Source organism: Protomyctophum bolini (genome assembly GCF_963924005.1).
Source record: "Protomyctophum bolini genome assembly, chromosome: 20".
NCBI lineage: Eukaryota > Metazoa > Chordata > Actinopteri > Myctophiformes > Myctophidae > Protomyctophum > Protomyctophum bolini.
The window spans coordinates 15,618,333-15,762,511 of record NC_137881.1 but is presented as its reverse complement, the minus strand read 5'-3'; the positions used below and the strand labels follow the sequence as shown (position 1 = coordinate 15,762,511).

Below are 144,179 nucleotides of genomic sequence, written 5' to 3'. Positions count from 1 at the left end.
ATTTTTGAACATGGGCTATAGCCCCTACCGTACGGCATACTATAGCACGCCGTTTTTCATCATTTTTGAGGAAAATTCAAAATTTCAAAAAACATGGGTTATAGCCCATCGTTTTTTGAATTTTTGAAAAAAATGTTATCCTCATTTTTCATCATTTTTGAACATGGGCTATAGCCCCTACCGTACGGCATACTATAGCACGCCGTTTTTCATCATTTTTGAGGATTTGAAGAAAATTCAAAATTTCAAAAAACATGGGTTATAGCCCATCGTTTTTTGAATTTTTGAAAAAAATGTTATCCTCATTTTTCATCATTTTTGAACATGGGCTATAGCCCCTACCGTACGGCATACTATAGCACGCCGTTTTTCATCATTTTTTAGGATTTGAAGAAAATTCAAAATTTCAAAAAACATGGGTTATAGCCCATCGTTTTTTGAATTTTTGAAAAAAATGTTATCCTCATTTTTCATCATTTTTGAACATGGGCTATAGCCCCTACCGTACGGCATACTATAGCACGCCGTTTTTCATCATTTTTGAGGATTTGAAGAAAATTCAAAATTTCAAAAAACATGGGTTATAGCCCATCGTTTTTTGAATTTTTGAAAAAAATGTTATCCTCATTTTTCATCATTTTTGAACATGGGCTATAGCCCCTACCGTACGGCATACTATAGCACGCCGTTTTTCATCATTTTTTAGGATTTGAAGAAAATTCAAAATTTCAAAAAACATGGGTTATAGCCCATCGTTTTTTGAATTTTTGAAAAAAATGTTATCCTCATTTTTCATCATTTTTGAACATGGGCTATAGCCCCTACCGTACGGCATACTATAGCACGCCGTTTTTCATCATTTTTGAGGATTTGAAGAAAATTCAAAATTTCAAAAAACATGGGTTATAGCCCATCGTTTTTTGAATTTTTGAAAAAAATGTTATCCTCATTTTTCATCATTTTTTAACATGGGCTATAGCCCCTACCGTACGGCATACTATAGCACGCCGTTTTTCATCATTTTTGAGGATTTGAAGAAAATTCAAAATTTCAAAAAACATGGGTTATAGCCCATCGTTTTTTGAATTTTTGAAAAAAATGTTATCCTCATTTTTCATCATTTTTGAACATGGGCTATAGCCCCTACCGTACGGCATACTATAGCACGCCGTTTTTCATCATTTTTGAGGATTTGAAGAAAATTCAAAATTTCAAAAAACATGGGTTATAGCCTATCGTTTTTTGAATTTTTGAAAAAGAAAATATCCTCATTTTTCATCATTTTTGAACATGGGCTATAGCCCCTACCGTACGGCATACTATAGCACGCCGTTTCTCATCATTTTTGAGGAAAAATTCAAAATTTCAAAAAACGTGGGTTATAGCCCATCGTTTTTTGAATTTTTGAAAAAAATGTTATCCTCATTTTTCATCATTTTTGAACATGGGCTATAGCCCCTACCGTACGGCATACTATAGCACGCCGTTTTTCATCATTTTTGAGGATTTGAAGAAAATTCAAAATTTCAAAAAACATGGGTTATAGCCTATCGTTTTTTGAATTTTTGAAAAAAAAAATATCCTCATTTTTCATCATTTTTGAACATGGGCTATAGCCCCTACCGTACGGCATACTATAGCACGCCGTTTTTCATCATTTTTGAGGAAAATTCAAAATTTCAAAAAACATGGGTTATAGCCCATCGTTTTTTGAATTTTTGAAAAAAATGTTATCCTCATTTTTCATCATTTTTGAACATGGGCTATAGCCCCTACCGTACGGCATACTATAGCACGCCGTTTTTCATCATTTTTGAGGATTTGAAGAAAATTCAAAATTTCAAAAAACATGGGTTATAGCCTATCGTTTTTTGAATTTTTGAAAAAAATGTTATCCTCATTTTTCATCATTTTTGAACATGGGCTATAGCCCCTACCGTACGGCATACTATAGCACGCCGTTTTTCATCATTTTTGAGGATTTGAAGAAAATTCAAAATTTCAAAAAACATGGGTTATAGCCCATCGTTTTTTGAATTTTTGAAAAAAATGTTATCCTCATTTTTCATCATTTTTGAACATGGGCTATAGCCCCTACCGTACGGCATACTATAGCACGCCGTTTTTCATCATTTTTGAGGATTTGAAGAAAATTAAAAATTTCAAAAAACATGGGTTATAGCCCATCGTTTTTTGAATTTTTGAAAAAAATGTTATCCTCATTTTTCATCATTTTTGAACATGGGTTTATAGCCCCTACCGTACGGCATACTATAGCACGCCGTTTTTCATCATTTTTGAGGAAAATTCAAAATCTCAAAAAACATGGGTTATAGCCCATCGTTTTTTGAATTTTTGAAAAAAATGTTATCCTCATTTTTTATCATTTTTGAACATGGGCTATAGCCCCTACCGTACGGCATACTATAGCACGCCGTTTTTCATCATTTTTGAGGATTTGAAGAAAATTCAAAATTTCAAAAAACATGGGTTATAACCCATCGTTTTTTGAATTTTTGAAAAAAATGTTATCCTCATTTTTCATCATTTTTGAACATGGGCTATAGCCCCTACCGTACGGCATACTATAGCACGCCGTTTTTCATCATTTTTGAGGATTTGAAGAAAATTCAAAATTTCAAAAAACATGGGTTATAGCCCATCGTTTTTTGAATTTTTGAAAAAAACGTTATCCTCATTTTTCATCATTTTTGAACATGGGCTATAGCCCCTACTGTACGGCATACTATAGCACGCCGTTTTTCATCATTTTTGAGGATTTGAAGAAAATTCAAAATTTCAAAAAACATGGGTTATAGCCTATCGTTTTTTGAATTTTTGAAAAGAAAATATCCTCATTTTTCATCATTTTTGAACATGGGCTATAGCCCCTACCGTACGGCATACTATAGCACGCCGTTTTTCATCATTTTTGAGGATTTGAAGAAAATTCAAAATTTCAAAAAACATGGGTTATAGCCCATCGTTTTTTGAATTTTTGAAAAAAATGTTATCCTCATTTTTCATCATTTTTGAACATGGGCTATAGCCCCTACCGTACGGCATACTATAGCACGCCGTTTTTCATCATTTTTGAGGATTTGAAGAAAATTAAAAATTTCAAAAAACATGGGTTATAGCCCATCGTTTTTTGAATTTTTGAAAAAAATGTTATCCTCATTTTTCATCATTTTTGAACATGGGTTTATAGCCCCTACCGTACGGCATACTATAGCACGCCGTTTTTCATCATTTTTGAGGATTTTAAGAAAATTAAAAATTTCAAAAAACATGGGTTATAGCCCATCGTTTTTTGAATTTTTGAAAAAAATGTTATCCTCATTTTTCATCATTTTTGAACATGGGCTATAGCCCCTACCGTACGGCATACTATAGCACGCCGTTTTTCATCATTTTTGAGGATTTGAAGAAAATTCAAAATTTCAAAAAACATGGGTTATAGCCCATCGTTTTTTGAATTTTTGAAAAAAATGTTATCCTCATTTTTCATCATTTTTGAACATGGGCTATAGCCCCTACCGTACGGCATACTATAGCACGCCGTTTTTCATCATTTTTGAGGATTTGAAGAAAATTAAAAATTTCAAAAAACATGGGTTATAGCCCATCGTTTTTTGAATTTTTGAAAAAATGTTATCCTCATTTTTCATCATTTTTGAACATGGGTTTATAGCCCCTACCGTACGGCATACTATAGCACGCCGTTTTTCATCATTTTTGAGGATTTTAAGAAAATTAAAAATTTCAAAAAACATGGGTTATAGCCCATCGTTTTTTGAATTTTTGAAAAAAATGTTATCCTCATTTTTCATCATTTTTGAACATGGGCTATAGCCCCTACCGTACGGCATACTATAGCACGCCGTTTTTCATCATTTTTGAGGATTTGAAGAAAATTCAAAAATTTCAAAAAACATGGGTTATAGCCCATCGTTTTTTGAATTTTTGAAAAAAATGTTATCCTCATTTTTCATCATTTTTGAACATGGGCTATAGCCCCTACCGTACGGCATACTATAGTACGCCGTTTTTCATCATTTTTGAGGATTTGAAGAAAATTCAAAATTTCAAAAAACATGGGTTATAGCCTATCGTTTTTTGAATTTTTGAAAAAAAAATATCCTCATTTTTCATCATTTTTGAACATGGGCTATAGCCCCTACCGTACGGCATACTATAGCACGCCGTTTTTCATCATTTTTGAGGAAAATTCAAAATTTCAAAAAACATGGGTTATAGCCCATGTATTGCGGAGTTTTGCGGAAAAATTGTGGAGTATTGCGGAGGAATTGCGGTGTTGCGAAAAAAATCCGTAGTATTTCCGAGGAATTCTGGAACACACACACGCACAGGGGCATGCACACGCTAACCAAATGTAACTCTGAGAGTGTAACACATTACAGGTCTGTAACTCTGAGAGTATATATGGTGGCCGACGGGCACGTACAGGTCTACTGTAACCAAATGGACCATTTGGTCCATGTCTAAGTCTGAGAGTGTAACACATGTAACCAAATGGACCCTTACAGGTCCAACACTGGTTATAGAAGCGTGCACACACACACTGTTCAAATGTCAAATTTACATTTCAACGAAAGGACCTGTAAATGACAACACAAAAACTAAGGCACTGGTGTCGTACTTCTGGTTTACCGGAACGGGGTTCAACTCCCTGCAGTGCCCTGCTCAATGTGTTGTATTTACATGGTTCATTAGTCCATGCATGGTCTCAGAGGTCATTGAGCGGCACGCTATAATAATAAAATAGGTTAAATCGCAGATCCCATTCACTCATTCAATCCCATTCCCACACCTACATGCGCACATGCGTATGCACACCTGGACCTGTAAATTAACAACACAAAAACTAAGGCACTGGTGTCGGACTTCTGGTTTACCGGAACGGGGTTCAACTCCCTGCAGTGCCCTGCTCAATGTGTTGTATTTACCGGAAAGGATGGGAAACATTAGCAATTTGCGGAGTGTTAGAAAAAAAAGGATGGGTTATAGCCCATGTTTTTTCATAGCTATCTGCCTGCCTGTCCAATTCTCCATGAGTAGCTGTCTGTCTGCCTGTCTATGAGTAGCTGTCTGACTGCCTGCCTGTCCAATTCTCCATGAGTAGCTGTCTGTCTGTCTGTCTGCCTGTCTATGAGTAGCTGTCTGCCTGCCTGCCAGCCAGCAAGTTGGTTAACAGAAAATAAATCTTATGGCTGAGTAAAATAAAGTACAATAAACACAATTTGCCTGAAAATAGATTACCCAGCTATGACCTTTTTCATGAAAAAAAATGAGTAGTGATATGGCTGACTGAGTAAAATAAAACAATCTACCTGAAAATAGATAGCTATAAGTGAAGAGCAATTTCCGCAATTTCCGCAATTACCATTTCCGCAATTTCCGCAATTTCCATTTCCGCAATTTCCTCAATTTCCATTTCCGCAATTTCCGCAATTTCCATTTCCACCATTTCCGCAATTACCATTTCCACAATTTCCGCAATTTCCGCAATTTCCGGATAACTTTTTTTTTCAAAATTATAAAAATTGCGGAAATTGCGGAATTTAGAATTTTTTTGAAAAATTGCGAAATTGCGCAATTTTCCGCAATTTCGCAATTTTTGAAATTTTGAAAAAAAAAGTTATCCGGAAATTGCGGAAATTGCGGAAAATGAAAAAAACATGGGCTATAAGCCATCCTTTTTTTTCTAACACTCCGCAATTTGCTAATGTTTCCCATCCTTTCCGGTAAATACAACACATTGAGCAGGGCACTGCAGGGAGTTGAACCCCGTTCCGGTAAACCAGAAGTCCGACACCAGTGCCTTAGTTTTTGTGTTGTTCATTTACAGGTCCAGGTGTGCATATACATGTGCGCCTGTGCGTGTGTAGGTGCACGCTTCAATATAACCCATCGTTTTTTTCATTTTTTCAATATTGTCCAATTCTCCATGAGTAGCTGTCTGTCTGTCTGCCTGTCTATGAGTAGCTGTCTGCCTGCCTGCCAGCCAGCAAGTTGGTTAACAGAAAATAAATTGTTATGGCTGAGTAAAATAAAATACAATATCCATTTCCACCATTTCCACCATTTCCGCAATTACCATTTCCACAATTTCCGCAATTTCCGCAATTTCCGGATAACTTTTTTTTTCAAAATTTCAAAAATTGCGGAAATTGCGGAATTTTGAATTTTGAAAAAAAAAGTTATCCGGAAATTGCGGAAATTGCGGAAAATGAAAAAAACATGGGCTATAAGCCATCCTTTTTTTTCTAACACTCCGCAATTTGCTAATGTTTCCCATCCTTTCCGGTAAATACAACACATTGAGCAGGGCACTGCAGGGAGTTGAACCCCGTTCCGGTAAACCAGAAGTCCGACACCAGTGCCTTAGTTTTTGTGTTGTTCATTTACAGGTCCAGGTGTGCATATACATGTGCGCCTGTGCGTGTGTAGGTGCACGCTTCAATATAACCCATCGTTTTTTTCATTTTTTCAATATTGTCCAATTCTCCATGAGTAGCTGTCTGTCTGTCTGCCTGTCTATGAGTAGCTGTCTGCCTGCCTGCCAGCCAGCAAGTTGGTTAACAGAAAATAAATTGTTATGGCTGAGTAAAATAAAATACAATATCCATTTCCACCATTTCCGCAATTACCATTTCCACAATTTCCGCAATTTCCGGATAACTTTTTTTTTCAAAATTTCAAAAATTGCGGAAATTGCGGAATTTTGAATTTTGAAAAAAAAAGTTATCCGGAAATTGCGGAAATTGCGGAAAATGAAAAAAACATGGGCTATAAGCCATCCTTTTTTTTCTAACACTCCGCAATTTGCTAATGTTTCCCATCCTTTCCGGTAAATACAACACATTGAGCAGGGCACTGCAGGGAGTTGAACCCCGTTCCGGTAAACCAGAAGTCCGACACCAGTGCCTTAGTTTTTGTGTTGTTCATTTACAGGTCCAGGTGTGCATATACATGTGCGCCTGTGCGTGTGTAGGTGCACGCTTCAATATAACCCATCGTTTTTTTCATTTTTTCAATATTGTCCAATTCTCCATGAGTAGCTGTCTGTCTGTCTGCCTGTCTATGAGTAGCTGTCTGCCTGCCTGCCAGCCAGCAAGTTGGTTAACAGAAAATAAATTGTTATGGCTGAGTAAAATAAAATACAATATCCATTTCCACCATTTCCGCAATTACCATTTCCACAATTTCCGCAATTTCCGCAATTTCCGGATAACTTTTTTTTTCAAAATTTCAAAAATTGCGGAAATTGCGGAATTTAGAATTTTGAAAAAAAAAAGTTATCCGGAAATTGCGGAAATTGCGGAAAATGAAAAAAAACATGGGCTATAACCCATCCTTTTTTTTCTAACACTCCGCAATTTGCTAATGTTTCCCATCCTTTCCGGTAAATACAACACATTGAGCAGGGCACTGCAGGGAGTTGAACCCCGTTCCGGTAAACCAGAAGTCCGACACCAGTGCCTTAGTTTTTGTGTTGTTCATTTACAGGTCCAGGTGTGCATATACATGTGCGCCTGTGCGTGTGTAGGTGCACGCTTCAATATAACCCATCGTTTTTTTCATTTTTTCAATATTGTCAAATCATCAAAAATGATGAAAAACGGCGCGCTATAGTATGCCGTACGATATACGCTATAGCCCATGGTCCAAAATGATGAGAAACGAGGCTAACTTTTTTTTTCAAAATTTCAAAAAACATGGGCTATAACCCATCGTTTTTTTCATTTTTTTATTTTTGTCAAATCATCAAAAATGATGAAAAACGGCGCGCTATAGTATGCCGTACGATATACGCTATAGCCCATGGTCCAAAATGATGAGAAACGAGGATAACTTTTTTTTCAAAATTTCAAAAAACATGGGCTATAACCCATCGTTTTTTTTTTTTTTTGTCAAATCATCAAAAATGATGAAAAACGGCGCGCTATAGTATGCCGTACGATATAGGCTATAGCCCATGGTCCAAAATGATGAGAAACGAGGCTAACTTTTTTTTTCAAAATTTCAAAAAACATGGGCTATAACCCATCGTTTTTTTAATTTTTTAATTTTTGTCAAATCATCAAAAATGATGAAAAACGGCGCGCTATAGTATGCCGTACGATATACGCTATAGCCCATGGTCCAAAATGATGAGAAACGAGGATAACTTTTTTTTCAAAATTTCAAAAAACATGGGCTATAACCCATCGTTTTTTTTTTTTTTTTGTCAAATCATCAAAAATGATGAAAAACGGCGCGCTATAGTATGCCGTACGATATACGCTATAGCCCATGGTCCAAAATGATGAGAAACGAGGATAACTTTTTTTTCAAAATTTCAAAAAACATGGGCTATAACCCATCGTTTTTTTCATTTTTTCATTTTTGTCAAATCATCAAAAATGATGAAAAACGGCGCGCTATAGTATGCCGTACGATATAGGCTATAGCCCATGGTCCAAAATGATGAGAAACGAGGCTAATTTTTTTTTTCACAATTTCAAAAAACATGGGCTATAACCCATCGTTTTTTTAATTTTTGTGAAATCATCAAAAATGATGAAAAACGGCGCACTATAGTATGCCGTACGATATACGCTATAGCCCATGGTCCAAAATGATGAGAAACGAGGATAACTTTTTTTTCAAAATTTTGAAAAACATGGGCTATAACCCATCGTTTTATTTTATTTTTGTCAAATCATCAAAAATGATGAAAAACGGCGCGCTATAGTATGCCGTACGATATAGGCTATAGCCCATGGTCCAAAATGATGAGAAACGAGGCTAACCTTTTTTTTCAAAATTTAAAAAAACATGGGCTATAACCCATCGTTTTTTTAATTTTTTAATTTTTGTCAAATCATCAAAAATGATGAAAAACGTCCGCTATAGTATGCCGTACGATATACGCTATAGCCCATGGTCCAAAATGATGAGAAACGAGGATAACTTTTTTTTCAAAATTTCAAAAAACATGGGCTATAACCCATCGTTTTTTTCATTTTTTCATTTTTGTCAAATCATCAAAAATGATGAAAAACGGCGCGCTATAGTATACCGTACGATATACGCTATAGCCCATGGTCCAAAATGATGAGAAACGAGGATAACTTTTTTTTCAAAATTTCAAAAAACATGGGCTATAACCCATCGTTTTTTTTTATTTTTGTCAAATCATCAAAAATGATGAAAAACGGCGCGCTATAGTATGCCGTACGATATAGGCTATAGCCCATGGTCCAAAATGATGAGAAACGAGGCTAACTTTTTTTTTCAAAATTTCAAAAAACATGGGCTATAACCCATCGTTTTTTAAATTTTTAAATTTTTGTCAAATCATCAAAAATGATGAAAAACGTCTGCTATAGTATGCCGTACGATATACGCTATGCCCATGGTCCAAAATGATGAGAAACGAGGATAACTTTTTTTTCAAAATTTCAAAAAACATGGGCTATAACCCATCGTTTTTTTCATTTTTGTCAAATCATCAAAAATGATGAAAAACGGCGCGCTATAGTATGCCGTACGATATACGCTATAGCCCATGGTCCAAAATGATGAGAAACGAGGATAACTTTTTTTTCAAAATTTCAAAAAACATGGGCTATAACCCATCGTTTTTTTTCATTTTTTCATTTTTGTCAAATCATCAAAAATGATGAAAAACGGCGCGCTATAGTATGCCGTACGATATACGCTATAGCCCATGGTCCAAAATGATGAGAAACGAGGCTAACTTTTTTTTTCAAAATTTCAAAAAACATGGGCTATAACCCATCGTTTTTTAAATTTTTAAATTTTTGTCAAATCATCAAAAATGATGAAAAACGTCTGCTATAGTATGCCGTACGATATACGCTATAGCCCATGGTCCAAAATGATGAGAAACGAGGATAACTTTTTTTTTCAAAATTTCAAAAAACATGGGCTATAACCCATCGTTTTTGTCATTTCGTCATTTTTTTCAAATCCTCCAAAATGATGAAAAACGGCGTGCTATAGTATGCCGTACGATATGGGCTATAGCCCATGTTCCAAAATGATGAGAAACGAGGCAATTTTTTTTTCAAAATTTCAAAAAACATGGGCTATAACTAGGGATGCACCGAAAGGGAAATTCTTGGCCGAAACCGAATACCGAATATAGGAAACAGTTGGCCGAAAACCGAATACCGAATAGCCGAATACATCTTTGTTGTAAAGCTATTATGGCAAAAGACATGATTATGGATTTTTATAATCGATTCATCGGGCGATTATTTAAACGATGAATCGATGAATCGGATTATGGCACCTTTTTGCAATTACCTTTAAAAAAATGCTTCACGTTATTGTAGGCATGTTGTAACTAACAATAAAGACAATACAAATGAATACTCCTTCAAAATTAATATTTTACCCCGTTTTTTATACAATTTGATTTGCCATTCATTGTACTTGTAATGATACTGTTATCTGTAATGTTGACCGTGTATAGCTGACTGTCTTTCTTTCCATTTCTATCTCTGGGACCCCAATTTATTTTTTATTTCTATTGTAAAATCAATGTAAATTTTGAGAGTCTATTTGGTTCCATTTTTGCACTCTGTTACAGAACCTTAGGGTCCACTTGGTTTACTTTCTAACTATCTAGCTCTAGCTGGAACTCCCACTATGAGAACCACTGTCCTACACGCAGTCTGTGTGGGCACGCACACACGCGCGCGCGCGCACGCACGCACGCACACACACACACACACACACACACACACACACACACACAATAGCACGCTAGCTGATGGGGGGAAAACGTTCTTATTTAGCAGCCATATTAGCATGTTCTCTAGGCTCTAGTATCACATATTGCCAAAGTTAAACAGCACTGAACAACTGTTCATTGTTAAGCAAAACGTTCACGGACGTTCTGCTTCTGCTTTAGCCCTATGTCTACTTCAATGCGCAAATTTGAGGAGCTAACGAGCTAGTGCTACACTGCTAGTGTTCGTCCGTCGTAGCCTGCCTTCAGACATTGGGGAGCATTTTTGGTCATACGACAAAAGAATAGACAGTGGCGGTGCTCACAAATACCATGTTTTGGGCATTTTGCAACCTGTTGATGAGCTCGCAGTTTTCGCGGAGCGCATCGCAGCCACAGAGACGCTCCGTGTGTGTGTGTGTGTGTGTGTGGGAGACTGAAGTTGGGGAGAGAGAGAGGGGTAGATGCCGAGTGCTCTGGTTACGTTCAAGACAATCGCGTGTTGCGTTTATAGCGACCCAGTGTTTTGACTATTCGGTGATATATTTTCGGCCTATTTGAGCCGAAACCGAATAGGCCGAAAATACATTTTTAGCCATTTTCGGCCGAATATTTTCGGTGGCCGAATTTTCGGTGCATCCCTAGCTATAACCCATCGTTTTTTTATTTTTTCACTTTTTTTCAAATCCTCCAAAATGATGAAAAACGGCGTGCTATAGTATGCCGTACGATATGGGCCAAAATGATGAGAAACGAGGTTAACTTTTTTTTTCAAAATTTCAAAAAACATGGGCTATAACCCATCGTTTTTGTCATTTCGTCATTTTTTTCAAATCCTCAAAAATGATGAAAAACGGCGCGCTATAGTATGCCGTACGATATGGGCTATAGCCCATGGTCCAAAATGATGAGAAACGAGGATAACTTTTTTTTTCAAAATTTCAAAAAACATGGGCTATAACCCATCGTTTTTGTCATTTCGTCATTTTTTTCAAATCTTCAAAAATGATGAAAAACTGCGCGCTATAGTATGCCGTACGATATGGGCTAGATACTGGTGATACTTCGACGGGGCGACAGCAGACGGCTGACAAATCCGATTTGCTTGTCAGAGCCTTAGGACCATCTGTCCACACTGTTATGCCCCCCTCACCTGGTCCTTGGTGAGTTTGACCTCCATGGCCTGGCACTCTGCGTTGACCACACTCCTCACCTCCCTGGGACTCAGTGGGTCCAGGTGCAGGGTGGGCCACAACCTGGGCAGGCACACACACACAACCATTTACAATTAAAGACGGATTTATACTTTGTCTTATGGCGGTATCGTGCATCTAAAATCGCCGTTCAATAACCTCACAACACGCACAAGTTGTGAGCTTGTAGATTAGCCATTGTGAGCATGTGATACCGACATGCAACGGAGCATTAATTGACTAACTACGCGCCCACTAATGGCACGCATATACCATACACGTCCCGTACTTTATTACATGAAAGCAGTGCTTTTTCCCACAGATGAAGAATAAATAAAGGCTCGTCTGTTGTTGTTTTTTTCCGAACCCAGCGCTTTGTTGAAGTTAACAATTACAAAAGTAAAGACTGCAACTCAAGGGGCTTATCCTTTAGTGAAATGTTTTAATACATTTCAAAATGAAATAAAAGCAATAACACAGCATACCTGCTCTGCTGTACGGTGAAATATAGTCACTGTAGGGTCAACATATCTCACAGTATAGTACCCGCTCTTGTACTGTACGTTATTGCTTGTTCAGAAAGGTATTTAGATATGGAAGCATTGGAACAGATAACAGGATACACATGCTGGATGCGATTGCACGTAGCTTCATTGACAACAACTGAATATTTGATGATAGATACGTGGTCTATTTTCTGATGTGTCTCACCTCCAGGCCTGAGGACATGTTTCCACATTGACAGACACCACCACTCTCACGTTGACGGGCAGAGGGTCAATCAGCAACTTCATGTGCCTTTCAGCTTGCTGGAAGCAAAAGAGAAAAGCCTTGTGAATGTCTGCTTCATGTGACTGTTTGACACAGTGGTTCTCAACCTGTGGGTCGGCCTGGGGGTCCCCACATGATTTTTGGGGGGGTCAGATCATTGTCAATAAAATGATGAGAAACGAGGATAACTTATTTTTTTTCAAAATTTCAAAAAACAAGGGCTATAACCCATCGTTTTTGTCATTTCGTCATTTTTTTCAAATCCTCAAAAATGATGAAAAACTGCGCGCTATAGTATGCCGTACGATATGGGCTATAGCCCATGGTCCAAAATGATGAGAAACGAGGATAACTTTTTTTTTCAAAATTTCAAAAAACATGGGCTATAACCCATCGTTTTTGTCATTTCGTCATTTTTTTCAAATCTTAAAAAATGATGAAAAACTGCACGCTATAGTATGCCGTACGATATGGGCTATAGCCCACGGTCCAAAATGATGAGAAACGAGGCTAACTTTTTTTTTCAAAATTTCATAAACATGGGCTATAACCCATCGTTTTTGTCATTTTTTCATTTTTTTCAAATCCTCAAAAATGATGAAAAACGGCGCGCTATAGTATGCCGTACGATATGGGCTATAGCCCATGGTCCAAAATGATGAGAAACGAGGCTAACTTTTTTTTTCAAAATTTCAAAAAACATGGGCTATAACCCATCGTTTTTTTTATTTTTTCATTTTTTTCAAATCGTCAAAAATGATGAAAAACGGCGTGCTATAGTATGCCGTACGATATGGGCTATAGCCCATGGTCCAAAATGATGAGAAATGAGGATAACTTTTTTTTTCAAAATTTCAAAAAACATGGGCTATAACCCATCGGTTTTTTTATTTTTTCATTTTTGTCAAATCGTCAAAAATGATGAAAAACGGCGTGCTATAGTATGCCGTACGATATGGGCTATAGCCCATGGTCCAAAATGATGAGAAATGAGGATAACTTTTTTTTTCAAAATTTTAAAAAACATGGGCTATAACCCAACGTTTTTAAAATTTAATTTTTTTTGTCAAATCGTCAAAAATGATGAAAAACGGCGTGCTATAGTATGCCGTACGATATGGGCTATAGGCCATGGTCCAAAATGATGAGAAACGAGGATAACTTTTTTTTTCAAAATTTAAAAAAACATGGGCTATAACCCATCGTTTTTTTCATTTTTGTCAAATCGTCAAAAATGATGAAAAACGGCGTGCTCTGATGTGTTTCTATAATTATGATATTGTTCTCGACACTGAAAATGAGTTTCATTACTCAGTGGAATTTAGAGAATAAATAAAACTTGAATGATTTAATTCCTTCATTTCCATCGCCAAGCATTTTGTGCACACACACACTCACACACACACACACACACACACACACACACACTTGGTGTTAGCATTATGTTATGCTTTAGCTATTGAAAAATAGAAAAATAGCCACCGAGTGGCGCGCTACGAGCTTGTAGGTCTGCTATTTTTATCCAAAATGTATGAAATACAATCATATCAAATACCTTCAGTACAATTCTAACTTTTCATTTCAACACTTTACAGAAAGAGTAGCAAACTCTTTCTGTAGTTATAAGTGCATTATCCTTCCTTAGCACAGTGTGCCTTTGCTGCAGAAATACCTTTCTTTCATGTACCGTCCTTCCATATAGGCTACCATAACTAAACAGCATGTAAACAATTCAACAATGCGTTTTACCATAGCCTGCATATGTGCCCTCTCCCTACGCTCATTCTGCTTGATTGATTGATTGAAAATATGTATTAACAGTTTGCAGAATTACAGTACATTTCAAGCACAAACTCAATACAAAGACTGTTAACTGTGAGTGGACGACCCAATTAAGCATTACACTTGTTTACAACAGGGTCCACATTGTTCAATTCATCGTAGGGAGAGGGCACATATGGGGCTACCATAACTAAAGAGCATGTAAACAATTCAACAATGCATTTTAGCAATAGTCCTTTGAACTCCAAAAACGTGTTGTATTGCATGTAGCAAAACACAGTCCATGTGTACCAACCTTATGCCTCTTCGGGGGTTCTAAAACAATCACTGAATGTCTCAAGAAGATACAAACACTAAACAAAACACCCGCCATCTCTCCAGCTTCTCTCTCTGGTTATGTATTATACTTCCTGTTTCCGGTGCGCAGGTAGCTATGTCACAAAACTCCCTTCAAAATAAAAGCATTTGGCTCAAATCTCAAAATAAAAGGAAAAAGACTTAAAACAGGTATGTTTCACAATAGGATCATATTAACAAAGTCTGTTCACCCAGAATATAGAATAGTTCAGTGAAAAACGTGTTTGGGTTCTTTACAAAAAGGTCTGTCAAGTCACTGCATGCTGCGCCCATAATAATCTTCAGACACAGTATGCAGTGTCTGCTTGTCAACACTAGATGGCAACAAAACGTCGGTTTTCCAGTCAGAGGTTTCCGAGGCTTTATAGTGCATGACTTTAATAGTCTACTCTCTCTCTCTCTCATAACAGAACCATCTAAACACTACAGCATGCAGAGGAGAAGTCATAACAGAACCATCTAAACACTACAGCATGCAGAGGAGAAGTCATAACAGAACCATCTAAACACTACAGCATGCAGAGGAGAAGTCATAACAGAACCATCTAAACACTACAGCATGCAGAGGAGAAGTCATAACAGAACCATCTAAACACTACAGCATGCAGAGGAGAAGTCATAACAGAACCATCTAAACACTACAGCATGCAGAGGAGAAGTCATAACAGAACCATCTAAACACTACAGCATGCAGAGGAGAAGTCATAACAGAACCATCTAAACACTACAGCATGCAGAGGAGAAGTCATAACAGAACCATCTAAACACTACAGCATGCAGTCATAACAGAACCATCTAAACACTACAGCATGCAGTCATAACAGAACCATCTAAACACTACAGCATGCAGAGGAGAAGTCATAACAGAACCATCTAAACACTACAGCATGCATAGGAGAAGTCATAACAGAACCATCTAAACACTACAGCATGCAGAGGAGAAGTCATAACAGAACCATCTAAACACTACAGCATGCAGAGGAGAAGTCATAACAGAACCATCTAAACACTACAACATGCAGAGGAGAAGTCATAACAGAACCATCTAAACACTACAGCATGCAGAGGAGAAGTCATAACAGAACCATCTAAACACTACAGCATGCAGTCATAACAGAACCATCTAAACACTACAACATGCAGTCATAACAGAACCATCTAAACACTACAGCATGCAGAGGAGAAGTCATAACAGAACCATCTAAACACTACAGCATGCAGTCATAACAGAACCATCTAAACACTACAACATGCAGATTTTTTTCAAATCCTCAAAAATGATGAAAAACGGCGCGCTATAGTATGCCGTACGATATGGGCTATAGCCCACGGTCCAAAATGATGAGAAACGAGGCTAACTTTTTTTTTTTAAATTTCAAAAAACATGGGCTATAACCCATCGTTTTTGTCATTTCGTCATTTTTTTCAAATCCTCAAAAATGATGAAAAACGGCGCGCTATAGTATGCCGTACGATATGGGCTATAGCCCACGGTCCAAAATGATGAGAAACGAGGCTAACTTTTTTTTTCAAAATTTCAAAAAACATGGGCTATAACCCATCGTTTTTGTCATTTCGTCATTTTTTTCAAATCCTCAAAAATGATGAAAAACGGCGCGCTATAGTATGCCGTACGATATGGGCTATAGCCCATGGTCCAAAATGATGAGAAACGAGGATAACTTTTTTTTTCAAAATTTCAAAAAACATGGGCTATAACCCATCGTTTTTGTCATTTCGTCATTTTTTTCAAATCTTCAAAAATGATGAAAAACTGCGCGCTATAGTATGCCGTACGATATGGGCTATAGCCCACGGTCCAAAATGATGAGAAACGAGGCTAACTTTTTTTTTTCAAAATTTCAAAAAACATGGGCTATAACCCATCGTTTTTGTCATTTCGTCATTTTTTTCAAATCTTCAAAAATGATGAAAAACTGCGCGCTATAGTATGCCGTACGATATGGGCTAGATACTGGTGATACTTCGACGGGGCGACAGCAGACGGCTGACAAATCCGATTTGCTTGTCAGAGCCTTAGGACCATCTGTCCACACTGTTATGCCCCCCTCACCTGGTCCTTGGTGAGTTTGACCTCCATGGCCTGGCACTCTGCGTTGACCACACTCCTCACCTCCCTGGGACTCAGTGGGTCCAGGTGCAGGGTGGGCCACAACCTGGGCAGGCACACACACACAACCATTTACAATTAAAGACGGATTTATACTTTGTCTTATGGCGGTATCGCGCATCTAAAATCGCCGTTCAATAACCTCACAACACGCACAAGTTGTGAGCTTGTAGATTAGCCATTGTGAGCATGTGATACCGACATGCAACGGAGCATTAATTGACTAACTACGCGCCCACTAATGGCACGCATATACCATACACGTCCCGTACTTTATTACATGAAAGCAGTGCTTTTTCCCACAGATGAAGAATAAATAAAGGCTCGTCTGTTGTTGTTTTTTTCCGAACCCAGCGCTTTGTTGAAGTTAACAATTACAAAAGTAAAGACTGCAACTCAAGGGGCTTATCCTTTAGTGAAATGTTTTAATACATTTCAAAATGAAATAAAAGCAATAACACAGCATACCTGCTCTGCTGTACGGTGAAATATAGTCACTGTAGGGTCAACATATCTCACAGTATAGTACCCGCTCTTGTACTGTACGTTATTGCTTGTTCAGAAAGGTATTTAGATATGGAAGCATTGGAACAGATAACAGGATACACATGCTGGATGCGATTGCACGTAGCTTCATTGACAACAACTGAATATTTGATGATAGATACGTGGTCTATTTTCTGATGTGTCTCACCTCCAGGCCTGAGGACATGTTTCCACATTGACAGACACCACCACTCTCACGTTGACGGGCAGAGGGTCAATCAGCCACTTCATGTGCCTTTCAGCTTGCTGGAAGCAAAAGAGAAAAGCCTTGTGAATGTCTGCTTCATGTGACTGTTTGACACAGTGGTTCTCAACCTGTGGGTCGGCCTGGGGGTCCCCACATGATTTTGGGGGGGGTCAGATCATTGTCAATAAATTGACAAGTTAAGTACTTTTAAGATTTTTAATTCCTAAAAGAAATCGAAACAAAAGATTGGTCAAACATTGGCCAAATTTTATAATCATGAAAGAGAATTGTGAAACTATATATTCTATTTATCTGTGGACCGGGTCAAACTAAAAGTAATGCCTCAACTCCTACTATTCCCAAGTGCTTGTCAGGGTGGATGTCCCCAGTTCAAATATGATTATTTGGGGGGTCCCCAGTTCAAATATGATTATTTGGGGGGTCCCCAGTTCCCCGAGTTCAAATGTGATTACACATGATTATTTTGGGGTGGCCCAGTTCAGAATTTGGGCCGGTCGCGGCCTGAAAAGGTTGAGAACCGCTGGTCTATCGTGGGTTCCAGCAGTACGGTGTACTGTACCTGTGTCTGGTCGATGGAGTCGATGATGATGATGATGTTTCCATGGTGGCGTGCCGACAGTCTCTCCAGCCAGCGTGGGAACTCCTCCAGGATCTTACTAGGCTCCATGGACAGACCTGAGATGGACCAGAAGTGCTGCAGCAACTATGAGACAACAATCAATCAGACAAGAAAAAAAACCTGTCATTAAAATAATAATAATAAATAATAAAAAACAAACAATGAAATCCAGCGATATACGTTTCTGCCCGACAGCGCCAAATGTATACAGTATGTTAACCTTGACAGAATGCTGAGCTTGACTCTGTGGGAACTGAAGGCCACCTTACCTTGACAGTGAGGCGTTTGATGATCAGAACGGGCTCTGAGCTGGTGGACAGAGGCCGGCCAACAAAATGATAGAGGAATAAAGTGTTGGGGGCCTGCTTCTGCTGAAGTTCAATCCTGCAGGACATTACACAGCAGTCAATGGGGGATGCTGCTAAATTATTTTACCATTTAAAAAAAGCTATATGTATGGGTGGGAGTGGGTAAATAACCTAAATTAAACTTTTAGAGATGTTGAATTATGAGGACAGTGACTCCCGCTTCCCACATAAAAAGGACACACAGTTTTGGCAAGCAGAGGGTCGAACCAGCGACCTTCCAATTCACAGTTGTTCTTTTTGTTTTTTCTTAATAATAAAGTTGGTTCCCTTTATTTTACGTAAATCGACTTAGAAAAGCACTATATAAATCTGAGCTACTATAAACAAGTCAAGTCTGCCTGTGGGGACGCAACCTACTGTATATTAACAGTCATTTGGATGGTGAAATACAGTAGTTGTTACCATTTGGAGAGCAGGAGAGACTTCCCTGAGCCTGGACCTCCAGACACCAGCAGTGGAGGGGTTGGCGGAGGGGCTGCCACCATGTCATTAAGACGATCTATATACTGAGAGGACAGGAAGAAATCATTTAAATCTGCATTCCGTACGTTGTATGCCCTCCCTGACAGTGAGACATTATACAGATTGGTTAAAATAACATTTTATCAATTGGAAGAACTTTCAGATTGCATTGATTAGTGACTGAGATGTGAGAGACGTGGTTAAGGACATCAGGAGGGAATGTGCCCTACCTTCTGGAAGCCTAGTTGAGAGCAGCTGGTGCTGCAGGCCTGCTGGTAAGCTTCAATCTGCTCCTGCTCGTCATGCAGGTCCCACAGCACGTCGCCCGAGTCTTCCTCGTGTCCCTCGTCTATGCCCGAGTCCGCGGAGTCCACGTCTGTCCCCTCCAGGCCCAGCAACTCCTAAAGCAGTGACAGAGACGATATCTAAAAATATCTATACGCTCACAGTGGCTATTCTTTTTGCTGTTTTTGTGCATCACTGTTGTATGACAAACACATGAGGATTCTGCCCAACGGCAATGACATAATACTGTTTTATACCTGCTTGACGACTTTCTCCAGCTGGGCGTAAATCAAGGCTGCTCCATCCTCTGGGGAACCACTATGATCCACCACCTACAGTAGGTGAATGTACACATCATATCATAGTATACAGAAAGGCTGTGTATCAGGGGTCATCAACATGTCCGTACAGTGTACACGGATAAATGTGTCCGTGGCAAGACTTCCGAGGGAACTCTTAGATTTTGATGGTGTTCTCATTATGGCAAAGATGTCCAAGCCAGCCATGTAGGAGTGGCTGATGTGAAAGAATCCAATGAATTCTGCACTTGAACATCTGCAAAGTTACACTTGAACACAGACACACGCATGCGCGCACACACACACGCACACACACCTTGACTTTTGCTGCTTTGTCAGCTGCATTGACCCTCTCCAGCAGCTGCCTGGTGGATCCAGTGAGAGGCTGGTCTTCTCCAGTCCTGAGATACAGCACCAGGGGGCAGCCATCCGGGTTCTTCACAAAGGCCTCCTCACTATCCTCCACCACAGAGCTACACACACACACACACACACACACACACACACACACACACACACACACACAGTTTATATCAGTGAGGATTGCAGGGCCTGTATGAACAGTTTTGGATACCCTGACAGGCTACTTTTCTACAGGGGTTGAACCGGTTCCGCCTAATTTGGAATCAATTTAGAGAGTTTTCACTGAAAATGAATTGGTTCAGAATCCTAAAAGTTTAGAACTGGAACGAAAAACATACTTGTTTTTTCTTTCTCTGAACTGGGAACCAAGGAGGACGTGTCACTATTCTACAGGTTGGAAGATGCCGATGCGATATAAAACAGTGGCAAAATGAAGCAAGCAAAAAATAAACTGAAACTGTAACTACCATTGATGATTGAATTTTCCCCCGTCGATAGTTATCATCACTATCAAAAGGATAAATGCAAGAAAGCCAACAGCTTTTGTGTGTGTGTGTGTGTGTGTGTGTGTGTGTGTGTGTGTGTGTGTGTGTGTTTCGTGTACACAAGAGACAATGGGTACATAACACACATCAGATACAGATTTCCATTGCAAAACGATACATAGTCAATGTTGCCGTTTTAATTTCGATACTCTTCGATTTCTTGAAATTAAAATAAATGTTTCGATGCACTTACTATATCGTTACACCCCTAGTAAACAGTGTTGAGCAGGCTACATGCTACCATAATGATACCGACATAAATCACATACCTCCACATCACACAAAGTCCACTAGTGAAGAACTAGGGCAATAGATAGGCAAGAAGAAAGAAATTACTTATAAAAATATGTGAATAATGTAAGTCTGAACCAGGACCTTAAATTAAAATATGTCCAGACCACCATGAAAATGTAAATAAAACCCAAATAAATTATCCTAATATAGGAATATAGGACTGTCAGTTTAAGACAGTAAGAAACTTTTTCAAAAACCTTAGGCCTAGTTGTCAAATATAGTGCGCTGTCAATTTAAGATAGCACAATGGATAAACCTTTGAGAGAACTTTGAATGGAACCAAATTAATCGGTATACATTATCTTTTGCAAATGAGTGAAATACCCTTTGAATAAAATCCTTTAGTCACCTTAACCAATCCTAGAAAAACCCTTTGAACACAATCCAGGCAATGGATAAAACACCTTGTTAAAAGACCTTTAAAAAGTAATTGGAAGACGAAGGAATTCAGACCACACCTAATTATAAAGTTTAGAGGAATTTATATAAATTGATTCTCAGTGAAATGATGTTACAGATCCAGGCTTGACATAGCGTTATTCCATGACTGAATCACAACATTATTCCACAGTTTTACAACTTAATATAGTAGGGACAGAGACCAGGGGGTTAATCTGGCAACATAAATATCGTAAGTGATAGGCCCTGAAATATTTGTTATGCATAACAGGATGGGGACAACACAAAAGTGGACTCAGATAAAGAAACCCTTCTTTATCTGAGTCCACTTTTGTGGCAGTTGAAGCAGAGAGAGGTACTCACCCATCTCTTCCAAAACAAGTCAACGAGATACTGCACTTTTTCACCCTTCAGCAAAGTCTTTACAAGTCTTTTGTGCATTTCCATTGCTGACACACGGCAAAGGCCAGGTCTGGGTTGCTACCAGTGGGAGTGAGTGAATTCACATCATATATCTTCTGCAGATCAGCTTCCACCAATATGGAAGGAGGTGGTGTTAGGTGGTGTTAGGATGTGTTAGAAGGAGGTGGTGTTAGAAGTTGGTGGAAGCTGATCTGCTGATCTACTTGCACCTGTCATATATACAGGGGACTTCAATTCCCAACACAAGGTTTGGGGTTACAGTCAAACATCAAATGAAGATACACAGAGCTAATGGGCCTCTAACACACTACTGTTTGACCAAAAAGAGCCCCCAAGCTTCTTTCTCGTGGGTCAGCAATGGAAATATAATTATCAGCACCTCAGTCATGCCACTTGAGCTTGTTGACTTGTTTTGGAAGAGATGGGCGAGTACCTGCCTCTGCTTCAAGAGCCACAAAAATGCACTCGGATTAAGAAGAACCTGGCAATGGCAGACGTTATGATTATGGACGATTCAGTGCCAGAGAGGTTGTGGGTGTGTCGGGAAGAGTCAAGCAGATGATACCTGATGCAAAGGGAAGAGTCGCATACCTAAGCCACTACAAGCAATAACATTCACCCACTTGTTCCCACATACATAATGCCTGCTACAAGCGACTGTCCTTTTATTTCGCCCTTTTTGACATGATTTCTGACATCATTGTTGCCACAATGATGTCAGATCATATGAAGTATTACTTTTAAGATAAAATGCAGCGTTGTGATGTACTATGATATGGTAGCAGTCCATGGTCGTGCTCTGTGAGGAGGCCGGGTCCACAGTCACACTCTTCATAGGCTGAGTGAAGGCTCTGTGAAGAAGCCTGGTCCACAGTCACACTCTTGATAGGCAGCTGGGGGTCCATATTACAAGTCCATGGAACTGCAGAGTGTGAGACAAAAATAAACACCAGGGAGTGGCTCCCCGGATGATGAGTTAGTGGCAGGCCTTACTGGACAGTGAGTCAGTCTGTACAATGTTTATTTATTTATTTGACAGGGAAAATGCTCATTAATCAACATGTCAGTTTTCACATCCATGTAAATGGGCCAGAGTTAGCCAAAAGCTAGTTTACATCTGTAGTCCCTGAGTAGGCTCTTAAAAACGATGATAAAACTATCCATACAAAAACACATACAATAAGTGTTAAACAAACAAGTGTTAACTGATTGGAAATGATCCCACACAACCAAGGGGTTAGGAGAGGAGAAAAGTTAGGGGGATGTTTTTACATGTACTGTATATAGAGCAAAGGTCCGACAGAGATACTACCCAGAGCAAGCAATTTTACAGGCAAATACATTACAATATAATGATATAATTGTGAATACAATTATATATTATCTGACCACATTGATATACCATAACAAGAGGTTGTCATGGTAAAGTTTATTTGAAACAATAAAAATGAAAATAAATGGTACAGGGAATGGGTTAACGATGAACGTGTCTGCTTTACTACATATTTTCTAAATTTCACATGACTTCTGCAGATCAGCTTCCACCACATAATTCAAGGAGGTGGTGTTAGGTGGTGTTAGAAGGAGGTGGTGTTAGGAGTTGGTATTAGAAGGAAATAGTAGAGGAGGTGGTGGAAGCTGATCTTCAGAAGACAAGAAAATGTGAATTCACTCACTACCGCTTTTACCTGCACGTGCTATCTATACAACACTCAAATATCATTCCCAACACAAGGATTAGCCGTTACAGCTAAACATCAAATGGAGAGACACTTGTCCACAGGTCTTTCCAGTGTGCTTGTCTTGGCCTGCACACAAATGACCAGCTCCTTTCCTACTGTATAGTATCGATGCATAGTTTATTATATAGAAATTTTAACGGTTAGGTTCTTCACTTACATATGATACTTGATGACTATTCCCAGGCAGGCAGACACTCTGTTGCTGGCTCCATGAAGAGGCCTGGTCCACGGTCACACTCTTGAGGCAGCTGGGGGTCCATAGTAGAAGTCCATCGACCTGCAGAGTGGGAGACGAAAAACTCCGGGGAGTGTCTCCCCGGACGATGAGTTAGTGGCACGCCTTACTGGACCGTGAGTCTGTACAGTGTTAATAACAGCCACACTGATGGGAAACACAGGGGGGGGACGAAAGGGAGGAGGGGGCAGGGAATATAAAATGCCGCCCCCAGGCTAAAAAAAACTTGAATAACCTCCCTATTCTGCATCATACCGACACTTTACATGTAGAGCAAAGGACCGACAGAGATACTAGCCAGAGCAAGCAATTTTACAGGAAAATACATTACAATATAATATCATTATTATATTCACAATAATATAATCTGACATTGATATACCATAACAAAAGGTTTTCATGATAAAGTTTATTTGACACTTATATGGTTAACATTGAAGGTGTCTGTTTTTCTCCATGTTTTTAGTGATGGGAGATTAATCGGCAAACACATCGGTATCGGCCAATTTGAGTTGTTTTTAGATCAATCGGCATCGGTTCGATGAATCAATTAGACCGAATAATTCATCGGTCCGATTAATCGGTCTGTCTTCACAGATAAACAAGCCCAAAATAACAGCTTGAACAGATCTACAAGCTCACAATATTAAATATAAAGGTATTTAAGTTAAATCTGACTTGCCTAAGCCTGTAGTGCAGTTACCCTGTTACATGTATTTTTCAGAATGGACAAAATCATTAAAAAAATCAATACAGAATGACATATCAACATCGGTAATATCGGTTATCGGCCATAACAGCAATTATTTATATCGGATATCGATATCGGCCAAAATGTCTCATCGGCACATCCCTAATTACCTTTACATATATTTTCTAAATTTCACATGTCTTCTGCAGATCAGCTTCCACCACATTATGGAAGGAGGTGGTGTTAGGAGGTAGTGTTAGAAGGAGGTGGTGTAAGGAGGTGGTGTTAGGTGGTATTAGGAGGTGGTGTTAGAAGGAAATTGTAGAGGAGGTGGTGGCAGCTGATCTGCAGAAGACACGGAAATGTGAATTCACTCACTACCGCTTTTACCTGCACGTTCTATCTATACAAGGGACTATCATTCCGGGTTACAGCTAACATCATTAAATGGAGAGATACTGCTCCAAAAAAAAGATTTATCATGAAAACAATAAACTTAAGTGTCAGTCTGTGTCAGATGAGGCATAACTTGTCCACAGGTATTTCCAGTGTGCTTGTCTTGGCCTGCACACAAATGACCAGCCCCTTTCCTCAGGTATCATCTGTGTGACTCTATGCATAGATACTGCTACTGTATGTCAAGTTTCATTACATAGACATTTCAACAATTAGGTTCTTAGCTTACATATGATACTTGACTATTTCCAGGCAGGCAGGCACTCTGTTGCTGGCTCCATGAAGAGGCCTGGTCCACAGTCACACTCTTGAGGCAGCTGGGGGTCCATAATAGAAGTCCATGGACCTGCAGAGGGGGAGACATAAACTCCGGGGAGTGTCTCCCCGGACGATGAGTTAGTGGCAGGCCTTACTGCACCGTGAGTCTGTACAGTGTTAATAACCGCACTGATGGGAAACACAACCAGGATCATACCGATCAGTCCCCAAGACACTTTACATGTAGCTAAAAGGACCGACAGATACTAGCCAGAGCAAGCAATTTTACAGGCAAATACATTACAATATAATGATATAATTGTGAATACAAATATTATCTGACATAATTTATATACCATGACAAAAGGTTGTCATGGTAACGTTTATTTGACACTTATGTAGTAAAGCAGACACGTTCATAGTTAACCATACCCTGTACATGTCTTTTTCATTTTTATACATATTTTCTAAATTTCACATCAGCTACCACCACATAATGGAAGGAGGTGGTCCAGCCTTACTGGACTGTGAATCTGTACAGAAGAGGAGAAAAGGGAGGAGTGGATGGGGAAATAAAAAATGCTACAATATCAAATATAAAAGTATTTAAGTTAAATCTGACTTGCCTAAGCCTGCAGTGCAGTTACCCCGTTACATGTATTTTTCAGAATGGACAAATTATAATTTTTCAATACAGAATGAGATCATATTGACATCGGTAATATCGGTTATCGGCCATAACAGCAATTAATTATATCGGATCTCGATATCGGCCAAAATGTCTCATCGGCACATCCCTATATTTTCTAAATTTCACATGTCTTCTGCAGATCAGCTTCCACCACATCATGGAAGGAGGTGGTGTTAGGAGGTGATGTTAGAAGGAGGTGGTATTAGGAGGTGGTGTTAGGAGGTGGTATTAGGAGGTGGTGGTAGAAGGAAATGGTAGAGGAGGTGGTGGAAGCTATTCCGCAGAAGACGGAAATGTGAATTGACTCACTACCGCTTTTACCTGCTATCTATACAAGGGACTATCATTCCCAACAGAAGGATTAGGGTTACAGCTAAACATCAAATGGAGACATTGAGCCAATAAATAAAATGTATCATGAAAACAATAAATGCAAGTGTCAGGTCTCACAGATGAGGCATAGCTTGTCCACAGGTGTTTCCATTGTGTGCCCACGCGCCTACTGTGGCCTCTAAACTAACCGTACACAGCAGATTAAACATAAAAATAAGATAAATACACCATACCAAAAGCAAATAAAGTACATAGCAGCAACATCTAAACCACATCAATCAATATTAATAATGGCCCAGTATGCACCCATGTCCTCAGCCCAATCATTGCACATTAGGCCATGGGACAACGGCTTCTAAAAGCTTTAGATTTTGAGATAGTTTGCCCCCAGGTAGCCGCAATTTGCAACTCTAGATTTTTTTTACAATTGGCTGAATCTAGAGTTGCAATAACCTCCATCGACTTCCTATGCATGGTTTTGGTTTTGCATTGGTTTGTGACCTCCTGGTCTTAAATTACGTTAAACTCACCAACATTGCAGCTGTAGTCCAAGCTTGAATTATCCTCTTTCGATCTGGTGTCGCTTGTTTATCATAAAAGTCCCCGTAAAAAAAGTTATGAGCTACTTTCTGTCCAAAATATTCCACAACTATTATTCCGAGCCGCCATCTTGGATTTTTTCAACGTGCCATAAAACAAGACGTGAGGGGGAGCGCTTGTTTAATAGAATCTTACCTGCGCAGGTAAGACACCCAAAGAAGAGGCCAACACCCTAGGGAGGGAGGGACACTATTAAACAAGCGCTCCCCCTCACGTCTTGTTTTATGGCACGTTGAAAAAATCCAAGATGGCGGCTCGGAATAATAGTTGTGGAATATTTTGGACAGAAAGTAGCTCATAACTTTTTTTACGGGGACTTTTATGATAAACAAGCGACACCAGATCGAAAGAGGATAATTCAAGCTTGGACTACAGCTGCAATGTTGGTGAGTTTAACGTAATTTAAGACCAGGAGGTCACAAACCAATGCAAAACCAAAACCATGCATAGGAAGTCGATGGAGGTTATTGCAACTCTAGATTCAGCCAATTGTAAAAAAATCTAGAGTTGCAAATTGCGGCTAGCCCCCAGGCAGCACACAGCAAATAAACAAATCAAAATAAGATAAATATGCCAAACCAAATTCACATAGTAAAGTAAATATATTGTAAATATATATTTTATAAATAAAACATTAGGGCAATAATCAGTGAGGCAAGATACTAAGATAATAAAGTGACAAGTTTATAATTAGCTCTCCTAGGGAACATTTGATTATTAAGGTCAAACAAGACAACATGGAAACAGACTAAAGTGCACAAATGAACAATATGGCCAACAGTGGCATATGCTCAACCAAACAAAAGCCATTAGCAACATTGGCTGCAACAAACAAGGCCTACCATGTGCTTTCTCCTTCACCCTGCATGAGAGGGTACCCCATTTCCTGCAGCAGAGGCAAAATGGCTCTCAACTAGGAGGAACAAGACTTTTGTGCTTCCTGCTGGTCATGTGACTAGGTCAGGTGCAGTAGGTGCACCCATTCACCTGGATTCCCACATACATTTTGACCATATTTGAAAATAGCCGATCTACAAGCTCGCAATGCGGCGCATTGTTTGAGCTTGTACAGCTGCTATTTTCTAAAAGGTTTTTATACATTTGAAAACTTGAAATGGGACATTCTGCACAATGAGCATAGGCGGATCCTCAAAAAAGATGAAAAACGGCGTGCTATAGTATGCCGTACGATATGGGCCCATGGTCCAAAATGAAAAACGAGGATTAAAAAAAATCAAAAATTAAAAAAACATGGGCTATAACCATCGTTTTTTTTTTTTTTATCATTTTTTTCGAATCCTCAAAAATGATGAAAAACGGCGTGCTATAGTATGCCGTACGATATGGGCTATAGCCCATGGTCCAAAATGAGAAACGAGGCCAACTGTTTTTTACAAAATTTCAAAAAACATGGGCTATAACCCATCGTTTTTTTCATTTTTTTCAAATCACCTGCTCTCCCTCTCTCTCTGTAGCCTATATTTGTATGTCTAAATGTTATGATGAATTGAACAAGGTAAACAAGTCTAGTGCTTTATTGGTCGTCCTCAGTTTGTATTGAGTTGTGCTTGAAATGTTCTGCAATTACAGGCCAACACGTATGAATGAGTACGTGAAGAACCTTTATGTTCTTCACCTTTACAACATCCTGTATATAAAGAAGCAAAAACATCAACATTTCATCATGCTTTAAGTAGCATGTGACATGAATGTCACACTAGGGGTCATTTGCACCAAAGCCCCTCCAAGACAATAATCAGTACGGTGAGTCACCATTTATAGGAATGCCCACAAAAGGTCCTGTTATTACACTCAACTGCACGTCAATGTGTCTCTCAACGTACCAGTGTGGTGAAAAGTTCAAGTTACTGGCCTGGGATTCAAATAGACCCATTGTCTACCAAATCTTTGCAAGCAAGGACAATTATTTCATTTGTACAGTCTACCTTTTAAATATCATGTGGTCAAAGCTAAAGTACTGTTGCTAAAATCAAATACTGCCACTATCCCTTAAGTCACATGACAATCACTTAAAAACTTTTTTTTTTTATTAATAGCAAAAATGTAATTACCAAACATACAACCATTAGATAATTCAGTCACTGCAAAACATCATTACTTTCTTTGGACTCCTGTACGAAGAAGATCAGATTGTCACGATGAGAAAATGTAATCTCAAACAGTGACATCAACATTAAGTGATTAAGTTTTTGAAGGCTTTAAGCAAACATTTCTGACTATTGCTCTGCCAAACTATAGAGTTTGACAAGTTGAGGACTGGGGACTTTGACTTTGACAATCTTGGGACGTATAGGAGGACGTTTCTTGATGGGTCTAGTGGTAGTTGTTGGTCGAGTGGTAGTGGTGAGTCGATTGGTAGTGGTGGGTACGGTGGTAGTGATGACAGACATCGAGGGACCCACGGAGTGTGCAAATGGAACAGGCATAGGTTTTAGTCGTTCATCGACACTGTTCATTGTGTTGGTACTATGCGCCACACTTCCCATACTGTTATTGGTAGTATGCATCACACTTCCCATGCCAGGGAAGTCAGATTCAAACCTGTGCAGTAAGAAGAGGCGATACAGGCCAGCCAGTTGATAGACACACTGCACTGTGACCCTGCAGGGTAAAAAGAAAGAAAAAAAAATATATATATAAGAATTTAAAAACAAAGGTTAAACACAAATGTAGGATTTGGTTATTAAAAGTAAACGTTGTACATACTTGTCAGTGGCATTCCTGGCAATAACTGGTGGCAGAGGCACAGCCAAAAGCTTTTGATTGAAGACAATCTCGTTCTCATAGATAACCATGTTATCCTGGTCAAGCTACGAGTCACAAAACAAGATTTAGCTCAATGATGTGTAATCTAACCAAGCAGTCTAGTTCTTAGTTTAATTCCAACCTTTTAACAAAATGTCTTTATCAATTGCAATGTCTTAAACCATTCTGGGCGGGAACCCATTTTTTATGTTATGCTTTAGCTATTTTTGAAAAATCATAGAACCACTGACATAGAAACATAGCTTTTTCAGAAAACTGTCATTTTTAGAATCTGATCTCAGGTCAGAATGTCTTAAGATAATGCTGTAGGCTACTACCTTAACTCTGGATCCACAAGACCTCATTGGAAAAGAGAACAGAACTCTGTTGCCAATCGTTTCTATAGGTGCACATCTTTTGTCCCGAAGAGTGACTCTGGAAGCCTTCCCTCCATCGGGGATGGCCATAGACAAGTCAGCCACTACAGTCATCTGCCCTCTAGTGGAGCACACTGTAGACAGAAAGCATCACGGTTGACATCCTGCACGCAATGAGAAAGCCTCATGGATTAATTAGGTTCCTAGTTCCTACCTACCAACAAGTTCTGTTGTCGGGAATTGACAGGCTTTCACAGTGCGACTCTGGACTTCCAAGGTCTTGGCATCCTTGATGAGAATCTCAAAGGAGCCAGAGAATTTCTTCAAACAAATGTTCTAAGCAAAAAAGGTAAAAGTGAACTAGTTTAAGTCAACAACAAATACATACATGTTCTAAGTGAAGTTTTAGATTCATTATCCCACCTCATAGCTGAAGCCAGCAGAAAAGAGGGGCACATCCAGACGCAGACTCTGGCTGTCATTGAGCATGCTGTAGCCCTTCTGAACAGCCAGCTCTGTGGTGAGGGGTTCTGACCCAATATAAGCCTGCCACAAGTAGTCAAATGGCTGGTGCTGTAGTTTGAAACTGATGACCTTCTCAGAGCAGAAACCGTCAAAGGTTGGGGGAACTGTTGACAAGCACACTTGGCAATTCTGACCATTGCTTAAAAAAAATGCATGGTTAGACCATCAATTAATTAACTTACAGACATCCATGAACAATGCCGCAACCGATGCCAGATGATAGTATGGCTCCTTCTCAGGCAGAAGGATAAGAGAGCAGTTGATGTCTAGTCTGTACTGCAGGACTCCCTTTTTGGACAGCTACAAAGAGTCACAAGCACCACCAATAGACGTGTCAGTTGAGAACCACACTCTTAACACAAGAACGGATCGGCATTCCGAAAGCCCCAGAAAATTCCTGCTCATGGTGAAGTTTCATTATCCACCATTTCATCCTACCTGACGATGAACAGCAGTGTCCTCAAACGGTACCCTGACAGTGTATCCATGGCTGGTGTTGTAGTAAACAACTTTGTCGATAGAACGGTGTTCATCCATCAGAGACATAGTGAGTCCATTCAGCTTCACAGCGGCCAACTCCACGTCGTCAGGGAAAGCTCCCAGGTACACTGTGAATACGCGTTCTTCAGAAACGGTCCCTGAAATAAACATTCACATTTATTTTTTATTACATACAGTAGGGGGACAGATACACACAATTGAAATGGTGACAAAGGCTCATAGGGCCCTATTTTGAGGGGCGCTAGCCCCGCCTATACAGCGTCCCCACACGTCTCAATATTTGCCATTGACAATGAAGGGAGAAATTGGGTCAAATGTCCACCAAATATGATGGAAATCTTGTCCCCACACGTCTCATATTTGCCATTGACAATGAAAGGAGAAATGTCAAATATTGTTTTACGATGACAAGAACTCCCCTCACTTCACACATGTGTTATTTTTTTAAATAGCCGCTCTACAAGCTCACAACATGTCAATGTAGATTGGCTAGTTGAACAATTTTAAAATGTTTTTCAAAATAGACGCAAGGGCGCAACTCTCCTTATTATGGCTCTGGATGGACTGTTTCTTACCATCAACACTGAAGGCAGGCTGAGCGAGAGGAGGCGTGGTCAGTCGTCTGAGTTGGCGGAGTCTAGTTTGAACTTTATCTTCATCCACAAAGAGATGCTCAACGTAGAGGTAGAAGATAAAGCTCTCATGGTACATGTTGTGCAACACCAAGCTCTAAGGACAGTAAATAAGATGCATCCACATACGGTTAAAAAAAAAGGTATGCACAGTAAAGGTCACACTATAAAGTGACCTGACGATTCATGTGTTGATTTCAGTACGCTCCAACCTTCCTGTATCCTGCTTCATCATTAGAGGGGATGCTAATCTGGACCGTCGTTTCGGTTTTCTCAATGACGTAGCCTCGCTCATTTACGATCTGTGGCTCAAGGAGGTCACCATTAACGCCCATTCTGAGCCGTTGGCTGTTCAGTCCAAGAGGTGACGACATAAATGGCAACAGCATAGGAGTTTTCCACATCACGCTGCTTTCATTGTAGGACCCTTCGTCTGTATGGGGCAGCAGCATTACAAATAAATTAATAATTCAAGCTTACAATGTAAAAGCTTAGTGTAAAAATGAGTCTACTGTAGTAGGCCTACTGACACATGGAGCAAGCAGCCACTAGGTCCACCATAATGATAGCCCAGCTCCGCCTCGAGAACAGTGTTGAATGGATCACCTCCACAGGAACACCGTCCACCTGAGACAACAAATGGAAAGCCCTACATTACTACAAGGTACAGTATAATAATGTACAGCAGTGGTTTTAATAACTTTAACCCTTTTCGCATCAAGGTCCATTATTTATTCAACTTTTGAGCCACGGACCACCATTTGATGATTTAGCCTTGCACATCCAAAACTAAAGAATATTTTGTCCACAATTCCATGCTGTATTGATGTTGGTACCATTAGGAGAGATAACAGGCAAACGTAGAAGAATTGTTATTTTTGATCAACATTCTCCAATTGTGTAGACATCTTGCAAATTAAGTAATGCAGATGTTTAACAATAATGTAACTCCTGAGAGCGTAAAATGAAACCAAAGGGACCAGTACCCTCTAATCTGATTGCAGCACATCCAATGTGATTTAGTCATATACTGTGTACGTACACGATACAGCAGGTGGCAACATTGCAAGCAGTGAATCTGATTGGCCATCCATTTGAACTAGTTTAATCTCAAGACAATCAACTATAATTTCACTTTAGACAACCAACTGTTTCAATTCAGACAACAAATATTTCAAATGATGACCCATGTACTTAAAAACATTAAAATAATTTCTTACCAGAGTGGAAAATGAGTGAGGCTGTCCATACGATGTACGAAATACAAGCCTTCCATCGGTCACATCAAACATGTAGCCCTGCTTTCGAGCTTCAGCGAGGGTCATGGGAGTCAGCCGCTGGCCCTGCTTCTGAAACATCACCTGCCAATCTGACTTAGCCGAAACGTAGGCCTAGGAAACAACACCCATCATTCATCAACATGAACACATTTATCATACAGTGAGCAGCACTTTTAGCATCGACCACATTCACAGGGGTGGGCTATAATTATGGAAAAATAGATCATTCTTTTTCAAGCAGTAACAGGATCCACGATGATATTATCACGATTCTTTTTCATGTTGATTTTTGAAGTTACTTAATGGTACAACCACCCAGGGATGTCAAACTCAAATACACGGTGGGCCAAAATAAAGAAATTGGTAGAAGTCAAGGGCCGGACTGTGTTTCAACACACTGGCACCGCGGTCAGGAGGACGTCCCAGGCAAATAGCAAAAAAGTAAATGCATTTAAAACTGAAAATGCATTATTATTAAGCTCAGTTTCCTGTTCTATGATCTCGATTCCTCACAAAGCAGGACTTGGAGTATTATGGTGGTCCGTGCAATATACCAGAGGGCCAGTTCTAATACCAATTAAATATCAGCCAAAGAATTCATTCACGTTAGTTAGTTTTTACCTTGTAACAAAAACTAAAATGAGTAGACAAAAATACTTATTTTTCACAAACAAAACATTGTTCTACAGAAGTATAAATTAAGGTATAGAACTGCAAATCATAGAATCATCTATCATGCAATACAGTACTCTGAAAAGGCATATCGTTGAGACGATATTTATTTACCATATCGCCCACCCCAACAATGAGGCATCAACGGAACTGGCCACAGTGTGAATATTGTCAACTGATAACCCCTACAAACATACCGTAGTGAGGGCATCATTCCAGTCATCTTTCTTGGTTCCCGATGGACAGGTCATATCACTCCTCACAGAAATCTAAAGTGAAACCACAACTAGTCAGTTAGTAAATCAACACCTCCACTGCAGCCAGTCATTAGCCTAAAGCAGTAGTTATCGCACTTCTCCACATTTGAAAGGATGTGGCATACACCCACACCCATGTAAGGTTTGTGTTCAAGAGTTTTTGGAAAACAGCAGATGTACAAGCTCACAATGCATTGCGTCGCTATAACACATTTTGCTGGAGACCCCCTGGAACAACCTCAAGGACCTCTGGGGGTCCCCAGACCCTACTTTGTGAACCACTAGCAAAAAGTGTATAAACATATGGTACACTGTAATGTAAGCAATATATCTACAAACAATATTCACATTTTATACAGTATCCCTTTTAAATAAGCATGAACACTTATCAAAGCTTACTTCCATATAGTTGACCTCACAGGAAACCTCTCTGGCAGACCACGGGAGTGAGGGAGAACAAGTCTTGTTCAAAGTGTAGGTGACCTCCCGTCCTTCATTGGTGGTAATCAGATTAAACTTGAACACAAATGTTTCATCTGCCTAAATAAAAATAAGAAACAGGTAGTTAAGTCTTAACCGCTTGGTAAACTGGACCCGAGTTGGTTCTGCAATGGTCATTTTTTTCCATCTACAGTACACCAAAATTACCAAATATCCCTGCCAAAAAAACCAAAAAACTGATCTCAAGCTTAGCACACAATCATCACATTGTGAGCTTGTAGAGCTGCTACTTTTGGCTAATGTTCCCCCCATAAACCAGAAATCTAACCTAACCTAAACATAACTGCAAGCACGGGAGCAGCACATGTTTGCCAACGTTAATGCATGTTTGCCAACCTTAATGCATGGTCGAACTAAGGGGAGGTCGAACCACGGGGCAGCTAGCCCCCGAATATGGATGACTGGTTCAAGAGTTTAAGATGAACACCAGTTTGTATTAGCAGAATATAAGTATAACATGGTGTGTGTGTGTGTGTGTGTGTGTGTGTGTGTGTGTGTGCGTACATACTGTGTTTTCTGCATGGCACGAGAAGTAAGAGGCTCGGAATTCAGCCTGACCCAGCTTGGGCAGAATTATGATACTGTAGCCACACAATGCTCGATACTGCTCAGTGATGTTGTACACATCCATACGGTCTAGGAAGCAAGCATCGATTAATTCACAACGGTTATCGAACAAGGCTCACACACAGACAGGACAGCTTCCAAAACATAACACAACAGTAATAGAAGATGTTGTAAATGTAAAGCCTACCAACAGCCTGCAAGTGAGGTTCATTGCCAGCAAAGGTCAGGTCAATTGTCATGATGAAGTATCGGTCATGACACTCCATGTGAAGCACTCCTATGTCACGTGGACATGGAAAGTATAAGTGGAACAAACATACAGATACAAGTTTTGGTTGGTTTGTATTCTGCATTACCAATCATTCTTACCATCTGGAATGTCAGCACACCTTACAGTTGACAACACAGAAAGAAGGCTGTGGGAGGCCAGCATAATTATGGTTAATTCAGACAAGAAGCTGCACAAGGTGGCCTTCAATAATTTATATCCTCAAGAAATCATCTTACCAAAAGTACAACTTAAAATCCATAGCCACTAATGCAGAGTCTAAAGCTAGCCTGAACGGTAGGTAGCAAACTACACTGCTAACAACAAGGATAGGGAAAACACAAGTGTTCTACAAAGCAGCAACTTCATATACTCCCATGTCCATGTCCAGGCATGAATTCCTCTCCTTAACTGACCAACCAGAGGCCTTCAGCTCTCAATCACACATGTGTTGCTCATTAGTAGTTAGGTAGTTAGTGGTTTTCAACCAGTCGTCCGGGGACCACCAGTGGGCCCGGCTAAATGATGGAGACTTGGTAACCGAATGGACCCTTATAGATCTTTAACTCTAGACTAGAGTAAAATAAAAACAAATGGACCCTTTCCATTTGGTATCATGTTATGCTCGCAAGAGCATAACATGATAATTGTTAAACATCTACTACTTAAATTGTACACAATTAGTAAATGAAAAATAATTGTTATTTTTGATGAACATTTGCCTGTTATTAATTAACTAATATGGTACCACATGTATCAGCATGGAATTGTGGACAATATGCTATCCAACGACAAAAATTAAATAAAAAAAAGCTTTAGTCTTTCTGAATGTCATCAAATGGTGGTCCGTGGCTCCTCAAATGCTGAATGGAGTTGGACCGTGATGAAAAGGGTTGAAAACCAGTTTTCAGATTGTCGAGAATGAACCAGCTGAGGGCGCTGGCGGACCTCAGTTTTCTTTTCTTTTATTGTGCTAATGGTTGCGTGTATTTCACCTGCTTCCCTTTCCCCCTGTCTGTCTTGAATGAAAATATCAAAATGAACAACCACAACCAGCAAGAAAGTTTTACCGTGAGTCCCCATTTCTTGAATTATGTACATTGCTTTTGTTTAATGCCTCGTTTTATCTCGTCTACCAAATAAAATACACGCGGGACCACATGCAGTGGTGGAAGTAAGTTAAAGTATAGCCTGTAGCGGCAGGCTATTGTATTTTGTACTTGAGTATTTTTTAATTTCCAATACTACTTGTAGGCCTACTCCACTACATCACAGGCAAATCATTTAAAAGCCACTAGTTACTTTGTAGATGTTGATTGTTATCACAAAACATAGCCTACATTGCCGACTTCAGCAATACGTAGGTAGTATACTTTTACGTTTGGTACTTTAGTATATTTTGATACTGCTACAAGTAAAAAGTATAATACTTTTGTACTTTTACTCAATTAAAAATTGAATTCCAGATTTTATACATGCACTATTGATAATTTTACTTAAGTAAAACATTTGAGTACTTTTTCCACAACTTCCACAATGGAAACAATAAGCCCCTATAATAATTTTTTGTGTGTTATCCTTTTAACAATCTTTGAAACCTTTAAACCGTACTACAATACAATAATAAAGTATTCAATCCTCAATTAAACCCATATAGAAGCCAAGGCCGGCTGTTCTCCCAAACTACTCCAACAGAGTCCTGCAGCACCCATCCTTCATGCCGTTGTTCATGGAATCAGGCTCTGCTTTGCAGCCTGTTGTCAGCCTTCACCAGACAGGTGAGCTCGCTTATCCAAGCATCAGAAAAGTAATATCTCACAGCTAGAAGGTCCTGGGTTCGATTCCTGCTGGGGACGCTGTGGGCATGTTCTCTCCTTCGCGTCATCAGTGCCCGTACCCTGGGTGGGGTTGACAAAAGGGCCTTTATCTTTGGAGTTTGCATGATGTCCCCTAGGGTAGGTACACTCACAAAAATGCATAGAAGGAGGCATGAGGTCAGTCAGTTGCTCTCTCCAGGTTGTAAGATAGTCTAGCAGCCAGGATTACATTATATAATTGACACTGGGTGGGAAAAGAAATGCGTTGCAAAATCGTGGGATAAAAAAACACACCAGAACGCCAACACCAGAACGATGGGTGACAATTGTTATGTCCCCCCCCCCCCCCCCCAGTTCCAGTTGCAATTCCATCTGATTACTTCTACATTGAGCCGAGTTGTGGGAGCAGGATCCCCAACATAGTGACTGAGGTGAAGGTGAGTACTTTTTTTTAACGTTTATTGTGCATTCATGTCAAACTGATCATCACTCCAAGTATTTTACTAGAAGTGACAACTGTTATTACAACACCATATTGTATTGATGTGTAGGCCGCCGCCTAGGCCTATGAAAAAACGCAATATAACATTTGCAATTATATTGGTACTAATCTAATAAAAAGCAAGTTTAGAAATTAAAAAGCATGAGTCAATTCCATTGTTTTCCCCAATATCTTGTAAAACCATATATGAAAGATATAATCCATCCAGATTACCACAGATTAAGATAAAGTAATGAGCCCGGGTTCTCTGGCCTGGTCTGAAGGCCCATGGGTTGGGGGTAGAGATTATGATGGGGCTCAGACAGACTGGGTCATTCAATAAGGTTGGCCATCTCCTATCAGACAGAGCTTAGATCCTGGCTAGGGGTCGGGTGAGAGGAAATTGAGATCGAGAACTAAAGGAGGAGTCATGATGCTGCTGAGTGCTTGGAGGTCAGAGTGAGGGCTAGGCTGAACCATTACCCTGTTTGTTTTGTAGATGAAGTGTAGGAGACCATGATTGTATGTTATGGAAACAACAGAATGTAACAAGGACAGCACAAAAAGCCTGTGCAATAGGGTGTATATACTGCACAATGGAAATCTCGATTACAAAGAATTGTAATGGTGATCCTTATATTCCTGGAAAAACTAAAATATAAAAGCTGGGATGCAATGAGATTGTTTTAAGCCATATTTAAACTCTAAACTAGCCTATTTCCAAACTTCCCTCTTACCATCGCTCTTTTTTTGTGTTCCTTAAATAGCCTTATGAGTGCTTTCGCCTCAGCACCCCAGCACCGGTCATGTCTACCCGTCCAGCTCCCCCAAATCGTCCAGACCCATTCAGTGCGGGGCCGTACCCCACCAGCAATCTGGGAAGTCCAACACTGAACATGTATCCAGGGCTCTCCCCGATCCTACCATGGCAGATGGGTCCAAAGCGTACAGTGCTTCAGCTTACCTTGGAGGAGGACCTGGCTGTAAATAGCCTCCTGAAACTATACCATGGAGATGTCCGCCACGAACAACCACTACATAGTGGTGGAAACGGCACACATACGAACATCATTGATCCCCAAAAAGAGCATCAGCGGTCATCAGCGGAAATTAAGGAACCCCTTCATGCCGACGGGCCGTATCTACAGGCAGTTCATTTAAGTCTGTTGAAGGAAGATGAAACCTGGAACCAGAAGCACAATTATTGGGTTCCAGGAGTAAGAAATCCTGATCATCATTCGTTCCTGCTACAAGAGGGTTCAGAGATAGGCACTGGATCCCCATCTGCTTCCGAGTGTGATGAGACCCAAACGTGGCCTGCACCAGTCTTGGGAGAGAGAATGAATGCCCTAGGCGCCATCTACTCTAGGCTTGCCGAGGGTCAGGCGGGATGGGATCGGAGTGATGATGTTCTCACATTATCCTATGATGAGGAACCTCCGACAGAATCTCCACGGGCGTCGTCTCCACCATTGTCCCTGCGTTCAGGGTTTAGCGAGGGGAGCAAACAGGGTGTCTTCTGGGAATTGCCCGGGGGGGTGAGTGAAGGGACAATGTTAGAGTCAGAATGTGAGGCTGTTAAGGTTCTGTTAGGCCTTGGGGAACATGGAACCCAGTAATTTCCAGCAATGTGATGACGTCTCATCGTCAACGTTCCCTGGTGACTCTTGGCATCTTGGTTATCACATGCCCCGTAGTTGAATTTTGTTCGCCTTTGTTGTTGCTCTGGGTTTTTGTCCCCATACAGTCAAACAGTTTGAATAGCCTCCAGTTAAACGGCATGCATGACTTGAATTTGCACTTTAAACTTGTGTATTGTATGCTTGTTGTCACCACTGACACAATTGTATGCGTCTCATGTAAATAAATACCTCTGAGCAAATAAACCATGGTTTTATTAATAGCACTGTTGTTCTAGAGGAAAAAAAAGTCATCCTACTCAAACAAATACTGTACTGTATATACAGCTTACCGTACATTTACAATTTATCCAGAAACAAATTTGCAGTATTCATATTGACAAACTACAGGGGGAGCTACTTTGCCAAAGTATTGACTTTTGCAACCGGTCCAGTAAAACTAGAGGGACATATTTAGGAGAGCTCGAGCACAACACCAAATAAAGCTACTCCATAGGCAACATTTACACAACTATTCATCTTTAAACAACGGCTCTTGTGCTTTAAACATGGCAAACTATTACTACGTTTTTGCAGGTAACTTAATATGAAAGTTATTTTGAGTAAGAGTTCTGTTCTCAGTTGCACAATAACCCGATTCCCGTGATCTGTGTAAAACTCCAGAGCTTGTGAAATTGATTCAAAGGCACTTCCTGATTTGATTTGTTCTGATATTCTTCAGGTGATTCAGATCATCTTTAAACATGGCAAAACATACAGTCTAAGTCAATTTGTAAACTGAAATGTGTGTGTGACAAATTCCTGTTAATCTGGTTGCCACAGCTGACAGGTTGTCAGATATGGCAGGAATGAGATACTTAGCTTACACGTGTGTTTGAGGTTATATAATTCTATAGTTATATAATTAAATTAACTGATATTCCTCACAGCAGTTCTGATGTGTCCATTCAGGTAGGGCAACGTTTTTGGCATTTCAAATTTGTATTTCAACAGTGATGTGGTGTTGATGCAGGGTTACACATATACAAGAAGACATTTTAGAGTGATAATGCTAACCCATGCTGTTCTCAATGAATACATATTTGCACATGTAACCACCAATTAAAACCCATAGTCTCCTACGTAGGAAACCAAACATCTATATAGTTCCCCTTACCAAGGGAAATATTAGGCTTCTGGTCTTCATTCAGGACTACTCTGATACTGTAGCAAATAGTCCACCTGAAAGACAGCTAGTTAGGGACAAGGAGGATTGAGTGTCCTGCTCTACCCCTTTTCGCTCTCTCTCACAGTACAAACAGGATGATGAACAATCTTGTGGACTCCCCACTACTGTTCAAATAATGTCACAATGTTCTTTTATTTTAAGCCTCTCATAAGCCGGTTCTCCTTCAAGCACAAGATGCATTTAAACAGTGGCATCTCTATGGTCTTTGTACAAATTCAACATAGCAAGGGCATTTCCTCATTCTGTTTTGAACAGGCTTGTTCTCTTCCATGGCCAGTTTTCAGACTCCGTGTTCCCCCCAAGTCTCCAATCCAGTTCAACAATAAGGAATGTTTACAGAAATATGTAAACCTTTTTCGCCCCCGTTGCTCGGCTGCAGTGGTCCGGTGGTTCTAAGATATGGTCCGAGCCTTGGGATTAGTGACCATGCTGGCGGCCTGCATGACCCGGTAGCGCTCTCGAAGGTTCCGCCGCCTCACATGCTCGTTGGTGATCTCGAGAACGTTGACTACGGGGAACCAGCCCCTCTGACCGTCGGACAGACGGTTTCCCTCGTACCAACCTGGGAGACACGGAGGGTATGGGAGGATGCAGGGCGGATGAGAGTTGAAAAGGAGGGAATTGGACAAACAAACATTGAAGAGGTTTCTGTCATGCAATCGAGTCGTCACAATTCAATAAACTGCTACGGTTGAGGGTTGAGGCAGTCGTTTAGGGATTAGGGAGTACAAACAAAGCAGAGTTGGGGAGGAGAGTGTGAATTATGACCATAAACCAATGACAGTATGTTCCAATGTTTATGAATACGACTACACTCACTGTATTTTACACAAGTTTTGAAGTACCGGTAAGTATATCTGTCAAGAGCCGATAAGGTTTGAGGTCAGGCTAGAGTAAAATGAAAAGCGATCGCCGATTGCTATCACAATTTTACATCCGAAACAAACGAAAAGCTTAACACAGTGCGGTGTTAAGCTTTTCGTTGTCTTTCTTTCTTTCCTCTAGTCTTGTGATTTCTGGGATCCCGCCGGTCCCAAGAAAAGTGTCAGGAAATACATTTGCTGGGGTAGATAATTGGGAGGTGTAGGACCCTCCTCGCCATTCCTCTTACCCTCGTTAGTTTTGCGTATGACATTGATGATCTCAGTGGGTTCCAGGGTGAGCTCATCCGCCTGTTGGGCCAGGTATGGCTCTATGCACTGCACCTGGGGACAATCTGGCCAAAGCATGATGGGAAATGAATACATTGAGACATGTGCTCTATGCATGTAATTACAGTAGTGCATTGTGTGTGTGTGTGTGTGTGTGTGTGTGTGTGTGTGTGTTCAACTTCTCACCCCAGTCCTCATAGATGACCTCCTCTTCGTCTCCATCTGGGATGCCGGGGTTGGGGAAGGCAGCCATCCACCTGTGCATGTCTGACCTTCGTACAGAGACCAGATGTCAAGAAACCAAAGTGACGGGGAAGTCCACATTCGTGATGACACACACACAGGCCTAATAGTATTTGCATGAAAATGTGGCCAACATGCATGCACACGGGCACAGGTGCACGCACGCACGCTACTTACTGCGACGGCGCTTTGAGCAGCCTCTCCATCATGCGTCCCTGGTGGTTCTCCAGCAGCGTCAGGTTGAAGCAGTGTTCCAGTGGACTCGGCCCGCTCCCGCTCTCGTCAAGGGGCTGCGCTTGCACCAGGGAGCGATGGGCGTGGTCCAGCACCAGGAAACGCTCCGCCCTGTCCAAGAAGAGCAGGACGGGTAGAACGTTATTTTTTTTTCTCCACATTTTCTCCATACACTATATAGATTTGTATTTATTTATTTAAGGATCCTGGAAATGTCCCAATTCTGTCAATAGATTATGCCAATGTTCTGAACAGTGTGGAACAATGGCCCAGTATTCCCAATACAATATATATTTCTGCAGGAATATAGGAAGGATAAATTGCATTCCTTCCCACCATTTCAAGGACATTTTTGTCACCTTCTGCCCCCCTCAGTCTGGCCATTAACTGTTGCCGTTTGGAGCACCAAAGTCTCCATCCACCTTAATGTCTGCTCTGTTTTCAACACTATAAGAGAACAAAATATAACTGAACACTTGAAAGGAGGACTGACCCTTTCTTGGCGGCGATGATGAGCAGGTCATTGAAGAGAAAGAGGTAGACGGGGATAAACTTGGCCCTCAGATTGAACAGCGTTCCACCTTTGGACATCTCGTGTAGCTCGCCCTTCTTCTCCAGATAGCGTGTCTGGGAAATGATGGGGATGGCCTTCAAAGTGGAAGAGAGAGTGAAAAGGAGAGAGAAAGAGAGAGCAACTGAGTGAGTGAGTGAGTGAGAGAGAGAGAGAGAGAGAGGAATGGGAAATACAAAGGGGAAGCAATATGCCTCGAGCATGGTGTCATTCCTTACCTTGAGCTTGTCAAACTCCAGTGTTTTGGACAGGTGTATAAGCTCCTCTACCTGCTTCATCTTCCCAACCTCTGTGTTACATATCTCAATGATCTAAGAGAGAGAGACAGAGATAGAGAGTCTGTGTTCAAACTATCAACAAGGTGAGATTTTAAATAATACAAAACCGGAAAAATGGAAGTATATTGTATGTGGAAACAATTCGGGATGCAATGATTTGCTGTACAAATATACCAATTGTTGTATCTGTTATACAGTTACTGGGGGGTATTATACTAAGTACCGCTTTGGAATAGATTATGCCGATGTAGGGCCAAATGGCAGTGTGCACTGTGCACTAGACATTCGGCGATCGATTTGGCCGTTTGCGAGCTTAGCCCCGGACAAACTCACGCACGCACACACACACACACACAGAGACAGACAGACAAACCAATCTCTAGTTGGCTCTGCCTCCTACAGAGCCACGCAGTAAAAATCCCGGCTGTCTCTCGACGACAGCATCAGGTTCATTCATTCCTTTAATGAATGCCTCCAGACCGCTCCCTGTTTAAAGAAGCCTGGCTGCACAGTCTTTCCATCTCGCTTCACCGCTCAGCTTTGGCTTCAGTAGCACGACTGCATGACTCACTCTCTCTCTCTCTCTCTGGTACTTAGACAATATGAAATCCTGCACTCAAGACAATAGAGGAGGCCAATGATGCGTCTTCTCCACTCCAGTGTTATACAAAAAGAACCATCCAGAATGTTGGCTTAATGAGGGGGGAGGAGGAGGAGGAGGAGGAGGAGGTTACCTTAGAAACTGACGCCAAGGCCTTGGATGCTGTCTGCTCTTCATTCGTTCCCTCCTTTGTTCTTTTCAGGATGTTCTGAGATGGCAAACAACGACAGTCTATTTTTGCACTGGCCAAAACACCAGGATACATTTTTTTTCTTCAGATGAGTAAACAAAACAGAAACACACAATCAGGGTTGTAAGGTTGAGGCGAGAGCTGCTTCAGTGTTTGCTCATGTGTCAAGGAGGGGAGTGGGGCAGATTATGCTGGAATGAAGATACATTCCACAACACAACGCACCATGATTAGCTCTAATCTAGGGCATTTAAATGGCATGTGAGAGGAAAGCAGGCAGAGGGGTCAATTGTGTCAGATTCTGTGGTACGATAACCCCAGTGTTGTATTTTTCTATAGCACACTTAACCCGCACTGTTTACAATCGTCTTTGCACAGGAGTCGTACTTGCACAGTAAATATAGAAATCCTGTGACATCACTGACCTTTATACCCTGCTGTACCGCCTACACTCTAGGTCAGATAATGGCATTCTTTGGTTGGCTTTCACTCTAGTCCAGGACCAAAGAATGCCCGCCTTAGATTTACTTCCTGCACTGCGACCCGATTACACACAATGCCGCTCACCTCTATGAGCATCTTAATGCGCGTGATGCGCTGGAACGGCAGCAGCAGGAAGGACATGAAAGGCAGCCGCTGGCACTGAGGCGACTCTTGGAGACGAGTGATGACCGTGGCAAACTGCACACTGTTCTTCCTGTGGATAAATTCACAACTTGTTGAGCATGTACATAGACCTGCTATTTTTCACCAAATATATTTGCCTATTATGGCATGCCCAGAACAGGAACGCACGCGAGGCTTCATATGGGTTAATAATTGTGGAAGATAAAAACTTTTAAAAAGATTCGATTCTCATCTCTCTACATCTTTTCCGTCGTCCTCCCTGTCCGTCACCATCAACAATATTGTGATTTTCCTGTTGTTCTACAAACTGTCCGTTAAAAGAACCATGGTGGCTGGTTTCTGCAACTCTATAAGGTATCTATTAATCTTATAAATTCACTTACATACATCCTATTTAAATATATAAACAGGGACACCAGGGGGAAAGTGGTAGAGGGTCAGGTTGAGCATTGCTCCTCACATGAGTGTGGTGTAGGTCTTCTCCTGGTAGATCTGATTGCGGACGTAGTCGATGTAGGCGGGGAAGTTGTGCTGGGAGTGGTAGTGGATGATGTCACAGATGTCGGTGAAGACCAAGCTCTCGTCCAATCGGTCCTCCAGGTCCTTCAGGAACCTTAGATGGTGGGTCAAAAGGCAGAGGTCAAGGGTCACTCATAATAGAAAACTCCTTGTTTTACGGCGTGGCTCTGTAGGAGGGGAGCTGTCTACAAATGGCTCTGTCTGTATGTATGTCTGTGTTTGTCTGGGTCTAATCCTGCTAAACGACTGGCCTGATCAGTGCTGTGCACACTGCCAGTAGGCCAAGGAAGTACCTCCATGCGAGGTGAATATTGTTTTTACATTTTTTACTTTCATCATTTTATAATTTCATAATATAATAGAAGTGAATGGTGGTCAGATTGGGCCAAAACCTTCCTCAAATATGGAGTCATAAGTCATACTCTAGAGACGTCATAGATCAGTGGTTCTCAAAGTGGGGTCCGGGGAGTCCTAGGTAATTGTGTTAATATAGCATCATGCAGTGATGATCCCCACAAACGGTCAGGGCGCCTGTTCAGGGGGGGAGGAAGTGGGGGGATAGCGTGTGCCGTGTAGCTATGGCCATTTTTAGCCCAAGGAGTGTGTTTTGTGCAAAACGAATGCTTGGAATGGATTCAGAATCGTGAAAACCCCCTAGTTTGACATGTCACATGCTACTTAATTAAAGCATAAGGAAAGTTTGAAATGTTTTGCCATATATAGGATGTTAATGGTAGGGTCACAAGAAACCCCTATAAAAAACAATTGCTCAAAACTGACAGCCAGTCAGCAAGTGGATTCATGAATGCATGTATATAGACAATATTTTAGGCCAATACAAAAAGACTATAATATATTGTACCAAATTTCCCACCCCACAAGCCTGGCTGCCGGACTGTATACAGCAGGCCAAAGTCCATTCTTTATTACAACTTGGCAACAGATCAGAAATGGCATTGTCGCTTTTCCCCTCAATATGTATCTTATCTCTTTCATCAAGTGACTCCAGGGTTCAGTTCCAGCCATAAACACATCCCATATATATATATTTATATATTTTTGTTCAAATACTGTACAAATATGTATTCATGTATTTAATAATGCATTTCGGAATATGAACAGGAAGGACTGTTGTTTTCAATGTACTTTGTTAAACGTGTCATATAATCCCAATGGGATGGGCCAAAGTGGCATGACACGAAAATAAATATTTCATTCATTCATTCATTCATATATCTTTCCTCGTCCGTCCTTCCTAACCCATCCACCCCCTCTCTCTCTCTCTTCCTCCTCTCCAGTGTCAAGTCCTTTCAAGTCATAAACAAGCCATATCTTCTATTCCAGTGGTTTTTAACCAGTGGTCGTTGAGGGGGTTCCAGGTGGTCCCCAGCTAAATGATGGAAGAGTTAGTAACCATTTGGTTTCATTTTACACTGTCAGGAGTTAAATTATTGTTAAACATCTGCATTACTTAATTCATAAGAAGTCTACACAATTAGAGAATGTAGAAGAATTGTTATTTTGATCGTTATCCAACGACAACAAAATATTCTTTGGTCTTGGGTCTGAGAGGCAAAATCTCATCAAAATGGTCCGTGGCTCAAATGCTGAATAAATAATGGTCCCCGATATGAAAAGGGTGGAAAACCACTGCTCTATTTTGCTCCCACCCCAGAACCGCTCCCCTGTTTCTATCTGAACTCCGACCCCCTCCATCTCTCACCTCTCGCTGACCTCACGGATCCTGAGGACGTTGGAGAAGAGGGTCTTGCGGTCCCTGATGATCAGCGTCTCTTCCAGGTCGCGGCTGTCCAGGAAGTGGTCGGTCAAAACGCGCAGGGATCGGAGGTAGGACGCCTCCGACGTCATCACCTCGAACATGCTCTGTGGAGGAAGGGGGGGGGGGGGCATGAATGAACTTTGTTCAAACGTTGTTTTGATTGTATTGTACCAGTTTGCTTTGGTAATGTAAATGTTGTTGTTGTTTTCTCATGCCAATAAAGCCCTTTGAATTAAATTGAACATTATGCATCTTGCGATGGGTCAGCCGAGAAGCGGAGCGCTGGCTTGTTTTTTTGACTGCTCTTGCTACAAATGATCTGTCCACCCATGCCAATGGGGGATTAATTTGGTTCCATTTGTACACTCTCAGGCTCCGTACACACCGGGAGCGATTATTTTGTGTGATTAAATCACATTTAAACTGCCGGGCTCGAACTGGAAACTGGTTTTCCCAACCAGCCATTCTCTCGGCCACTCTACCCCTGAGCCGCCCCATATTATGAGTACGTGCACACTGAGCACGATTAATAACGAGGCAATGAAGCGCGTATTTACTTTTCAAACTTCAGCACAAATAAAATCCTCAACCTGTATGAATGCGGTATCACCAAAATAAATGTTTGATGAGAAATAACTGCGTTGCTTTTTCGCATCGTTCCGCATCGCTCCTGGTGTGTAATTGTCTTCAAAGCTAAAATAACACTATAGAATTTACGGTGGTGATTGGGGGTCCGTGAAACTAAAAAAAGCTGAGAAACACTGCCTATCTATCTACAGCAGTGGTTTTCAACCCTTTCCATATCAAGCCCATTCATTATTCGGCATTTGAGCCACAGACCACCATTTGATGAGATTTAGCCTCTCAGACCCAAAACGAAAGAATATTTTGTTGTAGTTCCATGCTGGTACCATAGGAGAGATAACAGGCAGACGTTGATCAAAATAACAATTATTCTACATTCTCTAATAGTGTAGACTCTCTAATAGTGTAGAATTTACACCAAATGTAAGGGTACATTTGGTTTAATTTTCACACAAGAGTTAAAGATCTATAAGGGTCCATTTGGCTACCAACTGGAACCCCCTCAAGGACCACTGGTGGTCCCCGGACCACTGGTTGAAAACCACTGATCTACAGTCTAATGTCCTCTCCTCCAAAACTCATGTCCCACCCCTCCATCCTCCTTACCTCCTGGTATTTGCACTCCTCGGGGCTGAGCTGCTCCAGCACGCCGCTGTCCCGTACAGCCGGGAGGTCCTGCCACAGGGTGCTCTGGCCCGGCATGGGCACAGGACTGCCCCTGGTCGCCCCGTTGCCCGAGCAGCCCGAGCTCGTGCTGGTGCGGCGGGAGCTCCAGTCCACGGCGTAGTCGGCGCTGGTCTTGCTGATGTTGCGGCACACCGTCTGCCGTCGGATCTCCTTGGTGATGACGGTGGCGCGGTACGTCTGGTACAGCGGCTCTGTGGAGGGAGGGTGACGGAGGTGACAGGTCAAAGTCATAAAAGGAGAGTTACGACATCTCCGTTCACTTCGTGGGGCCAGTCCAATGACATTACAGAGACTTTAGATGTCACTGTACAATACTTTAAAACAGTTGTCATGTTGCACACATGCCAAAAATCGCTTATATCTGCGCCGCTCTCATTGAAAACAATGTATTTAAAACTCCACCATGTCACTCTCCAGCGCTACATGATCAGCGCTCGCGCGCTGATTTCTGTCCCCTCAATGACGACACTCTCCTAGACCACACCACTATGATTCTGCTATGAAAACTACCATTTCACTCGTAGAGAATTTAAAAAATGTGAAGTGAGGGGCGCCCACATGACGTCACTGCTTAAAGCAAACATTAAAAGTTGATATACTTGGCTGCCACATGATGTCACGAGTGGGGCGGGGGGGGGGGCTGTTGATTTTTGGGGGCTTGCTGATTTTTGAGGGAGCAAACTTGGCCATAGACTTGGCTGCCGTGTACATGACGCCATGTCTGAAAGGCAGACGTTGGAGGGGATAGCGCCCCTCAATAATAGGAGGTGCATGGAATGGAAGGATTTTGGACTGGAATAATAATTAATAGTACCGGTAGATAAATCCAGATTTACTCAAAAGAAGTAATGAATTAACAAAACACTGGAGCCTTTTGCATACAGCTCATTAAAGGGGCCAGTCATTTAAAGGGTACAATTATCCTCCTATATTAAAATTGGTTAATGGAAGGCCAGTCAGCCGTCACTATGACTCAGACATAACCCTGTCACATGCCCATATATGGGCACATAGCGATGACATCAGGGATCACCATATATGGGCATAAAAGGGACATGAATGACAGATACAGAGATATCCATATATGGGCAAAATCGGCGGTGTGACGTGTGAGGCCTCAGTAGTGGAAGACTTCTAGTAAAGACTTCTAGGAAACTAAAATCTCCACTAAAGCGTCTGTCCTGTGTCTGGACTGCACATGGCCCTAGGTTAAATTTACACAATGATGACAATGACGACAGTGATGACGATGCACAGCAAACATGCTCTAAACTGGTTTCATGTTATGTCGAACACAACGCCTCCTAAAAACCTTTATTTACATGCTCTTGTCAGAGTCACAGGTGTCAGGTGTCAAGGTAGCCTTTCTTACCATCCTGTAGCCTCGACTCCCAGTCAAACGAAGAGCCCTTCCTGGGCGGTGCCAATGGCCGCCTGAGAGAGAGACAGAGAAAAGAAAAGGGGGGAGGGGGCAGGAAAAAGGAAAAGTGTAACCTAGACCTATCTGGCAAACATGTTGAATGAGTGAGACAGTTATTATGATAAGATGGGTGTAAACTCTATGCTGACACGGAGTGCTAGGCACTCGTGAAGGGAATCCAGGCGATGAGTGAACTCACTGCACTTCCTCCGTGTCCTCTCTCTCTTCCTTAGCGCCGTTCTCCTCTTGTTCTGGAGAAAGTGAAGAAAAAAATGAAAAAAAATCATCAAAAGTAAAGTCTGCATGCTCCTGACACGATTTTCTTTATTATTATTAATAAAGATAATCGCCATCTGAGCTAAGTCGCAGCTTGCAGACTTTATTTCTCTTTACTTGGTACTGTACGTAGTACTGCTCTCTTCTGTCACTGTGTGTTATAGGAAAGCAACAAAGCCTATACATCCATCCATCTTCAACCGTTTATCCATAGTTTGGTCACAGGGCAACAGCTCCACCAGAGAGCTCTTCGACAGATGTTGGAGAAAGCCTATCCAAAAAACTAAATAATTCCACTGCCCTTAAAAACCTTTAAACCTAAAACTGAAATGTTGCTTCAATTTGTTCTATCATTTGCAGTTAACCCATTAAAACGGGAAAGCATCTGTGTCATTTTAGAGTTTTGCTTAAAAAATAGCTTGTACATCTGCTATTTTTGAATTTTTTGAAAAAACTTTAAAGTGTGAATCGGCCTGAGGCGCGACATACCAAAGCCTACATGGGTTGTGCAGTCGATGCGCTGTGATTGGACAGTCGCTGTGATTGATAGCCTAAACCTAACCCTAACCCTAACCTCAGTAAATTTAACTTGTCCGGGGGCGTGTTTATAAACACAACCCGTGTAGGAATTAGTATGTAGCGCCTGAGGCCTTAATGGATGAAATACACAAAAGATTTTTAGTACGTTAGCCTCGTCAGGAGTCAGGACCAACCTCTAGGCTGCGTGAGGGACTGCATGGAGGCACTGCTGAGCCTCCGGGGGTCCGTGCTGGGCGGCGGGACTCTGCGTGGCTGTAGTGGGCTGCTGGGGGGTAGAGGGGGCGCCCTCTGAGGCGTCAGGGAGCCGGTGGAGCTACCGGGGGACAAGGACCTCAGCGACTGCCACTCGTCCGCCGTAGGCTGCGGGAGAGGAATTCCGCCTCGCTGCCCCATCGTGGGGCGCCGGGGAGGGATGGCGGGCGCCGCGTCGTCCGGGCTCGATGGCAGATCCCGGTCCGGCAGAAACTCTGACGCGGGGTCCGAGCTGCTGGAGGACAGCTTGGTGCGACGTGCAGGTTTCCGCACCCTGATGATGGGGATGTCCAGCTCGTGGCACGAGACTGTGGTGGAAGGCATCGTGGACCTTTTGGGCGTGACCACCAATAGCGTGTCCTCGTAGATGCTCTCCTCTTGGTGCTGGAAGAGGGGCGACTGAGTCCGTTTGGGGGGGATGGGCGGAGACTGAGAGCGTGTGACGGAGAGCGAGGCGAGAAGGGCTTTGGGGCCCGGATCAGACCTCCTCCTATTACCCTCCGCGATGAGAACGTCCAAAACGTGGTGGAACTTCTCCTTCTTTTGCTTCACAACACAATCCTCACTCTCCTCGCCCACCTCCTCCTCCTCCTCCTCATCCCCTGCCTCGCTCTCCCCTTCGCCGTCTCTCACCTCCTCCTCCTCCTCCTCCTCCTCCCCATCCTCCTCTTCCTCTTCCTCCGCCAGGTCAATCTCATCCTCTTCCTCTTCTTCCTCTTCCTCGTCCACGGGCACCCATATGAGTTTCATGCCAGGCCGCTGGAGGTGGCACACGCAGCTACAGTTCCTGTCACAGCAGGGACTGCCGAGAGGCGTGTCCGTGCCGCGCTCCGCCTTCGTTTCCCCTCCTCCGACATGCTGGAGCTCCACCTCCTTTCCGTCAGGTGCTAAAGGAGAGGAAGGTGTGCAGAGTTAAGGTGGGTTGCACACTGGGCGCGTTTTTCAGAAAACCGATGGAGAAACACCGCTAAGAATTCGAAAAGCAACCGATGTTATTTTTTTATTTTTTTATAAACGGTACTTTACTGTCCAATATTATTGTGTGTGGGTGTGTGTATGACTGTGAGAGTGTGTGGGGGTGTATGCGTGTGAGTGTGAGTGTGTGTGTGAGTGCGTGTGTGTGTGTGTGTGTGTGTGTGTGTGTGTGTGTGTGTGTGTATGTACGCGTACGCTCACATAATGTTTGCACTTTATTATTATCCTGTCTGTGTGTGATCTCCTACAATTATAGCATCTATCTAAAGAATTCGAAAAGCACGCTCTGTGTGTGGGGACCTTTAGAGTTCTGAAAAGGGAAGAAGATTTTTCAAAAAGAGAAGTATTTTGTGCTTACAACAATGACAATACTCCCCAGGTTGGCAGAGGAGTGTAGCGCCCAGGATTACATTAGATAATTGACACTGGGTGGAAAAAAGATTATTGCAAAATCGTAGGATAAAAATTATAAATAAAAAAAAACATGGTTTTGAACCACTTAGAGTACAATATAGCCAAATGTCCTTAATCAGTTTTCTTCTGTGTGAAGCCACTAATATACTGCCTTTTAACTTACTCCATTACATCAATATACATTACACATAGAGTCGCCATTAGCCAAATGACTATTCCATGCCCCCCGTTTTCAAAGACATTTTGTGTGGAAGAAAAACAGAGGCAACCTAGAGACCCCTGAAGGACCCCAGACAATGAAGTACTGTACATAAGATTTATTAAACTGTAACACACTTAACACTCAACCCTCTTAAAGATACAAAAGACAGATACATCTGTCTTTTTCCATTTAGGCGTATATTATCATGTGACTGATTGGTGCGTTTCCTGCCTGAACATGTGTATCCTTAGATAAAGGGGTCGCTTAACTTTCATTGCAAACCCTTTCCGTGTGTGTGTGTGTGTGTGTGTGTGTGTGTGTGTGTGTGTGTGTGTGTGTGTGTGTGTGCGTGCGTGCGTGCGTGCGTCTCACACACTGTCAAACCAGCACTGTATCACTAATACAGCGAGTCTGCAAAGTGGTATCTTAAAATATTGTTGAAAAGGATCATTCCATACGAAATTACTCCAATAATATTGCCAAAATAAAATGAAGGTGAGAGAGAGAGGAGAGAGAGAAGTGCACGAGAAAATGTAATCAAAGTTGACTGAAGAAGGCAAACAAAACACAAGATTTAATCATGTGGATCCCGAGATTCAATTTAGTTTTAGTTTTTTTGTTTGCTTTCTTGTCCACTGTGATTCCATTTTCTCATGTCCTTATCTCTCTCCTTCGCCATCTCTCACCTCCTTGATCTTCTTTTGGCATTATTAGATTGTGTGTCACACATACTAATTACACTGTTCTAATGTGGACCCCGAGATCAACATTAGAACAGTGTGGTTCCAATATGGATCTCAGACTTCATGTGGACAGCCTGAGACGTCTGTCAACTAAGACATATCGATGATGTATTTCTCCAAATTCGGGCAGGTTTTCAGCCTGAGCCAAGCCCCATTGACTTCTAATAACAATTTATAAATATGAAATATTTCAAATGGTAGAAAACATAAGTGAAATAAATTAGTGGATGTACAGTATGCCACAGATTGGTCCAACAGTGCAAGATTAGCCACACACACACACGGCTAGCTTTGTGCAGACACGGTAAAACAGAAAGATGAAAATAGGGGAAGAGGAAGAGAAAAGTACAAAGGCATTAATGAGTAATGACCGAACAATAAATTGCAACTGGTTAATGAAAACAAACAGAAACATTACGAAAGTGAAAGAACGAGAGGTTGAAACAGGTTGTCTTGCACCGCAAACTCATGGCTGTTAATTTAACCCTGAGAGGGTATGTAACATTTTTACACTTCAGAGATTTAAATTAACAGTCAGTCACTAACTGTCCTGTGTTTTGTGACCACAAAACAAGGAACTGATATCTGTGTCTGACTGGAAATGGAATTTCTTTCTATTATTTATTTTACACCTGATTAAATTGTTAGTTCTGCTGCCTGCTTTCCTGTTCATGTTGAACGTTTGTGAACTTGGAGAATTAGGACAAAGTTTAGCAAGCCTACAATTTACAATCTCACACACACAGTGAGTGAGTGAGTGATTACAAAGGCTGGCAAGTTCCCTAGTATTCACAATGTCAAGAAAGGGGCTTTGGATCCTAGATTATAAAAGCCCAAAGTTGGCCCGGATGGGCACCTAGACTCCAAAGTAGCCCGCCAGTACGTTGCAGGTTCGAGTCCCGATCCCGACGGCCTTTGCTGCATGTCACTCCCCATCTCTCTCCACATTTCCTGTTAAACTACTATCCTATCAATATAGGCAAAAAGCCAAAAAAAAACCCAAAGACATCTTCAAAATAAAAGCTAGAGCAGCGCTGAAAGGAAACGAGATGAAGTGCTGATGGAAATCAATATCTGTACATTATCTTCGTTTAGAGTGCAGGGAACTAATGCAAGCCTACTTCCCTCTGTACACACTGTCGAGCACAGTCACTTTGGCTATTCAAAATGTGGAAGACTAGTAGCGACAGCTAATGGAATGGGGATCCATTCCCGCCCAGCCACACAGATGATGTGTTTACCTATCCAGGTGCACAACTGACAGACAGAACCTGTTTATTAAGGGTGTTGCTACAGGGCTGATATGTCCTACAACGCCACACCCAATCTGTTAGAGCCAGGGGAAGTAGGGAACTGTATGTTAACTATTCTCCATGCTTCATAGTCCAGCTGCAGTTTAGACTGTATGTAACTTTATCCACATGATTCCTGGTGTCCCAATTTTGGGCATGTCATAATAGGCGAACCTTTTCTATTTTCGGCTAAGAGATTTGGTGTAATGGATAATATGGAGAGGACCAAATATAGACCCCTGGGGTACCCCCGTCAATGTAGTATATAGGGATTAAGTGATTACACAACAAACCAAGGCGTGTACACATGCGGCACTTGCAAATGCCTGCATCACATACTAACAAATGACAACACACCCTGTCTGCAAGTAGCCCTATACTACAGGCAGCTGTCAAATACAATTGTACAAAAATCATGTATTTTGTAGCCTACAACTTTGTCAATGTATTTATAATATAAGCCATGAAATACTACACTTAATGATAACTCATACCTGACTGATCAACTGAATGGTTTAACTATGGGGAAGAACTATGGTAGAAATACAGCTTATATTGTTATGTTGTTCACCTTTAGGCTACTGTAAGTATTAGTCAAAGGCATTGTCTTTGTAAAGCTATTATCTTCCTGCTTTCGTTACAGAACTACATAACCACCAACACTAGTGTTTGATGTACTTCTCCTATCCCATGAGCTTTAAACGTCTATCTTAAAATGCAACGTGTCTCTCAGATTTGCCTTAACAATTACTGAATACTGACGGATACTGTAGATACAGAATTCCTCAACAATTCAAATCAACTCTACCTGATCGCCCCGATTCAACGCCGACGCCATTCCGCTCCTCTCCGCCAAGGGTCTCGCTCTGCGCTCGTTCACTCTCCTGCCGAAGGAGGCGACTCTTTGGGGGCAGCGGAGGCGCTTGCTCTCCATCCGCCTGGATCTGCAGACTGCTGCGGGATGGTTTGGGCTTTATGGTGGGGGCCCGTTTGAAATTCTTCTTTGGGACGTGCTCCGTTGTGCCATTGATGGGCGTCCCCCCTGGTGTAGGCCCCTGTTGGCTAAACCTGTCCACAATCCTTTTGACCTTTCCTTTAGAACTGCGAGTCTTCCTGGTCCTATCTCCCAGAGGAAGGGAGTCGTTTTGGGGCAATGGTTTCTGAGGGATGGGGGGTCTAGTTCTGGCTTCAGGTTTTGGGGGTAAAGGGGTCGTGGGGGATACAGATGCTTCTGGAACAGACATGGCAGGTGGGGTCTTTCCTCAGAGCGTGTTTCACTCCCAGTCCTGCCCAAAACAGAGGCCAGGCCTTGAGGGCAAAGGTCACTGCGGTTGAGTCATGATGATCTAAACAGTGAAGAGAGGAAGAGAATACCATCAAATAACATTTTATCAAAAGGGCAATGCAACTCATCACAATCACCTATACTATAGCGGTTTAACACACTCTTTTACAATTACCCACAAATGACCCACCATGACAATTGTTATGAGCATTTTGTATAGCTATAATAAACCTATTCAATATAGCACCATAAAACATAGGACATTAAGTGTTGCAACTGTACTGCTCATAACTTGGAGCTGCACACGCTGCTCCCTACTCAGTGAAATGTGAACTTCGTCACTGAGAAAGAATACTGGAACTTTGGACTGGAAGAGGTCCACTCCTCCCTATTGTGAAAACATTCCCAACAATGAATCATGTGATTTTAACAAAGCAATAATGTGCTTTCTCAGAAACCAGCTGCCTGAAGTAAATCCGAGTTGCTGGTGATATAGAGCATTATATTGCTCTGTGTAGAGTGAAACACCATGAAAGAACAATTTCCCCTTAAGCACAAGATCGGTATCGACCGATCGTGAGAAAAACTGGTGAACGGGGTCAGTCCCAGAAAACCTGATCGGAGCACCTATAAACATGGGTTCAATACAATTCATTCATATTTAACCAAAAGCTGCAATGTAACCACATTGTGCAGCACCTGACAGACTGAATAGCTAAACAGATAACTTTTGTTGAATATGAGCAATTTTTTGTCATAAGATGAAGTGTATATTAGCGTTAAAATGTAAAAGTTATACATAGGCTGAATAACTGCAGGTGGGTACACATGCAGCAAACTTGGTGCAAAGTCGCACATATTCACATCAGAAATGAATTTGCATCAAAAGGCAAGTGTGCCTTTTCTGCATTCAAAGCAGTCTGGTTCTGTTCTGGTCATTCAAATAAAGCAGATAAAGAAGGATCACCAACTCTTTGCCGTTCACATCACATTCCAATCTCTAAATAAATACATAAAAACATAAAAACATTTTGCTTATCTGATGCGTCTGCAACAGCTGATGTAACACCAGACCCAAAGAGGGTTAGTCATTTTCTGAGTCATAGAGCGTTCCAGGAGAAGAGGCTATTGACTTGGCCAAGTACAACTCCTTAAGGAATTTACTCGTGTGGAAGAATTGTGGTACATTACACCTTTCACCATTATGTGGTTCACCTTTGGCCTTATAAGTTCTGGCCATCTGAAAATCTTTGATCATAGAATGAAGATGCCGTAGGCGCACAGGTAATGACGTAACGAGGTCAGGTTCTCTCTCATCTTTGTATATACAGTAGCTATATGCTTTTCTCCCTGCTTTCCTTAGAGAACCATTTGGCCACGACTAACATGAGTTTTGAATGTACTTCTCCCATGAGCTCAATTTCAATCCTAGATTGTAAAGTGCCTCTGACTCCATTTGCATCAACAGTTACTGATTGATACACATTTCCTCAGTTATATGCAACTTAGATTACTTATTTAGGTAGATAAAAGCCTACCCTTTCTTTTACATTATTCAGTCATAATATAGTATAATATCTCATCTTAATTTTCCATATGAAATATTTAAAAGGTAGCTCATGCCTGTCCAAGTACTTAATCTGCATTTCTCGATTTCAATTCTAAATGATTACAAATGCCGCAGGCTGGCATGCAACCAACACTGGCTGTCTGCCAACCGTGCACATAACAGACACATCACATAATGAGGAGTCTTCCTAGCAGCATTTGTCAAAATAACCATCAGTCCTGTTTTTGACATTTTTTGGACGGGGTTTGAAGAAACTGCACAGACTAGTCAGACAAGTTTGTGACAAGAGGTGTCACGTTCAGACTCATAGAGTGCTTCTCATAGAGTGCTCATGCAACTCTGAAAGATGTGGTGTCACATTTTCCAGGAAAATGCTTATTTTGATGGTTTACATTAAAACACCCAACAAATCACATCATGATTTACAGTAGCTACTGTTAGTGTTACTGAAAGACTAAACAGGAAGTCTTTCACTAACACCAAGCTGATATGCGCTACTCTCCGGCACTATCCATCTATTCATCCTTAACCACAAAGCTTAGGTACTATCTTTTTCAGGGGTCATCGTTATGCTGGTTTGTTTGGTAGACATTTGTCAAAATTACATTTTTGCCACGGACATACGTTTGAGAACTGCTGTCCTAGTGGACTTCTACTAATATGCCATAGTCATAGTAAATAAGTGTCATACATTTTCTGAAAACCTGGAGACAGACTTTCAGTAATTGGGTCAAAATAAGAGCATTGTAAGATTATGTAAAAACAAAATCACCAAATCTAGCCAAAAATAGCCAATCTAATTAGTAGCTTGTAGATCTAAGATCTCGGCTAGTTTGGTTCCCCCCCAGAATAGGTATGGTGGGGTCCAGCCTTCCAGGTGGTTAATGCCTTTACCACGTTTAACATTTTCCCCACCGTTGTGTGTTGGCTTAATGTCTTTTCAAGAATTTAGTCAGTCAGCAGTTCCAGCTAAATCAAATTATCAAATCTACGCTGCCTCTAACTGCAACTTCTGTGTAGAAGAAAGAAGAGGCACTGTGTAACTTTATACTCAAAACACTGTAATAGCGGTATGTTTGTTTGTTGTGTGTCCAGGTTGCAGTTTTGGCCCCCAGGTTATTATCATTATCCATGAGGAACTACTGTATACAGTATCACCACTATAAGTAGGGTGTGTTCACACACACTCGATATCCAGCAGGAATAACACACTCTGTGTGTGTGTGTGTGTGTGTGTGTGTGTGTGTGTGTGTGTGTGTGTGTGTGTGTGTGTGTGTGTGTGTGTGTGTGTGTGTGCGTGTGTTTCTGCTTATGGGAACCAAATGTCTCTCAAAGCATACTTTAGGGTTAATCTCCCCCACATCCTTCAGTGTCTAACCACTGGGATGCCACAGCCCTATTGTCTCTCCTCAGTCTCTTGACCTGGTTCATTCAATAGCAGCATGATGTATTTAAGCTTTCAATTCTATTCTCCAGTCTGTCAGACAGAGACATACACGCTCTGGCTATGTGGGGGCGTTCATTCAGAGCGAAGGGGTCTACCTAATAAGCCTGACAGATCCAATGTATGGATGTCACTTTAATGTGTGATCTTCAATAAATAACAGTTGGTGAACAATACAACAGAGTGCCGAAAGTGGACTCTGACCTCCATTAACACAATGCTGTGTGTGTGTGTGTGTGTGTGTGTGTGTGTGTGTGTGTGTGTGTATACAGTATACCATCTGTGGTTGATAGTAATGGGTCACAGGGTGTTTAAATGGGGCGGGGGTTCAAGAGAAAATCTGGAGCACCAGACAGAGATGTACTGCATTTATATAGTCTGTGTGTGTGTGTGTGTGTGTGTGTGTGTGTGTGTGTGTGTGTGTGTGTGTGTGTGTGTGTGTCCAAGTTCCACGTTGGCCAGGAAGAAGAGACGGAAAAGGTGTGTCGATAAGGAAAACATAAATAGGAAGAGGATGAGGAACAGAAATGAGAAACACACACACACACACACACACACACACACCCACCATTAACTGGTTTATAGTCGTTTGAAGAGATCAATTACATTAATGAATTCATTCATTCATATTAAAATACACCACGCAATATTGTACATCACTGTAGGCTGCGCTGCTGTACAACAACTGTAAGGTTTATGTACAAAACAAACCGAGTTAGACACTCACGAGTCACTATGTATTTTATTGATCTTCATATGAAATAAATATACTAGCCTACATCTATGAGAATCTAAATCTTAACCAACGGCTTGCTCGTCAATGAATGACCACCATGTGAAAATCTGAAAATTAAAAGCTGCCTATACTCACCGACATTCCCAGATCATTGTTTTTGTCGTTCAAGTTTAATGTTGAATTGATACATTATTGTGGCTTCAAAGAGGAACCGCCGGTGTGATCAGCTGTCTGTCGCTTTCGATTAGAATCCTTAACAGGTCGAACGCTTATGTAAAACTTCACTTGTCCCACGGATGGTATATATTTAAAAAAAAAAACAGTATAGTCGAAATAGGCACGCGAAATACTCCACGGCGGAAATATAATATCCAGTGAGTTCATCTGAAGTGTCTTATTGTTGTGTCCCTGACATGCTGTGCATGTCTGTGAATGCGTGCATGTGAACGGACTGGAGCCTGTATATGTTTCTTTGTTATCATGCGTGGATGAGAGCCAGCCAGCCAAGCCAGTGGAGCACCCCCCGGTCCCTCTCTGGGTGGAAAGCCTGGTGACGCGAGGTCCCTCTCTGGGTCCTTTCCCTTCTCCTCCTCCTCCTCCGCCCATCACCCTTCACCCCCCGCCCCCTCCCCACTGGCCCCTGATGCTGGGCGTTTTCGTTGGAAAACATCATGTCCCATAGTCCGGAGGGACTGCTGCGCGGTGATTGGCTAGTTATTTGTCAGGCAACTGCTGGCATGCATGCATGCATGCATGCATGCAGAGTTTTTTTTGTTGCAGACTTGACTTTTTTTGTCTTATATAATGAAATTAAAATGTGCCAAAGTTTGCCCATTGGGTTAGATTTCATTCATTTTTATAACATTGTTATAAAACATTAGTATTAGTGTATAGTATATGCCATTTTCGGAATATTTCATTATTATATGTGTCACTTCAATAAGAACACTGACTAAACTCAGTTTGTTGTCTGAGTTTGATTGCTGAAAGTACAAATTAGTGTACAATATAGGCTAAGATTTTAGAATCTATGTTGAACTGAATACATCATTCATTGCATTGCCAAACAGGTGTACAGATGGAGACCATAGATGGAGACGCCAGACAGACCTCTATCTTATAGTTTAATACTGCCATCTATTGGCTGCTTTTGGAATAGCCCACACAAATAATATTATGATAGAGATGTATAGCTATAGGTTATCAATGAATAAAGTAATCTGGTTGCATATCAGAGATTATTTCATTTTAAGTGACTGTTTTATTAAAAATAACTGGTTACTTACATAAGTATTTGTATTGAAAACAAATATGGAAAAAGTGGGATTTATTTCTGCATAATTGAGAAGTAGAGCCGGCTAGTTAGAAGTGATGAAAAGTTGCAAAAGCTATAAGAAGGTACTATAGGGCGGATAGGTATGTTAGCCAGCACATGACAAGACATGTCCTTTTCACATGGTTTAGCCTATTTAGCCTACATCTGAGGTAAATCAGAGATAAACCATGTGAAAAGGACATTTCTTGTGCTGCTATATTCCTTCATTTCCAATTCCTGCATGTGTTGCGGGCTTTCTTGATTTTGTAGATTCTCTTCCTCTCGGATGTTGTATAGAGATATTGTGTGTCAGTTATCATTTAGTGCACGCGTGAACGACACGTGCATTTCTTGCAAATGCGATTTTTATATTGATTTGTATTTATGTCAAGAGGACATGGTAAACATCACAGAACAGTATAGGACGACGCAGGTCTATTTAACCTGGATGCTTGTCTTGCGCAAAAGATACTGCGGCATTTCCCTTCCCTCCGTGCATGTGCGTCCGTGCATGCGTGTGCACTCGCCGCGTGCGCGTGTAGTATAAAGGAAATGCTCCTGGACCAATCACATCTGTGCTGAAGGGGAGCGTGTGTGTTTACGCCACCGTCAGCTCACCTGTCAAAATAAATACACAACCTCTGCTATAGTATTCTTTTTTTCTCCCTTCTCTAAGGTAGGATATCCCTGCTTTCATTCACATTTATTCACATTCCGCCTCTCAACGTTAACGTACGTGGTGAATGGATGCGGTGTGTGGAAATTGAATATCAACCTGCTACAAAGGGAGACAGCTATATGGGGGGTTAGCATGGTTAGCAGCTTGGGCTATCTGTCTATAATGGTATAGCCGATTATCATGTACTCTCGGGTTTTTATCATCAGTCATCATGAATGAGATCGGGGTGTATTGTTCTGTCAAACACGTTAGACTGCAGTTAGTCAGTGTCAGTTAGTTGACAGATGATCATGTAATAGCAGTCTAATAGCATGTTGGAGGGGGTGGATGGGTGCACCGTTATGTGGCCAAGACCGTTAGCATCTTATAGAGGCGGGTTGGATTAACTTCGACGCTTTAACTTCCGTAGTTTGATAATGATGAACACAACGATGGCGAGATAATGAATACTGACTGGATCAGACAAGATGTCACCATCTTCTCACATTCGGTAGAAAAACTATATGTGCACTGCACTGTGAACATCAAGTAAACTGTGTTTGAGATACCTTATTTATCGCTCTCTCTTTCTCTATCCCTCATAACACCCCCCCCCCCCCTCCTCTGACTCTCTTTCACACAAATATTATCTTAATTGCTCTCCCTTGTGCTACCAAGTTTGAATCTACTGGATCCCATATTTGCAGCATATTTGGTGCCATCAGTAACTCTCTATTCTCCCCAATGCAGCTTAATTTAACAACTTGAAGATGGTACATGCATGTCTATAGTATCCATCATGACCGCTATTTACTGCTATGGTCAGTCCCTCGTCAGCCACTGCAAGGCATCAGGGGCTGAGTTTATTCAGAGGGATACAAAAGGATGCAACTTGTGTGTGTGTTTGTGCGAGCGAGTGAGCGAGTGAGCGCACCCGCACCTGGTTGTAATGGTGCGTTTATACAGCTGCTCTGTGAGTTTGTGTCATGTACTCTGCCAAACATTAATGACTAATGATGACGAGTGACTTATATGTGCAGAGAGAGAGAGAGAGAGAGAGAGAGAGAGAGAGCATGAAAAGCTATATTTGACACAGGGAACGGTGTGAGAACAAAATAAGAGAAGGGAGGGGAACACAAAAGGAGGAGAGTAAGTTAACAGGCTGTGCAAGGTGCAGTGCAGCAAGTGTTGTACACTAGTATTAACCCAACCTCACCTCGGTGCTCACTGCTGTGTGTAGCCTTCCTCTTGTATTCGGCTTTGACTTCTAGGAGGAATCCGCTGTGCTGCTCCCTCCGAGTATGACTGTTCTCTCCTCTGCACCCAGGAGCAAAAACACAGACACATACTGAAGCGTCAACGGTAGCCACCAACTGGACGGACTCCCTGGTAACTGACCTTTGCAGGTAAGAAAGACTGGACGCCACTGGCTCTCAGCAAGCATGCATGCATGCAATTAGACAACAGAAAGCGTTTGATGCATCTTTTCTATACAAGTAATGTAAATTCAGCATCGCCTGCAAACTATGAGGACTTCAAACAGGACAGCATCTTATCGCTCTTTTAGCTGCATGCTCAGTATATCTTCAACCACTTAAACCCTATTATACTTTGTTGACCGGGGTAAAATATAGCTACTCTACAAACTAACACATCGAAATGCGAGACAATGTGAGCTTGTAGATATTTTTTGAGAATGTTCACCTATATTTGCCTATAGGGACGCTAGTGTGTTCACGCTAGTGTTCAAGCATTTTCTATATATATGTTTTGGCAACTTTACCAAGAAGGGTGGATTTTCCCTGAGACAGGAATGCTCTCTAAGGACACCCAGGGCCAGTAGCCGTTTAGGAGGAGAATAATGGTGGACCACATTTGGGCCAGGGGGATTTCTGTGACAGTTTGTCACAGAAGTGTGACAAACTGTGTTCAAGGCATTTTGCTTGGAAGAGAAGAGGGTAAAACCAGCACTGGCAATAAATTCACACATTTTTCAGTTTGTTTTAGAGCGCTCAATCATGGGAACGCATTTCAAAACAAAGAATGAGACAGCCATGGCACTAATCTTTGATGTCACCAAAATAACAGTTGCACATGCTGTAACTACTAATTAGCTCTTTAAAGATTCAAAATGAGTTCTTTCTGGTTTCCTCTGTCATTGTGGTGGCAGTAAGTAGCAGTAGTAACAACAACAACAATAATAATGATAACAACAACATACAATGACATAGGGGAATAACCAAAAAAAAGCAAAACAAAATCAAAGGCATTTTTGTTCATTAGTCCTAGCACATAAGGTGCATGGAGGTGCAAGGTTCTAGCTTCTTCTAAGTTATTTATGAACATCTATCGATGACCTCCGGCTCCGACAAGCTGTTTTAGCTAGTTTTACTAAAATAGCTGTGACTGTGACAGTGGATCAGCTCAGCAATCCTCTTCATGACAATCACAGTTATTTTACACACATTTGTTTCCCTTTTTAATGCACAGGGAATATTGAATAGACCTCCCCTTCAAATGGAAGCACATAACTAACGGTGGAATGACAAGGAATGTTCATCCAAGTTTAGTTATTCTTTTCCCCCCCTTTTTAACAGCTTGAAGGGTTCAACCTGTGTCCCTTCCTTTCCTGTTCCCTTTCCCAGAGGCTATAGGCCAGGCTGATGTGTATTTGTCGAGGGTTGTGCAGAGTTAATTGGAGCATCTCAGGTGCAGAGCAGAGCACCAGGGAAGGATAGCAATGCCATAGAGGCAACTCTGATTCTTCTGGGGCTTAACAAAAGCAGTCCCAGTAATTATAACGCTAGGGGGAAAATATAGAGTGCAAAGAGCTGTATTTGAAATGCAGCATTTTGTTCTCCATTGTGACTTTCAAGGTTAGACCACCTCACCACATATAGATTAGACATGGCAACGGCAGGCACAACTGATGCATATGCAATTTCAAACAGACGGCTTTCTTTCTACTTGGGCTTTGTGCTGATTGTAGCTTCATTTTGCCCCCACCGCCCCACCCTGTGTCTCTGTCTCAGTGGAATAGCGGAATAAGTCTTGAACCATGAGCTCAGTGGCAGTGTTGACTCCGGAGAGCTTTGCAGAGCATCGCAGCGGCCTCAAGGACCAAGAGATAACAGGTGATGTCTTTCGCTAGCGTACCCAATTCATATTCCTATTGTTTGAAAACATGGGAAAGGGAGTTGATTACTAAAACTATTTGAGACAACTGAATAGTCCCCAATCGAATTTTGTTATCACTGGCACTCAAGCAACCAACCATTTAAGAAACACTATCACATTTGATGTGATCGTAGACTATCACAGTCTGTAGAAACAATAATTGATAGAACAGAAAATTGTCAGTTGGGCCTCTTTGTTTTTCTCTGTAGATCAACAGTTATTTTCAGTGTGTGACACAGCGCCTTACAACACAAATACATAGGGAATAAGATGTGGACCATCAATATATTGCTGGGAAGATTTGTTTCCTATAGTTATTTATGAGTTTGTCCATATTTTATACATCAATTTTACTTTTCTTCCACCATCTGTCCTTGACACATCCATCTCTTTCTTCTGCAGGTTGCGTGCCAGAAGATGAGGCCTACATCCCTACCTACCTGGAGGCCTTCCCTCCCTTGCCGGAGAAAGGGGCGCCAGGGGAGAAGGCTGGGGAGCCTGCTGGGGCCTGGGGTAGTAAGATCAGACCCATCAAAGCCTCTGTCATTACCCAGGTCAGGCAGCCTCCGACAAGAGCAACAACATATGGTTGCATGCAACAATATGCAAACACAGATATCGGAGAGAAGAATGTACAGTCAGTACACAATCTCAATCCAGACAGCTCTTTTGATCTACCCTCTTCATTGTAAATATTCAATGGTAGAAGTGATATTATTGTAAACAAATCAAGTATGACTCGCTTCCATGTGTCGCTCACAGATGAGAAAAAGACTTGGATAGCGATGGATAAAAAAACAACGTTCCAGGAAAAAAAGCAAGTAAGCCGTATTTGCCTGAAATATGAACCAGCCTCTGTCCCAAACCTTCCCCAGGTGTTCCACGTGCCACTGGAGGAACGGCGCTACAAGGACAACAGCCAGTTTGGGGAGGGCGAGGAGGCCAAGGTGTGCCTGGACATCATGCAGCGGACGGGAGCACACATCGAGCTGTCCCTGGCCAAAGACCAGGGCCTGTCCATCATGGTCACTGGCAAACTCGACTCTGTCATGAAGGCTCGCAAGGAGATAGTGGCCCGGCTTCAGACACAGGTAACCCAACCACAGTGCAGGCCAGAGAGACTGCAGCTTAAAGAGAGGGAAGCATTGATTATTGGAGGCTTTCAGTGTGTGACGATATACTGTACATGATGATAGTAGATATGGTTGAGGTGCAGTAATGTTATGTTGTGGTGTACTATTCCGTTTGATACATGATAGTGGAGTAATTGGTTGGATCTGACGTCTCCCATGTGCAACAAATCTCGTTTTAGTAGTTATTTGCAGTGGCGTTTATTCTCTCACACAAAGATTAAAGTAGTTCATTTTGGGTGTCAAGTACACTGGGGTGTAGTGCTGCATGCGGCACACCATAATGACACTCCACCACTTTATGTTTTTAATCCAAGTGAGGAAATAAAATGTATTCACACTGTATAATCCACAGGGTTCTTCACGGTCATGAAATTCCTGGAAATGTTTTGAAATTAAAAAAACAGTTTTCCATGCCTGGAAATAGTTTGTAATTAAATCAAATGCTTTTGGGCTACAGCTTTTGTTTTTAAAAAAAGTGTAAAATACCTGTGTGTAGCGGACCCAGCTGGCCAGTAAGGTTGAAGACTGACTGATGATTTTGACTGATTCACCGTAGAAACTGAGAAAGGATAAATATACATAACATAAGTAAATCAATAAATCCATAAACAAACACAGCACAGGTTGAGACGTATGCATATACAGTAGACCTAAACCAACAGCATAAATGTTCACATGAACCAATAATTAAAGTTAATCACGGTTTACCTTTTACTGTGAAACCTAACTCAAAACCCCTTTGTATCAACCATGACAAACCCCACAACAATAAGCCCATCAAATTCATAAGCAGTGAAAATACAAGATATGACAAATAAAAGTATTAACCTTGTTCCCCTTCCAGCCAGGCGCTAATATAGTGGCATGTGCAGTTTGTTCCAGGGCTCTTGGCCATCCGTCCTTAGTTCCTTCCTTGACAAACTTCTCCATGTGTTGCCATTCCTTATCATGGCAGTATCTGTTCCTCAATTCTCTTACCACTGAGGTTGACAGGTGGCATTTATGATCAAGTGCTGCTATCTGCAGCCCCATCCTGGGCGTTGGCCTCACAGGCACAGGTGAACTTGATCATTTCAATTAAACTGATTTGGCCCTGTGGGCAGGAAACCCTTACAATGAAAGCCCTGAGCTAAATTCCAATACCCAAAATCTCGGGCACTCGCTCACTCCCACTCGGTCACTCGGGGTCATTCCAGCGTGACCCGGAAATGGTTAACGTTCCGATTGTTAAAGTGCTCCATCGAGGAGGAGAGGAGAGTCGAGTGGAGGAGCCGAGTGGGCTCGAGGAGACCGCATATAGCGAGTGTACATCGGGTGCAGGCTCGGTGGGGTATTTTGTCTCCTCGCAGCGGATTTCCGCATCACGTGTACATGTTTATTTTCCTTCTCCAGTGACATAAGTCCGCCTCCTCCACGTGTGGCACAGAAAACACTGCTTGAAACCCGATACATGCACCCCCCCCCCCCCCCATCCACCGTCCGGCTGAGTCGCTGACCCAACACACACATGCACGCACTGTGCCTACATTACATAATGTGAAAGGGAAAGGACCACAACAAGCCACTGGCTTTATTGCGTTGTGTGATATAAGCATAATAAAAGTAGGATATATAAATTAGGCCGGCTATATTGTGCGCACCTCAAAAGCTCTGTGCATGCCTGAATGCACAGACTGCTATGAATGACGGTGACAAAAATGTATTTATTTATATGTGGACTGAACTGAATATGTAAGTCAGAGAGACTAAACCTAATTCCTGTTATAGTGTCCGTTATTTGCAAAGACCGTCGGAGGAGGACTGTCTGTCAGGGGGGGGGGGGGGGGATTTATACGTGTGCGCATCCTGGCGCTTATTCCAGGAATAAATAGCCTTGCCTTGCACATGTTACCAATACATACACATTGGCCTCGGTTACATGCACAACATGATGAATTGTCTATTCTGTAGACTGTAGCCTACTGCTCTGTTCGGAGTTCCAGTGATCCAGCTGTGTGGCACTGTATTGTTCCACCAATTTTGCTTTGGCAATGTAAACGTATGTTTTCCCATGCCAATAAAGCCCTTTGAATTGAATTGAATTGATACACGTCATTAGTGATCGCGGAATGTGCCGTCGCTTTGAAATGACAGCTTAGTACATTCCGATTCTAGAGGAAAATTCGACCACCACTCTGTCCTCGCATCGAATCCTCTCCTCCTCCTCTCCTCCTCGCTGGGGGCGGAGCCGAGGAGCGAGTGGAGGACGCGAGGAGAGTGAGCGAGTGTGAAAGTTGCGGTATTGGAATTTAGCTCTGGAGAACTGACTTGGGGCAGGAAACACGTCAAAATAAAAGCTCAAAGAAAACACAAATTAATCATGGAAACAGCCCTGTGGGTCCGTTACACTGTGGCCTAATGTATACAGGAGGTCACGTGGTAAAAATAATAGATCTACAAGCTAACAACATGTTGCCACGTGATATGTTGTTGGCCTGTTGATCTGTTATTTTTGTCGCGTGACACCTCGCTCGAGTCTGTCTTGGGTCATTTCTGGCACACTGGTGTAAAGAGCTTCATTATTTTGCTATAGACTTGGAAATGGGGTAAAATTATTAGGACAAATATGGAAACCTTTTGAAAATGAATTGTAAAAAACTTGTGGGAACGTTGAAGTTAATATACATTTCTACGCTTGAAGATCCAATCATCACTAGTAAAAGGCAGCAAACCATCCTTTCAGCGTTTGGGACAGCTATGGGGCCCAACTGTCACCAACGATGTTTTCATATGTTGTCAAGGTGCGGTGTCACAAGAGTGTTTTCTCATTTGTCTGGGTATGCTGTCGCCAATAATGTTTTCATACTGTATGTGTGCTGTGCTGTCACCGAAAATGTTTTCATATTTTGTCAAGGTATGACACTATCACTGATGTTTTAGTATTCCTATCATTATATTGAGACTCAACATGATGAAACTATTCATACGGTCAACTCTGTACTAGCTGTGCTTTAAAGGTGCAGAGGTTCTTGGCTCTTGCTCACCACCACAGAGACTAGGTTTCAAATGTTAATCTAGTGCCTCCGGCTTGGCTCTGCATGCGTTACATCTCCCTGTTACATCTCCTCTTGGCTGTGCATGTGTTACATCTCCCTGTTACATCTCCTCTTGGCTGTGCATGTGTTACATCTCCCTGTTACATCTCCTCTTGGCTCTGTTACATCTCATCTTGGATCTGTTACATTTCCTCTTGGCTCTACATGTGTTACATCTCCCTGTTACATCTCCTCTTGGCTCTGTTACATCTCATCTTGGCTCTGTTACATTTCCTCTTGGCTCTGCATGTGTTACATCTCCCTGTTACATCTCCTCTTGGCTCTGTTACATCTCCTCTGGGCTCTGTTACATCTCTTATTGGCTCCGTTACATCTCCTCTTGGCTCTGTTACATCTCCTCTTGGCTCTTTTACATCTCCTCTTGGCTCTGCATGTGTTACATCTCCCTGGCGATGGTGTTGCATCTCCTTGGCTCTGCATGTGTTACATCTCCCTGGTGAAACTCTTAACTGTCAGGTGAAAAGAAGCAGCCTTTATGTCACGCATATCTGAGGAGACATGTGGTTTTCTGTGCTCTCCCTAGAAGACCAAATGTAGGATTTAACAGTGACAAGACCAGAATACACTAGGAATCAGAGATTGATTGAACGAGGAGAAAAAGGTAATGGTGATACAAAACATCTTAAGCCAGCCAGCCTAACATTTGATCGTATGTTCACTGTCACTGTAGTAGCACTGTAACTGTTGTTACATAACCGTCAGAATGAGCCACAACCGAACAGTGCTTGTGTACCGATACGCATGTACGTATCATAGGTGCGTGCTGGCACTTAAACATATAACCCTGCAAGTACAGTACATCTCGGGAAAACAAAGGCTCATATACAGTATCGACGCCAACCAGTAAAGGTTATATATGAAGGCTGCCTGTTTTAGGTGAGAGTTTGAACAGAAAAATGACAATCCACTCCCATGGGTGTCATTTTATTTGGCGTCAGCAACAAACATAGCTGATTATCACTTCAAACAGGGACATCAAGCTCCACCTGTTTAGCTGAGTTGCACGTATTGACACAGCAGCGCAGAAATGCATTTTGAGCTTATGCCAAGATCCTGTTTTAGGGAATACCATCCAATTGAATAATTCTGTTATATTGTTACAATGACCAAGGAGAGTCTAGTCAGTTTCTACAACAAAGGCTCTCATAAAGCTAGTCAGCAGTCCTCTGCAATGCCATACCAATGTATAACCTGAAGCATCTCTGTTTAACAATAAATAGAAGGAATAAATAATATCCTTCATACGATGCGTGTTTGAACTTTTATGTCATACCTGATTTCCAGTTACAAATCAGAAAGTCTGCCCCCGGATTATTGTACACATGTCATGTATTCAAATAGAGGCACAAGGAACGGCAGCTAAAGCCTGACTTACACCTTGGAGAGTGCCAATTTTGGCAACGTGCATTGAAAATAGCAAATCTACAAGCTCAACTCGGCTCATTGCGACACATTGTGAGCTTGAGGTATTTCCAGTGCGTAACAAAGTAAAAATCAGGCATAACTATCTCTGTGCAACTCAGCCGTCCTTTCCAGTCCTTTTCTTAGGAGTGCATGAGTGTGAAATTCTGACCGATATCCGATCTCCAATTATTTGCAGGGTCATACTGTATCTGCCGATACCAATTCTGACCGATTCCGATATTATACAGAAGACAACAATGTAAGCCTTGGCCCTAGGGGCTTGGCCCAAAACCTGTTAATAATGTACTCAATCAATCAATAAATATACTCTTTTTCTGTTTTCATTACTGAATGACTACTGAATAAGATGAGTACACAAATTAAATGTAGAATTTAGCCATTGACAGTAATTGCATTATATATATCTGTGAAAAAATAATCTGGATTATTTTGAGACCGATCCGATATATTATTTTTTATGGCCGATTCCGATACGCTATCCATTATATCGTTCATTTTCCTCAATCATTTCCTTTCTCTCCCCTCTGTGCCCAGGCTTCGGCCACGGTAGCCATCCCCAAGGAGCACCATCGTTTTGTCATCGGTAAGAATGGGGAGAAGCTCCAGGAACTGGAACTGAAGACGGCAACCAAGATCGGCATCCCGCGCCCCGACGACCCCAGCACCAACATCCGCATCACTGGCACCAAGGAGGGCATCGAGAAGGCGCGTCACGAGATCCTGCTCATCTCTGCTGAACAGGTCAGACAGACTTCAGAGGATCATCAGAACTAAAGCCTGACTTTTACTTCATTGTACAACGGGTGTCACGTGCCGGAAAAAACTGATCAACAAGCCCACAACGCGCTGCATCCGTGCTGGTTTGTGAGCTTATAGAATGTCTGTTTTCGGCTATTTACGACGGAGCATAAATTAAGCATACAGTAACTTGGCATCTTGCTGACCGTGCAGTCGTGACATAACTCGTTGCAGTGTTACGCACTTTAATTATCCGTTGAGCGTGACACATTGTCTGTTGTTCACAAGGAAGAGACCTTGGTGGACCTGATGCCTCGCTCGCTCAGTGAGAGAAGGTGAAAAGAAGCAGCTTGGACTCCTCATGCATAGAAGGAAGCATGTGGTCAGTCCGCTGCCCCCCCCCCCCAGGTTGGCAGAGGAAGTGTAGCGCCCAGGATTACATTAGATAATTGACACTGGGTGAAAAAATGGGTTGCAAAATTGTGCAATGTATGTGTGCCCACTTACCAGGACAAGCGAGCCGTGGAGCGGCTGTCACTGGAGAAGGCTTTCCATCCCTTCATTGCCGGCCCCCACAACCGACTGGTGCAGGAGTTGAGCCAGGAGACTGGCGCTCGCATCAGCATCCCGCCGCCCAGTCTGCCCAAGGACGAGATCGTCATCACAGGGGAGAAGGAGGCTGTGGCGCTGGCCCTCAGCCGCATCCGGGCCATCTACGATGACAAGGTACGGTCCCACTTGACTTGCTTTTCTGTTCTTGATTCATGGGGAGAACAATAATACCTGGCTCTGCCTTGCATTTTTCACATCTGATTGTTATAGCCCCACCAGGAGACCGACTTTCGCAAAGAATGTTTTTTTAATATATTACTCCTACACATTTTGTCTGCCATTCTGGTTGGCTAAGAAGATTGGCTTTGAACAAAATGCCTCAAATCATGAACGCAGCGTGCGATTTCCGCAAGATTTGCACGCATATTCCCACTAGGCCGAGGAACAATTGCCACCCTTTTCACATTGGCCTGTCGTAGCGCCACCAGCAGGTTGATTTTTGGAAAACACATTTTTGGAACAAAATGCCTCTAATCATGAATGCAGTGTCCGATTTCCGTGAAAGGACTAAGAAGACACCCTTTTCACATGAGACGAGATGAGATATATATTAGTCTCCCGAGGAAGAAATGTGTCTTAGACAAAGGGCCCGCATGCAAGCGTAGCCCTAGTCCATGTCGCCGCAGTGCAGCGCCAAATACACATCTTTCTTGCATCATAGAAAAAGAAAACATAGAGGGGGGGGGGGGGGGGGGGGTAAGAAGTCATCACATCACATTTCTCGGCTGTGCAGGCACGTTTCTGGGGTGGGGGTGGCGGGGGCTTGGGCCAGGCACAAAAAAGCTCTCTTCCTACGCAAGCCATCGAAGGGATGAGCTGCACGGGGGGAGGAAAAAAGATACCTAGCTGCAGGTGGAGTGGTGGTGGTGGGGGGTAGAAGGCGGCTGTGTGTAAAGACATGTGTGTCCATGAGAACAGTTCGGTGGAAAGTTCATTTCCCATGTGTTTGTGTAAGTGTGTTCCTGGCATGTCTCCTGAAGGTCATGTCACGTTGCCTCAAAATCCTGCGTTATCATGGCGGGTTCAGTGGAGACAAACACGGCCCAGACGAAGACACAACAGGTGTCAGGGAGGGTGGGGGTTGAGGTGGGGGGGGGGGGGGGGGGGGGGGGGCAGAGGATCCTTTCTTGCGCTGTCTCTTCTTGTGGAGATTGTCAATTGGGGGGGAATCCAGAGCGAGGGATAGCAATATGGCTAATTCTCCGCTATGTCCGTTATGGCTCTCAGTCCATCATGGCTCTCGGGCGCTGACCTGTTCCAAGATCGTGCCCATCTTCTGATGCATCTGCAGGGCGCTGGCCTGTTCCAAGATCGTGTCCATCTTCTGATGCATCTCCCCAAGTGCCCTGCCTAGCTCGGCCATGGCAGGCAGCATAGGGGCTCCGTTCAGCGTTGCCATTTTTCCAATTCTTCGGTACACAAGACCAATGCACAGCCCAATCAGCAGAAATCCTGTAACCATAAATCCAAATAGATATGCCTCTTCTACGCTGATAGTCGGGGGAAGATACATCAGGGTATTGAGCGGGCTCTCCAGAACCCAACTTACATGAAAAAATGTTGTCCATCACGTACAGAGACCAGCACACTAATTCCATGATTAGTTCCATGTTTTGATAGTTTCAGGGGTTTCGAAGAGACAGTGTAGAAGAGACGCTCTGAGCAGGGAGAGAAAAAGAATGCGACTGCCCTCTTCAAGAGGCAAGCAAAGAAATTACATTGGCCTATGTATAGTGCCACCTGGAGGCTACAATAACCTACCTGTCCTGACCTGGTGGAGATCTGTGCTCTGAGGAGCACTTTTTATAGTTCTTCATGTGTACTCCCAGGAACTTCCTCCTGGTGCATGGATACTGATGGGAGTTGGGATCCACCTCTAGCGCCACTCGTAATTCATCATCACCATCTTCTTGGGTTCATTTGCAAGTTCCAGGATCCTGTTAGCTGTCTAAACACCTCTCTGAAGCCGTTGGACTGTAGCCTAGTACCCTCCTCCAGTCTGTCAGTTTGGATAAAACGAATCACTAAAAGAACTGGAAGGGACATTCAGGATGTGCGTACCAGATGGGTGCTGTTGATAAACGAGCACGAGATAATCTGGAGAGAAAATTGGATTTGGCTACAGAACAACAGGATGAGAATGCTAATCATATTTGATGCGTGTGTATGGGAGGCAAGAGACCAATACTCAATTGCTTTCGCCGTCTGTCTCCCGCCATCTCTCGCCACCTGACTTTCAATCAATCAATCTTCACCATCGGCCTGTCATCTCTCTGTCCCACTTAATCTTTTATTTCTCCTTTACCACCCTCATATCTCCTTCCGGCCTCTTCTTGGTCTATTTGTCTCCTGTCACCACTCCTTCTCCAATCTGTCCCTTGCCATGTGCCTCCTTCCCAACATCTCTTTTCCCCCTTTCTGCTCCTTAACCCCTTGAACCATATCCACTGTCTAATTTTATCTCTCGACTCAAAATGTCTTCACGGAATATCCCCTCTCAAAGTTCATAGTACGTCATCACTGCCTCCTCTCCTCATTCACTTTCAATTCAATTTTATTAAAGTGTCAAAACATTAAAGTTGTCTCAAGACATGTAGAGCAAAGACCAGACATAGATCCCACCCTGAGCAAGCAATTTTGCGACAGTGGTAACAAGAAATCTCCCCTTAACTGGAAGAAACGTCAAGCAGACCCAGACTCTAGGGTGGGTGGCGGCGTGGCCATCTGCCTCGACCGTGTCGGGGTAAAGAACAGAGAGAGAGGAGAGACAGAGAGGAAGATGCAAGTAGTACTAGTAGCAATAATAATACATGTTGTAGTGTAAGATAATATAATATGGTAGCAATCCATGGTCGTGCTCTGTGAAGAGGCTTGGTCCATAACAGAGTGGGAGACACAAAAGTAAACTCCAGGGAGTGGCTCCCCTGATGTCAAGTTAGTGGCAGGCCTTATTGGACCGTGAGTCTGTACATTACAATCGCACTGATGGGACATGAACCCACTTTCTTTGCTTTACTCCCCCGCCTCTCTCCCATTTTCCCATGGCAGAAGAGGAAGACCACCACCATTTCGGTGGAAGTGAAGAAGTCGCAGCACAAGTACATCGTGGGCCCCAAGGGCAACACCCTGCACGAGATCCTGGAGGCCACGGGGGTGTCAGTGGAGATGCCACCTCTGGACTCTGGCTCGGAGACCATCATCCTAAGGGGGGAGCCTGACAAGCTGGGACCCGCACTCACGCAGGTGTATGCCAAGGTGAGAAGAACCCAGGATACTGTGTGTGTGTGTGTGTGTGTGTGTGTGTGTGTGTGTGTGTGTGTGTGTGTGTGTGTGTGTGTGTGTGTGTGTGTGTGTGTGTGTGTGTGTGTGTGCTGCAGGCAGCGTATATATCCACCTGCTGGGCCTGACACAAGGGGCATTTGATTGTGAATAGCTTCTGAATGGATTAAATTATGAATAGCTTGCTGAACGTTAGTCTGGGTCGATTAAATCACTGCTAAACGAGCATATGGGAACTCTCAAAGAATATTAAGTTGTCTAGCTCCCTATTTCACAGTCTCACAGATTACAGAATTGGCACCCTGCCCGTGGTGTTTCAGGTGTCATGATGTAATACTTTGTGTTACTGTTAGTTTGCTCAAAATTCTCTGTCTAGCTTCGAGTGGGGCACGACTTGAAAACGTGGTTTCATTAAAGGGATGGCGGCAGGGTGGTTTGTTTTTGGCAAATGAAAAAGATTGTACAAAATGTTAGTTGTTTGTTCCTCCACAGTCCACATGCATTATTTCAAATAAAGTGAAACAAAGACATATAGACAAATAGTGTACAATAAAAATGGTCATAACCTTCTCCTCCCCGTGCAGGCCAAGAGTGCGATGGTGGTGGAGGTGACAGCTCCAGCCTGGCTGCATCGCTTTATCATCGGCAAGAAGGGACAGAACATCGGACGCATCACACAGCAGCTACCACGGGTGAGAGAGAGGGAGAGAGAGGGAGAGAGAGAGAGAGAGAGAGAGAGAGACTGTGTGTGAGAGAGAGACAATGACTTTGTCACTAGAGGCAGCATAGCATAGATGCAAAGCAAGAAAACGTCTGTACGGTACAGCAAGGGTAGCACTGCAAAGGGAACTAGGGGTCAGGGGCAGAATGGCAACATAAAAAGTACCATAAATAATTCATAATGAACCGGTTCAGGTAAGCGGCCCTCACACCTACATCGCACTGCCGATCCGACTGATATGCCAATATCAGTATTTGCCCATATATGGAGCTGACTGATTTGTTTTTGCCTGGTGGCATGATGACACATTGAGGTTAGACAACACCCTGTATGCAGAACAAAAACATAAGTCAGTGCCCTCACAGTGTCCTGCTCAAAGCACAATCAAGTACGTAAGCGAACAATATACCCCGATACTAAAGCCTGCACTGAAGGACACAAACACAGTGGCAGTGAGAGAGATAGAGAGAATAAAAGGGAAATTAGTTTGTAGTATGAGTGAAGACGTTAAAGCAGGTAGTCTAAATGCAAATGTATACCTTCTCATAACCCATATTGCTCGACAAAAAGAATACATTGAAAATACGTCATTGTTGTCCAACAACACTTGTCAAGAGTGTCATGCTCCAAAGACTGAATTAAGCCTGAGGCAGTGCAATTTCACATCAAGTATATTCTTGTCACAAGGACAATACAATAGAAGCTGAATGAACAAAATGGTGTCATGCATATTTGAGACAGTCATCTCAAACATATGGGACATGGCATGCCAAGTGTGTGTAAAAGTGCGGAGGACAGATGAAGGAAAAGTTGAGGGTGACGGACTTAATGAGACGTAAAGGAGAAAGGCAATGAGGTAGGAGAGGATAAATGGAGTGTTCGAAGGAGTAGAACGTGACTTGGTCTGACTTCATTCTTGTGGTGTGCTTGCTGCTCGGCTGATGCAACATGGGGAGGGCTGTGAGCAGGCCTGGAATTTTATCATTTTAGGGGCAAGGCCACTTGGCTTTTCGCGCATGTTTTTGAGGGTACAAAGGCCAAATGCTACCAAAGGCAGGAATGATATGATATGATATAGTACTTTATTGTCAGTTTGCACTGAAATTTGTCTTGCGTACCCTTCCTGTGGCTCAGGAAGGGACAGAATGAACAAATTTAACTTAAAAGGCTAAGGATGATTTAATTTGAATATAGCACAAGAACAGAATAACTATCGGCGAATTATAACCTGTATATTTTGTATTTCCAATATATGAACTATAAAGTCATATTGGGCCCCCGCTTGAGTCTTATTGATTATTTGCATGTGTGTGCTTATAGGTTCACATAGAGTTCACAGACGGCGAAGAGCGCATCAGCCTGGAGGGTCCCACCGAGGAAGTGGAACAAGCTCAGGCTCAGATACAGGACATCATCAAGGACCTGGTCAGTACTCAGTACACGGTCACTAACGGTTCCGCACGCATCTCATCTCATGTGTCTCACACGAGAAAAGTGATGAGCGGATGATATCGTTACGTCATGTTGTAGTATTGTGTTGTAGTCGACAGGCAGGAACAACAGGCGGCAACTTCCTTTTCCCTCAAACCGATTTTTCTCAATAAAAGCTACAGGCTACGAGAGCTTTTATTGAGAAAAAGGAAAGGAAGTTGCCGCCTGTTGTTCCTGCCTGTCGACTACAAAACAATACTACAACATGACGTAACGATATCATCCGCTCCCGACAGGATCATACAGACTTTTGAAACAGAGACCAGGCTTTCCTCCGAGGTGGTGGAAAGCCTGGTGAGGTTAGGGAGACACAGGAGAGAAGTCTGTGGTGGTAGATTCACTACTTACTGCCATTACTGCTGCGGTAGATGTGTGGCCAATGTGTGCATTTATGAGCCTGTAAGTCTTCTCTTTGCTCCGGCCAGCTGGTGAGAATGGACTACACTGAAGTCATGATCGAGCAGCGCTTCCATAGACACCTCATAGGAAAGAATGGAGCCAACAGTGAGTAATGGTGCACGCACACACACACAAGTTGTGCTACGTGTATATTTTAAGGCTGTATTTCGCATAATTGTCACGCTTTCATTAGGTTTTCCATCTTATAAAAAACAAAGTTAGTCACACTTGAGATGTATGCTGTAAGTATACAAACACAAAAAAAGGCTTTACTGATACACTGAAGTCCGTATTGATTGTATGGCGCTGAATCGATGTAGCTGTAATGTTATTTTAAATGTTTCAATCCATGTCTCACCTCTAAATACCCCCCCCCAAAAAAGCTGTTAATTTCCTCTCTTTCTGCTTCTTACCTTTTTATTCTCTCTCCTCTCTCGTCCTTCGCTCCAGTCAACCGGATCAAGGAGCAGTACAAGGTGTCTGTGCGGATCCCCCAGGACTGTGAGCATAGCGGCCTGGTCCGGATCGAGGGCGACCCCAAAGGGGTTCAGCTGGCTCGCAGAGAGCTCATTGAGATGGTCCAGAGGATGGTGAGGACCATGGAGGAGATAATTTAACGTTCTGCCCTAGTAGAAGGGTTCCCAATCATTTCCATGCCAAGGACACACAAAGAATAGCTATAGCCTCTGGCTTCCGCCCTGCAAAATTAGAAAGCAGCTCTACAAGCTCACAACCTGTCGCGATGCAGCATGTTATGAGCTTGTAGATTGGGTATTTTCACTATTTTATCCTTTCCAGTCCCTGTAGTTCTATAAATCCCAGACAGCTTATAATAAGGGTAATAATAATAATAAAACTTTATTTACATTTTAACGATTTTTCAAAAATAGCAGACCTACGAGTTCATAGCGCGGCACTCTGTGCCAAAAGGGGTTCCCGCTCAAAATGGGTTAAGATAAGGAGTTTGCCTGCCCCCCCCGCCAGGCGCGCCACACACATACTCAACACACACACTTTGCTATCATTAGAGCAAGCGCACACTGTTTACCTGTCGCCAGAAACGTTTACATGTCGGGAGCGATGCATTACAAAGTCACAAATGACATCCGAACTCTGGATGGCAGAAGATCCACCAAGGACACCTCTCCTGGATTCCGACTTATGGAGGTTTGAAAATCCTGCTTTGAATTGAGGTAAAAGGAGAAGAGTTTTAACGTCCCACGGAAGCGTTGCATAGCAACCGGACCAATGTTAAAAGCTGCCGTGGGGCTCAACCATTATATACACGGAGTATACATACGGACCTAGCAAATAACATCCCCTAGCGGCGGGTCCGTTTAAAAAATAATTAACATTCATTAATTTGAGGGTCAAGCCATTTCCTTAGCCAAATTCCTAATATTACAACAGGGCAACCTTTGTCTCTGCTCTATAGCGATTACTACAGGCTGGGAGGATGCCTGTCAGTTGGTGGGTAAAAAATAATTGGCTACTCTAAATTTAGAATACAAAGAGAGCTTGACTTATCCATTATCTTCTAACAGCAGGACACGTTGGAGTGCAATATCACACTTATACCGGTTTTAAATGCAACATTCTTTGTTTGTGTCTTTGCCAGGAAAACGAGCGCACCAAAGACCTGATTGTGGAACAGAAGTACCATCGGACAATCATCGGGCAGAAGGGAGAGAAGATCAAGGAAGTTCGAGACAAGTTTCCCGAGGTGAATATATTCTCCCCTGGCCTTTGTCATCCAACTTCCACTTAAGATGTTAACCTTGCATTATTATACTCAATTATTAAATAGTTTTTACACTTTTGTTTAATATAATGTAATGCAGTGGTTCTCAAAGTGATGTCAGGGCTCCATGAAGGGTTCCAGGGGCTCTCCAGGCACATTTGTTATAGCATCAAAATCAGTTGAACCACTTTGACCCCATTTTATAATTTGGTTGTTGTGAACTTGTAGATCAACTTTTGAACAATTTTAACAATACAAATACAAAGCAGTAGGCACACAATCGTTTCAGAAGGGAGTAACCGTGGCCAAATTCAGATATATTTGTGGGTTCTGGACATGAAACCTTTTGAGAACCACTGTAATGTGTGCATATTATTACAGTATCTTGTTTTATTTCTAGGTCATCATCAACTTTCCTGACCCAGCTCAGAAGAGTGAAATTGTCCAGCTGAGAGGACCAAAGAACGAGGTGGAGAAATGTGCCAAGTTCCTCCAGAAAATCATTGCAGAGCTGGTATGTCTATCACGCACACGCACACACACACACACACACACACACACACACACACACACACACACACACACACACACACACACTCACACACATTCATAACGTTCCTCTCCCTTGTTTTGTAGATAGAGAACAGCTTCTCACTTTCAGTTCCTATCTTCAAGCAGTTCCACAAAAACATCATTGGCAAAGGTGGCGCCAACATCAAAAAGGTGAAACTTCAAACCTTGTTTTTTTTATGTCTCTCTGTTGTATCCCAGAGATGATTTTAGTCTCACTGACGCCTTACTGAAATATATTTCTGACATAAGCGCATGGATGTCAGAAAACAGTTGAACAAGACAAAAACAATATTGTATTCATTCAAGTAGGTCTATCAGGTAAATGTAGACACCCACATCAGAAAGGTCAGAAGATTATCCAGGCTTCATCACTGTAATGCTCTGGTCTACCAAAAAAAGCATTGGTGGAGAATGCAGTATGCATGCTCACAAAAGAGCAGACAGATAGTACACAATACGCCAATTGTTAGTTGCTTGTTAGTAATATTTGTCGATTATAAGATCCTTTCATTGGGTTTTAAACGGCAGCTCATCTGTCTATTTATCTGAATTGCTTTTTAGGTACTGCATGTGCCTACCAAATCCCTCAGACCCTGTCACAGAGGACTCTGTTTGATTGATTGATTGATTGATTGAACATTTTAAACCTCTTTAACTCTTTAACCAAAGGCTAGAACAAAAAGTGATGAAGAAGCAGCTTTTAGCTGTCTTGGTCTTCTTTGGTTAGCCTTTGGAACAGACAGACAGACTGACGGAGGATCTACGACAGGTTTTTGAATCCTTGGACATTTTTTTAAGAAATGTCAAGACACTCCTTTTTTTTGCATTGTATGTGACCGGCAGATCCGAGAGGAGACAAACACTAAGATTGACCTGCCGACAGAGAACAGTAACTCAGAAATGATCGTCATCACGGGAAAGAAGTGCAACTCTGAGGCTGCTAGAGAACGAATCCTGGCCATCCAGAGAGAGCTGGTGAGAGAAAGAACGTCACACGTCTGTTTGTCTCCTGTTAAATTAGATCGGTTGACTTTTAACCACTCAAACCCTATGTCCTTCGTTGTACGTGAACTGGTGAAAATAGCTGATCACTGATCCTGATCAGCTAAGATTTAGCTTAATTAATAGAGCGTCGCAGTCCCGCCCCCTACCAGGGCCCAGGAAATGATTCTCTGTTCATTTTCCTCATAGACTTTTCAGAAAGTATTTATTTAAAGACAGTTACGCCGCGGACAAAGCCAACTCTTGTCGTGACAAATCATGACAATAAACACAATGTTTTGGGCCAAACAAAGAATTAGAAAGTAGGAAAAAACTGCAGGTTACAACACTTTTTTTGTTGTTTTTCTTCTTTGTAATTGTTTGTTTGGTCATGATTTGTCATGACTGGAGTTGTCCACAGCGTAACCGTCTTTAAATAAATACTTTTAGAAAAGTCTATGGGAAAAATGCATTGGGATTCATTTCCTGGGCCTGGCGTCATCATGACAGGGGGCGGGACTGCGACGCTATGTTGCTTTTGCCTATTATGCCCAGCATAGGGATGCCAGACACATATTGAAGATAAAGTGAGGGCTGAAAATGGAAGACGGCAAAAGTGGATTGGCTGGAAATTACATTTGTGATGATTTGATTGGCTGAGCACGAAATGTGATGTATGGTGATGTATGATATAAGAGTGCCCCTCTTATACCAAATTCCCTCATCGATGTTGTAAGATGATGAGCGCCTCTCACTTCACACGGGTGTGATTCTTTTTCATTTTTACCCCTCCAAATCTCCCTAAATCAAGAAAAAGAAAGCTATAATTGTCAGAGGCTGTACTTTATGTGTACACAGCCTATTGTCTAATACAATACAAAAATTGTAGTTTTGTCCTGTTATTTATGAGTTCATTACTTTTAGAACAGTGCTGTAATTCACAACACACTTTACATGAGTTTTATGTACGTGTCATGCACAGTTATAAAGATGCTGACTGTTCATTACCCAGGCTAACATCAAGGAGGGAGAGGTCACCATCCCCGCCAAGCTGCACAATTCCTTGATCGGCTCCAAGGGCTGCCTGGTGCGCTCCGTCATGGAGGACTGCGGGGGCGTCCACATCCATTTCCCCGCTGAGGGCTCGGGCTCAGACAAAGTCACCATCCGGGGGCCCGCTGGGGAGGTGGAGAGAGCCAAGAAGCAGCTGCTGCAGCTGGCAGAGGAGAAGGTAGGGAGGGAGGGAGGGAGGGAGGGAGTGAGCACGGGATAACGAATAAGGGCAGAGGAGGAGGAAGGAGGAGATGTTTTGAAAAATGGCCATTAGTCACAGAGGGGTGCAGGGAAGACGAGGTTGAGAAAGTCACACTACTGATGAGGAGACGGTGAGTCACTGGCTGGGGAGGCAGATACACCCTGCAGCTTTCCCAGACGTTAACAAAAGGGCATGGTGAAGATGGATACCGTATTGTTTCTTTTTCCAATGAAAATAGCCTAAAAAACGAGGTCGTCCTATAACCGGCGATTAGATTTTTGACGTGTAATTTAACATCCAGTACCGCTGAAACCAGTGTAATGAATAGAGCAGAGCAATTGAACCAACAGAACAACAGCTCAGCTGTGATATGAACGATGTGGTTCAACAGTGTTTCAAAAGCTGCAAGTTAACCAAACAGAGGAGAAGTTATGAGTCCTATTTTATTCAACTAGAACCAAAACAGAAGCGCAGTATCTTCATAAAACAGCGTCTGCTTCTTAACACCGCGGAGCTGGCTGTTGCGCGCCAATATGTCCCCCAACAACATTGCCATGTAATGTTAGTTCCTACACTAACTAATGGGGGTCGTCTTATAATCAGAGTCGTCTTATATTCGTCACAATACGGTAATTAGCGCGTGCGTCGTTCTTCACATCCTTGCACACCATTGTTTACCTTCCACTTCCAGCAAGTCAACAACTTCACAGCGGAGCTGCAGGCCAAACCGGAGTACCACAAGTTCCTGATAGGTCGCGGCGGGGCCAACATCAGACGCGTGCGGGACAGGACGGGCGCTCGCATCATCTTCCCGTCGCCGGACGACACGGAGCAGGAGCTCATCACCATCGTGGGGAGGGAGGAGGCCGTGCTGCTCGCCCAGAAAGAACTGGAGTCGCTGGTCAAGAACCTGGTAGCCGTCTCTGACACGTGCTTTAACTACTAGGAATGACTTTGACATTCACAAAGATATTTTTGTTAAATGCTTTACAATTTCAACATGGCATCATTTTTTGCACAGTTTTGGAAATTAACAAGAATTGCGGATGAACCGTTTACACCCCAATCAATACACCCTTGTGAGCCACAGAATAGATAATGGACATTTTCATCAACATAACACACAATATAAATACAGTCCACCCAGAACCCCATGCTAATTGCTTCTCTATAAACCCTACACTGTAGAGTGCATTGCTGGAATTTGGCGGAAGTAGCAGGATTTTGGCAGATGTTGCGCTCAAGGAAATTACGTTGACACTTTACAAATCTGTTTACATCCTCCGTAGATGGAAACAAGTGTTGTGATTAGCCGTAAATCATTGTATCTGGGGGAAATTCTGTATTCTGGCCGACACTTCCGGCTATGCACTCTCTGCCTTTGGTCGGGACGAGGCTTTTCTCTTCACACGAGTAAGGCTGGGGCCGAGGCTATATGGCTGGGGCCCCCAAACGAGACCAGATGTGTAGAATGTGGTCACCTCTACCATATTATTCCTCCTCTGCAGGACGACGTGGTGGAGGACAGCATGGTGGTGGAGCCGCGGCATCATCGCCACTTTGTGTGCCGGCGGGGCCAGGTGCTGCGGGAGCTGGCCGAGGAGTACGGAGGAGTGGCGGTCAGTTTCCCGCGGACCGGAGCCCACAGCCAGCGGGTCACTCTGAAGGGAGCCAGGGACTGTGTTGAAGCGGCTAAGAGACGCATCCAGGAGATCATCCTGGATCTGGTAAAAAAACACTGACTGAACTGACCATGATCGATACGCTATGGCAGTGGTTCTCAAACCTTTTCATGTCAAGGACCCCCAAATTGACACTTATTAGCCCACAGACCCCCATTTGAAAAGATATTCCAGGGAACCCCATAAGAGAAGATTTGTACAGCTCTAGCAGTGATTCTAAACCATTTTAATTTCAAGGACCTCCATTTTGACATGCATTAGGCTATAGAGCGCCTCAGTCCCTCCCCTTTCAGAAAAACTAGTGGCCCAGGAAATGAAAACCCAATGCATTCTCCCATCGGCACTTCTTATTTAATTTATTTAAAGACGGTTACGCCGCGGACAAAGTCAACTCAGATCGTGACAAATCATGACAATGAACACAATGTTTTGGGCCGATCAAATCATTAGAAAGAAGAAAAGAAAGTCAGGAGACAACACTTGTATTTGTTTTGTTTTTCGTCTTATAAATTATTTGATCGGCCCAAAACATTGTGTTCATTGTCATGATAAATTTAAATAAATTAAATAAGAAGTGCCGATGGGAGAATGGATTGGGTACTCGTTTTTCTGAAAGGGGGAGGGACTGTGGCGCTCTATAGACCCCTATTTAATGGCATTTCTATCTCTGGGACCCCAATTTATATTGTAAAAACATAATTCAGTCTGAGTTCATTTAACTCAGAGTGTACAAATGTAACCAAATGTTTGTACGCTCTGCGAGTTACAGACCCATAAGGGTCCATTTGGTTCATAACTATCTCTAATTTAGCTAGGGACTCCCCCAGGAACTCCCTCAAGTACCCCTAGGGGTCCCCGGACCCCACTTTGAGAACCAATGTGGTAAACACAGGACTGAACTAGCCTCGGAAAGCCAGACGTTTTTATTTCCAGGGAGGAAAAAAAAGTCTGGGTCCACTTCAATTCGGCATAGAGTAGCACAAACATTGCTCAAACTGCTGATTTCTGATCGTCTGCACCTTTGTTAAATTGACACACACACACACACACACACACACACACACACACACACTCCTCTCTCTCTCTCTCTGTCATATGTCTCATGTCGCGCAGCTGCGCATAGTTTCCTGCCGGGAGCTGCCTATGCCATAAAAAGCATAAGTGAGTTCCAGGCTAGGACTGAACTAACCATGACTGATAACACTACGGTTCTTTGACCTCATGTCATCACGTCGCGTTTTTAAATGTTTTGCTACTGTATTCATTAAAAGTATTTCAATAAAAAATAAAATACACTGTCACGACACGCAATGGTGTAACACTAAACACCTAAACGGGACGATAGCATAACACGTGTAGTAGTCCACCTTTTCAAGGTCGTTTTGTTGTGCTCGACTGTGACATGTTGCTCCAGCTGCAGCAGACACTCATTTAGTCATATGAAACAACATGAATATTATGGAAGCAATAAAATCCAACATTAAAAACTGTTACCAACCTTACCATACTAATACTAACCTACTTTTTCACACAGGTTAGTCAGACAATGGACCGATAACTACACTAAACTGGATATTGTTTGGTTTGTGTGCGTGCTTGCCTGTTAAGCGTCACTGTCATCCGACTCCATTTGCTGCAGGAGTCCCAGGTGTGTGTGGAGGTTGCCATCCCCCAGCGTTATCACAGAGCCGTCATGGGGCCTAAGGGCTGCCGCATTCAGCACATCACCAGGGAGCACGAGGTGCAGATCAAGTTCCCAGAGAGAGACGACGGCAACACAGCAGGTACGACACACAGGTTACAGTATGCAACACAACACAAGCCTACATGAGCATCATCAATGTATCAAATAGCACCTGTCAGGCCAGGACATTTCCAGCACATTTAGTGCACTTGAGATGAACAAGGTGATTCTGATAAGACTTTATTCCATGCTAAGTTATAACAATTATTACCGACTAAATAGTAAAGTAGTAAAGTCTAGCTGTGGGATTTAACCGCTCACGTTCCAAGGTCAAGAGGCTCCGTCTCAGGAGAACGGCGAGGCCGGCCTGGAGGCAGAGTTTGTCCCCCGCAAGTGTGACCTCATCACCATCTCTGGGAAGTCTGAGAAGTGTGAGCTGGCCAAGGCTGCATTGCTGGTATGCTTCACTGTCAGCAAACACAAGAGCTAGTGGTTTAACCATCGTGAGGCTTCTGTTTCATACTTCATACACATTATGAAGCCAGATTCACACCAAATTTCAGTGATTTTCTCGTTTTCTTTTATCACCTGCTCCCTTCGTCGTTGACACTCCTCAAATGTCTCTCGCTCACCTGCCCCTCTCTCTGTCCAGGCGTTGGTACCCATAACGGAAGACGTGGAGGTGTCTTATGAGCTCCATCGGTACATCATCGGACAGAAGGGCAGTGGCATCAGGAAGATGATGGAGGAGTATGAGGTCAGTGTGTGACAGAAGGGCAGTGGCATCAGGAAGATGATGGAAGAGTATGAGGTCAGTGTGTGCATGTGCCAGGGAAGCGATGCTGCCATCTTCTGGACAAATTGAAGAAATGCTGAACTTGTCCTCCATAATTGACTCTTTTCTTGTGTTGGAGTGTTGCAGTTAAATGATTAAACATTTGTGTTACTAATTACAAAATACTCAAGTGTGGTTGTGGTAATTAATGACAGATAAAACGGAGGACAGGGGGAAAAGTGAGTTGGTTCAAGGTGACATAACTGACGTGTGTGTGTGTGTGTGTGTGTGTGTGTGTGTGTGTGTGTGTGAAGGTGAGTATCTGGGTGCCTCAGCCAGAGCAGCAGTGGGACGTCATCAGGGTGACCGGTCAGGTGGCTAACGTGGAGCGAGCCAAACAAGGTCTGCTGGAGAGAGTCAAAGAACTGCAGGCTGAACAGGAGGACAGGGTGACTGGCACAGTGGCGCACACACACACACACACACACACACACACACACACACACACACCAAGAGCAACGTGGAATTGACCAAATCTGAATTGTTTGTTTAACCACTTAAATCAGTTGATTGGGGTTAATACTTAAGGTCATTACACACCTGGCGAATTAGCGACACGAATAAACAACCCGAAAATGCAAAAATATTTGGCCGGTGAATTTTTGCGCGTCTGCCTATATATACAGTGCGACGCGTATATGTGATTATTCTCCACTCCTTCACTATGTTGTTGGTATCCTACAGATAACACAGACAACGCAATTGTGTTTGGGGCCCCCTGCACCTGTTCCGTCGGTAGAATAACTTTATAAATAGATACAGAAATGCAACGATAGTTGAGTTGATCAAAGTTTGGCGGAGCCCGTTGGTGGCTGCTGATAGCACCTTAGAGTATATACGAGTAAGACGCGCGAACGCGGGAAGCGAACGCAGATCGTAAATTGCAATAACAATTAGAATAAATTACGAATTATCACTCAGCTCCATATATGGGCACAAAAGGGGCCAGGTCCACAACAAACAAATCACTGTGGAAGCTTGCATTGACTTTATTAGGTTTTTTTTAAGCATTAAAAAAAAATGGTGAAAAATCCCCCCCCCCCCGATGTGTAAAGAAGTACCCCTCTACACGAAATCTCTTCACCGAAAATGGCCTACTATTGATAATGATATTACACTATTTTCGCTGAATGTTCATCTATTATGATATGACCATGTGGGCATGGTTCTTGTGCCGCTCTTTATTTAAGAACACACACAGTATACTGTAACTACTGAATGTGATTTTTCTTTTAACTTTGACATACCATCTCTCCCCATGCAGGCCCTGCGCAGCTTCAAGGTGACCATGTCTGTTGATCCCAAGTTCCATCCTAAGATTATTGGCCGCAAGGGAGCGGTCATCTCTCAGATCAGGAAGGATCATGATGTCAGCATCCAGTTCCCTGACAAAGGAGATGAGCAGCAGGTTGGGAAGAGAATTTACTGAGGCCAACATTCAGTCAGTCTAAAAACAAATTAATTTAATTTGATAAAACAATGTGTACAATCTCACAATGGGACACATCACAACACGTTGTGAGCTTTTAGATCAACCATTTGCACTATGTTTGCGCGACGTACAGTAGTCTAGCATGTGCCACTGTTTGGAGCGGGGGTGCATCCAGCTCTTGTATCTCTGGGCTTGTTGGAAGAGGGTATTTCTGATAGACAGCTCACGCCGTGCACACATAGACGTCAGGCGTAGAACGGTGGAGTTGCAACTGCCAGTGCCATGGCGACCAAGGATGTTACAGTAGGCCAGGTAACATGGGTCAGGCATTGAAGTCTCTGAGTAAGAGCTTGTCCTTGTGGCTAATCTTAGTGAGGAGGCTGCAGAGTTCTTCATAGAAGGCTTCTTTGCCTTCTCCTAGCCTGATCCTGAAGAGAAATTACTTAACAGGCGGGTGGTTAGGAATCAGAGTTTCCCTCTCCTATTCGATGTGTTGGCTAGACTAGGTACCATCGGACGTACGGTACCATACATACATGCAGGAGGACCAGGTCTGACAGTAGGGAGTCTAGGGACATTTCCTTAGCCAAAGGGCCCTTGCTGAGGTAAGGTTCTACCTTGTACCTCTCTACAGCCTGCGGTTGCAGTTTAACGTCATGCCCAGGACATATTGTACGACAGTTGTATGAGTATATACTATTTTGCCACACATCGATTATTCTGAATAACAAATGGATAATACAATCTCTAAGAAGATAATCGAAAGTTGCAACCCCACTCCCTACTTGTATTATAAAGTAGTGTGTGTATAAATGTACTTTCTATAACTGACTTTCCCTTCTGTCCTCTTTCCATTGCATGTCCCTTTTTCTCCCCACTCCTCCCATTCTTCACCGTCTCCTCACTCTCTGGCTTTACATCCACGCGGTTCCCCTCGCGCTCCTCCTCGTGTCTGGAACGCTCCCAGGATGTGATCGTGATCTCAGGCTACGAGCGGAACGCAGAGGAGGCGCGCGTGGCCATCCAGCAGCTGGTGGCAGAGCTGCAGGATATGGTGAGCCAAGACGTTCACCTGGACCCGCGCACCCACGCCCGAATCATCGGCGCCCGTGGCAAGGCCATCCGCAAGCTAATGGAAGACTTCAAGGTTGTTGCGGCCACTGTGTGTGGCTTTCATCTTTCCTTGTGTGTGCACTGTACATGTATGTCTCTTTTGAAGTGGCTGTGGGAAAATGGAGCTTGTATTTTTTATACAGATTACTTAAAATAAAATGTGCTATGTACTAATCTTTATACATCTGCATAAAACTATAGAAAATATATAAAACCATACAGTAGTTTTGCTGGTTCAAAAGGGATCTCAATATAGCAGGTTATTAGTTACTATGGCCAGCAGTAGCTATGATGAGCAGGGCAGGGGGGTAAGCCCACCCAGACGTGTTACGTAAGTATTATTTTTTTGCTTTTTTTTAAACAAAAAGAACAGCACAGCAAATACCAGTACCGTTTCTAACTTCAAAAATTGGGCGGGCAGCTTCCAGCCCGCCTCCAAAGTCACTCAATCAATCTTCTCACGGTCAGCCAGAAAACACAGAGCTCTGAACACAGTGACTCTCGGAACTGGGGGCATTGTCCTAAGGGCACAATGGGCAGTTTAAAGCATCTGACTTTGAAAACTCTTGCCAGCTGTAATTTTGCCCATGTTGACCAGCCCTGGTTCAAATGTCCAACACTTGAGCTCTGGTTGACAGAGGGAATGTCACTTGAGTTGTAATAATCTGGAGAAAATTAAAAGAGGGTGTTTCATTGTGCAATGTTGCATTTCATAAATACATAATTCATTTATCAACTTAGGTCCAGCTACTGTGCATACGTATAATATGGGGAGGAAAAATGCACCATTTACCATTTTAATACTACACTAATCTCGTGTTCCTCCTCTGTACAGGTGGACATTCGGTTTCCTCAGCCAGGCTCTGATGAGCCAGACAAGGTGACTGTGACAGGCCTGCCAGAGACTGTGGAGAACGCCATAGACCACCTCCTCAACCTGGAGGAGGAATATGTGAGTCAATTTACTATTTAGGCTAATAGCAGATTCTCTTATCTGTAGGTGAAATAAATAGACATACATGGTTTTTCACCCGACAGCGACAGAGAGTTTTCATCTTTGTCCATCTCTAACAGATGCTGAGTGTGACGGAGACAGAGACCATGGCAGCGTACATGAAGCCTCCGTCTCGTTACGGCGGAGGGGGAGGAGGTGGAAGCGACGACGGCAGTGGAGGACCTGCAAAAGGCTTTGTGGTGCGTGACGCGCCCTGGAACGTGCCGGGGAACAAGGTGAGAAATATCCTACACTATAACGAACAATAACGTTCACCGCGGTCAGTGCGCATCGTTTTTCCCCCACCTGTTTGACGTTTGAATATCGGTGGTACCCAAATCTCGAGACAGAAATGTTGTGTCTCGCCAAGAACCAAACTAGGGTAAATGGCCAAGCTCACGAGTTGCAATGCGCTGCGAGCTCGTATATCGGCTATTTTCACTGCTTCTTAAGTATATCAAATGTATAGAAATGCTTCAGGGGAAAGGGGGATATATAATTTTCTTTCTAATGTAACTTGTTTATCCCCGCCAGGCTCCTGACATGAGCAGTGCTGAGGACTTCCCCACCTTTGGTACAGGTGTGGCCCCCAAACAGACCTCTGCCTGGGGGCCCAAGAAGTTCTGAGAACAGCACTGCTGGCCCAGGTCAACAGCTCTGCATGGTAGAGATTGAAAAGAAAAAAACACTGGACAAATCGCTGCTCACCCCTCCTTTCCCTGTCTCTCTCTTCACTCTCTCTCCCTCCCATGTGTGTATTAACTGCAGCCTCTCCCCCATAACCAGCCACAGTGGGAATTCTCACCCAATCCCTCGGAGAAGATGATAGCGCCTACAGACGCCGAGTGATCTCATCGTATTTCTGCAGTCCCACTCCGCCTCTTGGCCCCACCACTACCGTTGAACGGTTTTAAAACTCTTTTTAGATCATGTCCTAACTCCCCCACACCTCCGACTGCCAATCCGCCCCCCCCAAATGCTTCCCCTCACTCCAGTGCTGTACAGATGTTAAGCTGTCCAATCAATCAATTGAACCAAGCAAAGAGGAATCGGAGAGCACCAGCTAAAATGTCCCTACGGGTGGGAGTGGGTGACTGGGATTTATCCTAGCTATCAATGCAGTCTTGGTCTTTTTAAGCTAATAAGCTGAACAAAATGGGGTGGGGGGCGGATTGTGCAAGAGCTTCAAAAAAAAGTTTGTCTTTTAAGGTTGTTTTACCGTGTTTTTAAAAAGCAGTTTTGTCGTTAGTCCAGCCTTCCGGACATGTGAGGTAAATATGTAATACAACAGGGAAAGTGTGGAGGGCATTGGTTCTAGGAGAAGTCTTGCACCCATTAAGTGTTTGTAGTTCCTGTATTTATTGAGCACAATGGCTTTCATTGCTGCTTTTACGTAGCCTTTGTTTCACAAGTCAAAAAGATGTAAAAGTCTCACAATGATTTGTAATAATGGTTGCTTTGTCTTACTGTTTATTTATTTATTTATTTGTTAAGAAGCCATTTTATTTGAACTTCTGTGATATTGCATTTTTATAAAGCACTTATTGTAGCTTGATGCTTTTAACCTTACTTTTCAAGGGAGTGTAAAATACGTGTTGGGGGAATATGTGATCTGTTGTTGCGTTGAGGTGTACAAAGAACTTCTCGCTATTTTTTTAAACTCGTGCGGATTTTTTCCATTGTTGGTTTCTGGCATCTTTGAAAGACTGTGTGCAAGTATAAGGTGTCCATTTGAATGAAGCTCAACCAAACTCCGGTATTCTCTAGTCTGGCAGTTGTTTGCCTCGGTTGTCTTGTTTTTGTGGCATTCTTCGTTTCAAGGTTTTCCCTCTTTCAGTTCTCTCAATGACAGATGTTTCGGCTGGCTCCCACAATTTTGGAATGTTGCCACTTAACAGTCTGTACTTAAGAATATCTGAAAACGAGTGTAAAATAAAGCTGATGTCACATGGAATTACTATTCCAGAACTATTCCAATGATTATGCAAAATATCATTAATTGTGACAGACCTACACGAAACCAAATTGGCTAAATGCAATGATTGGTTGAATACCCCTCTGGTCTGAAGAGCAGATGACAGCTTCCTGTTCTCAATATTACCAGGTGGAATTGAATTACACTCCTCATGGCATTCCAAGATTGTGGAAAAGATAGTCTGGCTTGAGAGACTACCCTCTTTCAGTTTATCACAGTGCACTGAAGCATTTCACAGCTTTTGTATGCTAGTGATTAGTGGTGTAACGATACATTTTAACAGCGATACGTATCACGATACATGGTTGACGATACGATACATGGACGATATTGGTTCATTATGGTAATCCGATACGATTCAATCATTTGAAATCGATACAGTAACTATTTAAAATACATCGACATTATTTTAAATTAAGTAATTAAACCCTTCATTTTTCTTTAAAAAAATGCTAAATACCACGCACAAAAATGCAGTATTGATACAATTCAATACAGATTATTTCCATTGCAAAACGATGCGATGCGATACATAGTCAATGTTGCTGTTTTCATTTCGATATACTTCGATTCTTGAAATTATATCGTTACACCCCTACTAGTGATTTGTGATTCTCCACTAATTACTGCAAAATACTATACTATGTAAAAACATCTTATGCCCCTTTGTTAAACTACTGTATATTGGTGGGCCAGAATTCAATCTACTGAATTCAAGCTTCCTTGTGCCTGTAGACTTTCACCATTATAGAAATCAACTGGACTGCAAATAGGTGGTACCACTTAAAAGATCCAGGCTGGTGTGTGGCCTGTCGGTTTCTTTACAGCTGAGGATAAAGTAGTCAATGTGGACTATGCAACTGTATCTATCTTTCCCCCTCATTGTGGGCTATGAACTTTGACTGAAATGTCCATATTTAGGTTCAGGAAGGAAGGACATTCATCTCAGATAAGATAAGATAAAAGTTTGATTGATACCTGCGAGTGAAATTCCAGGACCATCATCTCCTGCTACTTGCAGGTGCCATCTCTTTGTTGACCACTCTGTGGCTGGAAGTACCTAGTATCCTGGCTGAGATATGGGACAAAAAGTTTGCATATCGTCACCGACTGTCATACAGAAACATGAACTCCTACTCTACTCTACTGGAAGCCCCGATAGGTCCCATGTTAGACCCAGACATGTCGAGTAGTCTAAACTTTTGATTCAAATGTCATCTATAGACTTATAGCAGATGAGATTTAAAACGGTCCATTTTCAAAAACGTCCATGGCCGTAATCACAAATGTGATGGCCGCCCAAGGAGTGTTTTTTGTGCAAAACTAATGCTTGGAATGGATTCAGAATGATGAAACCCCCCCCCCCTAGTAGTTTCACATGATACTAAAGAATGACGACATTTTGCCAATTTTTTGCCTTATATAGGTTGTTAATGGTATGTTCACATATTATGCTAATTACTCAAATTGCTCAATGTGCAACTTTTAGCAACCAAGCTGAATTTCATTCATTATGCAGGCTATGGATAACATTTCTATGATAAAAGTTTAGACTACTCACCATTTCTGGATTCATGGAATTTCCAGTAGACTATTATTCCAACTGTATGTTTAATTTTGGTCAATGCCCATACAAGAGTGTCGAGCAAAAGTCATGAAAATGGCCATTCTACAAGCTCACAAAACCCGTGATTCATTCTGAGCTTCTAGATCGGATATATTCACAATTTCTGAAAAGATTATGTTCTATTTACAATTTTGGACAAGGTTTCCGGCCGACAGTGACAATATTGAAGTTGTGAGCGTGTGTGTCTGTTATTAAAAAGGCAGGGCAGAATGGCCCGGATGCAACCACAATTTTCTGTAATAAAAACAAAAACAAAAAAGAAGATGGAAAACACTATTGGCCTTAAGAAGTAATTAGTCTACATTTTGAAACGTATGATTGAGTAAGTATGCAACACTGCAATAACATGTCAGTGACTGAATTATTTTCCTACTTTAAATAAAATGTGAAAAAAGGAACCAGGGATGGTGCTTTGCGTTCTGTGATGTTTGTCTCTGCCCGGCCGGAAACTGTTTTCGTGTCTGTCCGTCCGTCAGTCTGGGCAGCTAATCTCCAGCAGTTTGACCGATGGGCGTGAAACTGCGCGCATACTCCCAGGAGGTCAATGAAGAACCTGAAATATTTTTCACATCAGCATGTTATAGCACCACCAGAGGCAAAAAAAGAAAAAATATATATTGCTACTACAAATTTTGTCCAACACACAAATCGGTATACACATTATCTCCAGTATGTCGGGAGTGGCTAATTGTCGGTATCGGCCGGTAACACACAGGAAATCTGTCCCCGTTACTGCGCTAGACTCCTGGGAGATGGACCTACTGTACCATCAGCTCCCAGTACTTAAAGGGACACTGTAAAAAATACATGTTAATGACATTTAGCAGATTTAGAACACTTTCCTGGGGGTCTTTATGTGTGTAATATGTGGTTTTAGATATTTTTGATTTTAGCAGTGAGCCCAGTGTCTCTGATGTCATGGACACTGGGCTCACTTCCTTCCTGGACTACAGTCAGTAAGACAGCCCTCCCCCTATCCACAACGAGGAGCAGTGCACCAAAGCATTATGGGAATTGTAGTCCAGGAAGGAAGCGAGCCCAGTGTCCATGATATCAGAGACACTGGGCTAATGGCCTTACAGCTAAAACTTTAAATATCTAAAACCACATATTACACACAAAGACCCCCAAGAAAGTGTTCCAAATCTTCTAAATGTCATTAACATATATTTCTTTGCAAAAAGGGTCAAGTGTCCCTTTAACCACACGACTTGCCGCACCCAAACCGTGCTACTAATGCGCTGAGTTAGCGGTCCCCGGGATCGAAACCATGAACTTTTGGTCCAAAGGCGAGAGATCTACCGACTGAGCTACCCGACCCGCACATTATCTCTAATGGTCATGTAATCAAGACGCGTCTGATTTTTTTCATATTCTATTATTGGCTAAGATTGGCTTCCAAAGTTTGCCGTACGATTTCTGAGAACTTTGCACCCCTCAAAGGTTTGGCCCACCGTTGGACCAATCGGTGTGAAGCGGTGCACGCACACTCCCTAGAGGCCAGTTTTGCAAAGCTTTGCTGGGCAACAATGGGCTACCTGGCCTGGCTCTGAGAAGCACATTCTCAAGTCATGTCTGTTTTTTTGGTTGTTGAAACATGCAGAAACACAATGAAAGTTGTCAAACGGAACTTTCGTATGTGCATACTGTCTTTGTCGGTTTATTATTGTTTTTTTAACAAATGAGGAAGATATGATTTTAATGTTAAGTAACAGCCTGTACAACGCAACATACAGAAAATTAAAGAAAAATAAAATAATACAAATTAAATCTTGTACAAAGCAGCACTGGGCCATAAATAACCCATACATTTTCACATTTTGATTGGACGTTGCAAGATTCCTCTATCCAACCCCAATGATTTTCAGTTTATTAAAACTGAAAACTGTCCGAGAACTCACAACTTCCTTTGTTCAATCTGTCATATCAGTGACTTGGAAAACATGAGGGGATCTTACATAATGTACGGTATGTAGTAATGGAAAAAACAAGTCTAATATCTAATTGGCAACATATAACAGAATGGCTAAGTAGATATGCTTTGGAAAGCGGTTGACATACAATCAGTCGTTGGGTGAATATGTTTGGATAAATCGGGGTTTGGTACGTGTGTAAATCTTTGTGAATGAACGGGAGTTAGCGAATGAGCGAAACAGTCCACAAAACAAACTGCAAAGCCCTAATGAAATCACATTCACAATGTAAACATCGGCATTAGGACCTTGACTCTTGCTATCGGAGGAGCACTCGGATTTCCCGATGAGGGACTGACTGCTCAGCGAGCGTTCCTGCAACGCGGTAATGAGTCTGACTCTGGAAGCCCTTCCTGGTAAACAAAGTCAGACATCACAAGATGGATGGATCAGAGCGAGGATATGAATTATGAAGGGAAGAAATGTAAACGAGGGGTAAAGTCGAGGGTGGGGTGGGTGATGTGGTAACCCACATTATTTTGTGAAACAAAACCACCGTAACGTGCCAGTCTTTCCACAGTGCAAGCCAGGGGTGTTCCACTGAGAGGAAGGGGGGGTCAGAAAACAGAATACCAACAGGACAAACAGGATGCAGGAGATGACAAGCAGAGAAGACGAACACACAAGTTATACGTGTAAACATTTGTCGTTTTCCTCCAGTTGTGTAATTCCACACAACTATTCCAGAAAGCCAAAGGACTCTCTTCGCTATTCTCTTCAGAGTTCTCAAATTCCAACCAATTGTCCGTTGTCCAATTGTTGTTTGAACAGTTGCCGCTCTTTTTCACAATTTCTCTTTGCCCTATGTTTCGGTGTTTAATAAATCTGACGGTCCTTGAGCGAGCGCAGAATGGCAGATGAAGGTTGTTGGGCTTTCACAGGCTATGGTCCGCAAGAGTTGGAACACGTGTTCTGGACCAGGTTGTCCGTGAAGTATCAAGAGCAGTTGTTCCAAAAATAAAGGGACAGATCGAGAATAGATGATGGGTGTATAAATAAGTGCAAGTGGGGAAGAAAAAGCTGCTTAACGGATTGTGGTAGGGTAGAACAAAAGGTTTGAGACGAACGGGAAAATACTAAAAAAGGTGCGAACAAAGAAAATAATAAACGCCACAAATTTAACAATCGTCAAGATGGTAAGTTGCTTTAAAAATTGCCCACGAGTGTCCGAAACATAAAGTGCAGGCAGTGTCTGTTCTTCTCGGAAACCTTCATAGTCCCCCACCCATTAAAAATGTCCAGGAGCAAAGAACCAAAACTTAAAAAAGAAAAAGCTCAATTGTCAACAATCCACAGCAGGACACGAAATTCCAGAAGAGTCTTTAGCTCAAGGCAGGGGGTTGGATTTTGGTTGTCGATTTAACAGTAGAAGGTGTACCACAGGGCTGCGTACCTGAGGATCTTCTCATTCTTTGACTCCTTCCCCCCCTTCCTCTCGCGTCTCCTCTCTCACTCTACCCGGACAAGCAGTCCATAGAGAAGCGTTCCGCCTTGCTCCTTGGTGATCCACTCGATCTCTGTGTTGCTGAAGCGGGGATCCAAGGACTCGCTGGGACCCAGCGACTGGGGTCCCACCTTGTAGGATCCTGGCCGAACACACACCTGGAATCCCACCTGAGCTTGGTGGCGACGGTGAGAGCGAGGGTCCTGAAATCTAAGAACGGAGAACAATAACGGTCAAAATTCATATTCGAAGAGATGAAGAAGAGAGCCGAGAAGCAAGTGTTTATGCCCCATCGTAGGATAGTGTCGTGCACCGAAAATAGCCAATATACTGTACAGTACAAGCTCACAATGGGTCGCGGATGCAACGCATTGTGAGCTTGTGGATCATCTCATTTTGGTGCGCAACACAATCGTACGATAAAATATAAATATTAGGGCAACAGGTTTTTATAACGATAATAAAAATCACACCCGTGTGAAGTGAGGGGTGCTCTTATCATGACATAAAATAGACAGTCTATTTGCTCAGACACTATGACGTGAAGTTTTCCATTCATTGTCAATGGGAATTTAATTTGTGTAGGACAAAGTTTGTGAACATACACTAAAAGCTGGATATAGCTGCAAAAAATACACTTTGTGTGAAGTAAGAGGTGCAGCGAGGGCACTATTTTAGTATTTATATCAGCCAGAACATGACGTCTTACGTTGTCATTTACTTCCCTAAACAAACATTAAAGACCAGACTTGGCCCGGCGACGGGGAATTTATAATTAGGCTATAAACCCAAAAAAAGTCCATAGACTTGGCCGACCTATGACGTAATTTTGGAAAGCCATGCATTGCTAGCTCCCCTCAAAAAATGATGACGTACTGCACTTTGGGGGCAAAGATCTCCAGGCCAGAGTAGCGCATGGTGGGAGAAAGCTGCACCCTGGGGACCTCCCTGTCAGGAGCACTGTTCTCCTCTGGCTCACTGTATCCGTTTGGCCCTTCTGTCTTCACTGGAGACACCGAGAAGACTGACGACGTGCCTGCACCAACACAAACATTACAACATCACACGTGAGTTCCTTTCAGCCATTTGAAGCATCGATCGGAATGCTGAACATGGATTGAGCTTGTGGCACGCATTGTGAGCCTGTAGATCTGCTATTGTCAACGCGGAACGTCATTGTACGATGGAAAATAAATTAATCACAGAAAAAAAAAAACTTTTTTAAAGATTACATAATTGTTTTGTTTTTTATATATATTTTTTTTATCCCACAATTTTGCAACCCATTTTTTTCACCCAGTGTCAATTATCTAATGTAATCCTGTGCGCTGCACTTCCTCTGCCAACCTGGGGAGAGCAACAGACTGACCTCATGCTTCCTTCTAGTCCAAGCCGCTTCTTTTCACCTGACAGAGGGGAATTTCCCCGTTTGGAAGCGCGTGGAAGTAACACGTTATTCCAACCAGTTAATTTCCCCTCCATCAGGTGCCCCGGCTGAAGGGAACATGATTTTGATAGAAAAATAGCTAAACAAATTAAAAGAACCGATCTACAAGCTCGCGTTGCACACTCGTAGATCTGCTATTTTCACAATATTTATTTGTGGAACTGAGTTAAACAACAAGTGCTTGTCAGGGTGTTTGAACTGGGGACAAACCAATATGATTATTTGGGGGGGGGGGGGGGGGGGGGGTCGAGGCTTGAAAAGGTCGAGAACCACTAAACTAACCAACCAGAGTATGTAGCCTACCAGACAATAGTTGACTGTGGTCCAGAGTCCGTCGCAGGGCTCCTACACTGGTGCCATGGTAGGCTATGTGCCACTTCTTCAATGCATTAGAGACCTCACAGTGGGCCTTGATCCTGCACAGACAGAGTATGACGCACGTTAAGTACATGATGTTGTATGCACTGACAATGCATGGAATAAAGCAACGTTTTATCTCATGACTAAAAATGTAAGGATGATGTTTAGGTATTATCATTCTAAACCTGTGTTGGCTGCTGTTCTACATACAACCAACCAGGTGAAGAAATCACAGGTTGAAGCATTAACCTTTGCTTTTAATGACATTTTCGAGACCATTCATGTTAATGGAAGATGCCTCTAAACGTGTATTCTATTGCTGGTTTTAGACCATTTTAAATTCTTTCAAATTAAAATAACCAATGGCCAAAATATCGGATCTACAAGATCACAACACGCTGCGACGTGCTGTGAGCTTGTAGATCGGCTATTCTCGGTGTACGACATGCTTTCACAGAAGACATGCTGGGTTCTATGGAATCCAAATGACTGGAATCATTCCCATTCTATACGGGAACCAATTTTGGCGTTAGCATTATGATATGCTTTAGCTATTGAAAAATAGCAGATCTACAAGCTCATAGCGCGCCACCGAGCGGCGCGCTACGAGCTTGTAGGTCTGCTATTTTTGAAAAATCGAAGAACGACTGACATAGAAACATACAGTAGCTTTTTCAGAAAACTGTCAGGATGTAGAAGACATTTTTAGAATCTGATCTCAGGTCAGAATGGGTTAAGCCCTGACCTGAGGGCAAAGCGGCACCATCCGAAGGGCAAGGCATAGTCGCGGGGCGGCTCTCCTCTCTTGTAGTAGGCCTCGTCACCCCGCAACTTGTGGCAAGACTCACAGTAGCACAGGTTGTACTTAGCATCCTCATTGAAATAACCATCTGGAAGGGAGAGAAAAGGAGGAGAAGAAAATTAGCTTGTGAAAATACCGTTAACCGAACGCTAAAGGAGATTAGAAACACACAAAAAAGGCAGAAGCAGTGTTGATTTTGTCGACTAAAACAATGACGATTAGTTTTCTTTGTACAATGATCAATTGAGTCAAAAATAAAAACTAGACTAAAATGTTTGGGAGGAGTGAATCCAGAAGAGATCCAGTAGAACTAAAAAGACAAGTAATTTTATGTTTTGCGCTCTGAAAATAGCCGATCTACAAGCTCACAATGCGTCGCAGGAAGGTGCATTGTGAGCTTGTAGATCGGCTATTTTCAGAGTGCAACCAAATGTAAAACCAGGCATTATGACGCCATCAAGGCCTGCCAATTATTTTTTTTTAAGATTTTTTTTGGCTTTTTTTTGCCTTTATTGATAGATACAAGTCAGCGCGTTCATGTGTTTGGGGCAAATCCATCCCAGAATGCACTCTGTTCCTACACGGAAGGAGGAGTGAAATCGCCTCATGCGCTTTTGAGCAACTTAATGCAAGTGGATGGGAGGAGGAATCCGGTGCTGTCTCTATTCATATAATACTCTAAGCCGTACAACGCCTCATGGAGGAGGGTCTTGTGGGGCGGTCTTGCAGCGCACCAAGATGGCGGGTGGTGCGATCGTTCATAACAAACGGAGGAACCTTTTTTCGCTGGATTTTCACGGATCAAAAGCCCAAATAATTCAGCGTATGCTCTAAAGGTAATAAAACAATCTCGGCAGTGTAGAATATTTGATTAAAATGCGGGTTACGCGTTTTATGGAGTCAAACTGTTCAAAGACCACGACTAAAACGAAAATCAACACCGGGCAGAAGGCCTTTGATGAACGACACAGCTTGGATGTGATTTGTCTAAATCAGTGGTTTTCAACCCTTTTCATGTCAAGGTCCATTATTTATTCTGCATTTGAGCCACGGACCACGATTATATTTTAGCCTTGCAGACCCAAAACTAAAGAATATGTCCACATTTCCATGCTGTAATGTTGGTACCATAGGAGACATAACAGGCAAACGATCAGAATAACAATTATTCTACATTCTCTTATTGCGTAGACTTCTGGTAAATTGAGTAATGCAGATGTATAACAATAATTTAACTCTTGAGCGTAAAGTTAAACCAAATGGACCCATACTTCATTTTACGCTCTGAAGAGTTACAGATCAAATAAGGGTCCACTTGGTTACCAACTCTCCATCAATTAGCTGGGGACCCTTTGGAACCCCCTCAAGGACCCCTGGTGGTCCAGTCTACCTTACCTGGTAACGTCAGCAGGTCCATGAAGCGTGAACACAACGCCTGGTACTCGCAGGTCTTGTTGGGGTTGATCTCTGGAGGGGGCGTCCAGCACACACTCTCTTTGATCCCTGGATGGCGTACAATCAAAGCATGGTCAAACACTGAAGTACCGCTAAACTTTGGAAATAAGGGTCCTTTAGACCAGAGCTTCCCCACCTTTCTATGACCACGGACCGGCTTACAGTTCATAAAATGTTTGCGGACCGGTATGGTTGAGGGGTGGGGGAGCGGGGGTACGTTGCGCATTATCTATAAATGCACCAAGTCTCTGTGTGTGTGTGTGTGTATACAACTGTTCTACAGCCCCACAGGGAGTGCAGTGCCCGGTGTCGAGTGGGTCACACCCACGGTTGTCCAGAACCGCCACAAATGGTCTCTGCCCAGGGCCCTTTCCCAGTGTCTATATGGAGCTGGCCTGTTCTGACATCATTCTGACGTCTGCATAGACTCCATATTTGGGCATGCCTGACAAAGAACTCCATATATGGGGATAAAAGGGAAGGGACACAGACATATCTGGGTGGGGCATGCATTTCCAACACTGGCCACCAAGTAGCCTACCCGCTGCTATATGATTATATCACAACATAATGTTATATCATTTTCATCTCATCGAACTATAAATGCATTAAGTCTCTGTGTGTGTACGTACGCCGTTCACGTTTTAAGATTTTCGGCTAAAATGGGAGGGAACATTTTCGATGACGTCCCACCGAAAAATAACATTGAATGTTGCGCAACAGACGCTCCCAGCCTGTGGATCGATGTGATCGGTTTTGATATCAATAAATCTCCGTCCTTTTATCAATATCCGTCCTGAGTTCTGGGCGTTACTAATTGATTAAACGGAGAACAATTAACAATGAATGGAGAATTTACATCATATGTTGACAAGCAAATCGGTATTTTGGTTAAATTCCCATTAACAATGAATGGAGAATTTACATTATATGTGTCTGAGCAAATCGGTAGTTTTGTCCTAACAAACATTAAATGCCATTGACAATTAATGGAGAATTTACATCATATGTAGAGGAGAAAATCGGCGATTTTTGTCCTACACAAAGTATAAATTCCCATTAACAATGAAGCTGTTTTATCTATTTCGGTCCTGTGCCTTTACTCATGCATATTTGGACATGATTGATCTGGTCATGGCGACCTCATCATGATGACAGGAGCAACTCAACTGGACAGTAAAGACGGCAAGCACGGACGGTCCCAGTCACTCATGGGGATTATTGGTATTTCAGTATTATTATTGTCTAATACTACGCTAAACTATATCTAGAACCACCGCTATAGTTCCTGAAATCACTGAATCACCGGGAAAGACAATCTCTGACTAAATGATTGAACACCAATAACCAATTATCCAACTGGCTTCCTTCAACTGCGTTATTCCTGTCCAGTCCCCCTTTTTCATTAAGCTGTGACCCAGCAACAAATTAACTATGGCACGATGCACAAAGTGGATGATGTGGTGTGTAGTTGATATTCTTTGTCTCTCCCTTGCGTTCCTGCCAGTATTCCTCCTCCTTAGTAGTCAACCTTACCACAGGAGAGTCGACTGTACTGACAGAAGCATCCAAAAGCCTATGCGAAAGGGCACCATAGGCAACAAAGCATGGATAGCCATCAATGTACTCCCCGCTGCAGTATTCGGAATAGGAGAGCTGTTCACCAACTGGTCCCATTTCAACCAGTCATTCTACAAGATAGCAACCATCTTCATGTTAGGATCCTTCACCAACAGTTCGCTGACTTACCTGGCCAAGTTCTTCACAGGCCATTTGCGTCCAGACTACTTTGCCCAGTGTGACCTCCTGAAAGACCTGGATGCTAATTGCGAGAAGGGACTTTTCCCGGAATTTCCTGACTGTTGGTCACTAAGTCCTAAACATAAAACAGACTTGAGGTTATCGTTCTACTCCTTTCACGCCTCACACGTTATGTACTACATGGTCTTCATGGCATTTTATTTTGAGGCTCGCATGCAGGGCAGGGTGTGGATGCGTCTGCTCAGACCCACCATCCAGTTCAACCTGTTACTGATCGCTGTATGGGTTGGATACACACGCGTGTTTGACAACAGAAGCAGCTTGACCGATGTGTTGATGGGATTGCTGCAAGGAGCCTTCCTCGCCATACTCTTCATTCGTTTCTCCCCAGAGCTATTTAAGCTTCCAGAAGGCCCGGCAGAGTAATGAACAACTCGAACATGGACGTACCTTGCGTGAGTCCTTGTTGACCTAAATGATACCACAGTGATGATATGCAACACGGAAGTAACAGACTCAAAGCCGTTTATAAACCACAACTTTTCACCGCTGAAAATCCTGGTGAGGCACGGTTATAGATTCATGATTCAAAACTTGGTATTCTCTTCTCGCGTACCAGTGGGACATGTCCTGTGTACCAGCACCAATACTCATACCAGTGGTTGGGAACCTCTGCTTTAGACTTTAACAAGGTGCCTCGCTAAAAAAACAGAAACCTCCGCTTCAACTACAAATCAGAACATACATAACAAACGTGGGGTCTAATAAAGACACGGCCTGCTGGTAGGGTACACAAGTAATCTGGCGCCGCTCGGTATTTGCGTGCTCAGCCAAGGATAGCCACGGAAATGGGCTCTATGCACACACTTCTGGGCCGCTTCCCTACTTCCTTCACAGGTGTTACCGATGATACTAATTCAAGGTATTGTGGGAAAGTTTTTGTAATCTTTCTTCATTTTTTAAAGTTTTCTGAGCTCAATTGCACCCAAAAAACATTTAGTAGATTTTCTGCGTTCTACGTTTGGTGATCGCGTTTTGTTTTTGTTTATTAACAGTTTGCAGAACTCAATACAAAAACTGTTGTGAGTGGACGACACCATAGAGCATTACACTTGTTTACGATAGGGCCCACCATTTTCAATCCATCAAAACATTTAGAGACGTACGAATATAGACAACAATATAGTCAAAAGGAAATCATCATAGGAGGTAAAAGGGGAAAAGAAACATATACAGTGAGGGGGAACAGGGGTGGGTGGGGGATTCAGACTTTCCAGTCTGTCAAAGTGGGCAGGGGTGAGGTGGGTTCGGGTAGTGAGGCCAAGTAGTAGCCTGACCAGTTTGTTTTGGGAAGTCTGGAGCCTTGTTTTAAGGGCCTTAGAGGTGCTGTGGTACCAGGAGGTGCAAGCGTAGTCGAATAAACCTTGTACGAGGGCTCCTGTTAAGGTCTTCAAGGTGTTTTTGTTGACCAGTGAGGAGATCCTGTATAGGAATCTTGTTCTTTGGTTGACCTTTTTGATTACGTTGGTCATTACGTTGGCCATTTTATGTTTGTTTGTATGTATGTATGCATGTATGTATGTATGTATGTATGTATGTATGTACTGTATGAATGTATGTATGTGTCGGGGTAAGAATGGTAGTCCAATTTTGGCTGTTGATGGTCATGTAACTAAGGTACCTTTCAAGGTTGGTATAAGGTCAATAACGGGTGTAAAGGATTTAGAACAGCAGTTATAATAGACATTAGTTAGTAGAGGCACCTACCTCTACAGTCTACAGAGTGCATTTCTAGGTTTTACTATAATTAGGTGAGAAATGCAGCTTGCGCCTGGAAACTACACAGATATCTATTGTTCATGTTTATATATCACTGTTAACAACTTTGAAACGTATCATTGTTGCATCAACTGTACCACGTCACCAGCGAGCAAAGGCTCTGGTCTGCTGCATCCAATAATAAACTAGAAATGCACTCTGTCGAGGTGCCAACTTGCGCCTTGCACACAAGTAGGCCATACATGGCTACGCAAGCAGAGCACTTAAGTACTGCTACTAACTAATTTATTATTGACCTAACAACAACAACAAAATAAGGGTTGTACCCTGTACCTGTGTATTAAATTATAGTAAACTAATACTATTATACTAAAAAGGATAAAGGTGAAGGGAAAAGAGACCTTTTTACAGTACACCCCCCCCCCCACACACACACTCACACACACACACACACACACACACACACACACACACACACAGAGTTTGGATGTGTCTTACCGTCAACCATGTCAGCCTTCTCCATGTCACCCTGGAAGCGGGCCTCACCACTCTCGCCACCAACAGCCGGCACGTTGTTAGTGACTATGGTGACCTGCCATCACATACCGCACCATTAGCACTGGCATAATGGGTTAGGTTGCACATATCGTTGCTGTCAGGAGGAAACCACCTATCTCCATTTTTGATTTTTTTTTTTTTTGCATAAATCAGCACTCCTTATTATGGTCAGCACACTCTATAGTAGGGAGGATTATCACAACAAAACAAAAAACAAGTGATATTTTAATTAAGTGAAATCACTGAATATACCTTTAATCTAAAAGAGGTGAATAGTAACTGTATCAGTAGTGCATAGAGTTAGACTACAGTATCCAGGATGCATTGCCTGCAAGATTATTATTATTATTAGAGATGACCCGATACTGTATCGTTATCGGAAATGTATAGGTATCGGCCCTTATTTGTCATATCGGTTCATATCGGTATCGGCGAATATGCCAGTCTAACCACCGATCCGACACAGGGGTAAGGGGTTGACCCTATGGCTGATAAATAAAATGTAGGGGCATGTGGAGTTTGCTTTCGAGTTGCCCAAACTGTAAGTGCACATAGAGTGTGGAGTCTGCTATAAAGACAACATGAGATACTGTATATAGCTAAATAGCTATAAAAACTAATCGGATCGGGAACGGAAAAATCGGGACATCCCTAATTATTATATATATATATTTTTACCAAACATGTTAACAGATAAACAAGAATGAATGCATCCTTCTTTCCCACCGTTTACATTTACAAACCAGACTTTCACAAAGAAGTTCCGGGTACAGATAAAGTACATTAATCCAAAACAATTCAGGGAACAAACCTATGACTAATAACCCTTAGACCCGAGGTCGATTCTAAAAAATGCCTTCTAAATCAGTTTAATAAAAGACTTAAGGTATAAATAAGCGCCCTCCCAATACCACCAGTCTAGATCAGTGGTTCTCAAAGTGGGGTCTTGAGGGAGTTCCAGGGGGTCCCCAGCTAAATGATAGTAGGAACTAAATGGACCCTTTATGGGTCTGTAACTCCGAGAGTGTACAAATGGAATCAAATGGACCCGTTAGGGTCCATTTTGTTCCATTTGTACACTCTCAGAGTTAAATTAACATTGATTTTACAATATAAATTGGGTTCCCAGAGATAGAAATGGCATTAAAATGGTGGTCCGTAGACTAATGCATGTGAAACTGAGGGTGCTTGAAATGAAAATGGTTGAAAATCACAGCTAGAGCCGTAAACATCTTCTCTTATGGGGGTCCCTAGCTGACATATATTTTCAAATGAGGGTCTGCGGCCTAATACGTGTCAAAAAAACGAAAGACATTTGTGTGCGTGCGTGCACTGTGCGTGCACCAACCTGTTCGCACTGTCCGTAGAGGTCAATGAGGGGGTAGCAGGGCGAGGGGATGTCCTGAGCGGCCACTCCCTGGTCCATGCCGTTCACATAGAGGTGGAGACAACTGTTGGTGTCCACCAACAGACCCAGCACCGTGCCTTCTGGACATGTGTCCAGGTTAGGGCCATAGTTCTCACAGATCTAACAGAGGGGTGGGGGGGAGAGCAATTAGAGGGAACATTAGAGACAGAGGGATGAAAAAAGACACCATAATTGAAATTGAATTCACAACATGGCGACCATCGTGTTGTTCAATTCAACAGTGAGGTAGAACACACAGTCAGGCAGAGATTAAATCAATACACGAGGATAACAAATTCCGAGTGTGTGCTCCTCCGCTGACAGAATGACAGATTGTGTGTGTGTGTGTGTGTGTGTGTGAGTGTGAGTGTGAGTGTGAGTGTGTGTGTGTGTGTGTGTGTGTGTGTGTGTGTGTGTGTGTGTGTGTGTGTGTGTGTGTGTGTGTGTGTCCGACGTGCACCGTGCGTCAGTCACAGTTACCTTGAGGGAGTTGAGGAAGACAGAGTCTCTCTGCAGCAGCCAGGCGGAGCGTTTCAGACAGCATGCCGTGGAGGGGAAGTTGAGCCGGTCGGGGGAGTGACCGATCACCCCCAGAGACAGCGACGACGTCCACTGCGGGTTCAAGCGGTCGATCTGAAACTAACACACACACACACACAAACAGAGAGAGAGGGGTTGACTGACAAGTTGATGCCTGTAATAAACAGGACCGGATGGGTGGATGGATGGATGGCACACTGGGAGTCTCAGTGCAATGGTTACAACATTCATGATGCCTAGAGCAGTGGTTCTCAAAGTGGGGTCCTTGAGGGAGTTCCAAGGGGTTCCCAGCTAAATTATAGTTAGGAACCGAATGGACCCTTATGGGACTGTAACTCAGAGAGTGTACAAATGATACCAAATGGACCCGTTCCGAAATTAACATTTAACCAAAATTAACATTTATTTTACAATATAAATTGGGCTCCCAGAGATAGAAATGCCATTAAATGGGGGCCCGTAGCATGTCTTCTCTTATGGGGGTCCCTGCATGGCATCATGGCATAACTTTTCAAATGGGGATCCGTGAGCTAATAAGTTTCAATCTAGGGGTCCTTGACATGAAAAAGTTTGAGACCCACTGGCCTAGAGGGTTGCTGTCAAAATCAACACTTACCCCCCCTGCCCCCTCCCCGCCCGCCCCCCCAACCCTACCCCAGTATACCTGGAACAGTTGCTGTGGGGTCAGGGGCTGTGCGGTGACCAGCAGACCCTGGTTGTAGCTGGATACCCTGGCTGCGGTCAGCTTCTGGTTGGACAGCTGGATGTTCTTGCCGTGGTTCTCCAGGAAGGCCATGGAGGCGGTGGTGGACACCAGCGCCGCACACGGCTCGCTCTCCGCCTGGGAGGAGGTACGTACGTACGCAACGGAATAAAGCAAAAAAAATTAATGCCATCATGACTGGAACGTTTAAACGATGATGTTTTAAAGGTATTGGAAACATAATCTAAACCCGTGTTGCTGCTGTTCCACATACTGTATCCATCGGACCAGTGGAAGAAATGACTTGATTTTATTACATTTTTGACACCGTTCATTCATGTTTGTGGAAGATGCTTCTACATGTATTCTATTTTATCTAAAATGACTAATAACCGAAAATAACCTAATAAACAAGTTCACAACACGTTACAGCGCAACGTAGAGTGACGTGTTGTGAGCTTGTAGTGGGCAACATGCTTTGTAGAAGACATGCATGGGCTTCCATGAAATGCGAATGATTGAAATCAGTCGTGGTGACTGAGAACTTTAATCCATGGGTACGTGCAAAACGGGACGAGAATAGATTGAGATGGGGAAGATAAGTAAATAGAATACATAAAACAAACAAGTCGCCTTGGACTTGTTTAGCCAGTGAGAAAATGTGGACAATGTTGTTCTGCCACTGATGACAATTCTGGCATTATGCTGTGATGCGTTGCATGCAAAAACAATTTGAAAGAGGTTTCAAAGACAGGTAAATTCCATAAATACATGAAACTATGGTAACACTTGCTTTGAAGCTTATCTGTATAATGCATTAAAACACACACTTATAATCAGATTATAATGCATTGGACAAGATTTTTTTTATAATACCGTAAATGTATAATTACAAGCACTCTTACTTAATGTTTCTGCCTACATTAAAAAGTGCTAATAATGCATCGCACACTTATGTATTACAAAAACAAGAATTCTAATACATTATGAACCTTGTAAAAATGTCCAGCAATTATTAACTATGACACTTGACTTTATAAGTAATCATAAAACACTTTTTTAGAATGTGTTGATTAGTCGTAAAACATTATGAATATTTATATTTTGAGTGTTAAATGGTAAATAAAATGGTAAATGGTGCATTTATATAGCGCTTTTATCTAAAGCGCTTTACATCGATTGTGCATTATATTCACCCATTCACACACCGATGGCGGAGGAAACCATGCAAAGCACCAACCTGCTCATCGGGAGCAATTAGGGGTTCAGACTTCAGAGTCTTGCTCAAGGACACTTCAACGCTTACTCTGGGGGAGCCCGGGATCGAACTGGGAACCTCACGGTTTTCCCATCTGGCCACTCTACCCCTGAGACCTGAGTCACTGTTGCCCCGGTGTTATATCTACGGTAACTATAATTATACATTGAACATTTATTTTCTACCTCTCTGAGGGGCGTGCTGTCCTCCTCTCCTTCACTACAGCTCTCTGAGGAGAGCGACGGAGCCTTGATGCTCTCCACGTCCTCCAGCACCGATGAGCTGACGATGGACACCGCCGTGATGCGTCCGTACAGGTCCAACACTGCGTACACATTCTAACACACACACACACAGGATATGCTGGTGAGTCACTCTAATACTCTATACTGGGTTTGTGTGTGCAGATGATGCCTTTATTGTATAAGCATCTGTAGCATCTGTAACAATTTAGATTTTTGCTATTCAAAAATAGCTGATATACAAGCTCGCCAACGCTGTGCGGTACGAAGTGACACTGTGAGTACTGCTCATTTTGATTTTTTTATTATATTGAAGTGTGAGAACTGCCAATTAAGAAGGCATTCGCAGAATCGGCCTCAGGTCTTAATGGATTAAATAAATGTATAAAATAGGGTTAATGTGATTAAAACGAAACTAAAAATGTTGATTCTGTATTAACACGTTTTGCTCAGGGACCCCCTAGAACCCCTTCAAGGATCCCTAATGTACATGTAATGGGCTCTATGCATACACACCATTTTTGGAAAGAACGTGGGCCCCTTCCCTACTTCCTTCACAGGTGTTACTACTAATGAATGCTCTGTTCCATTCTGGTCAAACAGAATCAGGGTGCTGCTATTGTGCGTGTTGGCTTACTGGAAACACTCTGCTACACTAGTGGGTCTCAAAGTGTCCTTGAGTGGGTTCCAAATGGCCCTGTACAGGTGTTTAACTCTGAGAGTGTACAAAATGGTAAGGGTCCATTTGGTACCATTTGTACAGAGCTATGGGGTTCCATGAAGTTAAAAAGTTTGAGAACCACTGCACACTAAATGGAACAGAGCCTTAATTAGAATCATCGGTAACACCTGTAAAGGAAGTAGAGAAGTGGCTCGGAAGTAGTAGTAGAGTTATTCTGTGTGAATATAGCCCATTGTGTGTGTGCCGTGCGCACGTACGTACCTTGGCCACAGCAGTTGCAGCCGGTCCCATATCCTCACCATCAATGAGGATGTGCATGGTGTCGTCACTGCACCTCTTCACCCCCACACGGTTCCCCACCTACACACACACACACACACACACACACACACACACACACACACACACACCTTAATATCGTCTGCTAATGGCAAGCATTAGCTCATTAGTGCTTGTTTTTGCATCGGCACTCTCCTCGAGTGTCTCCTTCACTCCTTGTGCAATAATAGTAAAGATGGACTTGGTCCTGATCCAGGGAGCACTCAGGGGTGGGGAGGGGGGGGGGGGGTGGTGGTTAGGGGAGAGCCTGTTTACCGTCAGCCGGTCCAATGAGCGGCCGTAGTTCTGCCGCTGCAGCAGACCGTTGCGTCGTACTTCAGAGCCGCAGAGCAGCCAGGTGACCTTGGTTCTGAGCTGGGGGAGGGAGGGAGACAGGCCCGACAGCGGGCAGGAGGGCAGCTCTGGCGGTGCCAGCGTGGTCAGGCCTATGTGGAGCGAGCCGCACCACTGCTCGTCCGCCTCGTCGATCTTCACCTGCGGGGAGGGGGAAGGGGAGGAGGAGATGGGGAAGGGGAGGAGGGGAGGAGGAGATGGGGAGGGGGAGGAGGGGAGGAGGAGATGGGGAGGGGGAAGGGGAGGAGATTTGGGGAGTGACACAGCCATATGATGAAGTGGAAATTACCGGTAGGCTTTAGGGAGATTTTTGATTGATGCATTGAACACACAGGTTTACATTCAAATGTTTGAAGGGTAAATGTGTGACGGGTAACAAAGTTGTGTATTGTACATTTAACAACAGGACAAATCTCAACTAAAACGCCATGAGCTTTACAATTAAAATGCTGAAAAAAAGAGCTAATGAGCAAAAACAGATTTTCTCCTGAAGCCAATTACCATTTTCTTAAGCTATTATATATGTTAAAAACCATGCCACCTTACGCACAAATGCGCACATGCTTGTTTGTTTGTTTGTCCAATGGAACTCATTTGGTAGTAAGAGGGCAGCATCCGTCTCACAGAAATACGTAAATATGTACGGAATTGCAATTCCATACATACATGCCTAGAAAACCCCCAGTACAAATCAGTACATTACACAACTTCTATTTTGACCGCAACAGAGGCGTGGCTATCACTAGTACAGGAGTGCTAGTTCACCGTGGCTAGGTCGGGGTGGATGAGTTTGACATTATTTAATATTCTGTCCATATCGGGTTACAACTCGGACGGAGCTGATATGAGTCAGCCGCTCGGAGTCCGCTCGGTGGTGTCTCCCGTGGCTCAAGTTCGGTAGAGACGGCGCCACTCCGTCATTGTCTATATGGGGAGGATTTCAGTGTCATATCTACGGATTTTAGAGTTTTTTAGGCGTGTATCTACGGAATTGCAATTCCGTACATATTTACGAATTGCTGTGAGGCTGGGTAGCAGCAGCTGTGCAGTGTCACCTTTCTCACCTCAAACAGTTCGTCTGTTCTGAGCTCCTTTGCACTGAAGACGATGCCATGAGCGTAGCCTCCTACTCGGACAGCTTGGCAGCCGTCTCCCAGCAGTACTACGTTTTTACCATGCTTATTGTGGAGTCGATGGGCCACGCCAGCCACTGCACGCACACACACACACACACACACACACACACACACACACACACACACACACACACACACACACACACACACACACACACACACACACACACACACACACACACACACACACACACACACACACACACACACACACACACACACACACACACACACACACACACACACACACACACACACACACACACACACACAGAGTCAATACCGTAGACACTTTTACACAAAACATGACAAGTAAACGACTAAGTCCAGGAGCGACAACGCAAGCATATTTCCGTGAGCGTGGTCCCGTGAAATTGTCGTGCGTGTGCTCGTTTCAGACCTGGATTCTGTTGAGGTTTTTTTACGCTTGCGTTGTCGCACCCATCATGAGCAGATCTGGAGCAGACCTGTCGTTGATCCAGGCGACAACATTTGCGTTAATCAATGCGTCTGAAAGTACCTTTAAATGTCACGATCGTGACAACCCTAGGGTCACACATGCACATGCTCACATGCACACACACAAATACACAAACACATGCCTGGTGAGTGGATGGGGAAGCTCTTCTCTGTGATGTTGCTGGTGCAGAGGCTGTTGTCCAGTGGACCAGAGGAGCTGGTGATGGACACTTGCACACACTGACCATACAGGTCGATCACGGCAAACACCTCTGAGGGGGAGAGACAGAGATCATCAGGGAGAAAGCGATTTCAGGTGAAAAATAAAATGAAATGAAACAACTATATTGAGGGCAGATTCACACTGATTCTGTTTGATTCAAACTGTTCCCGAATACGATTGCCTGGTCCCCACTGGCCATGATTCACATTGGCCTTGATTCTTCCGCACCCGAGTACACTTCATTCAACTGTATTCAATGCTTTCATATGACATCGATTCGTATCCGAGTACACTTCAATCGGTCCCGAGACTACTTCCATGCGATCCGGGGAACGTTTGGACGGTACGCAGCATTCACACTACCACAACATCTGCCAAGTGGTCCCGAGTGCGCAAGCAGGACCATAGTGTGAATCTGCCCTAAAACAGCATATAAAGAGGAAAAATACAAATCTAGTATTAAATAAAAATTGCACTGACCTTTACCCGGCGGAAGGCCCGTGCAAGCGACCCCCTGGTCCACTCCATTGATGTAGTAGTGGAGGTCCCCGCTGGCCGAACGCATCATGCCGATACGGGAGCCGGTGGTCAGCGAGTCCAGGTCGCAGCCGTAGTTGTTGCGCATGGTGTTGCCGTCCTGCATGATGGCCGTGCCACTGAAGAGGACAGGAGAGGAGAAGGCATCTGGCTGAGCTTCTTGTCCAGTGGACCAAGTTTACAAAGTGTTTGTTCCAACAGGTTAAACACATTAACTGCCAAATATTCATTAATTAATTCTCCGGCCACTGCCAGTGGTTTTTTTTTTTCTTCTTTTTTTTTGTGAAGAGCCTTATTTTGAAGACCCACGGAACCCGAGATGTGAACCGGAAGTAAACAAGCGCTGTGTGAAGTGATGGGCGATCATATTTTCTTTCACCGGGAAATTTTATTTTGTAACCGCAATTTCTTTTCGTTATGGGCCGTTGATAAAGCTTGTTTTGACCAAAGGCGCAATCTGGGAAAAGAGAAAAACGCAATTTGTAAATCTGTTTACATTGAGGCCGATGGAGACAGAGTTTTCACTTCCGGTTAATTTCCAGTTTTATCTGTCTCCTAGCAACCTAGAACCATTCATACGTTGGCGAAGAGCGCAATCAATGAAATGACGAGATATCTCGTCCATGGCATTGGACCGTTGGATTTCAAATGACGAGATATCTCGTCAATGGCAGTGAATGTGTTTACGTTTAACACATTTTAAAGACCATTTCAGTATATGTTAGCATGTTCAGAAGGGGATCTCGGATAATAAAATCAAAAATAAGAGGTCCCGCACACTGTCTGGAACTTGCAAAAAAAAATGTTGCTTGTCTTTACACGAAGCCCGCCAGAAACATAGAAAACGTAGGGTTAAATTAGTACCCTACCGCACCAAACCCGGAATTCTCGTTTTAACAGCGATGTATTCTTTAATCCATGTTTTAATCCGATCGCATCGTTAGCTACTATAGCTAACCCAACAACATCAAGTGGGACAGTGGCCGCGGCCATTTTGAAGATGCGCGCGCATCCACTTCAATTCTAAGCCCTGCATTCAAAGGCCTGTATCTCAGAAACGGCATTGAGGGGGTCGTTTCTGGTGAAAACAAGGGTTTTCAACGGGCTGTAGCAGGCGCACTGACACTCGCGGTCGGGTCCCCCCGCCGAGCGAGACAACAACCGGTCATGACACCACACACAGCAGTTTGTCATTGTAACATCCGGTTACGGATATTTGGCTCTTCAAAGTTTAAGTGTTACGCACGATTAAACCATGGCAATACGCGATAAAGGGATTAATTAATGGAGGCGGGAAATGGGTTAAGTCGACTTAATCAGAACAGACATCATGGCATGACAAAAAAAATGTGCATGTCCCAGACAGTGTGTGGGATCTCTTTCTTTGCTTTTATTATCAGAGATACCCTTCTGAACATTTGCACCATTTTGTCCTACGCACCTGTCATCAACCTTTGAGGTGTGCATCGGACTTCTTCTAAAAGTATATGTTAGCATGAAATACAAGACCAATTTCACCAGTATATATGAACACAATTGGAAAATGAGAATGGTGGAGAATGATGGATTTCAAACTAGCGATTCAGTTAGTCTCGAATATTGGGTTTTATTTAAAAGAGACTCTGAGACGTGACTTAAAAACGTACACACTAAAATGTATCTATATAAAAAAACCTCTTAAGGAAACGAGAAAACACAAATTTGTTACATTTCAAGAGTCTATTTCTAGGCCTGCAGGCACATTGCTGATGTTCAGCCGTACCTGAGCATCCATGTGTCATAGTCTATGTCAGTCATAGTGTTGGGAAACTCCAGCTCCTCTGGCCTGATGGCTGTCACCCCTGGACACAAACATCATCAATTAAAGGTTAATGTTGCATTCACATGGAATCAGGCAAGCGGTGGACGGCAAACCGGACTTCATGTTAGTGGACGGGAGCAGGATGGTAAACGGAACGGCACGGCAGCCAGAACCGGCGACGGTATAACGGCAGACGGCGTCAATGTTAAAATATTTAATCTTTTTACCGTTCCGTGCAGTCCAGCAGGTTTTGCCGTTTGCCGCCTACGGCTTGCCTGATTCCATGTGAATGCAGAATAAAGTTCTTTATGCGACTATGTCACATACATCACTGTATGCTAGATTTGTTCTCCGTTAACCCATTTCTTGGAGTGGTGAATAGAACAAACATAATTTATCTCTGCTGTCAGGGAGAAACCACCTAACTCCAAAATGTTAATTCTTTAGGAAATTAAAAATATAAAAATTTCAGGAAATTAAGAAAACCTTATATATTTGTTAAACAATGCAATACTGCCTCGTCAAAGTTGGTGACTTTGTTTATATATTGTCAATTACCTGCTTGAGAGGGGGAGAAGTTAGCAGACAGTTTGAGGGTCCAGTGGCGTCAATATGTGTGTGTGTGTGTGTGTGTGTGTGTGTGTGTGTGTGTGTGTGTGTGTCCGTGTTACCAGATTGGTTTAGCTGTGCATGCAATGTCTTTGCTAACATCCCAAATACACCTGACGTTGTCTTTGTTGACACCAGTCACAAGGAGTTCCTGATTCTGGAGGTGGGCTGTGTCTTTGATTTGTACATGGACCAGGCATTCCAAGATAAACATTCTAAGTATCAACCATTACTTGGAAGTATAACAAACCTGGGATATCGCTGTAGATTTGCCATACTGATATTCGGAAGCCTGGGCCATGTGCATAAACTGACCATGAGTGGCCAAGAATAGCTGGCATGACAAAAAGCAAAGCCAAACAACTTGCCAAATACTGTTCTGTTTCGGCTGTTATAGGCAGTTTGTTATTTACCGTGTGTGTGTGTGTGTGTGTGTGTGTGTGTGTGTGTGTGTGTGTGTGTGTGTGTGTGTGTGTGTGTGTGTGTGGTGACAGGAAATGGGGGGAGAGAGATGGGGAGTGACATGCAGCAAAAGTCGTGGGGATCGGGAGTCAAACCCACGACACGCTGTCAGGCTGGATTAGCAGACTAGGTGCCTGGACTGCTAGGCCAGCCTGGGCCTGGTTCGGGCCGGTTCAATATTTTTTTAACCAACACACAAGGGTGTTCAATAGCATTGATTTATGCCAAAAACAAAACAAGAAAACCCCCTAAAAAATAAAGTTAGGTGGTTTCCTCCGGACAGCAACGATATGTGAATCTGTGTGCGTGCGAAAACAAGGCAGGCACCATACCTGCTTCTATTGAGCCCGACCAGCGGTCCACCATTTTCTGTATGATTATTTCAAACAGCTCTCCATCTCGAAGGCACCTAAAGGTCAACGCAGAAAAATTAAAACAACATCCAAGGTAAGGAAACCTTGGATGAAAACGTGAACGTTTTGCTTAACAATGATCAGTTGTTAAGTGCTGTTTAACTTTGGCAATATGTGATACTAGAGCCTAGAGAACATGCTAATATGGCTGCTAAATAAGAATGGTTTCCCCTATCAACTAGCATGGGTGTGTGTGTGTGTGTGTGTGTGTGTGTGTGTGTGTGTGTGTGTGTGTGTGTGTGTGTGTGTGTGTGTGTGTGTGCGAGCGAGCACGTGCCCACACAGACTGTGTAGGACAGTGGGAGTTCCAGCTAAATTATAGTTAGGAAGTAAACCAAGTGGACCCTAATGGTCTGTAACAGAGAGTGCAAAAATGGAACCAAATGGACTCTCAAAATTGACATTGATTTTACAATAGAAATAAAAAATAAATTGGGGTCCCAGAGATAGAAATGGAAAGAAAGACAGTCAGCTATACACGGTCAACATTACAAGTACAAGGAATGGCAATGAAATCAAATTGGATAAAAAAGGGGGTAAAATATTAATTTTGAAAGAGTATTCATTTTTATTGTCTTTATTGTTAGTTACAACATGCCTACAATAACTTGAAGCTAATTTTTAAAGGTAATTGCAAAAAGGTGCCATAATCCGATGAATCGATTAATCGTTTAAATAATCGCCCGATGAATCGATTATGAAAATAATCGTTAGTTGCAGCCCTAGACATGACGAAACATATTACTTTCCACGTCTCTCATGAGTGTATATGGAGTAAATCAGGACTTAAATGAATTACAATGGGACGTTAATTACAAATAGCAAATGGTGAGCGTAAAACTTCCAGCAGGACACAGACGGGAGTATTGGAAATGTGTGAAGATAAGTCTGCATGCCGACCTGTTGGAAATGACGATAGCATCGTTGAATTCACTGCGGCAGTTCTGCCGCAGGGCTGTGCGCCCGCCGTTGGTGATGACTGCGTTGGTGCCGTGCAGCTGGTGGAAGCGCAGGTCGTTGGCGGCGTTGGCCCCGCTAACGGAGCAGGGGCTTCCGGGGGACAGGACCGTTGGGCCCTCCGAGCTGTCCTCTGGGAGTGGGGGGAGGTCCGCTACCAGGAGAGAGGGAGACAAGAGGAGGGGGGGCATGGTTTATAACAGGGGTGTGCAACTTTGACGATGAGGGCGAGAGGGCCACTAGTTCCACACTCACCGCAGAGGGCCACATTGCATACACTGTCGTAAATATAGCAGCTCTACAACCCCAGTGCGACACGTTTTGAGATGCTATTTTTATATTATTCTTTTATGCATTTAGTTATACTTAACTGTATGAACTTAAATGCCAAGTACATTGGATATTAAAAAAAGACAATAAACTGTAATACTACTAATAAAGACAGAGATAATTAAATTATGTTTGCATGTTTGGAATTGCAACAGCTGAAATCAATAATATACCAGTATTCCATTATTAACCTGTGGACCGCATTAAGTGAAGGTGGGGTCTGCATGTGGCCCCCGGGCCGCCAGTTGCCCATGTATGGTTTATAATGTGGTAAAGAATTAGATTTGGAAGAAGAAAAAAAGGGTGAAAACAACTGCCAATTTTGGCAAATGGGAAGCCACCAGGGGATTTTGTCCTTGTCGCAGCACTAGCAGACTCCTACTTTTTTCAGGGTGCTTGTACTGTACTGTACGTTACTCCTCGCTGTCAGGTGAAAAGCAGCAGCTGGTGACTCGGTGTGTATCAGAGGAATGTGGTTGTCTACACTCTCCCCGGTACATCAGTGGGGGTTGGTAATGACCGGAGAACACATGGAAGGAACTATAGCAACGGCTAAATTCTGAGAAAATTACACAGAGGCTCACGATTCACGAATAGTTTTACTCACTGGTTAATTGATTTTACACAGTTCACCTTGACCAAGCAGCAGGTTCTGTATTATTATCAGTATTATCGTCTCATTCTCTCCCTCACCCATGTCGTCCATGATGGTGGCCTGAGCAGCCTGACCGTACAGGTCCACCACGGCATAGACGCTGGGAGGGATGTTCCAGGCGGCGGGACCCTGGGCCACACCGTTGACAAAGAAGTGGAGGCTACCGTCCTCTTTTCGCACCACGCCTACTGTGTCCCCCGCCTACGGCGTGACGAGAGGGATGGGGAGTTGAAGTACAAAAGGGTTACGAATACCATGCATGCACTAATTATAATTTAAGAGCACAAATTAATTGTAAATTGTTTGAGGTATTTAAATATATTCTTTTTAACTCAAAATGTATAATATTTTATTTAAAATTAATGCGGTTGTTCAATATGCTTAACTGAATGGCAGAGAGAAAAAAGCAGTGATTGACAGAGGGTGAACTAAAGTGTTTTCCACTGACTTTGAGCCTGTCCAGGTTATGTCCGTACTCGTCCAATATTGTGGTTCCATTGTGCATCACACCGTTCCCCGTCATCATCCATGTCCCTATAAGACCGGAGTGACATGTCCAGACAAATCAAAACTTAATTGATTAAAAGGTTAAAACGTTAATTCAAATGGCAGGTCAAATGCATTTTACCTGAGCGCAAGTTGGTCATGGTGGAGGGCAGCTGCAGGTAGGCAGGGTTGTGTGTCGTCACGCCGATCTCGATGGAGCCTGCCCACTTGTCCACCATTTTGTCAATACGCACCTGGAATACCTCATTGGCGCGCAGCGGGCGGCTGCTGAGGACCACGCCGTGGTTAAAATCGTCGGTCGCACTGCCCGAGGGAAAAGGGTGTCAGTTTAAACTTATTTTTTGTCCTATGATATTTTTGGGGCTTTTCCTCCCATTATTGATAGATGAACAGTAGACTGACAGGAAATGGGGACAGATATGGGGGGGGGGGGTGACATGCAGGATCGCGACTCGAACCCGCAACACGCCGTCAGGCTTGATTACCAGCCTAGGTCCCCAGATGGCTACTTTGAGGAAATATTCTGTTAAGTTTGTTGCATATGCTGCATAAAGAGAGCTTAATACTAAACCTGTGTGAACCTAACACATCCAACCAACTAACCAATACGGAAAATCAAACACACCAACACGTGCCACGTGCCAGACAATAGCCGATATAGGGCCAGATAGATCAGACCTGGGCATTACACGGTCCGGGGGCCAAATACGTCCCTTTGGCTGACCGCCACGTGAAAGGTTACTTAAGTTGAAACGCACGTTATAATTTTACCTTAGCGTGGCCTAAAGCTGCATTGCCTTTATTTTGAAGCCTGTTTATTCACATACACGCAATCATTACTTGCGCAAGCAGAGCGCGCAAGTAATAGTTTTGCCCGGTCCGTATGCACCGTCCCAGCCAACCCGCCACTTTTGATGCATATGCAAATAAAACAGCAAATTGTGCCTGATTTGCTGGGACCAGATTACATACATGACCATATTTCTTACGTCATCATTGAGAGCTAGTCATACATATACTATATATATGTAATTTGTATAATAAAATAGCAAATTGTGCCTGATTTGCTGGGACCAGAGTACATGGTGTGTATATGTATAACTAGCTCTCAATGATGACGTAAGAAATATGTGGATTAAAGGACCCAATGCCCAGAGTGTAATTGGTCTTCGATTGTGACGTAATGACGATATGTTTTAGTGTTGGGAGGATTAAAGGTAATGTTCCTGTGTATACATGTATGTAACCTGGTCCCAGCAAATCAGGCACAATTTTGCTGTTTTATTTGCATACGCATCAAAAGTGGCAGGTTGGCTGGGACGGTTTTTGGCGCAAAGTAACCACAGTATACCGCTAATCAACTTACAAATTACATATATATATATAGTATATGTATGACTAGCTCTCAATGATGACGTAAGAAATATGGTCCCAGCATATATATAGTATATGTATAACAAAAAAAGAAAGGTGGATGCCGAATGCAGATATTTCAAAAATATATGGACTACTAACTATTTATTTACTGAAGTCAGAGGTAATAATTATAACGTATATATATATATATATATATATATATAGTAAGAGTATATATATATATGTATATATATATATATATATATATATATATATATATATATATATATATATACATATATATATACTCTTACTAGCTTGTCAAAACAATGACAATTACTGCTTTTTATATAGATTTGATATTATGCAGAATTGCGTTCAGCCTTTTTTTGGCCCGGCCCTCCACTATGTTTTCCCATTTCTCATTAAGCCCCTTGGGAAAAATAATTGCCCACCCCTGAGATAGATAGATGGTTTATTTGTCCTTGATCCTGGAAATTCATTTTGGGCCAAGCATCCATCAGGACACAAAAAGAAAATCACAATACATTGACACTACTACAGAACTCCTCTCTTACAGTCACAGCCAGGGGGGGGGCAGAGACATCATAACTAAACACGGAGGAGGAGGAGGCAGACTCACTGTGGTCGCAGAGCTGTCCTGCCGTCGCTGATGATGGCGGCTTTCTGGCCACAGTTGGAGTGGAAGAGCAAGCGGTCGGTCCCTTCGAGGTCCGGGGTGAGGGAGAGGGCGGGACGGGGCCGGCCCACGTCGGGCGACAGGGCCCTCATGATGGCGTTGTTGCGTCTGAGGCGGTCGCTGTGGTTGTGGTTGTGGACGATGGTGACCTTGACAGCCATGCCGTACAGGTCCACCACACCGTACACCACGGCCGGCGTCTGGGCTGCTGCTACTCCTGGTGGAGAGGGTCATAACCAGTGTTGTTTTTGGCAGCAAGTTTTTATTTAAATTTTAGTCATAGTCTCTTTATAGTCATAGTTTTAGCTACATTTTAGTCACCTGGAATATTTTATTCAGTGTTTAGTTAGCCTCGGAAACCCAGACGTTTTTATTTCCAGGGAGAAAGAAAAAAGTCTGGCATACAGTAGCGCAAACGTCGATCACTCTCTGCTGATTTCTGATGCACCTTTGTTAAATTGACACGCACACACGTACACACACACTCCTCTCTCTCTGTCGCTCTAATTAATTGGTCTCATGTCGCACAGCTGGGTCTAGATTCTCCCAGCGGATCCTGCCGGGAGCTACCTATGCCATAGAAAGCATAGGTGGACCCCAGTCTAGTGTTTAGTGAATCTAGTTTTAGTCGACTAAATGTCATAAGATTTTAGTCGACTAAATCTGCAGTTGATTTAGTCGAACAAAATGCATTTTGGCGGTGCCTTGATGCCGTTGTAATGATGCCGTCGTCACTTGCTGAAAATAGCCGAACTACAAGCCCACAAAGCGTTGTGGGATTGTAGATCGGCTATTTTCAGCATGCAACTAATTGTAAAATGACTTATACTGGATCTCTAGTCCACTAGTCCTTCCTAACATTTCTAACATTTTAGTCTAGTTTTTATTTGTTGACGAAATTGTCAGTATATTTAGTCTTAGTTTTAATCATCATAGCTTAGTTTTTATTTAGTTTCCATGTAGTTTGTGTCAGTGAAAAAAGGTAGTCGACGGACATTTTTTCGTCTTAGTTTTAGTCGACAAAATCAACACTGGTCACGACAGATCAAGAACTGGGGTGTTCTCTCGAAAACCGGGGATAATCTTGCATCGGCTCATAACGTACTGCAGTGGTTCTCAAAGTGGGGTTTTGGGACCCCCCATGGGTCCTTGAGGGAGTTCCAGGGGGTCCCCAGCTAAATGATAGTTAGGAACCAAATGGACCCTTTATGGGACTGTAACTCAGAAAGTGTACAAATGGAACTAAATGGATTTGGTTCTATTTGTACACATTTCAATATAAATTGCGGTCGCAGAGCCTTATGGGGGTCCTTCGCATACCTTTTAAAATGGGGGTCCGTGGGCTAATAACTTATAAGTGTCCTTTGCGCGGTCCATGACATGATAATGTTTGAGAACCAATGACATACTGGTTATTTACATTTAAAAAGAGTAAAATTATAGGGCATTTGAAAACAGTAACTTAGATTTTGGCCCGTTTTTTAAACATAATTATGTAAAATACATATATTATCACACCATCATTATCAAAAGGAAATAATGCAAGAAAGGCAGCGGCTTATCCACCCGTCCAACTGGGGCTTTGTTCCAGATAGGCCTGGATCTCTCACCTTGGTCAATGCCATTGATGTAGAAGTGGAGCGCCCCACTGGCCTTGCGCATCAGCCCTATGTGGTCCCCTTCCTAAAACGACATGGAGAGGGAGCGTGAGGTTAATGGTGGATTTACAGGCATTATATGAGCCATCTGCACTCTGCATGTCATGCGTGGCTGGCTACTAACCTGAAGTTCATCCAGGCTGAATTCACAGTATTCCCGGCGGGTCCCTTTCCCATTGGTCAGGATCCCACAGCCACTCATCATGATTGTTCCTGGCAAAACGCAGACACGTTACGTGGGAATGGTCTATGAAGATTACTCTGTGTGTGTGTGTGTGTGTGTGTGTGTGTGTGTGTGTGTGTGTGTGTGTGTGTGTGTGTGTGTGTGTGTGTGTGTGTGTGTGTGTGTGTGTGTGTGTGTGTGTGTGTGTGCGCGTGCGTGTGTGTTACCTGAGCGTAGATTGGTCATGGTAGCTGGATAGTCCAGATTATTGGGGTTGTGTGTTGTCACACCAATCTCTATGGAGCCTGACCACTTGTCCACCAGTTTATCGATGCGAATCTGAGGACATGTTGGTAACATGTTTAATTATGCATGTTGGGTTTAATTACAGTCCTGCCCCAAAAGCATGATATTTTTAAGCGCAGCCTTGAGCGCAGTGAGATGAATATTAATTAACTCCTCCTGCCCTCATGTCGCACCATATGGAGATTGAGGGATTAACTCCAACATCTGATAAGAAAGAAATAGAGGATGCACTGTGCTTGAACCCCTTTCCCAGCAATATTAATTCTTATCTTTTCTCATATTTTCTTTAAAACGATAAGAAAATAGTTACGTAAATGTGAAGTCAAGTAGCTAATATCATGACTAATAGTAATAGAAAATTGATATACTACATACAATTAGAGTTGTCAGAAGTGGTCATTGCTATCATATAGTTCTATGCTTTGTGAATGACCCCCCCCCCCCCCCACCTCAAACATCTCGTTGTGTCGGAGCGGCCGATTGGTCATGACCACGCCGTTGTTGAACTCGTCCAGAGGCCTGCGGCGCTCCGCCGTCTTGTTGTTGTTGCTCAGCTTGATCAGCGTGCCGCACTTCTCATGGAACAGCAGCGCATCATTGGTGGTCATGCCGCCCGTCATGGGCCCTTGTCCCGCCCCTATGTTTCCGGCAGGACTGTTATTGGTGGTGCTTCCTCCTCCTCCACCTCCTCCTCCTCCGGGCCCGCCCCCGCTGTCACCCACGCCTCCTCCGCTGCTGCCTCTGTCGCCCCTGGAAGAGGAGTCCGTCCCTGTAGCTCCTGTGCTTGCTCCTCCCCCACCATCAACGCCTCCTCCCCCACCCTCGTCCTCGGAGCGATAGAGAGACACTATTGCGTTGTTGAACACATCGAAGAGCTGGTGCTCTGTCAGAACTGTGGAGGGAAGGGGGTGGAGGGTAAGTCAATAACACTGGTCGTGTTGTGTCAAGCCCAACAAAAGCTCCTTGTGGTGGATTATCTTACCTGTTTCGGACTCCAAGTTGTTGGGGAATTTATCTGGTCTGCTGCAGGTGAGCTCAGGCACTGATGGAGAGAGAATCCAGGGTTAGGAAGGGTGTTCTACGGTGCCAACATACAAAGCACAAATACCATACCATAGACTGAAGAAGGCAGTGCTGGCTGCTAAGTGTGGGTTGGCTTATGAACTAGCCACTTCAATAAAGGCTTTTTAAGTTATTTCGCCAGAAGAGTGCCTTGGTTTCTTTTTCCTAATATTTGCATGTTTGTAGTCCCCCACCGAAGAGCACCTTCACTACACTTTTTATTCTTTTTAACTTCCGAGCACCCAGACCTCTTCCTTTTTCACACAAAGCACAGTTCTGAAAAAGGACCCAATCCCTACCTTCGTCACCATTCAGCGTCCCATTCAGCGTCGCCACATTCACCAGCGCTGCCATTCCCCCATCGTCACGCGACCCGCAGACCACCACCTCCTCCTCCTCCTCCTCTTCATCCTCCTCCTCCTCCTCCTCCTCCTCTTCCCGCTCCACACCCCTGTCGAGTGCCTCTCTCTCAGTGGAGGGCGGGGGCGGTTCGCAGCTCACCACCGTCACCTGGGTGCACTTGCCGTACAGGTCCACCACGGCCCAGAGTCGCGGCGGCAGGCCGCTTGCGGCCGCTCCACAGTCCTGCCCGTTCACCCACAGGTGGAGTTCGCCGCGCGCGCTGCGCTGGATGCCTACGCGGTCGCCCTCTGCCAGCTGGTCCAGGTCGCGGCCGTACTCCTCCAGCACCGAGCGGCCATCGCGGAGCACCGAGCAGCCCGACACGATCCAGGAGCCGCCCTTCAGGCCCGTGGCGCTGCTGGGGAAGTCCAGCGCCGCCGGGTCCAGCGCCGTCACACCGATCTCAATGGAGCCGCTCCACGAGTTCACCTGAGGTCGGTGGGAAGGGGAGAGAGGGACACAGGGTTAGAATTAGCATCGAGAATTGCAACGTTTAGAAACATGAAGGTCAGTGGGGGTCCGGGATCTACATAGTCGTGTCACAAAAGCATTCAATCAATAGATGGAAATTGAATATCCCACATTTGAACAAAGGTGAAAACGTAACAATTAAATTGGACAGATAAAAAGGGAAGGCTAAACCCCAAATCTAGTCAAGTCTAGATGAATAGTTATCATTAGCACATTGGAGAGGCCCCAACATGGTTGCCAATCCATCATGCCTTGTGACATCATGGAGACCCTTAGATCTCCATATATGGATCTGACCTTGTGACATCATGGAGACCCTTAACGCCTCCATATATGGTCACGCCTCATGACATCACACCTCGTGACACGTCACATCACCATATATGGCCATCTCCACATATGAAGATCACGACACTGACCTCATCTAACCCATAAACATGCATGGAGAACACTGGATCATCACCTAGATCTTCCAGCCAGCAACTCTTGTTGATCTGACTTCATCAAACCCTGTACACGCAAGACACGCTCCATATATGGCCAGTACAGAATTAATTCCACATGTTGATCTGACCCCCCATGCTAAGGCGCCAGGCGGATGCGTGCACACAACCTTGCCCTAAAGGGTTCTCGACCTCAGGGCGTCTTACTGGTATATATACTGTATCTAGAGAGGTATTGCCACCAGTAATGTTAAGTAAACTATGCTTAAACGGTTAAACCTAACCATATTACTAACCTTAACCTCAGTAAAACGGTGCCAAAACCTAACCCTATTCCTAAACTTACCCCCAGTATGCCTAACCCTAAACTTATGTCTCACCTTATTCTCAGTAAAACAAAATAATTTAGAATACAAGAACCGAGTGGTTGGCGGGAGAAATAAGAGGGCGAGATGGATTGTGGACGACGGTACCCGTTACCTGTGCAAGCACGTGAGTCAAAACCGTTTTTGCTCGTTCATTCATGTGTCTAAGCAAAGCTGTAGTAAGCTGCAGAATCAAGATCGTCCACCATGACTGACTAAGGCACTTCAATTCTCCCTCTCGTTTCAGGGGGATTGGTTCAAGTCCCGACTCATGCAATTAACATTTAACACCCTGACAACCAAAAACCGGCTTTGGTGGTGGTCCATAGGTCATATGAACTAGATAAAACAAGTAAACATGAACTTCTCTGTAATTTAGTTAGCCTAAAGCCTACAATTTTGTATGACAACACAACTTTGTGCGGATTGTTTGCAGTAAGTCTACAGTACAAGCACGGCAAATATTTGGAAATAATACCCGGTCAGGTCTCGTGATTTTGAATGCAAACTGAGCTCTTCATTGCTGAGTGACTTTCAACAGATTCCTTCAACTGACTTCTTCTCATAGTTGTTAGAACGGTTTTGACCTGAATGTTCATTGTTCACCTATATTTGCCCTCAACCAAGCTCCAGCCTTTGGTCATGTAATGGTAAAGTAAACATACTGTACCGAAAGAATTTCAAGCCCTGCTCAGTGCTCACTGGACTATGAATGATTCATCCCTCATCAACCATTACCCCCTTGTCCCCCTCTTCTCTGTGTCCTCGTCTGGTGGTGTCTTTCCCTGCTCCAGGGCAGTGCTATGTAAGGCAGTGTTCTAAGGCAGGGGCTCCCCGAAAATGCTTTGGCCATGTCCCGCGACCCCCGTTTTGTAACTACAGAAAAGCTGAACAAGGTGATTTATTTTGTATTTTTAGTATTATTATTTATGAAGAGAAGACTCCGTTAGGATTTAGCGACAACAAGGCAGTATACGTAGAAGGACTGCCACTGCCACTTGCTGGTTCAAGAGCAAAGATCATTACTAATGATTGCGTTGTAATGATCGTTGCCATAGCAACGTTTCGGTCTTGCAGGAAACAAAACAGGAATTCTAAAATTTTCAAATCAGTCTTAAACCGCCAGATACACAAAGAGAAAGATGAGTCATGGTATGTTCTGAGACATTTGATCCTGAATGAAATACAGACACTTGGTGGTTAGGCTTATATTGGTACTATCACTTTATGTATGACCTTAAATACACTCCTCCGCCATCACACTAGAACAAACACTTTACTCAGAAGAATATAAATGATTGTGAATATACTGTACCGCATTCCACACATTAAATAAGTAATATCCACTGCTAAGTGATGTATCTTAATTGCACAAGAGACTGAGGTACTCTGCCTTATTTCTATTCAATGTTTTGAATACAGAATTATGTAAATAAATTATTTGATATTAATTGACACACACACACACACACACGCACACACACACACACACACACACACACACACACACGTTTGGATTCAGGCTGAGACTTCAGTGTAGGGAGGAAGTGCCTTATATTTCAAACCTCAAATGGACCAACAAAGTATTGCAGAACCGTGACATCTGCTACCATTTAGTTTGAAGTTGGTGTTCATAAACTTTTTAGAATTGTATGATTAATTTCTAACACAACACAAGACACTCTATTCTGCACAGTAAGTGTCTGACTAAACGTAATCCTATCCAATTCCGACAAATGGTAATCTCTCAGCAAACCATTCACTTGTTCTCATCAATAAGAGTACAGTAATCGTGTCCCAGCTTCCAATAAAGCTCAATGCAAGTCAATACAAACACAGAACGAGCAGCCCTGCAAAGCTACTGGCTCTGTGCTGGAAAGGTATTGATTTGTTTTAGGCAAGTGATGATGCATGTGAGCTGGCCTCAGTGGCCTGTATTTTGAGGTCAACTCGACCTCAATCGCACGCACAAATATTAGGAAGACTGGCTTCAGTTCTTACAAGGTTAATTTTTCATTCTTCTAGGACCGACAGACGTAGAGATATGCAAGCAATAGTAGCAAACGTCCTGTTATCTAGCAAGGGGGTCAAGTTCAATGTGGCAGCAAACATGAGGACACATGAGGACACCAAAGGAAACAAGCCGAAAGTCTTTACTGGTTTCATCCTTTTAGTAGACCTTGTATTGTACTGTACTTCCCTGTCCTTGCAAACTGTTAATAAAGTATTCAATCAATCAATCATCTCTGGCCCTGCTGGATAGATGTCAGTGACACTTAATAACGCCCCTGAAGATATACAGTTATACGCACACAGAGAGGAGCTGCCAGGATCACCAACCCACTCATCCAAAACAACAGACTACCCAGAGTAAGGTTAACTAGTAGCAATTGAACAGCTGGCGCACACACACGCACACACACACACACACACACACACACACACACACAGTGACACACACACACACACACACACACACACACACAGCTAACCAACCGACAGAGGGGCTTAATTTGCAGCTGCTATAGTTAGCAAATAGGCTAACATGTTAGCGACAAACCAAAATAGGCAATTTAAGGCAGGTAAAGGTTAGCTATCAGACAGTGACCAGTGACTTGTGTAGCGTTGAACGTGCTGTGTGTAGCCACACTGACAGCTCCTGCCTCCTAGCTGTAGCGTCTATTAATCACAGTATGACACTGCCTGTCTGTCTGCTCATCAACAACAACAGCAGCAGCAGCAGCACCAGGCAGGTGGTCAGCCCAACCGCCCTTATGTCCATCCGTGTAACAACGCCCTGGCAACGAGCACAGCAGCCCCACACTGCGGACAACAAGACCCCGTCCCACTGGCACCGTGCACCGCGCATTCCTGCTGCTCCATCCGCTCCGCTCCACACACACAGTGACAGCTACTAGCTCCGCTCTCAGTGTTTACCTTCCTATCGATGCGGACGGTGAACACATCGCGGTCCCTCAGCGGCTCCCGGCTCAGAACCAGGCCATGGTTGAATTCCTGCACCGGCTGGTTGCGTTGAGCGGTTCGGTTGGAGTTGGACAGGCCGATCAGCTTTCCGCTGCGCGGATGCAGCTCAGCCGCCATTTTCACTGGGCGGCGTTGGTTCACGACACCTCGGCGGCTTTGCGACAGTATGCGATCATTACGCAGCGGTAATCTCGCGTGGTCAGAGCATAATCTGATATGGCGAGAATGGTGCATGGCATGGGTGTATTAGATATTATTATATTAAAGCAGTGTTCTTCAACCATTCAAATTAAGCTCCATTATTTATTCTGCATTTGAGCCACGGACCACCATCTGATGAGATTATGCCTCTCAGACACAAAACATTTAGTATGTTATTGTCGTTGGATAAGATGTTGTCCACATTTCCATGCTGTATTGATGTTGGTACTGTAAATGTGGGTTTACTACAAATTGTAGGGACTATAAAGGTATAAGCGGGCAATCTTTATTAAGGTAAATACTAACAATAATAAAATGACGAGGCAAAGCAGTGTTACAATATGTCATTTGTTATTTCACACATTACATTATATAAATAAAGCAATCAAAGAGATTCTAGAACAAGAGGCGAAACTCCTCAAATACTTGGAATCACCACTAGATGGCGCAGCGGTAGCGCTGCAATATGGCGGCAACGCTTTGCCTATGTAATAATAATGAATTATTTGCCTATGTAACGCCTCAAAGTCAAACACACGCACGTAAATATGCACGGGCAGATCAACATATGGAATGTCAGAATGGGTCAGCTACATATATGTCCGTCAGTCCCTCACGCATCGTGACATGTCACGCCACCATATATGGCCGGCAGTCCGTCACGCCTTAAGTTGTGACACGTTCCATATGGACGCCTCCATATATGAAGATCACAACACTGACTCATCAAACCCTGGATAGCCATACATGGAGAAGACTGGATCATCACCTAGAGCTGCATATATGGACTCGGCCAGCAACTCTACATCTGTCCTCAAACCCTTAGATCTCCACATATTGTACTGTTCTGACATTCCATAATATTAATAATAATATCTGGGATTTATATAGCGCTTTTCATGACACTCAAAGACGCTTTACATGTGTTGGGGCCAGGGGGAGAAACAAGAACAAAGGACAACTTTATTTTATTTTTTTAAACTAAAAGAAACCAATAATAAAACAGTGCATATAACAAGTTTTTTTTAAAACACATCAGCTTGGGAATGCGATTGTGAACAGGTGGGTTTTCAGTGAAGATTTGAAGGTAGGAAGTGAGGGAGGGGGCATCTCGGATGTGTTTGGGGAGAGCGTTCCAGAGGGTACGGCCACGGAGAAGGCCCTGTCGCCCCAGGTTTTTCGTTTGATCCTTTTAGGGACCTCAAGGAGGCCGGCGTCGCTGGACCTGAGGGAGTGGGATGGGGCGTGTGGCTTGAGGAGATCAGAGAGGTTGATCCTACGCCACCTTCTTCTTCGATGTTTCCCTTTTGACTGATACCTGTCCATTCAAACTCTAGACGGGCCCACCCAAAGTTATTAGTACAGCCGCGCCCGGCAGCTGATGAGAGTTCTCAACAGGCCTGAAAATGAATGGTTACATGATGGCTTGATGAGGGCTTTGATGAGCACCCAGGTAGGCCCTCATCAAACCCTGTACACTCGAGACATGCTCCATATATGGCCAGACCTCATCAAACCCTGTACACTCAATACACTGCCCCCACTGCCACCCTTAGATCTCCAGGTGGTGTGATGTCACAAGGCGTGATGGACTGACAGTCATATATGGAGGCGTGACTGACGGTGTGACGGATGGGTTTGGCAGGTTTTCATAGTAATCTGGGGACTTGAGCTAGAGTTTTGTAACACTTCCGACAGCATCCAGGCTGTGCACTGCATGTCAGTCTCTTGCAAGCTGTTGAGATACAATTTCAGTGGATATCTTGCCTTGCTGTTACTGTGAAAACCTGGGTTTTCCCCTGAAAGTGTTGGAGGGTTTGCTGATAAAAAAGGTTAACGGTCTTCAGCACCCGGGAATTGAGTACATCACAATGATCCCTGTATGAATCATACAGACAGTGGTCATTATGAACTGAAAGTAATTGCCTCTTCATCAACTTTCCCACACCAGGAGAGGGCGTGGTTAAGTCATTTTTTTGTGACTTTGAGGCTTTTTGTGTGCCACATTTGGTTCCTCTAACAGTGGTCTCCTAACAGTGGTTCCTCTAACAGTGGTTTTTCAGGTTGGTGGTGGACCACCAACCTGACAAAAGAGCAACTTGGGGACCACCACTATTGTCTTGGGTGGGTCCATCATAGACCCACCCACCAGACAGACAATAGTTGTGGGGGGGGTTCATGCAACATTCCATTGTTATTTTGATCAACTTTAGCTTATCTCTCCTACCAGGCAGGAGAAATAACAGGTAAACGTTGATCAAAATAAAAAATCTTCTACATTCTCTAGTTGTGTAGACTTCTTGTAAATTAAGTAATGCAGATGTTTAACAATAATTTAACACTTGAGTGTACATGAAACCAAATGGACCCATTTGGTTTCATTTTACATCCAAGAGTTAAAGATCTAATAAGGGTCCATTTGGTTACCAACTCTCCATCATTTAGCTGGGGACCACCTGGAACCCTCTCAAGGACCACTGATGGTCCCCGGAGTCTGGACCACTGGTTGAGAACCACTGCTCTAACAAGACCTAATGACCTTCCATGCAGAGTGCAGACACAACTGCCAGGAAGGGCTAACTTTAGATTTTAGGGTGAGGTAAAGACAAGCGCTGCTGACCTTTTCTGGAATGAGACTCCGTACTTGAGGGTGGAGAATTAGAGTGGATATCCCTCTAAGGCTAGGCTCAACTTTTCCAATTGCAAACAGATGTCTTTCATCATGTAGCAGGGCTTTCTAAAGCCTGATCCATCCCTTATCTCTTCCCTCAACAGGCATGGTCTATCATACATATTATGAGTTACAATTTATTTTGAAGTAGGACTTTTATTTGTTTTTGTAAAAATGTCATTTGGAATTACACGATACACAATACAAAACACATTTTAAGGAAATGTGACTTACTGGCTCATGCCAATTGCAGGTGCAGCACCTTACATCGCAAAGATGTGTTTTGATTCACATCAAATCAATGCCATTACTATAACGTACAAATAATTTGGCTACTTCCCATTTCTTTAATAGTGGTTACGCCATACACAGGGCACAGGCTAAATATTTTAAAAATCACACTAATGCAGATAGCAGACGGCACAAAGTTATCCTTCCCTGCCAGCATATCAACAGATAAGCAATAGTACAAAAGTATAGAAGAGCCTTAACAAAGCAAAGAGCGAGTGAGGGTCTGAAACCACTTACAGATCCCAGCTTCACAGGAGACACACCCATTTAACCTCACATGACCCATTTGTGGTGAAGTTGAAATCAGGCAGACTATTCAAGTGCAACGGGTGACATATGCATAGATTACTCGTATTCCCTCCACTATGTCTGTCAGAGCAGCAACCTAGCCTAGCTGTGGTTAACAACTCTATTTGAATTTAAAATAAAGAGCTCTCACTAGTCTCTTTCCACTGGCCCTAATGCAACAGGACTGCTGAAACAAAAAAGGCCTTCTCCAATGGGGGTTTCCATTTAGCAAGAAGTTACATAAATGTCTAGAAAGTAGAAACACTCAACTTCCCTCTGCTTAATTTTCTCTCGTGCTCTCGACCTTAGTCCTACTTCTCCGTTCCGTCTTCTTTCCACTCTCTTATTGCATTGGCATGGACTCAATATGGTGGTGTTTACAGTACACCACGCCCAGGAGGTGGGAGGGGACTCTCTTCTGTTGCTAGGTCAGTTTCCACCCAGAAGACCAACCGTGAAAGGCCACACGATATAAACACAAACACAAACTAGACTGAAGGCCACAAACAATATACTGTAGTGTATAACAATAACACTACAGTACTTTTAGGCAAAGATGGACATAAAAGAGGTAGAGAAAGAGCACTGTGACAACATTTTCAACATAAATTCTGTTTCCTTTCTTGAACATAGTCTGTATATACCACTATGGCTAAGTATATGATTATCCTATGTAGACAACACGGCCATTTCGTACAACAATGCCATTAATACATCTTCTATATCTACTATCATATTGCACGCAATCTCTTTCAGATACTTTCCTATAACTGACAAAGAACATCAACAGAAAGAATAAAAGGAATGAGAGTAATGCAGATTTGAGACATTGGCAAAAAAATATGAAATGTTGCTTTCAAACAGAGTAGAATACCAAAACGATGTGGTTATGAGATATACTGGTATCGTTCAATGGCGATTAACAAAAAGAAAAGAATGGTGAGTGCTTCATCCACTCAGAAACAATCCAAAGATGAGTGAAACTGACGCCCATCCTGGGCTTTATGGGGTTTATGTTCATCTCCAAGGACAATGGGATGGGCACTTTGGCTGGATCCGACAGACTTTAGAAAGATGTCCGAGGAAGACGTAGAGAGTATCTCCCAGTACAATGGGATTGGCAGTTTGGCTGAATCCGACAGACATTAGAATAAGGAAGAAGGACGGATCATTGGACGGTACGAAGACACAGAGTGCAAGGGAGGAGTAATGTAGCAAGATGGGGGAATAACGCTTGGCGTCCCGCTCCCCGTCTTCTGCTTTCTCCTGCTTCATTACGAAAAGACGGTGCTGCGCTGGTTTGCTTCCCCAACCTTTTCGAAAAACATGAAGTCCTGTAGGGTGAAAGAGAGGACGAGATAGAAGAACAGGCATCAGAAGGCATCACTCTTCTGCATTTCATTCCACAGATAAACAGGCCAAAACAGCAAGATCCCAATGTTACAAATATCACTCAAAATATATTGTTTTACCACTTCAAAGCTATGCATTGTTATACCTTTCAATCCAGGAACATTTTCAATCAATGAGGTTAACAACAACAAAACGCAGACTTACAATGAGGAAGCAGGCTCCCATGAGCACGGCCTTCATTTTGACGTCCATGTCCAGAGGGAACTGGATGCCAAAGTTGTCAGTGTCTGTGAAGACCTCTTTCAGAAGCCCGCTCCACTGCTTGCTAATGCGACCAATGGGCTTGCCACCATCTTTCGACTTGAGCTGCAGAGGAAGCACAAAGACAATTCTTTCCACAACAAAGTCGCTGTCACCCACTATCGTAGCACTGCAGTGTTATGAAAGTATGAAGAGACAGACAAAAGGTCTTTTTGTGTTAGTGTTGTAGTGTTGTCATCTATTCAGACTGAGCAAGTTAGCAAAAGACAGTGCATCGTACAAAAAGGAGGTCATACCAACCAATACCATAGTCCTCACCTCAAAATTGACATCCCCACAGCAGTTGCAGGCGAAGCATGGTCCTTCTAGCTTCATTACAGTGTTCTTGTTGGCATCCTGGATGGAGAAGTTCGGCACAAAGGGGTGCCAGTCCTGTTTCACATAGCCTATGGTGGTGCCCGGCGGTGCTTGCACCTCCATCTACAATCCACACACACGCACCAATTTAGCATGGATACACACAGACAACCATGCCGAGATCAACCCCAGCAACCATCTGCCGTTTAGGTACGGATTCGGAGTCCCAATGGTTGGGACTGATTTATCAGAGTACCTAAAAAGCTGATCCAATTAATCGCCAAACCATAATAAATATATTACTAAATTGGGAGGCGGGGGGGGGACACGTTGCCCATTTCCCACTGTAGCCATGTATATAAGAGCTAAATTAGAGTCATCCCCAGAACACAAAAACTACCCACCGTCCCTGACAAGGTGTCTAGAAATATAGACATGAATTTACACACTGTGTCACATGGAGCAGCTTGGATAAGTGTCAAGTGAACCAATGTCAATGGCTTACTGGTTTCCTAGGAACAGCTGCCATCACATAGGTAACATGCTTCACATGACTCCCGTATTTTGCTGGTAAACAACCATGAAATACATTCAAGTAGTCAGGGGAAAAGCTTGGGAATGTCCTGTGTTGCGGTCTGCCAACGGTGTAATTTAATAGAGACAACCAGACAGATAAAGGACTGGTCCGACCAGTTCAGTGGATTGATAAAGAGCCATTCATAGGCCCTTCCCACACGAGAACGGCTGTTAGCCGCGCAAGATTGTAAACGAAATAAAACGTAGTTTGTAGGGGGCGAGGGGACTATTGCGTCACCGTTTCAGCAAATAGGCGGCATTCTCTGTACATGTGGAGACGACAAAGTCGCGTCTCCAAACTTTCCCACTCTGGAAGGTGGTTTCCCCCAAAACGCCGTCTCCGTGTGACAAAATGGGCAGACCGGCTAAATACGTGCCCGAGTAACGCAGAATACGTCCTCGTCTGGACAGCACCATAGTCTCAACAAAACCCTGCGACCTGCCTGACGAGGTCACTACTGTAAACAAGACTAAATGAGCCAGAGTCGATCCTCGCACGGCCAAGTATAGTACTCCAAACAACACAGTTTGATAATTGTATCTGTAAGGTCTTTACACTTTAACCCTATCGTCTCTATTTTGGCCATGTCGTTCTAGGCAAAAATGTTTTAAAATGCTCAAACTCTTTTCCAAAATAGCTACATGCTCACAAAGCGATGTGTTACAGAGGGATGCCATTAACAAATAATACTTTAGTCAGCAGGGTTAGCAACTGTTAACAGGGTCATTATATTTATATTCATAGCTGAACTATTGCAACGTTATCTTTGAACAATCAAGTCCAATATTTGGACTCCGATATCTACAAAGTGTTTGTCCAGGCATAACAGTAATGAATAGTCATGGCAGGGTGGCGCTGAATAAACAATGATTACTCTACACATGCTTAATTGATCTATAACTCTCTTAACTCACTCAATGTCTTACCTTTCTCTCTCACACAGAGGTGAAACAATTAATTGATCAAAAAGACAGCTAATCAAACAAATCAAGTAATTGAACGATGACCCAGGGGTGTGTTGTTCCATTTGGGAATTTGGTCGGACCAGCGACTGGCCAGAAACTAAAATACAAGGATCCCATGGTCCGTTTTATGCCCATACTGAGATCTCCTTATGTCTGTCTGTGCAGATTTGTTCTCACTAAAGCCAGGTGATATTGCAAATAATTTTAATGACTATTATGTGGGGTTAAAGTATCTAAAATAAAGTAGGCTATGAATATTTCAACATTAAATAAAATGAATGTATTAAGAATATTATAATGAAAGGCAAAAGTTGTGAATTTGAATTTCATCAGGTTGAAGTCAGTAGTCAGTGAGGTGGAGCGCTTACTCCGCTCTCTTCCCGACAGTAAGTTAACAGGCCTAGATAACCTAGATAGTAAATGAGATGAGAATGACTGCTGGTATGATAGCATGTCCTGTGTTTCAGTACTGACATTTAATTTAAAAATAATATTTGTATGTTTTTTTATGTGGATCCCAGGAAGACTAGCCGGTTGACATGGCACCACCTAATGGGTATCCTTAATCAAATCAAATCAAATCATACTGACGTCATAGGCTGGCCTCCAAGTACCAAGATAATGGGGGATGCATACGTTGGTTAGACATACTAACAGTCCGACAGGCATTCGACAACACCGTCACTCCTGACATTCGCTGCCGGATAAAACTAACCCGTGCTGCGGGTTAAACTCACCCGTGGTTCCCAACATGGTTAAAACGAAGCTGTGACAGGTAAAAACAAACCCATGGCTCCTGACACACGTGGCAGGTTACAACTAACCCGCAGCATGTTAAAACTAATCCGTGGCTTCCTGTGAGGTTAGGTTTAGGGTTGGGTTTTGGCCCTTGGGTAGGATGTCATGTGACTCATGACTGTAGGACTGTTAGTACGTCGGACCAAACACATGCACCCAATAATGGGTATTGAACTAAGTACTCAACAACGGGTACTGCATAACTGGAGGGACATGTGTTCCCCAAAGGCACCGTGCCCAACGAGAATCGTTTCCAATGGGCATCAGCCTAGTTATTGCCTTATTTCACCTTTTATGCCCTAAATTAATCACAGCCCACACCCACCTCTTGCAGGCAGCAGGGGCACCAGCAGGAGACGCAGCGGAAGGGTCGTATGATGCGGATGACCTCTCTGTCCATGTTATCTTTGATCTTCATGTCAAAGCTCCGCAGCGATCCGCAGCAGTTCCTGGTGCAGCAGTCGTTCTTCTCCTTGGCCTTGTAGATCTTCTGGCCCAAGCTGTTCTTGATCTCATACTGATTGTTCGTCTCAAAGCCGATGAACGCTGAAGAGGAGGGAGACAAGAAGACATTCTCTATGACTAACTGACCACTGCTCTGATCTATGCCAAATTTTGGGGTCCGATAAGACCAGACCTGCTTTTTTTCCTTTTCTCCTGTAATAACATGCAATGTTGGTGTGGGCAGGAATTTGTTAGGTTGGAGTATACTAAGTAGGAAGTGGGAGGGAAAAAGAAGACAGCAGAAGGGAATGAAATTGGAGGACATGGGAACAGAGAAGTGGGAATGGTGGAGAAACAAAAGGAAGGAAATTTATAAATAATAAGGTCACTTCATCACCCTGATGCATTCTGATATGGAGGAGAGCTGTAGGAGACCAAGAAAAAGCCCTAGAGGATGGGCTAACAAGATTTACCTTCTAGAAGCTCCACTTTTTGGTGGATCAGTATCTGGTCGATCTAGAACACGAGAGAAAGCCGTTACGTGAGGGTCAGGTGGCGAGAGAGAAACAAAACTGGTAAACAAACTAACCACATCACATCATCCGTCACCAAAAAGCACAACTTAAGCCAATTCAATCTAAATACAATACCCTGTACTTCCAGCCTACCTGTGTGAGGTACTCCAGCCCTGGCGGTACGCCAACAGCGACTGCCGCTGCAGCTGGTGCAGACGGTGAAGAAGCCGGGGCAGGGGAGATGCCACCTGGGGGGCCTCCGTATTCGGGCCCCTGGCCTACAGGGCCTGGCTGATACATCACAGGTTGGCCTGGTTGCGACTGAAAGCCAACATTGAAGCCTACCGGAGGAGGTGGCTGGTTGGGGTCGCCATACCCGCCCTGAGGATAAGGTGGCTGGTCGCCATACCCTCCCTGAGGATAAGGGAGCATGGAGTAGCTTCCAGCCTGGGGCATATTCGGGTAGGGAGGCTGGTTAGGAGAGCCTGGGTAGACTGGTGAAGACAAGAAATGACTTCAAAACATTGTCCACAAAAGGTGAAAGCCACAAAAACAAACATTGTCCACATACCTGTTAATGGACATTGTATCATAACTTGACCACTGTTCAATATACATGATTTTATATTACATAAATTATTATTACAAAATATATGCAATATATAGATATTGTATGTATTGTATATAAACATTTTGTAAATTACTTTTACGAGTATTTTGCTGGTCAAGAGGATGTTTAATTGTTGATGGTTAAGGTTTGTGTGTTTGCGTGCGTGCGTGCGTTCGTGTGTGTGTGCGTGCTTATATGCAAGGAAACATCTGAAACATCAATTGCCTGAAAGCACCTCTGAAACTACTTGTTATTCATACCATGTCTAAACTGGCTAGCGGAGTAAGCGGACATTACAGTGCAGAATGCATTGTACCACAGTGAGGCACAATAGAAAGAAACAACATACACAACACCCCCACATGGCTATCAATTCCTATTATTGATTGGCTATTCATTATTTTCATCACAGTAAGAAAACAACAACAAACATGAAATCTAATACATAACTGCATAAATATAAGCTGAGCTGAGAAAATAAACAAATAAACAATTCTACAGGGAGGGGGATATTTTACTTCCTATATATTCTTATCTGTTCACAACATGCGTCATTGCGTCAGTAGTCAGTCACGTCGTCAACGACAGCATTGAGGTATGAAGTCCACACCCACAACACCAGAGGGAGTGCAACAAACCATGTACAACCCAGATTCAGCACAAACAAGGGACTAAATTATTTTCGCTCCTATGCCACCAAAATGTGGAACGCCCTACCAACAGTCATTAAGACATGTGAATCCCTTGACTCCTTCAAAACCGCTCTCAAAGGGCACCTACGGATGGCTGCAATTCGAAACTGGCCTCTGTAAAATCTGAATCCTTTTCCCCTCACTGTATATGTATCTTTTCCCTTTTTGCTTCCTATATGATGAATTCCTGTTCTGTTTTTTAACTACATAGAAGTGTCTATTTGTATGTCTCTAAATGTTTTGATGAATTGAACAATGTGGACCCTGTTGTGAACAAGTGTAATGCTTAATTGGGTCGTCCACTCACAGTTAACAGTCTTTGTATTGAGTTTGTGCTTGAAATGTACTGTAATTCTACAAACTGTTAATAAATATTTCAATCAATCAATCAATCAATCAATGACTTGGCCCGGGTTTCTGTGTTCCTTTTTATACAGTAGCCTCTCTTCTCAACTCTTCCTGTAACTGCAAATGTTCTGACTCAACACTTCAGTGAGCCTAAAAACTAGGCTACTACAGTATTACCACACTGTTGTATCTTGACTATGTATGTGCAGCTTCACTCTCCACAGAGTCAGACCAAATATGTGTTTGTCACATGTGGATAGGAACCACAATGGTCTCTAACATATCTGCTAACCTACTTTGGAGGTCATTTGACCATTTAGTAATGACAGAATGCAGCCAATAAAATCTCAATCTTGCGCTTCCTCGTCAAGACTACGAGAACTCTCAGGCGGGTTAGCCTAGGCTTTGGAATTTCAATTAACAGAATAAAAACATTTCTAAATGTTCAAATGAGGACTCTGTGAGTGTCTCTCAAGTAATAAATACATTTATAACAACAATAATAATAAACGTTATTTATGCAGCACTTTTATCAATAGTTTTTAGGATTTAAAAGAGGACACTTAAGTAGCTTGTCTGATCCCTAATGGAAGTTTATTCCACGATTGCAGAGCTCTTAAGGCAAATGCCCTATTGCCCTATGTCATAAGCCTTGTCCTAGGGACAAAAGCAACAGCTTGTCTGCGGATCTGAGATTATAAGTAGGGATGTAAGGGGTGAGAATGTCAGAAACATATGAAGGGGCAAGGGCTTGACCGTTCAATGATTTTAAAACAATTCTGAGCACCACAGGAAACGGGTTCATATTTTCTAGTTCTTGTAAGAACCTTTGCTGCTGTATTTTGTACAAGGTGAAGGCAGTTGACTGACTTCTGTGATCTAGGTTGATTGGTGACAAAATCATGGTAGAGTTTCTTTTGTGCTTTGCAGAATGACTTGATTTGACCAATAGCTGACTTTATGATATTTCTCAAATGTTTAAAGAAGTTCAGGTCCCAGATTTCTGAGCTTGTTTGTGCACGAGGTGTGCTGCATTTGCTCAAAGCTCAATGACACAAACGATCATGTTTCTGCCGCCCACCAACAAATAACGTGTGTGAGTAACACCCCATGACCCCAGGAGGAACCTCCTCCACCCTCCACATTCCTAACGCTGCTAAAACTAAACAAAACAGGAAAATGTTAAGTAGCACTCGTGCATGGACAAGCAGAGGAACAAAAATGTAGATGGAAATGACACATTATTGCCCACTCAAAATAGAAGAGAATTATGGACAAGATGATACATTCAGAAGGTACATCAAAGTTTACAGTCAAAGGTTTACTGGAATTCCATTCATATTTCATTACATCGGGATTCGGGAAGGAAAGGGGGGAGGGGGGTCCTCCAACGGCTTCAAGGCAGGACTAGGCAGGGAACAGTACAGGTCATTCAGGTATTCATTCACTATATAATGACGATCATTTGTGGCTAGAAATGGATATGGAAACTTTCGGTGAGAGCAGATTATGACAGGGTAATATAATCTGTCAATTGTGTCAATTATGTGAGTATAACGTTAAACTCATCATTGTTTAGAATTAGATAAATATTGTCATTCTTCAGCATTTCCTTGGCTGAAATGTGGATGTGCATGTGATTCCATAATGATCTTTTTTAAATTATTGCATATAATCTGGTTAAACTTAAATACTTTGAACTGAAACCTATTTGCTCTTTTTATGAATCTTTGGAAAAACATGCTCTTCTGATAAATGAGGCATTCAGGTTACTTGGTACCAATTTACCAAGATCTATTCTAAATATTGCATAAAACCTTTTGTCAAGAATCCATGATGTGATATATTAGAAAACTCCTATTTTTCTCATGGTATTCTCATAAAGTGCACAACGGCACAATTTTCTGGGATGGTAACTTAATGCTTACAAGTCCAATTTAAAATAGCCCACAATAAGGGTTAACTTTTTAACTCTTCAAGAAGATAGGCTATTCTAATCTGTATGTGAATGTATACTACTAGATCCATAGAGGGGAAATGGTACCTTAATTAAGAGTTCTACATTTTTTGAAATTTACATTTATGTAATCTAGTAGCTGTACCATGCATAAGTTGCTTACCAGGGGCAGACATGGTGAAGTTAGGTGGAACGTTTCAGCAAAACAAATGGAAAAGAGGTCGCACTTCCTCCCTTGTTCCCTCCAATGGTCCAGCTCCACTCCACCAGCTCTCTGTGGAAACCTAGAGGAATGGAGAGGAGCAAAGAGGGGTCTTGTGAAAAGCACACACCCATCTTTCCACTCAGACTGTGAATTGGGAAACGCACTTTAACGCAGAGAAGCGCGCCATAAGAGGAATCATGAAACAGACCAGTCATTTATCTTTATAGCCGTAATTACAGCTGCGCAGTTAACACAATGAACCCGCCCGATGCAATACAATTCTCAAGAACAAACTACTTTGGACCTCATAAAACCATGAACGTTTACATGTTAATAATCAACCAACTAATCTATTCAAGTCAAAAAAGTTATAAGCAGGCTGTAGTAGGATTGCCACCTTTGAGATCTTGAAATAAGGGACACTCTTTACGCCTGCCGCGGCCTTGCGGCGCAGGCATGTGGGGCAAGGCCGGCAATAAGTTGAAGCAATACGTTGAAGCAATACGTTGAAGCAATAAGTTGAAGCAATACGTCGATGCAATAAGTCGAAGCAATAAGTTGAAGTTTCCCTTCAACTTATTGTTTATATGCTGTCCACAACTTTTGAAGTAGAACTTTGTTTTCCAAATGAGCATAACATCAGCAGCCCATTATAAAATATATGCCAGCGACCCCGATAAGAGAAGATTTTTACACAGTGATTCTCAACCCATTTAATTTCAAGTACCAGTTTGACATGCATTAGTATACAGACCCCCATTTAATGGCATTTCTATCTCTGGGACCCCCCAATTCATATTGTAAAATCAATGTTAATTTAACTCTGATGGTCCATTTGGTTCCATTTGTACACTCTCAGAGTTACAGACCCATAAGGGTCCATTTGGTTCCAAACTATAATTTAGCTGGGGACCCCCTGGAACTCCCTCAAGGTCCCCGGACCTCACTTTGGGAACCACTGGTTTAGGCTACTTTAGGTAGTGTGTGCCTTCCGCTAGAACAATTGTGCTGACTTTAATATTTCCTGTGTTTTGTTTTGTTCATTATTGTTAAATTCAGTGTTGACGTGTAGGGGCTATTTAGGAAAATAAGGAAGAAACTGTTCCTTATTGGTTTAATAAGGGACGCATCATTTAATTCTCAAATAAGGGACAATTCTGTATTTTAAGGGACAGGTGGCAACCCTAGGCTGTAGCAAAACAAGTATGACACTGATACACAACAACCGTACTGTACACATCACATACTATACTGTGAGCACATTATTCTTAAATGTTCATGTCTGATATGGAAAGTGGGTGTGGTGTGGAATTAAGGAAGCCCTTTCCCTTTCCCTGCATTTACACCATAGACTAGAAGAGTAATAAAAGGATGTAGACTGAACCGAGGGGGATTTACACTTTAATCCACGGTACTACTTTCCTGCACATGCAAACATCAAGATCACGAGTCAGACTGTGACACATATAGGCCTAATGATATAAAATATAAAAACTATGAGTTTTTCAAACAGCATTCTGGAAGTTTAGGCACGCATGCAGCCTTGAAGAGGGATTAAAACCGTGTCCAAAATATAAAATAATTACATTTCAACGGATTCAGAAGGAATACACGAGCATTTCTTGACCATGGTAACTGTTAAGTGTAGTAGAAAAGAGACACACGACGGCTTAAAAGCTTACCTCTGATGTAGTTTAAATGTCTCTCAATCTTGCTAAATTGATCAGGGGGAGAAAACCCGTTTTGAATTCACTGTCACTGTCGAAGTGTGTATAAGTTCATGCAAAACGTTGTTTTCGCCTGAAGCGGTTTTGTCACTCAAGTGCTAGATCCTCGATTACTAAGATTTTTTTGTTGTGTTTTTCCTCCCCATAACTCCACCCCACCCACACAACCATCATCACGTGACGTCAATATAATGGCTTCCGCATTAATGAATACGCGTCCCCGACGCTGACGCGAACCAACCCCTTAATTAACGTTAACTGAGAAGATTAAAAAATAATATCAGTTCCTGTGCTCCGATCGTGGCAGTTAGACCACCTGGGTTGTTATTATTATCACCACCCTGACTAAGAATCAACCTGGATGGGGACCACCACCCTGACTGAAGAATCAACCTGTTGGGTGGGGGTGGGAGGGTATGGGATATGTCATAACTGTACATTCATATTTGTAATAACTTACTAATAAGTCATGTTTTTCATTGGTTCAGTTAGGCCATGCAGTATAGTCTATTCTTCAAATAGCTATAGTTGCATAGGGTGACAAGATGCCATCTGTGAAGTCACTAAATAAGCCTATAGGGACACTTTAAGATAATCTGTTAAAGCTGTGAGTTCATACACACACACACACACACACACACACACACAAACTATGGAACGAATGTTTGTAACCTGTAATTTGTAACTGATTGCTGATAAAAGATGGAAAGATGGGATCTCCGATTCATTTTCAACAAAGCAACTAGGTAAAATATCCACAGTGACAGAGCCTTAGCTGTAAGAAAGTTACATCAACGGCTTTGTTTAATTTGCTAATTTGAGGTGAATAAAATCAAGCCCTTAACAGTTATTTAACTGACGTGCTAGTCGTCCAGAGCTATTCCTTTCCCATGGTTGCCCTTACTCTATTCTCTTAACCTTCCAATGCCACATTGACATTCAAGTAACTCATAGATAGCAGACACATGCGTTTGCATGATTATATGGGAACATTTCCATTAACTCAATCAGTCAATCCAGTACACTTTCCCTTGAAATTCAAACCCCCTTTCTGTGGAAGTTCTTAATTGACATACGACTTCCCAGTAACTGACAACATTGATGTCATCATACATCACCAGATCATTTAGTGAACTAGTTTGTTTCCCAACTAGCTCGATAAAAACCATAGGGCCTACTAAATCCATGGTCAGGGACCAGATGCAACTATCCATTTTACCTTTCGTTTTCTTTCTGAACTAAACGTTGTATGTCGTAGGAGGACCCCCGGATGTTTCTATAATTCCAGACACGTCTGAGTCTGACATCAAGAGGTACTGTTGTGGTCGTACAGACGTACATCCTCAATGATGTTTCCCACCCCCGGGGGGCCGGGGTGATCAAGTCCCGACTTACGTCCCAGTAGCTACCCTCAATCAGTCCCATTAGGGAAAAACCAGGGCCACACAATCCGTTGCTCCGGAAATACTCTGCCACTGCCAGGACTAGGATACTCTGCCAGATTCTGGCGCGTGGAAGGACTAGGCTCTGTGGGTTGACTAACTTGACTCCTGTCCGGGCCCCTCCTACGTCTCACCAGGTCCACTCCTGGTCCCACCAGGCCCAGGACCTGTGCGTTGCACCAGACTCCCAGCACCATGGCACTTCATTCAGGAGTGGTGGATTATAATGGCCCTCCTAAAGGCCTCACAGAGGGTTTTTTGGGCTATACCTGGTTGTCACATAGTCTATTCCTATAAGTCACTATAAATAGAATAACTATAACTAAAAAACATTGCATGGATGCACCTGGGACGTATCCTCAGTGATGTATCCCAAGGTCATCAGGGTTTCGGGTCTCTCGAACATCATACTCATCATACCAGCCGAGGTGATCAAGTCCCGATTTACGTTACAAATTAAGTAACTATTTGGGCATTTGAGCACTGATGCCTGCCAGTCACAATGTGGGACA

The 144,179-nt window shown here is 42.9% G+C and overlaps 4 protein-coding genes across 6 annotated transcripts; 1 reads left to right on the top strand and 3 right to left on the bottom strand.

The window, feature by feature from the left end:
• Nucleotides 1–39,342: 39,342 nt before the first annotated feature.
• arhgef15b (Rho guanine nucleotide exchange factor 15b) lies at nucleotides 39,343–59,489 on the bottom strand. The gene is made up of 16 exons (XM_080791748.1): nucleotides 59,082–59,489; nucleotides 54,720–55,257; nucleotides 50,207–51,172; nucleotides 49,417–49,468; nucleotides 49,170–49,231; nucleotides 47,717–47,988; nucleotides 46,469–46,629; nucleotides 44,687–44,839; nucleotides 44,167–44,296; nucleotides 43,543–43,617; nucleotides 42,749–42,841; nucleotides 42,453–42,607; nucleotides 41,903–42,070; nucleotides 41,669–41,754; nucleotides 41,443–41,547; nucleotides 39,343–40,893 (listed from the first exon to the last, which is right to left on the bottom strand). Exons 2-16 carry the CDS (start codon nucleotides 55,153–55,155, stop codon nucleotides 40,724–40,726), a joined length of 3,084 nt encoding a protein of 1,027 aa, XP_080647874.1. The 5' UTR covers nucleotides 55,156–55,257; nucleotides 59,082–59,489; the 3' UTR covers nucleotides 39,343–40,723.
• Nucleotides 59,490–62,261: 2,772 nt separating this feature from the next.
• On the top strand, nucleotides 62,262–89,921 carry hdlbpb (high density lipoprotein binding protein b). The gene is made up of 27 exons (XM_080791745.1): nucleotides 62,262–62,325; nucleotides 63,952–64,053; nucleotides 64,499–64,650; nucleotides 64,972–65,187; nucleotides 70,284–70,490; nucleotides 70,998–71,213; nucleotides 74,148–74,354; nucleotides 74,963–75,070; nucleotides 76,420–76,524; nucleotides 77,016–77,094; nucleotides 77,440–77,579; nucleotides 78,608–78,712; nucleotides 79,131–79,244; nucleotides 79,367–79,453; nucleotides 80,147–80,278; nucleotides 81,297–81,515; nucleotides 82,231–82,452; nucleotides 83,048–83,266; nucleotides 84,861–85,005; nucleotides 85,235–85,362; nucleotides 85,558–85,662; nucleotides 85,995–86,129; nucleotides 87,005–87,148; nucleotides 88,140–88,319; nucleotides 89,121–89,237; nucleotides 89,360–89,515; nucleotides 89,814–89,921. Exons 2-27 carry the CDS (start codon nucleotides 63,978–63,980, stop codon nucleotides 89,904–89,906), a joined length of 3,807 nt encoding a protein of 1,268 aa, XP_080647871.1. The 5' UTR covers nucleotides 62,262–62,325; nucleotides 63,952–63,977; the 3' UTR covers nucleotides 89,907–89,921.
• Nucleotides 89,922–94,526: 4,605 nt separating this feature from the next.
• On the bottom strand, nucleotides 94,527–128,130 carry neurl4 (neuralized E3 ubiquitin protein ligase 4). 3 transcript variants are annotated; one of them, XM_080791742.1, is made up of 30 exons: nucleotides 127,918–128,130; nucleotides 123,599–124,130; nucleotides 123,220–123,279; nucleotides 122,687–123,129; nucleotides 122,159–122,270; nucleotides 121,893–121,981; nucleotides 121,721–121,793; nucleotides 120,054–120,327; nucleotides 118,176–118,357; nucleotides 117,996–118,081; nucleotides 117,586–117,748; nucleotides 116,506–116,716; nucleotides 115,525–115,601; nucleotides 114,083–114,161; nucleotides 113,762–113,797; nucleotides 112,264–112,439; nucleotides 111,704–111,832; nucleotides 111,030–111,175; nucleotides 109,888–110,106; nucleotides 109,555–109,653; nucleotides 108,555–108,707; nucleotides 107,073–107,249; nucleotides 106,349–106,507; nucleotides 105,809–105,988; nucleotides 104,401–104,494; nucleotides 100,303–100,410; nucleotides 98,851–98,995; nucleotides 98,049–98,161; nucleotides 97,175–97,334; nucleotides 94,527–96,508 (listed from the first exon to the last, which is right to left on the bottom strand). In XM_080791742.1, exons 1-30 carry the CDS (start codon nucleotides 128,080–128,082, stop codon nucleotides 96,304–96,306), a joined length of 4,845 nt encoding a protein of 1,614 aa, XP_080647868.1. In that variant the 5' UTR covers nucleotides 128,083–128,130; the 3' UTR covers nucleotides 94,527–96,303. The 3 variants fall into 3 exon arrangements, with proteins under 3 accessions (XP_080647868.1, XP_080647869.1, XP_080647870.1); XM_080791743.1 differs by having other exon boundaries at nucleotides 113,762–113,794; XM_080791744.1 differs by lacking the exon at nucleotides 113,762–113,797.
• A 3,785-nt stretch (nucleotides 128,131–131,915) lies between these two features.
• On the bottom strand, nucleotides 131,916–142,364 carry LOC308334884 (phospholipid scramblase 2-like). Its single transcript, XM_080791773.1, has 8 exons — nucleotides 142,181–142,364; nucleotides 140,457–140,577; nucleotides 136,840–137,180; nucleotides 136,645–136,687; nucleotides 136,053–136,273; nucleotides 133,349–133,510; nucleotides 132,974–133,135; nucleotides 131,916–132,750 (listed from the first exon to the last, which is right to left on the bottom strand). Exons 2-8 carry the CDS (start codon nucleotides 140,467–140,469, stop codon nucleotides 132,691–132,693), a joined length of 1,002 nt encoding a protein of 333 aa, XP_080647899.1. The 5' UTR covers nucleotides 140,470–140,577; nucleotides 142,181–142,364; the 3' UTR covers nucleotides 131,916–132,690.
• Between the last annotated feature and the right edge of the window lie 1,815 nt (nucleotides 142,365–144,179).

What these genes read in the sequence shown, in the direction of transcription:
- arhgef15b (XM_080791748.1), bottom strand. Translation starts at nt 55,155, where the DNA reads ATGTCTGTTCCAGAAGCATCTGTATCCCCCACGACCCCTTTACCCCCA. An exon ending in GGAGTCGAGGCTACAGGATG is followed by an intron (nt 47,989 to 49,169) that starts GTAAGAAAGGCT and finishes CTCCCTCCACAG; the next exon opens with AGCCGCTGTACCAGACGTAC. An exon ending in AAGACCTACACCACACTCAT is followed by an intron (nt 44,297 to 44,686) that starts GTGAGGAGCAAT and finishes ATTTATCCACAG; the next exon opens with GAAGAACAGTGTGCAGTTTG.
- hdlbpb (XM_080791745.1), top strand. Translation starts at nt 63,978, where the DNA reads ATGAGCTCAGTGGCAGTGTTGACTCCGGAGAGCTTTGCAGAGCATCGC. An exon ending in TCACACAGCAGCTACCACGG is followed by an intron (nt 75,071 to 76,419) that starts GTGAGAGAGAGG and finishes GTGTGCTTATAG; the next exon opens with GTTCACATAGAGTTCACAGA. An exon ending in AGTCGCTGGTCAAGAACCTG is followed by an intron (nt 82,453 to 83,047) that starts GTAGCCGTCTCT and finishes CCTCCTCTGCAG; the next exon opens with GACGACGTGGTGGAGGACAG.
- neurl4 (XM_080791742.1), bottom strand. Translation starts at nt 128,082, where the DNA reads ATGGCGGCTGAGCTGCATCCGCGCAGCGGAAAGCTGATCGGCCTGTCC. An exon ending in GTCGGGCTCAATAGAAGCAG is followed by an intron (nt 114,162 to 115,524) that starts GTATGGTGCCTG and finishes GTTTGTGTCCAG; the next exon opens with GGGTGACAGCCATCAGGCCA. An exon ending in GAACAGACGAACTGTTTGAG is followed by an intron (nt 110,107 to 111,029) that starts GTGAGAAAGGTG and finishes CCCTCCCCGCAG; the next exon opens with GTGAAGATCGACGAGGCGGA.
- LOC308334884 (XM_080791773.1), bottom strand. An exon ending in GCCCCTGCTGCCTGCAAGAG is followed by an intron (nt 133,511 to 136,052) that starts GTGGGTGTGGGC and finishes TGTGGATTGTAG; the next exon opens with ATGGAGGTGCAAGCACCGCC. An exon ending in TGGGAGCCTGCTTCCTCATT is followed by an intron (nt 132,751 to 132,973) that starts GTAAGTCTGCGT and finishes TTCACCCTACAG; the next exon opens with GACTTCATGTTTTTCGAAAA.